This window comes from Thermothelomyces thermophilus, chromosome 3 (genome assembly GCF_000226095.1).
Source record: "Thermothelomyces thermophilus ATCC 42464 chromosome 3, complete sequence".
Lineage (NCBI taxonomy): Eukaryota > Fungi > Ascomycota > Sordariomycetes > Sordariales > Chaetomiaceae > Thermothelomyces > Thermothelomyces thermophilus.
In genome coordinates, this window is record NC_016474.1 from 504,511 (window position 1) to 638,718 (window position 134,208).

General features: G+C 50.1%; 33 protein-coding genes and 1 non-coding gene across 34 annotated transcripts; 15 read left to right on the forward strand and 19 right to left on the reverse strand.

Annotated features, from left to right (window-relative positions):
* Positions 1–6,613: 6,613 nt before the first annotated feature.
* On the forward strand, positions 6,614–8,527 carry MYCTH_2303296 (uncharacterized protein). Its single transcript, XM_003662499.1, has one exon. It carries the CDS (start codon positions 6,797–6,799, stop codon positions 8,288–8,290), a length of 1,494 nt encoding a protein of 497 aa, XP_003662547.1. The 5' UTR covers positions 6,614–6,796; the 3' UTR covers positions 8,291–8,527.
* A 1,666-nt stretch (positions 8,528–10,193) lies between these two features.
* MYCTH_2303298 (glycoside hydrolase family 43 protein) lies at positions 10,194–12,262 on the reverse strand. The gene has a single exon (XM_003662500.1). It carries the CDS (start codon positions 12,025–12,027, stop codon positions 10,351–10,353), a length of 1,677 nt encoding a protein of 558 aa, XP_003662548.1. The 5' UTR covers positions 12,028–12,262; the 3' UTR covers positions 10,194–10,350.
* A 2,138-nt stretch (positions 12,263–14,400) lies between these two features.
* MYCTH_102138 (uncharacterized protein) lies at positions 14,401–15,271 on the reverse strand (the record flags this gene model as incomplete). The annotated part of the gene is made up of 4 exons (XM_003662501.1): positions 14,401–14,563; positions 14,713–14,801; positions 14,899–15,055; positions 15,132–15,271. 4 exons carry the CDS (start codon positions 15,269–15,271, stop codon positions 14,401–14,403), a joined length of 549 nt encoding a protein of 182 aa, XP_003662549.1.
* A 973-nt stretch (positions 15,272–16,244) lies between these two features.
* MYCTH_2303301 (uncharacterized protein) lies at positions 16,245–18,383 on the reverse strand (the record flags this gene model as incomplete). The annotated part of the gene is made up of 1 exon (XM_003662502.1): positions 16,245–18,383. A coding segment is annotated over exon 1 (1,397 nt), but the record flags the coding sequence as incomplete, so codon positions are not given.
* A 721-nt stretch (positions 18,384–19,104) lies between these two features.
* MYCTH_2303304 (uncharacterized protein) lies at positions 19,105–20,252 on the reverse strand. The gene is made up of 2 exons (XM_003662503.1): positions 19,921–20,252; positions 19,105–19,818 (listed from the first exon to the last, which is right to left on the reverse strand). Exon 2 carries the CDS (start codon positions 19,731–19,733, stop codon positions 19,368–19,370), a length of 366 nt encoding a protein of 121 aa, XP_003662551.1. The 5' UTR covers positions 19,734–19,818; positions 19,921–20,252; the 3' UTR covers positions 19,105–19,367.
* Positions 20,253–20,519: 267 nt separating this feature from the next.
* Positions 20,520–23,166, forward strand: MYCTH_2303305 (uncharacterized protein). The gene is made up of 5 exons (XM_003662504.1): positions 20,520–20,634; positions 20,776–20,830; positions 20,923–22,179; positions 22,333–22,625; positions 22,694–23,166. The coding sequence occupies exons 3-5, from the start codon at positions 21,293–21,295 to the stop codon at positions 22,993–22,995; spliced, it is 1,482 nt and encodes a 493-aa protein (XP_003662552.1). The 5' UTR covers positions 20,520–20,634; positions 20,776–20,830; positions 20,923–21,292; the 3' UTR covers positions 22,996–23,166.
* A 330-nt stretch (positions 23,167–23,496) lies between these two features.
* Positions 23,497–25,638, reverse strand: MYCTH_81645 (uncharacterized protein). Its single transcript, XM_003662505.1, has 3 exons — positions 25,321–25,638; positions 24,304–25,112; positions 23,497–24,204 (listed from the first exon to the last, which is right to left on the reverse strand). The coding sequence occupies exons 1-3, from the start codon at positions 25,560–25,562 to the stop codon at positions 23,708–23,710; spliced, it is 1,548 nt and encodes a 515-aa protein (XP_003662553.1). The 5' UTR covers positions 25,563–25,638; the 3' UTR covers positions 23,497–23,707.
* A 1,528-nt stretch (positions 25,639–27,166) lies between these two features.
* On the reverse strand, positions 27,167–28,736 carry MYCTH_2303310 (uncharacterized protein). The gene is made up of 3 exons (XM_003662506.1): positions 28,000–28,736; positions 27,639–27,864; positions 27,167–27,481 (listed from the first exon to the last, which is right to left on the reverse strand). Exons 1-3 carry the CDS (start codon positions 28,501–28,503, stop codon positions 27,312–27,314), a joined length of 900 nt encoding a protein of 299 aa, XP_003662554.1. The 5' UTR covers positions 28,504–28,736; the 3' UTR covers positions 27,167–27,311.
* A 981-nt stretch (positions 28,737–29,717) lies between these two features.
* On the reverse strand, positions 29,718–30,912 carry MYCTH_102133 (uncharacterized protein; the record flags this gene model as incomplete). Its single annotated transcript, XM_003662507.1, has 2 exons — positions 29,718–30,607; positions 30,690–30,912. The coding sequence occupies 2 exons, from the start codon at positions 30,910–30,912 to the stop codon at positions 29,718–29,720; spliced, it is 1,113 nt and encodes a 370-aa protein (XP_003662555.1).
* Positions 30,913–32,872: 1,960 nt separating this feature from the next.
* Positions 32,873–34,131, forward strand: MYCTH_2303313 (uncharacterized protein). The gene is made up of 2 exons (XM_003662508.1): positions 32,873–33,557; positions 33,675–34,131. Exons 1-2 carry the CDS (start codon positions 33,126–33,128, stop codon positions 33,681–33,683), a joined length of 441 nt encoding a protein of 146 aa, XP_003662556.1. The 5' UTR covers positions 32,873–33,125; the 3' UTR covers positions 33,684–34,131.
* Positions 34,132–34,184: 53 nt separating this feature from the next.
* On the reverse strand, positions 34,185–37,266 carry MYCTH_2303316 (uncharacterized protein). Its single transcript, XM_003662509.1, has 3 exons — positions 37,176–37,266; positions 36,966–37,102; positions 34,185–36,893 (listed from the first exon to the last, which is right to left on the reverse strand). Exons 2-3 carry the CDS (start codon positions 37,046–37,048, stop codon positions 34,223–34,225), a joined length of 2,754 nt encoding a protein of 917 aa, XP_003662557.1. The 5' UTR covers positions 37,049–37,102; positions 37,176–37,266; the 3' UTR covers positions 34,185–34,222.
* A 1,527-nt stretch (positions 37,267–38,793) lies between these two features.
* MYCTH_2117839 (uncharacterized protein) lies at positions 38,794–40,002 on the reverse strand (the record flags this gene model as incomplete). Its single annotated transcript, XM_003662510.1, has 1 exon — positions 38,794–40,002. One exon carries the CDS (start codon positions 40,000–40,002, stop codon positions 38,794–38,796), a length of 1,209 nt encoding a protein of 402 aa, XP_003662558.1.
* Positions 40,003–40,992: 990 nt separating this feature from the next.
* MYCTH_2303320 (uncharacterized protein) lies at positions 40,993–43,439 on the forward strand. Its single transcript, XM_003662511.1, has one exon. The coding sequence runs from the start codon at positions 41,166–41,168 to the stop codon at positions 43,143–43,145; it is 1,980 nt and encodes a 659-aa protein (XP_003662559.1). The 5' UTR covers positions 40,993–41,165; the 3' UTR covers positions 43,146–43,439.
* A 286-nt stretch (positions 43,440–43,725) lies between these two features.
* On the forward strand, positions 43,726–45,462 carry MYCTH_2303321 (uncharacterized protein). Its single transcript, XM_003662512.1, has one exon. The coding sequence runs from the start codon at positions 43,972–43,974 to the stop codon at positions 45,130–45,132; it is 1,161 nt and encodes a 386-aa protein (XP_003662560.1). The 5' UTR covers positions 43,726–43,971; the 3' UTR covers positions 45,133–45,462.
* A 1,293-nt stretch (positions 45,463–46,755) lies between these two features.
* Positions 46,756–51,752, forward strand: MYCTH_50335 (ABC transporter-like protein; the record flags this gene model as incomplete). Its single annotated transcript, XM_003662513.1, has 5 exons — positions 46,756–47,463; positions 47,618–48,936; positions 49,035–49,825; positions 49,951–50,885; positions 50,988–51,752. The coding sequence occupies 5 exons, from the start codon at positions 46,756–46,758 to the stop codon at positions 51,750–51,752; spliced, it is 4,518 nt and encodes a 1,505-aa protein (XP_003662561.1).
* Positions 51,753–54,081: 2,329 nt separating this feature from the next.
* Positions 54,082–55,344, forward strand: MYCTH_2303328 (uncharacterized protein). Its single transcript, XM_003662514.1, has 2 exons — positions 54,082–54,642; positions 54,769–55,344. The coding sequence occupies exons 1-2, from the start codon at positions 54,443–54,445 to the stop codon at positions 55,229–55,231; spliced, it is 663 nt and encodes a 220-aa protein (XP_003662562.1). The 5' UTR covers positions 54,082–54,442; the 3' UTR covers positions 55,232–55,344.
* Positions 55,345–55,540: 196 nt separating this feature from the next.
* Positions 55,541–56,399, reverse strand: MYCTH_2133830 (uncharacterized protein; the record flags this gene model as incomplete). The annotated part of the gene is made up of 3 exons (XM_003662515.1): positions 56,064–56,399; positions 55,761–55,951; positions 55,541–55,728 (listed from the first exon to the last, which is right to left on the reverse strand). The coding sequence occupies exons 1-3, from the start codon at positions 56,348–56,350 to the stop codon at positions 55,541–55,543; spliced, it is 666 nt and encodes a 221-aa protein (XP_003662563.1). The 5' UTR covers positions 56,351–56,399.
* A 23,382-nt stretch (positions 56,400–79,781) lies between these two features.
* On the forward strand, positions 79,782–81,205 carry MYCTH_2303335 (uncharacterized protein). Its single transcript, XM_003662516.1, has 2 exons — positions 79,782–80,161; positions 80,280–81,205. Exons 1-2 carry the CDS (start codon positions 79,962–79,964, stop codon positions 80,824–80,826), a joined length of 747 nt encoding a protein of 248 aa, XP_003662564.1. The 5' UTR covers positions 79,782–79,961; the 3' UTR covers positions 80,827–81,205.
* A 133-nt stretch (positions 81,206–81,338) lies between these two features.
* Positions 81,339–81,833, forward strand: MYCTH_2126322 (uncharacterized protein; the record flags this gene model as incomplete). The annotated part of the gene is made up of 1 exon (XM_003662517.1): positions 81,339–81,833. The coding sequence occupies one exon, from the start codon at positions 81,339–81,341 to the stop codon at positions 81,831–81,833; it is 495 nt and encodes a 164-aa protein (XP_003662565.1).
* Positions 81,834–83,217: 1,384 nt separating this feature from the next.
* MYCTH_2303340 (uncharacterized protein) lies at positions 83,218–85,746 on the forward strand. The gene is made up of 4 exons (XM_003662518.1): positions 83,218–83,744; positions 83,871–84,872; positions 84,970–85,069; positions 85,169–85,746. The coding sequence occupies exons 1-4, from the start codon at positions 83,471–83,473 to the stop codon at positions 85,425–85,427; spliced, it is 1,635 nt and encodes a 544-aa protein (XP_003662566.1). The 5' UTR covers positions 83,218–83,470; the 3' UTR covers positions 85,428–85,746.
* Positions 85,747–86,226: 480 nt separating this feature from the next.
* On the forward strand, positions 86,227–86,311 carry MYCTH_t80. Its single transcript has one exon. It is a non-coding gene; the product is annotated as a tRNA-Asp (tRNA).
* Positions 86,312–86,620: 309 nt separating this feature from the next.
* Positions 86,621–87,841, reverse strand: MYCTH_107866 (glycoside hydrolase family 25 protein). Its single transcript, XM_003662519.1, has 2 exons — positions 87,657–87,841; positions 86,621–87,478 (listed from the first exon to the last, which is right to left on the reverse strand). The coding sequence occupies exons 1-2, from the start codon at positions 87,798–87,800 to the stop codon at positions 86,945–86,947; spliced, it is 678 nt and encodes a 225-aa protein (XP_003662567.1). The 5' UTR covers positions 87,801–87,841; the 3' UTR covers positions 86,621–86,944.
* Positions 87,842–91,903: 4,062 nt separating this feature from the next.
* Positions 91,904–93,945, forward strand: MYCTH_2303344 (phospholipase C-like protein). The gene has a single exon (XM_003662520.1). It carries the CDS (start codon positions 92,006–92,008, stop codon positions 93,851–93,853), a length of 1,848 nt encoding a protein of 615 aa, XP_003662568.1. The 5' UTR covers positions 91,904–92,005; the 3' UTR covers positions 93,854–93,945.
* A 544-nt stretch (positions 93,946–94,489) lies between these two features.
* On the reverse strand, positions 94,490–96,151 carry MYCTH_2315007 (glycoside hydrolase family 17 protein). The gene has a single exon (XM_003662521.1). It carries the CDS (start codon positions 95,939–95,941, stop codon positions 94,724–94,726), a length of 1,218 nt encoding a protein of 405 aa, XP_003662569.1. The 5' UTR covers positions 95,942–96,151; the 3' UTR covers positions 94,490–94,723.
* A 2,586-nt stretch (positions 96,152–98,737) lies between these two features.
* Positions 98,738–100,777, reverse strand: MYCTH_2303348 (uncharacterized protein). The gene is made up of 2 exons (XM_003662522.1): positions 100,472–100,777; positions 98,738–100,181 (listed from the first exon to the last, which is right to left on the reverse strand). The coding sequence occupies exon 2, from the start codon at positions 100,004–100,006 to the stop codon at positions 98,840–98,842; it is 1,167 nt and encodes a 388-aa protein (XP_003662570.1). The 5' UTR covers positions 100,007–100,181; positions 100,472–100,777; the 3' UTR covers positions 98,738–98,839.
* MYCTH_2303349 (uncharacterized protein) lies at positions 100,778–102,771 on the reverse strand. Its single transcript, XM_003662523.1, has 2 exons — positions 102,602–102,771; positions 100,778–102,538 (listed from the first exon to the last, which is right to left on the reverse strand). The coding sequence occupies exons 1-2, from the start codon at positions 102,696–102,698 to the stop codon at positions 101,259–101,261; spliced, it is 1,377 nt and encodes a 458-aa protein (XP_003662571.1). The 5' UTR covers positions 102,699–102,771; the 3' UTR covers positions 100,778–101,258.
* A 410-nt stretch (positions 102,772–103,181) lies between these two features.
* Positions 103,182–103,822, reverse strand: MYCTH_102118 (uncharacterized protein; the record flags this gene model as incomplete). The annotated part of the gene is made up of 3 exons (XM_003662524.1): positions 103,182–103,565; positions 103,635–103,732; positions 103,786–103,822. 3 exons carry the CDS (start codon positions 103,820–103,822, stop codon positions 103,182–103,184), a joined length of 519 nt encoding a protein of 172 aa, XP_003662572.1.
* A 425-nt stretch (positions 103,823–104,247) lies between these two features.
* MYCTH_2303353 (uncharacterized protein) lies at positions 104,248–105,763 on the reverse strand. Its single transcript, XM_003662525.1, has one exon. The coding sequence runs from the start codon at positions 105,585–105,587 to the stop codon at positions 104,634–104,636; it is 954 nt and encodes a 317-aa protein (XP_003662573.1). The 5' UTR covers positions 105,588–105,763; the 3' UTR covers positions 104,248–104,633.
* Positions 105,764–106,157: 394 nt separating this feature from the next.
* Positions 106,158–107,741, reverse strand: MYCTH_2060008 (uncharacterized protein; the record flags this gene model as incomplete). The annotated part of the gene is made up of 2 exons (XM_003662526.1): positions 106,158–106,253; positions 106,308–107,741. 2 exons carry the CDS (start codon positions 107,739–107,741, stop codon positions 106,158–106,160), a joined length of 1,530 nt encoding a protein of 509 aa, XP_003662574.1.
* Positions 107,742–108,596: 855 nt separating this feature from the next.
* Positions 108,597–109,892, forward strand: MYCTH_2060338 (uncharacterized protein; the record flags this gene model as incomplete). Its single annotated transcript, XM_003662527.1, has 3 exons — positions 108,597–109,040; positions 109,104–109,645; positions 109,739–109,892. 3 exons carry the CDS (start codon positions 108,597–108,599, stop codon positions 109,890–109,892), a joined length of 1,140 nt encoding a protein of 379 aa, XP_003662575.1.
* Positions 109,893–112,222: 2,330 nt separating this feature from the next.
* MYCTH_2117854 (uncharacterized protein) lies at positions 112,223–115,876 on the reverse strand (the record flags this gene model as incomplete). Its single annotated transcript, XM_003662528.1, has 10 exons — positions 112,223–112,795; positions 112,874–113,025; positions 113,081–113,112; positions 113,210–113,679; positions 113,755–113,810; positions 113,877–114,114; positions 114,345–114,427; positions 114,530–114,607; positions 114,660–114,853; positions 114,933–115,876. The coding sequence occupies 10 exons, from the start codon at positions 115,874–115,876 to the stop codon at positions 112,223–112,225; spliced, it is 2,820 nt and encodes a 939-aa protein (XP_003662576.1).
* A 2,562-nt stretch (positions 115,877–118,438) lies between these two features.
* On the forward strand, positions 118,439–119,906 carry MYCTH_2117863 (uncharacterized protein; the record flags this gene model as incomplete). Its single annotated transcript, XM_003662529.1, has 3 exons — positions 118,439–118,692; positions 118,755–119,282; positions 119,354–119,906. 3 exons carry the CDS (start codon positions 118,439–118,441, stop codon positions 119,904–119,906), a joined length of 1,335 nt encoding a protein of 444 aa, XP_003662577.1.
* Positions 119,907–121,361: 1,455 nt separating this feature from the next.
* On the forward strand, positions 121,362–122,429 carry MYCTH_2303359 (carbohydrate-binding module family 52 protein). The gene is made up of 2 exons (XM_003662530.1): positions 121,362–121,583; positions 121,661–122,429. The coding sequence occupies exons 1-2, from the start codon at positions 121,482–121,484 to the stop codon at positions 122,300–122,302; spliced, it is 744 nt and encodes a 247-aa protein (XP_003662578.1). The 5' UTR covers positions 121,362–121,481; the 3' UTR covers positions 122,303–122,429.
* A 427-nt stretch (positions 122,430–122,856) lies between these two features.
* On the reverse strand, positions 122,857–124,290 carry MYCTH_2303360 (uncharacterized protein). The gene is made up of 3 exons (XM_003662531.1): positions 123,820–124,290; positions 123,243–123,723; positions 122,857–123,157 (listed from the first exon to the last, which is right to left on the reverse strand). Exons 1-3 carry the CDS (start codon positions 124,059–124,061, stop codon positions 122,981–122,983), a joined length of 900 nt encoding a protein of 299 aa, XP_003662579.1. The 5' UTR covers positions 124,062–124,290; the 3' UTR covers positions 122,857–122,980.
* Positions 124,291–134,208: the final 9,918 nt, after the last annotated feature.

Sequence of the window (134,208 nt, forward strand, 5' to 3'; positions counted from 1 at the left end):
GCGCTGCACGCGTACAAGCTATCAGTCAACAAGGGAAAGAGCGAATTCCACGTCAGGAAAACGGTGTTTCTGGGATACGAGATATCCCCAGGACAAATCCGGAAGGAACCTTCAAAGGTTGAAGCTATCAAGAATTGGCCACGACCGACGTCAGTCACGGAAGTACGAAGCTTCATCGGATTTGCAAACTTCTACCGGATGTTCCTCAGGAACTTTGGAGCGATCGCACGACCTTTGCACGAACTTACCAAGAAGAACGCTGAATTCCAATGGGAAGAGCAACACGAGCAGGCATTTACGCAGATTCGCGACGCCATCACCGAGGATCCAGTACTGGTACTGCCAGACCCCAAGAAGCCATTCGAGGTAGAAACGGACGCTTCAGACTACGCCATCGGAGGACAATTGGGACAACGAGACGAACAAGGGAAGCTACATCCTGTAGCCTTCTTTTCAAAGAAGCTCGATGGACCACGTCTCAATTATCCGATCCACGACAAGGAACTACTTGCGATTGTCGAAGCTTTCAAGGAATGGCGACCATACCTCAGCGGCACGATTGAACCGGTACAAGTATATACGGATCACAAGAATTTGCGATACTTCACGACGACGAAGGAACTCAACGGACGACAAATACGATGGGCAGAATTCCTCGCGGAATTCAACTTTGAGATCCGCTACAAGAAGGGCAAAGAGAACGCACGAGCGGACATCTTAAGTCGACGAACGGATCACACGGAAGGACGAACGGGAACGACACCACCGTTGTTCAAGGAACGGACAGACGGAACGCTGCATCACGAGACGCAGACACCCGTGGAAGATGATCCACTTGACTCGTTCCTCGAATGCTGCGCAATCTTTCGAGAGGAAAGGATCAACGAGGCACAGTATCAAGCAGCACCCGGACCAGTGGTACCTGACGGAGTAGAAGAGAAAGATGGGAAACTCTGGTACCGAGGCAAAGCGTACATCCACGACAAAGGTCAACAGCTGCGGATGATTCGAGAACTCCACGAGTCGAAACTCGGAGGACACAAAGGAGTTACGAAGACTGTCGCACAAGTCAAGAAACACTACGACTTTCCACAGTTGACGACACGAGTTAAGGAAGTCGTACGGAACTGCGACATCTGCAATCGGAGCAAAACGGCACGACACAAGCCGTACGGGCTACTTCAGCCACTACCAACAGCTGACAAACCATGGAGTTCAGTTACGATGGACTTCATTACGAAGCTGCCAGAATCCAAGGACACGGCCACAGGAGTGACCTACGACAGTATTCTTACTGTAGTAGATCGCCTGACTAAGTGGGCATACTTCTTTCCCTACAAGGAGTCCTGGACAGCGGAACAGTTGGCAGACGTGATCTATCGGCAAGTTGCATCAGTGCATGCTTGGCCGCAAGAATGGATCACCGACAGAGACACCAAGTTCGCATCGAAGTTCTGGCAAGCGTTAATGCAACGATTGGGCGTTAACAGCAAGCTGTCAACGGCATATCACCCACAGACTGACGGACAAACGGAGCGACTAAACCAAGTTGTTGAGCAGTACCTCCGCTCTTACGTCAACTACCAGCAAAACGACTGGGTCATGCTGTTACCAACAGCACAACTCGCCTACAACACGACGCCGACAGAAACGACCAAAGTCACACCGTTCTTCGCGAACTACGGATATGAAGCAGACCTTAGGCAAGGACCAGAGGTCACAGTGCCAAGAGCAGCAGTCAAAGCAGAACAGATGCACGCACTGCACGAGAAGCTCAAGAAGGAACTCGAGTTTGTCAAGACCAGAATGAAGAACTACTACGACAAACACAGGCTCGAGGGACCTCGCCTAGAGAGGGGAGATAAAGTCTACCTGATCGCACGAAACTTACGAACCAAACGACCAAGCACGAAGCTGGACTTCAAGAAGGTCGGACCCTTCGTTATCAAAGAACGAATTTCGACATCCAACTACCGACTATCGTTACCGTCATCTATGCGACTACGGACGGATGTTTTTCATATTTCACTTCTCGAACCAGCACCAAAGAACGCCAAGGTTGCCACGCACATCGAAGCAGAGGACGAAGAGGAAGAATGGGACGTCGAAGAAATTCTGGATTCACGCATCATCAACGGAGAACTGCAGTACCTGGTCAAATGGCTTGATTTTGGGCCAGAAGACAACTCATGGGAACCAGTTAAGAACCTGAGTTGCCCCGAGAAACTTCAGCAGTTCCACCAGAGGAACCCTGACCGACCGAAAGCGACGAACCCGAAACCAACCCGAAATCGGCCAGCAAGGACGGATCCAAAGGAACTTCAGGATACACGGCATCCCAAAGCTGTCCGAAATCGGCGGACAGGCGAGATGGGGTCGAAGAAGACGCAGTAACCCCAGAAGCTTCCGCTGCCACCGCCGCCGCAGCCTCCTCACGTTCCACTCGCTCCAACTCCTCCACACTGTCGATACCCCGAGCGATAGCCCTCATCATCTTCTCAAACCACATTCGCTTCTGTTTCCGGAGACGAAGGACCCGCTCCTCAGCAGCCATAAGCTCATCCTCAAGTTTTTGATGCTGAGCCGCAATAGACCGAAGCTGAGCAGGAGAAACGCCAAGAACGTCACAATTCGAACGCTTGTTGCGAACGCACTCTGCGCATCGAGAAGAATCGCTTTTCGAAACCTCGCACGAACTAAGGCCTTTGGACTCGCACGGCGTACAAGGACGCATCGTTAAAAGATTATCCGAGGAGAGAATCGCGGCCAGGAGATGGTTGGCACGAAGAGTCGACGCAGCAGGTTTAGATTTCGACTTCTTTCTCACACGATCAGCCATCTCGACAACATCGTGGGAAGGCAAAGGAAGGAAGAAACTGGGAAACGCAATTACGTACAGACAGGGGATGATGGCGCTATTTGAAACGGACCGGAGTCTTTCGAGGACGAAAGACCTGAAGGAGGGGCATCGTGTCACGATTTGGCTGCATAAGGCGACCCGGCAAGGCGCACAGAACCAATCAGGAACCACAAGACCTAAGGACCAATCAGGAAGTGATCGCAGTGATCGCACTTCGATCAAGACGAGCACTTGGGTAACGATCGCAGGATCGCAGCAGCGATCGCACGATCAAGACTCAAGGGGGAGAGGACAAGGAAATTGTATATAGTCACTCGTTCTGGCGAACTCTGGGAGTTCACCAGTGGTAACAATCACAATCACAGTACTCATACCAAGCATTGCTGATTACTGTGAGAGACAACTCTAAGTGTTGTTGTGAACCCTTTGGCTTCACCGAATCCCTCAGACGACCTGCCTGCTTGTCCCGCTTCACCCACCTCCGTCTGGACCCTTTCAGAAGCAGTCTGAGTTGGGTTCGTCACAGAAAATTACAAGAGTCATATAGAAGAGTGCCTTTTAACTAATATATACATATATGATCTAGGTAGGGCCTGGTTAGGCTCCGGGTCAGGCGCTAACCGGGCCTTGGCCGCGTATCTACTGGACGAGTTACGAACGAGTAACGAACGCTCTACGGACCTGTAGGGCGTGTAGGAGTAGGGCGGGGTAGGTCCATTCCGTGTCCGGGTAAAGCCTGGGTATTGTCTAGCCTAGGTATAGCCTGGGCCTATAATACTTTAATAGGCTTATAAAGGCCCTTGAGGAGATAGCTTTGGTCTTAGCTCTAGTAAAGAAGGCTAATATAGGTAGTAAACGAGCTTGATAGTGGATAAAGGAGGTTTAAGAGGCCTAGAAGAGGGCTAAGGAGGTAGAGAGAGCCTATAAAGGCTCCCTAAACCCCTATATATGGGAGGCACTTTAACAGGCCCTATAAGACTAGGTTAAGACTATTATAGCTATCAAGACTAAGAGTTAGAGAGCTATACTATAGGAGGTAACTGACCGGCCGGACTTACTATAGAGGCTAGAATGGTAGGTAAGGCTATAAAGCTACCTACTAGTCGACCTTCTAAAGCTTCTAGCCTTTAAAGGAAGGCTTATAACCTACTAATAGAAGGTTAGAGTCCTGGTCGATAAGTTCTTTCCAAACCTAGAAGTAGACCTATTAGATATTAATAATCTAGAACTAAATGACTATTAGGAGCCGAAGTTCGAAATAGACTAGGAGGTTATAGTAGGTAAGGTTAGGGTAATATTAGCTAGAGCGGCCCTATAGAAGGCCCTAGGGGAGGACCTCCTCTTTATAGGCCTATTAAAGGCCTATAGGCAGCTACTTTACTAGATACTAGCTAAACTAGCCTTAGAGAGCCTATAGCTTGGCTATTTCCTAGCCTAGTTTAAAAGGGCTAAGATAGTAGTCCTCTATAAGCCTAGCAAACCCCTATAGGCCTACTTTACCCTAGGTAGCTATAGGCCTATAGCCTTCCTATTAATAGTAAGTAAGGTACTAGAGGCTATAGTTACCTAGAAGGTAACGGCTATTATAGAGGCCTATAGGCTTCTCCTAGCCAAGTAGATAGATAACTAGGAATATAGGTCTATAGAACTAGCCATTCGGCTTATTATAGCCTAGGTTTAGGAGGCTTAGAGGTATAAGGTAGCTACCTCCTTTCTATAGCTCGATATCTTAGGGGTTTTTAATACTATTAACTATACCTAGCTACTAGCTATTTTATGGAGCTAGGGCTTTCTAAAGTGGTTAGTAGTCTAGGTCAGGGAGTGGCTATAGGATAGGGTAGCTATCCTTTACTTCGATAGCTAGGAAATAGAGGATATAGTGGTAAGGGCCGGGATCCTATAAGGGTTACCCCTCTCCCCTATATTATTTATCCTCTATATAGCCTCCCTCTACCAGGCTATTCGTTAGGCTAGCCCTATAGTTAGTTTAATAGGTTTTACTAATAATACTAACCTCCTAGCCTTTAGGAAGGCCAAGGAGGCCTATAATGGTTAGCTATAAAGGGCCTAGAAGGCCTACCTCTAGTAGGTAAAGACCTAGAGTATAGCTTTTACCCTAGAAAAGTATAAGCTTATTTACTTTAATAGGGGCTAGAAATAGTAATCACAACTACTAGAGCTCCTATAGCCTAGAAGGGGTACTACTATTATAGCCCCTTCGAAGTCGGCTAGATTCCTTAGGGTCTAGCTAGACTAGAGGCTATAGTAAGGCCCTTACTATATAAGGGTAGCTAAAAAGCTAGAAACCTAGGAGTTTACCCTAACTAGGCTTACTATAAAGACCTAGAGCCCTGGCCTCTTATAGGCCTATAAGGTCTATACTAAGTATATCTATAATGCCCTAGCCTATAGAGCCTTAAACTTGCATAAGCCTACTAAGCTAGGGGGTAAGCCGGAAGGCCCTATTAGGGAACTATCGAAGGCCTGGTATAAGGCCCTTTAAGTGGTTACCAGGGCCTATAAGGCTACCCCTATCTAGTGCCTCGAAATAGAACCCTAGGTACTACTCCTTGACCTTTATCTTAATAAGAGGCTAGCTAACTTTAAAGCCAAACTTGACTAACCACTCTTATAGACTAGGGTAGGGCTAGGGGCCTCCTAGGTCCCTATAAGGGCTCTTATCTAATAGGCCTATAATAGGCTGAGCTAGAGGTTCTAGAGGAGAAGGGCCAAGGCAAGGGGCCAGGAGCCAAAGCCTATAGCCCTAGAGGTAGCAAGGTTAATAGTCTAGCAATAGGTTTAGAAGGGCTATAGAGGGGGTTAACCCTCCTAATAGACCTTATGAAGAAGGCTATAGGCTATGGAACTAGCTATATTAGCTAGCTAGAGTAACTATTAAAGGGCTAACCAAGCTAGTAAGAAGATATAATATATATTAAATAAGGACCCTTTATACCTAGTTTTTATAAAGGAAGGCCTATAAAGGCACTAGGGCCTAATAAAGGCCTAGAGCTCCCTATTAGTATAGGCCTATATAGGGGCTATTAGCCTCTATAACTTCCTTTTTAGGGTTTAAGTCCTAAGGGTTAGTACCCCTTACTATACCTATAGCTAAGGGAGGGAAACTATAGAGCACCTAATCATATAGTACCTAAACCTACTAAGAAGCTAAACGTAGGAATCCTAGGAAATATGGTCGTAAAGGGACCTAGACCTCGTCTTATAGGGTATAGGGGCTTGTAACTATCGCTTAGCAAGGAGGGTTCTATAGTAGCTAATAGACCTAGGGAGGCTCCTAAAATACCGCCTGACAAGGAGGCTAGACCGGAAGGGAAGGCCTTTATAAGGCTATTCTAGCTACTTCTCCTTTTCTTTGTAGTGTATTAGTATTCTGGATTAGGCGTTAAAGGCGGGATAGAGGTTTTTATGCGGCCTATTAGGTACGGTTTCCTTTGTATATAATTAGAGAGGCTCTAGCATACTCATTAGTATAGCGGTATAGGACTAATAATAATAATAATAATAATATTAATATCTCTATATGTATTACCCGCATTATCAATCGGGTGGTATAGTTTAAATCTATGTATCTTGAAGTATATAGCTATCTATATGTGTGTATCGTGTGTATAGGTGGTGGGCTGATATTGGGTGCTGAAGCTTTTTGCTGGCTCTATCTGGCCGTCAAATTCCCCCGGGGGTGCGACCCCGCGCGTGCCCGACCTGAGGGGACAAGGCGTTTGGCGGCCACAGCGGCCCACAAGCTGTGCGTGATAAGCTGCTTCTTCCCCCATCCCAATGAGGGGTGATAAGGATGCCCCACTGAAAAAAGTCCAAAATCCACAAATTTCAACTGGCGATTTGTTTGCGGCCCCATTGCGTTCGGCTCAGGGAACTGTACCACGACCCTCGTTACGCGCCGGAAACTGCATCACAATGTCAAAGCGAATGGCAGACGAAGATAACACCGGCCCACTCAAGGCCGGTGGGCGTCCCGACGCCATGGACGTCGACGAGACGCCCGCCGACATGGGCGAGTTTGAGGACGAATTCGAAGACGAATTCGAGAGCGAGGACGAGATTATTGAAGCTGGCGTCGACGGCAGGCCGGACGCGGAGCGGGAGGCTGAGGAGGCAATGGACGTGGACAATGCAACCCCGGGAACCTTCATTGTCGGCAGGACGAAGCTCGAGCCGGGCCAGACCCTCTCCCCCGACCCGACAACCTACCGCATGCTTCACAACCTAAGCACCCCGTGGCCATGCCTCTCCTTCGACATCATCCGCGATGGTCTTGGCGACAACCGGACTGTATACCCCGCGACCATGTACACGGTGGCCGGGACGCAGGCCGACAGCGCCAAGGCCAGCGACAACTCCATCATGGTCATGAAGTTCAGCGGCCTCAGCAAGATGCAGGGCAGTGACGAGGACGAATCGAGCGACGATGAGAGCGATGACGAGGACGCGGATCCCATCCTCGAACACAAGAGCATCCCGCTCAACACCACGACCAACCGGATACGAGTCCACCAGACTCCTTCCCAGGACCCCTCGAAGCCCCCAACCACCCTGACGGCGGCCATGACCGAGTCGACCAACGTCTTCATCCACGATATCACACCCCACATCACCTCTTTCGATACCCCTGGCACCATTGTCACGCCCCAGCAGAACAAGCCGATCTGCACCATCCGCGCGCACAAGTCGGAAGGGTACGCGGTCGACTGGTCGCCTCTCCACGCCGCCGGCAAGCTCCTGACGGGTGACAATGACGGCCTCATCTACGTCACGACACGGACCGACGGCGGCGGCTTCGTCACGGACACGCGCCCCTTCCAGGGCCACACATCCAGCGTGGAGGAGATCCAGTGGAGTCCGTCCGAGGCGTCCGTCTTCGCGTCCGCGTCGAGCGACGGCACCATCCGCGTGTGGGACGTGCGCAGCAAGGGGCGTAAGCCCGCGCTCTCCATGCAGGTCAGCGACGTGGATGTCAACGTCATGTCGTGGTCGCGGCAGACGACCCATCTCCTCGCGTCCGGCGACGACGCGGGCGTGTGGGCAGTTTGGGACTTGCGGCAATGGAAGCCGAGCGCGGGTGCGGCCGCTGCGTCGAGTCTGCAGCGACCGAGCCCGATTGCGAGCTTCAATTTCCACAAGGAGCAAATCACCAGCGTGGAGTGGCACCCGACGGACGACAGTATCGTGGCGGTATCGGCGGGAGACAATACGGTTACGCTCTGGGATCTGGCGGTGGAGTTGGATGACGAGGAGAGCAAGGACACCGCGGGGATACAGGATGTGCCGCCGCAGCTGTTGTTTGTGCACTACCAGAACCTGGCAAAGGAGGTACACTGGCACCCGCAAATACCGGGCACGCTGGTGGCCACAGGTGAAGAGTTTAGCATCTTCAGGACAATCAGCGTGTAGGCGTTTGCGGCTTGAACTGGTCGACGGCAGCTTATGGCGCCGTGCTTTTAGAATTTCCATTTCACCAGGTTTCTTCTGATGGATAATTATGAATGAACCCAAAAAATCAATCCAAGCCCTTCCGCGGACGAACCTGCCATCACCGATCACATTTGCCATTCATCCTCTGCAACCGTTTTCTCAATAATACCCACTGGGACCAAACCCACGCAACCATGACCAACGAAAATACGCAGCCCAGTTCCTACCCTTTACAGTCCACCGCGTTGGGTAATTACATCCCGTAACGTCCTACCAACTAGGCCCCTCAAGCACGCAACCGAACAAGCAACCATGTCCTCTGCTCATAAAAATTCAGATCCTGGACACCCTTTTTCTGCACCTCAACGCCTCGAAAGGACCAAATTCCCAGCCGACTTTCCGCGCTCGACAATGCCAGTAACTCTACTGTTACAAACCCGAGAGTTCTAACGTTACTTGACCCGGACCTTCCTAGACCTTGAATTGTTGGAGACCGATTCAGAGTCGAAATTCAGATCGAAGCGAAAACCAGAGCGAAGAGCGGACCGGTAAAAGAGCCTCCAAGAAATTCGGGGCAACGGGCAAAGACGATCTGAAGCTGATGCTTGAGCTGCCGCTCGTCTCGTCTCGTTTCGGGGGTCGATGAATGATGTGAAGCAATGCGTACCTTCGACGGCTGTGGATGCCGGTGCGATCAAGAGAGCTTCATGTTGGTGACGGTAATGGATCTTAAGTTCATCATGCCATGTGTGGATGGGTGCCTCTAAGTGGATGGACGAAGCGAACATGCCGAAGATGCAGCGGCGTGTGAAGATCTCGGACAGCAGAAATGGACAAGGGATCTTTTTCGAGTACAGGAAGTTGACCGGAGAGATGTTTCATGGCCCCTTGGAAGTATGGTACGGGCGAGATGGCGTGGAATACAAAGTCACCGTGATGGCGATGCCGTTACTCGAATGGTGGGACTGACGGACTACGACTCCTCACTCCGAAAGCGAGTCTGGCCGACTTACCGTCGCGAATGTCGGGTGCTGCTGCGTCCTGCATGTCAGCCAGCGTTAGCGACCACGCCGAAGCTTACCGGAGGACATGGTGTCGCTCGCGGTCCGAATCGCGTCGTTCGCTTCGCTTCATGCCCTGCGCGGATCCACGTCAGGTGTTGCCAAGAGTGTGGTGCGATCGATCATCGGAAGTCTTGAGTATTCCTCGACGCCGCGGGTCGGCTGTCGTGATGGGAACTCGTGCATCGAGTCAATATTCGTCTGTTGTTCATCCTCTTCATTTCGAGGTGACATGGGCGAGTGGGCGAAACGGACATTGGAAAAGGAACAACAAGATTGTTCCGCTTCGTTAAAGAATGGAAGGAGGTTTGAAGAAGAAGCTTGAAGATGAAGACAATGGGGTGACATACACAGGTTGGCCTTCAATATGTAATTACCCTATCCGTGGCGACTTGGAGATAGCGCCCCATCCAGAAAGGGGTTCGTCATGATGGAGTCAAATATGAGGGGGTGGCACCAAAGCTACCACACAATTGGCAGATCAAGAATCAATATCGTAAGCAGGAAGACTGCTGGTAATTAATGGAGATGTCAAGTGCAGGATCACGATCTCAAGCTGTTGAAGTGTGCGTACTTTGTCCAGTGTGATGCTAGCTGTAGTACCTTGGATATACCTATTTTGCCCCTCCAGTGGAGTGAAGCAGATCCGCGCCATAGACATAATTATACGGGACTCTGAACATGATTGCGGGGAGGGTCTCAACCTCACAAATGCCAGAGACAGAATCTGTCAAAAATTGACGGAACATTATGGAGCATGACACCCATCCACTTGCACAAACAGATATTTACGGCTTGTTCTTAGATGATCAGGCAAGGGACAGGGTTCACAGTTTAAGTTGAAAGAGTGAGACTAAGAAGCTAGAGACATTCCATTGCCGCAGAAAGCGCCTCAAGAGTCAATTGTAATAAGATTGTAATAAGTAATCTCGCCTGTCGTACTAGTCAAAGTCCATTCCAACTTGGGGACTATAATGTTCACAGAGGCTGCATCTGGAAGCTCTTGACCTTGACTTCGCCCCCAAGCTCCTTGGTGGCAAAGTTGAAGACTCCGAACCTGTAGCCCGTAAAGTATTGCCAAGTATTGCTCATCGAGAAGGCCGGGCCAAGACGGACAAAGGTCTTCCCGCCGTCCACACTGTACGAGAAAGTCGTGGTCCTTGCCGTGTTGGTCCCGAACGCGGGCGTGATGTCGGCCTCGATCCGGAGCCAGACATCCTGCGTGCTGCTCAGGGTCGGGCCCGTCTCGGCCACCCTCCCGGTCGAGACGGTCGTCCAGGAGCTCAGAGCCAGCTCAAGGCCGTCGACTACGACGATGGTGGCCTCGTCCCCTTGCTTCCACACGCCGATATACGCCGCCGTGTCCCGGAACAGCACGGCCCCGGCCCGGTCGCCGTCGCGCATCCTGCTGACGTCCAGCCGGAACGTGCCGCTCGACTTGGGGCCCCTGATCCTCCGCGTGAGCGTGTTCCTGGCCGCGAACAGGTCCTCCGTCACCGTCGCCGCCTGCAGCACCAGCCCGCCCTCGTCCCCGCCCGCGAGCGCGAAGCGGGCCGGGTCCGGGTTGTGGTTCCACTCCCAGTGGTGGCTCAGCCGGCCGCCCCTGAACTCGTCCAGCTCCCAGCCGTCGTCCGGCACCGTCTTGCCCGTCTCCACGGGGACCGGGTAGCTGGCGCCCCAGCCGCCCTGCGCGTCCGTCACCACCTCGGGCCACCCGTCGTCCGTCCAGCGCAGCGGCGCGACCACGGGGATGCGGCCCCCCGGGTACGCGTCCATGAAGGCGACGTAGTACCAGCTGCGGCCGTCCGGGGTGTCGACCATGCCGCCCTGGTGGGCGAAGCCGGCGTTGGAGAGGGGCCCGTTGATGCGCGACACGAGCTCGCGCTGCTCGTACGGGCCGAAGGGCCCGGACGTCGACCGGAGCACCCACTCGGCGTCGGCCGGCCGCGTCACCAGGATGTAGTAGGCGTCGCCGACCTTGTACATGCGCGAGCCCTCGATGGTGGTGCCGGCCGGCGGGGTGTAGACGACCCGGGAGGAGACCTCGGTGAGCCCGTCGTCGGACAGCTCGGCGACCTCGATCTTGGGGTTGCCGTACGCGATGTACATCTTGTCGTCGTCGTCGATCAACAGGCCGCTGTCGTAGTAGCACCGGTCGATGGGCGGGTGCGGCTCCCAGACCCAGTCGGCGGGGTCCACCTCGCCGTCCCTGTCGCCCGCGCGCGTGCCGGAGCTGGTCCAGATGTACGTCTTGCCGAACTCGACGCAGCCGTACCAGTAGAACTTGTCGTTGGAGGGCCGGTACCGCAGCGTCGACGCCCAGATGCCCTTGACGTAGCCGGCCGGCGTGCCGCCCGTGAGGTTGTAGCGGTCCCCAAAGTTGAGCGTCGGGACCGAGTGGGTGACGGGGGTCCAGTTCACCAGGTCGTACGACTTGAGCACCGGAGCCCCCGGGGAGTAGGCGAACGTGGAGGAGGAGTAGTAGAAGGTCGACCCGACCCGGAACACGTCCAGGTCCGGATAGTCCTCCCAGAGCACCGGGTTGTTGAATTCCGCCGCGCGAGCCTGAGAAGCCGTGTTTCTTACGGCAGCGGATGTGGCACTGCCGCTCAACAGTGCAAGGAGGGCTATGAGATCGTTTAGGCGCCCCATCATAACCGAGACCGCGGAGGCCTTGTTCGCATCAGTTGCGTGTAATTATGCTGGAAACGAGCGGTGCAGTCCAACAGGATGCCACTGGGCGTGACGAGTGTAGGTAAATACGCTTTTTTCTGTCCGGAGCTTCAATGCTTCACAAGGCAAGCATCGAGACTCAACTCATTGCAAATTGCCCTGACCCAGGAGACTGCGGAGTGAGCTTTCTTCCCACTAATTATATACCATCCCCTCACCGACCCCGATCAGAGTGCCTCGTTAACGGCCGGCCTTCGCCGTGATCCTTGAATAGCCGACCTTGTTCTTCTTCTGACTGCTTCATTGGCGCAATTATTTGTGAGGAATGGTAGCTAAGACGGTAGTTGCAGATCCAAACGGTTCTATGTTACATTGGCACCTCGCACCAAGCGCGCCAATGGTATCGTGGGTTTCCTCCCGGTTGAATAGTTTGGTCGACAATGCCCACGCCCTAGAATAGGGCTCCCAGGCACTGCCTATACTCGGGCTCGCCAAGCAGCGTCGAGGGACCGAGAATCCATGCCGGGAATTTTCATCATTCGCGCGCAAAGACACATTTTTTAGGTACAAGGTCTGGGTGGTAATTATTACTAGGCCCCGATTGAGTTACTGGAAGGGAAAAGATTGGTCTGCAATTGGTGACGTAGTGCTTGGTCTGGTAAATACTCAATGATGGCGCCCCACACCGAGAGGGTTAATTAGGCCCGAATTGGGGTCGCGGATGGCTGGTACCCGGCCGTTGGAACTTGCAGCGAGGTACTCGGGTTTCTTGACGTCTTTGAGTTTGAGGGATCGTGTTCATTAGGGGCAATCCCAGTTCATCGGGAATTATGGCGACCCTGGGCGAGTTGGGACCCCTTCTGCCCCGGGACCAGGATGCGTTCCATACCGTATCCGACCTAGACGCCATGACGTATTTCCCATGCGTTCTTCTCAGTTGGCATGGGCTACCGCTGCTAGGTCAGGTTGAGACTGTCTTAGAATGAGTGGTCAAGTGCCCTTGGATGTTCAACAACTCAGACATCACGGGGACTTCTTTGTCTTAACAAAGACTGGTCTCTTGACAAGCCTTCGAAAATGACAAAATGAATATTTAACATGGTAGTTACCTCACATTGTTGTAGTGATCTGCACATGTCCTTACTGTCTACAAATGAGACATGATGAGTTGGCAGAATTCCGTTGGTGGCCGCAAGGTATTTGCTGGCGCCATGCCGCTCACATAAAAAGCCGTGGATGCACAAGACCAAGCCATTAGGTTACAGGGCAGGAGGAGAGACTCCGGCAGATATGCCTGATTGAATATTCGTTCGCCGGCGGCAGTTAGGAAATGACGATGGCATGCCTTTGCCAAAGATAAGTTAATTAATTAATTTATAAATCTAGGAGAACTAAGAAAGTAAGGTGAGCAGGGATTAGAGCTAAGAATACAAACAACATAAAGTTTGAGGTACGAAACCAGAATACAATCTCCCCTATACAATCCTTGCTAAGCCACTTTGATTTTGCTATAGGAAGGTGGATGCCATTGAGAGGATGGTCATAGGCCAACTGTATCAGAGATCACCGCTGGCTTCAGGAGTCTCTGTCCGCCCATTGAACTCCTACAGCTAATACTAAACATCCGGGAATCTGCGAAGAATGGTGAAGACTTGTAGAGGACTTCTTCAATTGCTACACTGTGGTCGATGGGGTTCGAATAAAAACTCAAAGAGATCTCTAAGTCGAATTTGCTAGCCAATAGCAAGGTCTGTTGCATTACCCAACAGACGAGTACAATTGTATGACCGCATTTTACTTAATCGACGACAAGACAAGATGTGGGAATGAGAATGTGTGGACAAACCCCGTCGCGATCTTTCGTGGAACCCCTTGGTAATGATTCCGACCCAACTCAGTGATATGCGCATTAATTATACACCCTGCCATCTCCCGTCGCCGAGACCGGGCTACTACATGCAATGTTCATCCTCTACACCTGCTATTGGTGGCCATCCCATGGTCGGGATCAAGCATGAGGATCTCACTTCTTGGCCTTTCGAAGTGAACTTTGCTGATATATGTTGTTTTCATCGGCGGGGTCCTTGGTATACTGGTGGGATGAGAGATCATGAAGATAGCCAATGCGCTGCATTCTTTTCCGTCCCTAGGAGGAACAAGAAATCGGGGAGAACAAAGGGCATTCTAGTCTCGGAAAGAGCCCATTCTACCAGCAGCTTTCATGACGCTAACCGGGCGGCACCTTCTCCCTTCCTTGCCCTAAGCTCTAGGACAATGAGTATGCCTGCTGATTTTTTTTTTTTTTTTCGGTAGGCACGCATGTCCGGATAACCCCGCTCTATTTGTCTCCGTTGCTCAGCACGTATTCAACATGCTTGTCAAAGCCGACTTCTCGGCAGAAGTGACGCTGAGCCCGTAGGAATATTTCACTGTGACCCAGCTCTTCGCGTACGTGCAGTAGAAAGAAGTCGAGGGCGGCTTCCAGGCATCCGGGGACTTGTCGCCCTTTGCTTGGTTCCTGCCGCAAATGTCAGTTTGAAAACGGTTTTCACATGAGTCAAGCTAAAAGGAATTCTCGAATCAAAAGTCACATTATCTAGAGCCCAGAAGCTCTCTCGATATAATAGATGCAGAGAAGCGAGGGGGTAACACGCAAGGGATACTTACACATTGTCCGTAACGGCCCAGAGCTGAGGCAGATCTATGTCGTTTGCAAATTGCGTTCTCTTGGCAGTGGACCAAGTGTTCGCCCCTGACTGTTGGAGCGGGTTAGTATGTCCCACTGGTGGGACCGCGAATCTTGTGATGGAGGGGTTGGGTTTTTTTTTTGGGGGGGGGGGGGGTTTCTCTTACGATCCAGGCGTTCTTCAACGGCACCATGTGGTCGATGTCGACGTCGGAGGCTGCCGTCCAGGTAGCTCCGTCGTACGGGGAAACCCAGGTCCCTGACTGGGCGGCGCAGCTACTGTCGGTCACCACGTTGGTGCCATCTCGCTTCAAGACGTACTCCCTGATGCCCGGGCGATGTCAGTCAGTCGCCGAAACAAAACAGTAAGGTAGGTAGTCAGGGAGTCGCGAGCGCATACCTGGTGTTGCAGGCACCGCTGACCGTCTCCCAGTGGGGGAACAAGTCGCGGCTGTAGTTGCCGTCGTCGTACGCAGCCTTGACGGTCAGGGCGGCTAGCTGACTCTTGGCTGTCGAAGCTGAAGGGATGCCGGGCTGCATTTACATGTGAGATGGCGTGCGATGTTGGCTAGTATTGAGTAGAGTAGTTGTAACACACTTACTGGAGTAGGGACTGGCGTGGGTACGGCCAATGCCATCCCCAGAAGGGGACTGAGAACAAACAACTTCATTTTCACGCCACCCGGTGCTGATGACTACGAGGTTTGGTAGCTTGTTGTGTGGCCGCTCCCGACGAGACGGCGGCGGGCTCAGGGGCACAAGTTGACGATGATGAATAAGAATCCAGGTACCTACTACCTCAGGTCCCGAGGGTAAGGCGTAAATATGCATGGATGTATGTACACAAGCATGGGGCGTGCACGCGATGCAGCGCAGAGCTCCGACATTCCGCGATGAACCTACCTCATATGGAAGGCAGTTAAGGACCTGTTTCAACACCCATACCCAATCCGAGAACGTAATTAGATCTTGGTATGTATGTACACATGCGGGCCCGGCAGCCGGCGTACACTAATGCCGGCACGATGTCACTGGCACCGGGGCAACTCCCATGACTGAATCTAGGTTCCAGTCAAGTCGAGAGATGCCGTCACGCCGCGATAGTGTTGTTTGTCTGAGGTGGGAGGGCTCTGGGAAATAGTAAGGGTCGCGCTTCAGGGGTACTCCATAGGGGGCCTCTGAACCGCCTTGGAGCTTCCACGTGCGACCGACAACCCCGCAGGTCAGTGGCCGGCGCCATCGTCAACCTTCCTGATCGGGACCTTCCGGGCGGGAGCTTCCGCTGGCCAGCCAATCAATTCGGCGGAGCGGCACAACGTGTGTCGCTAATCATTACCGGATGCCGTTGTCATGGCCGCCGAGGCTACTGATAAAAGAATAGAATAGCACTAACACTAGTTAACTGGTAGCACAACCGAGCCCCTCATCAAAGGCGCGCTTGTCAGATTACGATACCGAGCCGTGACTAGATGTCCGATGGCTGGGTTACTCAACACCACACAGGACCTAAGTTGGTAGATGCTACATTGTAAGTAGATATGTAGGTAGGTATGGAGACCTCTACAGGTAGACACCTTTAGGTGTGTGTACCTAGGCAGGTAATTAAGTCCCTAGGTAGATCAGGTATGTAAGGTATGAACGGAGAAGCCTCAACATCAAAGTGCATCCAATTCTCGCTGAAGAGACGGATAATATCGGGAAGGCCGTCTTTTGTGTCGCCGTCGTAGTCTGACCGAATTCGGGTATTGGTCCGAAAAGAAGAGGAGAAAAACAGTATAAATTAAGAAGTACAGCAGGAGGGAGAAACAGCCAAGAGATAATTAAAAAAACGCGCAATGCGCGAATAAGTCCAGCCACCTTTTTTCCTTCTATTGAAGGCGCTAACTACTTGACTGTGGGACACCATGCTCTTCGCTACCCGACTTCTTAGCGGCAACGCCGACCTGCTCAGAGCCCGGCACCCCATCTCCGCCCTCTTTCTGCCCTTCCGCCGAAGGTGACTCGGCGGCTGGCTTTCTCGAGAAAGGGTTGATGCTTGTCGGCACCGCCATGCTCGCCATGGTCGGGAGAGAGGGCACGATGTTGGGGATCGCGGGGGGCATGCTCGGGAAGTTGACGGCGGGCATCGATACCCGGGGCATCTCGACCGTCGGCAGCTTCGAGGGCAGGTATGCGCGGAGGGTGGTGCCCGTCTGCTGGGCGACGCCGAACAAGTACCTGAGGTAGGCCCTCTTCTGGTCGGATTCATCCTTGCCCTCACCGCCGTCACCGCCGTCCTCGCCAGCGTCCTGTGGGAGACCTTTGTCGATGTCGTCGGGCAAAGGAACAAGCGAGGCCGCGGCGGCAATGTCGATCGGGGATTCGTCGGGGACCTCGTCGTCCACGTCCATGCCCGCGTCCTCCACGGAGTCTTGTCCCGCCGCCGCCGCCATGCGCTCCTCCGCCTTCTCAACACCCTCGTTGTCGACGGCTTTTGCGACAGCTTCCGTCTCGGCCAGCTCAGCAGGCGGCGCCTCCTGGAACCTGGGGTCGTCGTAGATGTCCGTCTCGTCGTTGAACCAATCGATCACCAGCTCGGCGGCGTCGTTGGTCATCCTGTCGTAGTTCTTGTTCTTCTCCTTCCGGAACAGGCCGATGTGTGCGTCGATCTCGTCCTTGGCCCCCTCGACGACGTGCCTCGCGAAGAGCGCCGCCTCGGCCGCGTCCCCGTCGGAGGGAACCGCGCAGAAGGTCCTCTCGGGCACAAAGTAGCCGCCGCTCCAGTAGCCGTTCTCTCCGAGCGAGGCGTACACGTCGCGGACCCCGACCCCCCTCAGCGCGGCCAGCCGGTGCAGCCGCCGGCCCAGCTCGTTGGGCTTGAGCAGCGCGCCGACAAAGGCGAAGTGGTCCGCCAGCCAGGAGAAGCTCCGGCCGACGTTGCCGCGGTTGACGTAGGCGAGCCCCTGGCCGAGCGCGTCGACCGACTGGCGGTACCCGCGGACGACGTCGCGGCGGTTCAGGTTCCGCACGGCGTGCGCCCCTTCGGCGATCTCCCTGCGGTGCACAAAGGCGGCTACGCCCCCGGCGGCGATGATGCCCACGGCCCCCGTGCGCACGGCGACCAGCTGCCATGCCTTCCAGGCCGGGCTGGCCGTCGTCGTCGTCGTGGTTGTGGCGCCGCTTAGGGCGCGTCTGGAGGCGAGGCGCGAGAGCGCGGCGGGCGTGGCGGCCGACAGGGCCGTCATGACGTTGAAGACGTTGCTGACTTTCTGGTAGTGCGAGAAGGCGCCGTAGACGAACATGGACCGGGCCAGGCCGTTGAAGGGCGTGTCGAAGGCGAGGATGCCCTGGATGAGCGGGAAGAGGGGGCGGTCCGGAGACTCGTTCTGGCGGTGCTCATCGAGGATGCCGAACAGACAGTCGGTCGCGACGAAGCCGCTGGGGAGATATGTGAGCAACGTTGGACAAAGGGGACCTTATCTCACCCTCTCAAGGTCTCTCGCGAATAGTCTCGGAGTGGGTTGGGGGTGGCTCACCCCATTGAATGTGCAACCAGCACGACCCCTACTTCCCGGTCGTTGGGAGGCCAGGGGTTATCCAGATGGGCCTTGCGCAACTCCATGACGCGCTCCTTGAGCCTGGCCTTGAGGGTCAGAGTTCCGACGGGATCAACCACGGGGCGAGGGACTGATTATGAATAAACCGAGGCGGCCTCTCTTACCACTCGCAAAACGCAGCGGCGCTTTGCGCGAGCTCCCCGCGGGTCTCATACTTGGGATAGACGACCGACTCCACCATGTGGTCAGGCAGGTTGTTGGCGACGGTGTCCCTGAGATGCGTCGGGAAATCACCGAAAGTGAAGTCGGTCCCCTGCGAATTGATGCATCCCGTTATCGTTAGCGGGGGAGATGCGACGACTTCCTGAACGGAGGGGGGCGCCGCATGGTACCTTGAAGCCGTGGATAAACACGAGTAGCAGTATTCGCTTCATTGTAGTGCTGTGGTGATCGTCTCGCGTACAAGTGAAAATTAATAAGGTAAATTTATGTGCGTGTACCCGCACAATGTGGTTCACAACAATATTAATATTCGAGAGTTTCCAGGCTTCAACAAGTCTCAAACTTGGGGGAGCAACAATATTTCTCTACAAATGATGGCGAGTCGCTGTGTGGCGTTTCCCCAGTCTTACAGCTACACTCGGATGCTCGGGGCGTCATTGTGTACGTCATGGCAAGTTGTGAACACGACTCTCAATACACGGCCTAAGTAATTAATAGATTAATTAACATCTATATTTCTTTCGTTTTTGCGGGCCACTAATCTTTTTGGGGTCTGAAAATCAGAAGCTATGCTGTGAATTTTCTTTTTTCTTTCCGAGAGTGACCATGATGATTCGAGGATGAGTTCAATGGATCCTGCTTTTGGAGTACGTAGGTACCTAATCAAGGTATTTTACTTAGCTAACGGCTCCTCCAGACTTACATGTTTAACGGTTTAAGATTCAGTCATGCTGCCTCAGTCGACGGAGAAAGAACAAGCTGAAAATATTACAGTTTCAAAACAGTCCCCGAGAGTCACAGAGCTTCGTCCTTATTTTGAGGTAACTATAACAATCCATACATGGTTGGAGGTGCTGACGGTTATTCCCGTTGGGTTGTTACTTCCGATACCACATTCTCGTGATCTTGGTCCGGCGCATCTTCCTCTGCAACTGAAAGATTCCGTACAGCAACGCGTCGGGGGTGGGCGGGCAACCGGGAACGTAAATGTCGACGGGTATAATCCGATCGACTCCTCGGACGACCGAGTAGCTATAGTGGTAGTACCCGCCGCCATTCGCACAGGACCCCATGCTGATAACCCATTTGGGGTCTGGCATCTGGTCGTAGCACAGTCGGACGGCTGGCGCCATCTTGTTGGTCACGGTGCCGGCCACAATCATGACGTCGGCCTGTCGAGGGCTGGCGCGGAAGATGATGCCTTGGCGGTCGTTGTCATAACGGGGCATGGACACGTGCATCATCTCAACGCCGCAGCAAGCCAGTCCGAACGTCAGCGGCCACAAAGAACCCTGCCTGGCCCAGTTGACCAGAGCATCCACCGTTGTCCTGGTCGAGACGTGGGTAAGTCACCACTGGAGCCCAAGAACGAGGAGGGATTCAGTTATTGTTCGGCTTACAACACATATTCGGCAACGGCAGTTGGCTTACTTTCTGTAGACAAGGAGGTTGTTGGACGGGGAGAAAGGGGAGCACGAGGCCGGCGAGATGCTGATGCTGATTCGCCGGCCGTGCTGTGTCCCCTGACTCCGGATGTTGAAGGGGCAGGAAGTGAGCTTCGTTGACGCAGTATTAACGGTGCAACCGGGACATTCCGAGCAAGTGTATTGATATGTGGGCGCATATTGTGGTTTGGTCGTAGTAGCCCGGACAATCAACTCTCAAGTGATCGAGGCCGAATGAAAGCTATGGGAATGGACATAATAGACGAAGAGCAGGAAGGGAGAGGGACAAAGGGGAAGTGGTCCTTATTATCCTCGCGCATCGAGTTAACCAGAACCCGAGCCACATTATCCAAAATCGAGAAGGGAAAACCCCGGCCATGTGCGAAGTCGCCGGCGTTTACTGTCTTTCTCAAACCATTCTTGGACGGCGGTGACAGTGCGGGTTCAATCATGAGGTTCACTTACACGGGGCCCGTTCCGTTCCGACCCAGCGCTACTTTTCGTACAGGGATGATTCTGCCCAATTAAATGAGGCGCTCCCCATCGGCATTCACCCACTTCTCGGACTCAACCCACCTTCCCACTCAACACTCGACAACCTCATCCCACGAATCGATGGCACTACCCACAAGATTTGCTTGCAGTCTTTGCGGTAGGCAATATCGGCACAAGAGCCATCTGCACAGACATGAAGCAACCCGTTAGTCTCACCCTAAGCAAAGTGGCACTCGCAATGCTACTGCTATTACTAGTTGCCCCTGATTCAACCGTTATTGCGTCTCAGTCTCTTCTGGGAAGCAAAGGTACCAGTTAGGCACTGCTAACCATGTGGACTTTTCAGACTCAGGATCTGGCGACTTTAGATGTCAGTATTGCAACAAAGGCTTTGGAAGAAGGTACGCGTCTTGTGGGATATTATTCCATTAATTAATTAGGTTTTCTCGCGCCCTCCCGCTTCTGACCCGTGGACGTCAAAACATCTTGGCAGAGACGTCTGGCGCAAACACTACCTAAGCTGTACAAATAACAACAACCGCGATGGGCCTCCTCCAGCAGCCAAGAGGGGGAAAAAGGTCAAGGCATGCGATGCTTGCTTCCGCAGCAAGCTCTCTTGCGACGGGGTCTCACCTTGTACGAGGTGCAAGTCTCGGCACGCCACATGCACATACGCAAGGGTGCAGAACAACAACCGCAGCGTGTCCCTAGACCCGTCCCCCAGCGCCACCGACACCAACGGGGCTGGCTTGCCGAGAGCTGACGCGCATCACTCGGCACGCCTTACTCCGGTCACCAAGGATGACGAGACTGGGACTCCGATATCGTTTCTCCTCACTCTGACCAACCCCAGAGCTGAGTCGATGATCGAGGCCTTTCTCGAGGAGCCGAGCCGTGACGACATCCCCAGCATCGAGCTCCAGCCGGACACCAGCATTCCCACCGACCCGGACCAGGAGACGGCATCCGCAGACATGTTCTTCCTCCCTTGGGCCCTGGACCAGAACCCTCCGGGGCCCTTCCCCGAGCTCGTACCCTGGCAAAGCCCCAGCCTGCGCGAGGAGGAAGAAGGCGTCGATTCCGTCCTCCAGCCGACCGTGGCCGCGCTCACGTCCCTGCACGCCGCCCTCGCGGCCACCACCACCACCACCAACGGCTCCTCGCGCGGCGACGCCTTCGACCCGGCCCTCGCTGGCCGCGTCTTCACCCGCTCCAACCGGGACATCTTCCTGCCGATCTACTTCCGCTTCACCCACCGCCACGTCCCGCTCATCCACCGCCCCACCTTCGACCCGGCCGCCTCCGCCCCGGCCCTCGTCCTGGCCGTCTTCCTCTGCGGCGCCCTCTACGCCCCGCCGCGGGACTGCGTCCTCGCCGTCCGCGGCTGCTTCCCCCTCGCCGAGGAATACGTCTTCCGGCGGCTGGAGGGGCTGCTCCGGCTGCACGAGCACGAGCACGAGCACAGCGAGCGAGACGCAGAACCACGCGCGGGGAAGGAGTCGGAGCGGTATGATCCGGAGCGCGAGCGGGAAACGTACGAGACCCTCCAGGCCGCGCTGCTCGTGCACGGCGCGCAGTTCATGATGAACGATCCCGCCGCGAGGAGCACCGCCTGGGCGGCGAGGTGGCCGGCCCTGGTCGGTGCCGTGAGGCGGCTGGGGCTGACGAGCGCGAGGCAGACGCAGTCGCCCGACGCGGAGGCGGGGGAAATCGACTGGGGGAGGTGGGTAAGGGACGAGGTCAGGATCAGGTTCGTGTTGGCCTTTCCTTTTCGTATCTATAATCACCCTCCTCTGCTCTGCCCCCCCCCCCTTTTCTCTCTTTTCTTTCCTTCTTTCTTTCTTTGCGACCTCTCTTTCTTGTTGTGGTTGATTGCTTTGATGTTCTCGCTGACAGCGCAAAGAATTTCCAATGCGGTCTTCCTCACCGACTGGCAGCAGTGTGGCGTGTTCCATCTGCCGGTGCTTTCAACATTCCACGAGATGACCGCAGACATGCCCTCTCTGCCGGATCTGTGGGAGGCCAAAGACGCTGCCGAGTTTCGAGCCGCCATCGAAGCGAACGGGCGAGGCTGTTGGCGGCGATCCGCATCCCTCCGCGACTGCACCGACGCGCTGGTTGCCGAGTCTTGGTCAGGGGTCAAGGGTTTCCCGCTTAAGAACCTCACGTGTCTCGATCACCTCATTCTTAGTACAGGTAGGCACCCATCCCCTCCATCTCGCATTCTTGAACACTTAGCTCATGGGTGAGGGGGGTGAGGGAAGCCATTCATGTCATGATCGGCTCTGCCCGTTTTGTGTCGCTACTCCGGCCTTGTATCCCGGTCCTCCGCCGAGCGATAGACCGGTGGCAAGAGCTGTGGCACGCAACTGTCAGCAAGATTGATGACGAAGAGCTGCGCACGAGCGGCTTCTTTAGGCACTGTGGCGAATACGGCTGGCTCGCTAGGGCTTTGTTGAAAGAATCGCTAGAGGGGAAGGACAGAGACTCGCCATATTACCGACGAATCGGTCATGCTACACCAAAAGAGCTGCATGATCTGTTGCGTAAACTGAGGGAGGGATGAAAGATTGCGAATTGGAGCTTGGTTATTATTCCCTGCGAAGGCTGTGTCTGGGCCCGCATTGCACTAACATAGACAATCTCCAATCTTACAGAAGAGCAGACAGCTCGCTCTTTACCAAAGATGTCGGTGATAACTGTTCGGTTCCTATCGTTGGAGAGAGTTGAAGTTGTTGGTTTGAAGACGACAATTCAAACGGGTGGAACGAGCTGTACCGCCGGGGAGAGAAAAGGAGTCAAGGAACCAATTAGATGAAAACGCCCTATTTACTCCCTCGCCGATGAAACCGTCATAGGTTCGTTTAGACGAGTGTGTCTTGGGCTCGAGTGTAAGGTGATTTGCTCTATGCTCTGGTCTAGGAGAGGACAGCTTTCAGAGCAGCCCCATTTCCAAGCCCGTTTAGGTCTGCGTTGGATAAGGAAAGAAGACAACAAGAGAAACGAAAGGAAAAATAAAGAGAAAGGGGGCAAGTCGGGGGGGGGGATTGAGAATGCGGCAATTTTTGGTGTCAAACAAATGAATGCGACTTTTCGTGATCTATATAAGGTGCCTATGCACTAAGTATATATCTCTGCGTATCTGGTAAGGTGCTTTGTTTTCTCCATACATCAGCCCGTTGACTTCTCCCATTTCATAACTCATGATTAACCCAATCATCACTCCTGAGCCCCATAATGTAGGTAGATACCTCAGTCATCTCTCAAGTCATTAACGATCATTCATCCCGAGTGTAGCTGGAAAACTTTCTCCAATACACTCCATACCGTAACAACAGGGCCGGAATTGGCGCCAGAAGCAGACTAAACCCAGCAAGCGCCGTGAAACCCCACCCGAAACCGAGAGCGTCCACCAGGGGCGCCGTGGTCAAGGGCAAGAAGGTGCTCATAAGACACCTCGTGACAATGATGCCGGTCACGGCGGAGGCGGAGAAGATGCCAAAGGCATCCACCACGTAGTTCATGATGGGGATCATGCCCAGCATGAGCGAGGTACCCATGGCGCACACGCTAAAGAGCAGGAGCAGTAGCGGCAAGCGCAGCTGGGCTGTCCAGCCGTAGGCGGCGACGCTGAGGGGCAGAGCGATGCCGCCGACGATGGCGAGCGGGAGGCGGAATTCCGGCCTGCCGACGCCCTTGTGGGTGGACCGCAAGTAGACATAGATGCGGTCGAGGGTGCGGTTGCAAATGACGACGCTGATTGCCGAGCCGATGGCTAATAGCAATCCCCTGGTCAGCTACCTTGAATTGCCCGAGCTAGAGAACGCCGGGGGGAAAAGGGGGGGGGGGGGGGGCAAGGGCGAGCGAAACTTACAGAAAACGGTGAAGCAGGAACCGACTGCCACGGGCGACAAGTCGTAAAACTCGGTCAGGATATCCGAGAAAGTAGTGCTGTAGACGTAGAAAAACGTAAAGACCACCGAGCTAAACAAGCTCACGGCCATCAGGACCCCGCTGCTGCAGAGCACAATGGCCGGACGCAGCATGGAATCCCGCAGCTTTCTCCACCCGGAGACGCCATCTCCCTGATCAAACACCGTCTTGAACGTCTTGCCCGAGCCGGCGGCGTGGCGCGCCAGCCTCTTGGCGCGGCGCCGTAGGATGGCGACCTTGTAGGTCTCGCGGAAGCAACTGAGGAAGAGCAGCTCGCAGGCGGACGCGACCGAGACCGTCATCCAGACGACCGTCCTCCAGCCGTACCGATCGGCGACGGCGCTGCCGATCATGGGCCCGAACGCGCCGCCGGCCAGCGGGGCCAGGAACAGCATGCTCATGGCGGCGCCGCGCTCGTCGCTGGCGAACATGTCGCCCACGATGGCCGGGTTCAGCACGTTGACGGCCACGGCCAGCCCGTTGAGCATGCGGGCGAACACAAACTGCGGCACGCTCCCGGCCGTGGCGGCCAAGAGGCCGGCCCCGATGAAGATGAGGTTGGCCGCGTTCATGACCGGGTAGCGGCCGAACATCTCGGACAGCGGGGCGATCAGCAGCGGACCGGCGGCCTCGCCGAGCTCCCAGATGGTAACGAGCAGCACGCTGGCCGACTTGGAGGGGTTGGGCGAGCGGGAGAGGTCCCGGACGATGTCGGAGGCGAGGGGCACGGTGCTGATGCAGGTCATTGTTCTAGATGAGGTGGTTAGCATACAATACCGATGTGGCTAAGCTTGCAAAAGCGTCTTGTTTTCTTCTTCTTCTTCTTCTTCTTTTTTTCTCTTAAGGGGGAGGAAGGGGGAGGGGGGAAGGTGAGTAAGGGGGATGGGATATGGAAACAACAAGTGACAAAACAAACAATACCTGGTTAAAACAGATCAGGGAATAAGAAAGGACTTACACCGTGAATGCCATGGAGGCGAGCATGCTTACAACAACCCATTTGAAAGGCGCAGGCCACTCCAGCGGATTCTCGGCATCGCCTCTGGGGTCGAAGTCGACGATGATGGTGTCAGCGTTGTTGGCGGCGCCATCTTGTTGACGCGCATCCTGTCGCGGAACGACGGGATTTGTGTAGACCTGGTGCCCCTCGTTTGTAACACTTCGCAAGAGCGGCTGCGTGTCGTCTGTTCCGACCGTCATCCTTTTTTTCCTTTGCCCTTTTCTCTTCTTCTCTTCCTCCTGGCCGGTTGGCTGCCCCACGTCCCTAGAAAAGAACAAGCCCCCTGGGATGGAACTGAAGTGAGTCCCAAGGTGGGTTCAACTGTCACCCGGGTTGTAGAAGATTTTGTATGTATGTACCCCTCCACTCCGGGCCGGGTGGGCAGGCCAAGGTTCGAACCCCCGCCATGGACCCGCTGTGCTGTTCTGCAAGGTTCGGTGCTCGGGGCGCCTTTCGCTTCTTTCCGGAGCTGACATGAACAAGGGTCCACGGTAACCTCAAGCCCTGTGGAGGATTGTTGATTGGGCACTCTCCTCATGGTTCTCTGCAAGAGTGACAGAACATCGCTTGAAGAAAGCTGCTAGAGTGCTGCAGTCTTATTCTGCATCCTCTTCAATCTGGTCCGTCCAACCGGGAGCTTGCAAAACCATGGCCTGGACTGTCCGATCTGGTGTGATTAGCAGGGGGGATTCTGTGCTCAGGCAAGATACCCCACTCGACGCAGCCGCCTTCTGCAGCATTTGCGCGCCGAGCCCTTTTTTTATTGTTTGACACATGCCGCGCGCCCTTGCGCCCTTGCGCCCTTGGGATAACATTGGTGCTTGGTGTGGCAAAAGTTCCATGTTTTTGCGATGGCGGCATTGTGATATGAATTAGGCTTCGCTTCACACACAATCTAAGCTCTTCACATATCATCAGTTCTATGGGTGAGGCTCAGTTCCGGCTGAAGAGGTGCGTTGTCACGTCCGTGTTATTACTATAGTGAGGTTGAACCGAGAGAGTGACATTCGTTGTATATGCTCGAGCACTAATTACGGAGTACTGTACTGTACGTATGTATGTATATACTATAGTTACATTCATACATGCACAAAAAAAATCGGCGTCCAACACACCCGGATTGCAGGCTTGGCAAGCCAGAACCAGGCCGGCCGGCGGGGCAATTGTTGGACGTGCCCACCCCTGGTCAGAGCCAATACACAGGCCATCAGGCGAATTGAAGAGCCACCAATAATATTTAACTTCACACCTAATTACCTAAGGTAATAGGTATTATGGTATTGTTCTCCTCAACAGGGCAAGCCGTCACTTTTTGAGCACAGGATCTTGAAACTTGATCAAGAAGCAGATCACAGATTGAGCTGAACCAGTGCGCCGTGACCATGGCGGAGGGTCGAGCTTTTTACAGTCTCCTTAGGCCCCCGCGACCTACCGAGTCAACAGTTGACGGCAGTGAGCTGAGAACGGATAATTATATATTCGAGCTGCCGTTCTCAGCTCTGCCCTTCTCCCTGTCAGCGGTTGTTGCTTCTCTTCTTGGTTGAAGCGCAGTCAAGATCTTCATCAGCTAATAGTGTAAGGTATGGACTGATTAGGAAGTGCTCACTAATAACGGGACTGTTTGGGCATCAACCAGCTCAGAGTGAGGCCAGCTTCAATTCGGCTCGACATCCATCGGCTTCCATCCTACCAACCAAGAACATGGCGAATGATGGAAATCATATCGATCATAATCCAGGGTTAACCATCGCTGTTTACCGATATCGAGGGCGTAATTCAAGTAGGTACCTGTTTAGGGACCCAACCCAGGTGGTAAATCCAGGTATCTTCGTCTAAATAATTATTTGGGTACCATTCTAGAACACGAGTTGAGAGCATCTCCGGCAAAAATTCGTCGACCGCGCACAACGGTACGCCTGTCAGCGTCTAGGCTCGGAGTCTACAGGTCCCTAAACACCAACCAACCCCAGCCTCAAAAAGTGGTAATCAGACTCCATCCTGGCACGAGCTTCGCCCGCCTTCAGCTCATCCACGTCCCACCAGATCGGAACGAACCTGCCATGGAGGAACCTAGCTTCCTCGCTCGCGCAGAACACGGCAAACTGGCCAGAAAGGTTCACTACATGGGGGACGGGACGGTCAGCGACGAAACGGTTTACTGAAAAGGAAAGCAGAGGAGAAAACAAGCAGAGAGAGGGGGGGGGGGGGGGGAGGGAGGAAAGAGATAATAATAAGCAATGAAAAGAGGACGGGAAAAAGCGGGCCGAGTCACTTGCCGTCATCCCAATCCTTGGATGTTTCGTCGAACCCGGCGCTCCGAACCGTGTCGGACAAGATACTCCCGGGGTGGAAACTGACGACCTGCATGTGCTCTGGGTCGGTGTCGTCGGCGATGAGCTGCATCAGCAGCGTGCCTGCATTCTTGGACAGGGCATAGGTGGGGATGCCACTGCCTTCGGTAGTGCAGTTGTGGATACAACTAGTCGAGACGTTGATGAGGAACTGCTCGAGCTGTTTAGATTGGCGCCTGTGAAAAGAGAAGACGGAAAGGGGGGGGGTGGGGGAGAAAAAGTGAGAGGGAGAGAAGAAGGGAAACGAGGGTACGAGGATGATCAAGCATCATGCATAGGTACTGACCTTGGGCCGCCCCTCGCCTTGCTTACTGAACCGCTGCGCGTAGTCGAGAAACCCGCGGACATTGGTCTCGAACGCCTTCCAGGTGGCTCCGAGCTCTGCCTGCAGCAACGGGCCACCCTGACCCATGTTCATGGCGTTGAGCACGAGGACGTCGACGACGATCCCCTGGGCGCCGATGCCGCTCCATAGCTTCTCCGAGTCTCGAGGGTCGGACACGTCGGATACGAAGCCGCTGATGGTCGTTCCGTCCTTGGCCTCCGTCTTGAGCCGGGATACGGCATCGGCAAGGACGGCCTCGCGTCGGCCGGTCAGGATAACGTGTGATGCGGAAGCATGGACGAAGGCTCGAGCAATGGCAAAGCCGATCCCTGAGGATGCGCCCGCGACAAGGACCGTTCGGCCCGACTGGCTGAGCTCCGGTCGCGAGGGCGAGACGGCCGGATAGGGCTTCTTGCGAAAGGTCTTGACATAAGGGGGGGCTAGTGTGATAGTGGTCGGGGCCATTGTTTGTACCCTGTGATGATGATATCTGAGGTGAGTCCCTCACTCAGCCTGGTAATTAGATCCCAAGTGGTCTTATCTCAGTTGTTGCCCCCAGGGCGAGACCAGCATGGAGGCCGACCAAAGCAGGCAGTTTCTTCTTCTCCCTGAACTCGGCCTCGTCTTGTGCCTGGTTGGTTACGTGTAATGAGACTCCCGCCCCAGCTAAGGTTTCTGGCCAGACTAAGGAGTAAACAGTTCTGGGAGCTCGCTTTAGGAGCTCGCTCAGCTCCCGCACCTCCGTTCGCACCCACGTTAGCGGGTGGAGGCCGCGGGGGCTAAGATTGACGAAAGGGGCAAGCTACGGCCGACCAGCCCCAACAGATGCGACCTTGATGTTCCATCCGTTGATAGCCCACCTTGTTCCTGCATCCCCTCACTTAGCACCACATACCCAACTCGTGCTGGTGTGGGTGCTGTTGGTTCGAATTTCAGCCCAGGGCCGGCTCCTTTCCCTGGATATAGTAAAGTACGAACATACATACATACCTATTTAAGGTAGGTTCTTTGCCAAACAAGGTCAAACCGGGGCACAGGTATATCCGGAACAGATACGCATTCCCTTCCACGGCTTACCTAGCTACAACGTCTCGTTTGACATCAGCAGCACCACCAGGTTGAGCAGACGCCATGCGATATCCCGCAACGGGATTCTTTTTTCTTCTTCTTCTTCTTTTTTGGTGCTTTCTTCGAGTGGTTTCTCATAACACCCAGAGCTTTTTACTGCTTGCTCATTGATGTTGATGGAGAGATTGGAGTATTCATAATTATATTAAACCGCACCCTTGTTTAAGAAAGTACCTAGGTAATGTTAGGTAATTATCTAGCAACTTGAAATAAAGACACCTAGCTAGGTGAGGCAGCCTTGTAGATGTTTGACTCACGCTCAACCAACTACGCGCCTCTAGGAACCTGTCAAGGACCACTGCTACGGCGACAACAAGCGAAATGTTGACGAAGCCCTTATCAACGCCGACCTCGGGTACATTGATCTCAGCTCTTCCTCCACCCCGGAGGAATTTAATAATAACGGATAATAATGAAACTGCCACACCATCGATCCCCCAACGCCCTACCTCTTGACATTTCTTGACAGAGAGCAACAGAGGGCAACCGAGATTCTCACCAAACCTCAGCTGCACGCGACAATAAAGCCGAGCCTCAACCCGGGCTTGCTGTCACTCCTCCCTCAAACCCCAGAACAAGCCATCCAACGCCCTCAAATCGACCCACCCCAGGGCCTCCCTTCCCTTCTCCAACAACTTCCACAGCTCCTCCCTCGACCCTCCCTCTTCCCCGACGACCCCTCCCGCCTCCGACCCCAGACCCACCCCGGCGGTCCCGAGCTCGACAGCGCCGGCGACGAACGCGACCGCGAGGGTTGCCCAGGTCACCGCCTCGGCGGCGGTCCGGCTCCCCGGCGGCTGCCGGAACTCGACGGTGCCGTCGATCCCGCGGTGGTCCGCCTCCTCGCCCGCCCCCCGCGGGGGCGCCAGCAGCCCGGTAAAGTCCCACTTGTATGTCTTGCCGCGCACAAAGTGCGCCTTCTTGCGGCGCACGACCCCGTACCGCGACTCCCGCGACACCAGGTTCATCGTCTCCACGAGCGGGCGGCGCGCGTCGGCCGGTCGGTCCTCCTCCACCCGCTCCCCTATCTCTTTCCCTTCCCTTTCCCCCTTTGCGTCCAGGGGAAGGGAAGGGGCAGCAAGGTGGGCGGCCGCCGCCGCGTCCACTTTGGCCAGGCACTCGGCCAGCGTCAGCCCGGCAAGGCAAGGGTTGTTGGCGTGGCGGTTGGACTGCGCCCAGTGGGAGTGGGGCCCGCTGCGCTCCGGGGGCATCAGGGCGTCGAGGGCGGCTTCGAAGTAGAGGGCCGCCTTGGCGAGGGCAGCCAGCTCTTGCGGAGAGAGGATCGGGCGGCGCGAGACGTGGACGTGGGAGGAGCAGCGCCGACTCTTGATGGGCGTGGAGATGGTGTTGACGACGGCGAAGATCTTGCAGAGCTGGGCGGCGAGGATAGGGAGCGAGGTTGCGACGTGGATGGGGGAAACCAGCTCGACGCCGTACTGATCTGTCTGTACCGGTCAGAGGCGGGAACCTACTGTCATCAAGCGACGCTGAGAGGTAGCGAGGCACCACCGGGCAAAACCAACAGGGATTTCTGCCGTCTGGGTCTTGAACTGTCACCTCCCGGACAATGGACCATTCTGCGTAACCGTGGTTGTCGTGAACATGATTACGAATCCCGGCAGCCTTCAGCCGTTTGCTGAGGTCCTGTGCAAGGGCCTCCCATGTTCTGTGTTTCTTGCTCGGGCTTTCGAGAAGGAGCTCGATTTCGATACCGAAGCAGAAGGTATGATGGTTAGCCAGGTTCATGTTACCATTGGAGTTTGAAGGTTTGACGGCAGGTGGATAAAACACCGGGATAACAGAGCCCCAAGCTCCGGCTCTTAGTCCACCAGGACCCTTTATACTTCGCACGCTCCATATCGTCGTTATATAGCAACATGGTTCCTTCATCTGGTATTGACTGCCTGGCTAGGTAAGGTACCTACCTTTTTGGTCAGTCCATGTGTCAGCCCGAATATCAAGACGATAATAACCCGGGAAAAGACAAGTTGAGCGACCCCTTAGCTGCCATTCGGAGATCATCATGAGCCACTCAACGCGTCATCGCGTCGTTGACTCAAAACGAGCCCCCGGTTTTCAAACAAAAATGGCGGATGGCTAATTACGCGCCGCCGTGTTCTGAGCGGCCTCCGTCAGAGCGTCACCCCAGTCCACGAGAGGCCATGAACGTAAGGAGTCCAATCATCCAGAGACGAGACCCTAACTCTTTTTCCAGGTGGAGACCCCTTACGTTCTACATTCTCCCGGACTGTGGAGGTGCCGTTCATGACACTCCGGTGTGGTGGGAAGTCAACGTTCTTTGCGACTCGGCGTCTCGCCCTTGGACCCCATAATTATTTGAATCCTGACTAATATTTCCGCCTCAGTGTGGTCCTCTATCCCCAATGATATGGCAGGTGAAAATGACTGTGGCTCCCTAGTTTGCTCTTTTGTTGGTGACAGGGACGAGGGCCGAAGCAGCAAACAACCCCTGAAAGCGCTTAGCTTGAGGAACCTGCCGAGATCTGGTGCAATTAGAATGGGGCCTTTCCAAGTCTCGCAAAGATCGTTATGAGTGCGTTCTTGGACTAAATGGCCTTCCAAATATGGTTCTCAATCAGCCTCCCGGGTCGCGTAATTAATACCTTATGGGCCCCAGAGGGGCCAAGCAGACGAGAGTAATAATTTAAGGGGTGTGCTATAGACACACTTTACGGAAACTTTACCACTGAATATATGACGCGTGCGGTATTACATGTGTTATTGCAAATCATGATCTCTTGATGGATATGCACATTTGCGATCTAAGCAAGTTTACTGAGTGGCATAGGGGCGTCTGGTGAAAGGTAGCCTGTAAGCACGATGCGGTTCTGATGAACATAAGCGCCGGCAACAACAGGTCGGTGGAGATCGATTTGTCGAGCCTCACGATCAGGCCTAGTGAAACGCCGATGTCAGGACCGGCCAAGGATTGAGCAAGGGCAAGCTTAGGGGGCCTAGGTTGAGGCAACCCATCATCCGGCTGAGGGAGGCAGCCAAGCTCGAGTTCTCCCATGGTTGAGTACCGGGTAAGTTCAATTTGACTATTATGCTTCAGATCCCTGGCTATACTTGATCGAACTCGGGCGAAACTGCCTTTCGTGAGGGAAGCAAGACTCCGTCTCGACATCCGAGACCTCGGGAACCCCGTACTACGGAGGGCTACACATACCCAAAGATAGGTAGTCACAGATAAGGCTCGACGACTGATCGGATACCTGCCACGGAGAACACCCCACTGTGTACTACTACGGAGTATATAAGCTGTCTTGGTCTTGGGGCCGACATCGCCGGGGATCAGGGCAAAACTGCCCACAGATTCCGCACCGCGTCCCCAACTGAGACAAGATCGGGCCCCGATGCAGCTCACGTCAACCGTAGGGAGAGGTACGGTGTAGGTAGGTACCTATGTAATCCGTACAGAGTACGAAGTACGGACTACTCCACCACGGTAATACGAATGAAGAATACGTTCATAGGTACGGAGTACAGAGTACTACTGTATGTAGGTACATATCTGGGTACGGGTTACACAACAATGCTCGGTCCCAACCCGGCTTACCCGCAGCACAGCAGCGCGGGGCCAAGTGAGCCTGCGGGGCTGACGCATTGCCCCGCAATCGCGCCATTTTCAGCAACCTTGGGAACCCCGCGTCAACAAGCTGCGTACCTCCGCGCAGTGCATATACAGGTATGTACCTACCTTACGTACATACATACAGCTGGGAGCCACTGGGTTTCTGCAGTACCACGTTCCAGAGAGGGAAGGCAAGGCCCCTCCCCCGCTGTTCTCACCACACTTTCCCACAATCGGGAAGCAAAGAACCCAGCAGGCTGAGCTACTACTACCTCTTTCAACCAAAACAAGCACCGAGAACAACAACCACACCAAAAAAAGAGAAGAAAGAGCGGAAAGAAGTTTTAAAAAAAACAAAACAAAAATGGGCGACCACATCAAAGACATCTTAACCCTCGCCGCCCTGGACGAGCTGACCTCGACCCACAAGTACGTAATCATCGACTTCACGGCCCAGTGGTGCCCCCCCTGCAAGGCCATCGCGCCGCTCTTCCACAAGCTGGCCGCCGAGTACGCCCGCCCCGGGGCGCTCGCCTTTGCCCGCGTCGACGTCGACGAGGCCTCCGAGGTGGCCGCCAAGTTCGGCATCTCCGCCATGCCCACCTTCCTGTTCCTCGTCGACGGCGTGGCCGATGGCTTCGACGACGGCGGGGCCCTCACCGGCGCGGCCGTCCAGAGAACCGACGACCGCGCCCTGTCGATCCGCGGGGCGGATCCCAAGAACTTGGTCAGCGCCGCCATCAAGCTGTCCGAGTTGGCAGCTAAGGAGCTGGTAGCCGAGGAGGTAACGGCCGAGGTGAGTTCGTCGCGGGCTTGAAGGAAGGAGGAGAGTGGGGGATTTTGTTTTTCCTTTGCATTGCGACGAAGAATGATGCTAATTAACGGCCACAACCCCCTCCTCCCCAAATTCCAGAGCGCTTAGGTGTCAGGGCGAGCGGACGGACGAGACGTATCTACAGGTCGGCCATGTGACGTTGGCCGGCCGAGGTACGCCACATCCCGCAGGGACACCGTGGACTGGCGATGGATAAGATGGATACCATCACCAGCAACTCAGCTGCACTTTCTGCGCTGCGCAATACTAGGTATCTTGCCTTAGTGCGTTGCCGCCCTGTTGGCAGACCAGCGCCAGCCATGTACTGTAAAACCGACAGGTATCTCTCTAAGCATACATCTATGGTATCATCCCTCAAAACTCCAAACAAGTCACTCCAAAACCACCTAACAGCCAATCGAAACTCCCATCTACGCTGTACATGCCGCCACTTGGTGCAAAAGCGCCGTTGTTCAGACGTGACGAGATTGTGTCCCAGCTTCGCTTCCCACACAAAGTCCACCACCCTCTCCTCTCGTCAATCTCCCCCCCCCCCCCCTTTTTTTTTTTAAAGCCGACCTGATAAGCCGGTTCTCTTCGTGTGCTTCATCTCCCCGAAATGGCGAACCATGCCCTTCGGCGGGAACTTAGTCTCGCGAGCCGCGATTCTCTGTCTCGCCGCCATTGACCGGCACCGAAGGAGCATCCGAATCGCTACCTTCTTGTACCGACGACCCGCCCGGCAGCGACTTTCTCCCGCGAGACTTACCATCGCCGCCGGCACTCTGTCGCCGAGATGCCGCAATCCCTCCTCCTCCCTCCGCCTGGCCCCCGCTCCCCTCCCTCTCATCGCACGAACTATCCGCGTGCTGCCGCGATATCGAGAGCGACGGCCGACTGCCAATGCTCTTCGTCCTCGTGCCTGCAGCCCCCTGACTAGAAGATCCCGCCTTAAATGCGGTGATCGCCCGCCACCGACCCAGATTCCAGAAGGACGTGCTCCCCGCCCCTGCCGCCGACTCCGACTGCGGCGACTGGTCGGCCTCCTCGGCCGAGGCAGAGTAAAGCGTGAACCCGGGCGTAGGCGGGGCCGACGGTTCCTCCTGCGGCTTCGAGGTCCGCCGCTGCTTGGTCAGCACGCTTTCTGTGAGCGACCGCGATGGGTGTCTCTCCGGCGGACTGCTAAACACGCTTGCCGTGGGGCTGGTCACGGCGCTGCTCGCCCGATTACGAGCCGGCGACGCGCCCCCGTAGGGTTGCTTTCTCCCCTCGCTCGCCAAGTTGTACGCGGAGTTCAGCGACGTCCTGCTGGCCTTTGCCGGGCTGAGCGACCGCTCGCTCCGGGCCGGCGTGCTGCTGCCGTCCGCCAGCAGGGCAGAGCGCCTGTCGCCGCCGTGCTCGATCCCTTGCCGCCAGCTCAAGATGCGGTCCGGGTGCGCGCCAACGGCGTGGAATTGGGGAGAGCCGAGCACGCTGGGCGGGACCGGCTGGCTGAGCGAGCCGCGCCGGCTATGTGCGGTGCTCCCGGCGCTGGTCCGCGTCAAGACACTGCCGCTGCGGCCCAGCCTGCCGCCGGCGCCGAGCTTGCGGCTGAAGGTGCTGCCCGTCTCCCAGCTCTCGTGTCGGCGCTTCGCGTACGCGCAGTCCTGTCGGAACACCTTGATGATGCCAGTATCGCCGGTCGTGACGATGATGTGGCCGTCGTAGTGCGTCGATCTCGCAATGTATGCCGGGCTGGGTTCGGGTCGTTTGCCAACCGGCTCGTGCGGCCTGCTTTGTTGCGAGTCGTTGGTGAGAGCGACCTGGCTAGCCGCCGCGCTGGCCGCCTCCTCCAAACTCTGGAGAACCACGGGTGGTGGGTTGCAGAGGTCGTAAATCGGGTCGCCACTCTGGCCGAGCAGCATGCGCGTCTTGGTTGGCGCAAACAGCGCCGTCGTGACGATGTCCCCGTGCGCCTCAAAGTACTCGCAGGGAGATTTGTCCTTATCCTGGACAAGCGCACTGCCGCCTGTCATGCTCCAGATAAATGTCTTTCGGTCCTCGCTTCCGCAGATGATGTGCTTTCCGTCGTCGGAGAAGGTGGCGGCAATCTGGCTGCATGCATTCTCGTGACCTTTGAGCTTGAGTAAAAGACTTTTGTCGTGCAAGTTATATACCCGTACGCGGCTGTCGTTTGACGTGATGAGCACCCGGACCTCCTCCCTAACGCCTGTTCCGTCCGCTGGGGCCGCCGCCGACGCCGAAGCAACCGAATCTGGGGCTTGAGAGGTTCCCGTGTCTAACGGATTCGGCGGCGGGATGGTCATGGTCTGGATGCCCGTGATCTTGCTCCCCTTCGCGTTCTTTCCCCGGGACGACCGCACGTGAATCTGCGAGCTCAGTTTCAGCCCTTCCGTCTCGTAGAACATGCAATACCCGTTCAGCAGCCCTGCGATGGCCACCTTTCCGTCCGGTGAGAACGCAACGGCGGTGACGAGATCTGGCAGCTGGGCCGAAAATGCGACCGCCTTGTCGGGGATGCTCCACAGCAGGAGCATAGTGTCGAGGGAGCCGGCCAAGAAGAAGCGGTCGTCGCGAGGATGGAAGGCCAAGCGGGTCACAAAGTCCTTGTGCTTGAATGTGCATAGGCATTCTGACCTGCTCATGTGCCACAGCCTGACAGTCTTGTCCATCGACGACGACAGCAGGAAGTTGTTCTTGCTCCAGCTGAGGTCGAGCACCTCCCCGGTGTGCCCCTTGAACTCCATTACCGGCTGCTCCCTAAACACAGGCGCGCTGAGCCTTTCCCCAACGTCGCCACCGACCACCTCGTCCTCTTCATGGGCGCGGCGTTCTTCGGCCGTCGAGAGCACGGCCCAAACCCTGACCACATAGTCGCGGCCTCCTGTGGCGAGAAATCGCCCGTCTTTGCTGAATTCGCTTGCCCAGATAGCGCCTCCCGACCTCACTGCTCTCCTATCGCCTGTGCCGGCCACGCTGACAGACACCATGGGTGCCTTGCCGGCCTCCGCAGCCGCGTCTTCGTCGTTCTCGGGCGGTCTTGTTCCAACTAGCTCCTGGGCAAGAAAGACACGATTGAACTCTCGGGTTCGCTTGTTGCTCGACCGCGTCCGTATATATCGCGGGGGCTCCTTGTGATGGGGCACGTAGCCTCCACCCACCAAGGGGCTCCCCAGGGTCTGACTGAAAACGCGTGCATTGACACCGTCCATGCGCGTTTCGCCTCCGAGTTCCGAGTCGGAGTCGAGATCCACGAGATCCTTTTTCTTGCCGGGCCGCATGCCCAGCCGGCTGAGGAACGAGCCTCCTCCCTTCTTGCTACTACCCGGCACCAGCAGTCAGCTTATCATTCCTTGCGCTGTGCCACTCATAGATAGGGGTTTGTTTAACCTCCTGTCCCTAGCGACCTCCCCCACAGGCGCCGCATTATTTCTCGAGACCTCGGAGCTGACCCGCGTCAGTCCCTCGGCCATCTGGGTCAAGCGCTGCGGTATTGACGGTTCCGTGCTCTTTCGTCTGAATATGTGCTAGCCGCGTTCCTGTTAACACGACGGGCCCGTTGTGCACAGAATTGTTCTCGGCCGGAAGGTGGCAGCTCACCTGAGAAAGGGGGTCTATCGCCGAGTTGGAACCAGTCGTGTGCGCCGTCGAGGAGGCACCTTGCCGAGCTACGTCCGCGATACTGGTGGCACCGTTGACCGTACCCTCGAATGTTGCCGCTGTGGTGCCGGCCTCTGAAGCATTCTTGTCCTCGGTGTTTCTGTCCTTGCCTCTGCCTCTGACTGTAAGCACAGTACTAGTGCTAGTGTTGTTGCGCGACAAGGTCGACGGACTTTTTGTGCTGGGACTTGGAGGGTGGGCCTGCGAGGTTGTCGTGGCTTGGCTTTGGGTGGTTGCTGCCGACGCATAATAAGCCTTCAAGTATCATTGAATACGACCGATACGCGTATATGCAAGCTCCGAACGTAACCGGAGGCCCGCAGTACCGTCTGCCTACCTCGTACCCACCAACTGGAGAGCCCAGGGAAGAAGCAGAAGGGATGCGGATTGGAGACGGTCAGGTGGCCATACCTCTAGCGTCGAGCGAACTTGGAGGTCTTGGGAGTGACTGTGATGATGACGGTGTGCCGAGCTTCCTTGGAGGCGAAGGGGACTGCGCGGTACTCGCATCCATCGTCGGCGGCGGGCTCTCGTGCTGGCGCCCGAGGGGGGGCGCCGCTGACTTGATCGTCGACCAGATCCCCGTCATGCTCCAAGGTTGCCTGACATGTGAGCACGCGACGGGAACTGCTAACGAGAAATCGTAAAGCGCTGGGATGAAATGGCTTTCGGGAATTAGAACCCCCCGACTGCCGGCGCCAGCACCTTGTTACAGTAGACGGGTCTGTGCCGTCTTCCGACCTTCTGCGCTGATTGGCTGGCAGCCGCGAACCTTGGCCATGAGACCCCGCAATGTCTCACCGACTTGCGCGACTAGGCGTTCTTGATTCAAAACTCCCGGTACTTCGCGGTAACGCAGGTCAGAAGTGGTCAGTTCGGCCCGGCTCCCTCAGTGTACCGTCAAATGCACGAGAATGAAGTAGGTTGAGGTCGTCGGCGAACCGACAGGGCTATCGGATGAGGGCTGGTGGTTGACGTTTGTTTCGTGTTGCGTTGCACCGAGTTTCCACGCTTTCTTCTAGCGACTTGGTGGTTGCGTCATCGAGTTTGTCCGGTTCCAGTTGTCTCGCTTCCTAGCACTACCCGTATGGGACAATTTCCGGGTTTTACGCAGGAGTCGGCGAGGCAGGATGACGGCTCCTCCGGGGCTCGTGATTGACATGCAACCGACTGTAACACAGTGACCGGCAGTATCGAATATCAGAGCACGGAGTAACGTAGCGAGGTGGCCAGATGTGACAGGGAAATGTCTGGTTAGAAGCACAAAACAGCTCATTGCGGTCCAAAGACGGTGTGTAACGTCATTCCGCATTGGCTTGCAGACGGAAACGGCAGCGTACGCGAGACCGCGACGTAATGTATGTACTGTATGTACCGTATGTACTGTATGGTACATACATCCGCGCATCTTCCGTACAAGTATACACAGTCCTTTACACCCCCGTTTGGTTATTAACTGCCCGCTGGTTTGCTCAAGCCGAGGGTGTGTGCTCGCCTTGGTCTCGGACAACTCGGAAAGTCAGAGTTTGACAGGCATTAGAGAGCTTCGGAAGGAACTTCAGATCACCATACTGCCCTCACCGGAATCACCTACGGCTTCTTCCTCGTCGTCCTCATCCAGGTCCAGTATAGGATACGTCAGAATCGCAGCGATGCCGCCCAGAGATTCCAGACGCTTGCCGCTTTCGTGGTCGCTGCTGAGCAGTCGAACCTCTCCGCCATCTTCCTTTACCTTGTCCACGAGTGCAACGTACTTTTTCCTCGTCGCGACGTCCATACTTCGGAAGAAGCCATTGTTGACAAACAGAACCCCTCCTCCACGGCCCACCGCGCCCTCGGCAACGGCCTTCTCGACGGGCTTGGTGCCGTACCACGCCCTCCCATCGTCTTTGCGAAGACGGTCGTAGAATTGGTCCATCAAATTTGTCTCGGTTGTAACCTTGGCGTTCTCCAAGATCTTTTTTACTTTGGTGCTCTTCAGCACCTCGTTAAGGCTGTGAACGTGACCAGACGTTGACTGCACCACGACCGCCTCCTTTGCAATTCTCTGAAGACCTTTATCGCCCGTTCTAGAGGCCTCGGACGCCATGTAGGCGCGAAAATCGTCTGCGGCAAACCCGGGGCTCGCCAGGAGCAGCGTTCGGGGGATGCTGAAATCAACATTGTTGCGCAGACTCGAGAGTGTCTTTTCGAAGAACGACGACATTGCCCCTGTCGACTCCTTTGCCGTCGAGCGCTTCTTCGGTATCGGGCTCTCGATTCGCTGTTTGACGATCGTCCGAAACTCGGTAATCAAGCAGATGTTGGCCAAGCCCTCCTGCATGACGACAGCGGCAATCGCCTCGGGCCGATCTTCACTTAACGCCTCCTTCAAAGACTGTATCGCCACCGAGTCCCAGCCGGAGCTCTTCCATATCGTGAACTTGAGGTCCGCCTTCTCGTACTTAAGCGTGATTGTGTGGTGTTGCCCGACGCTGACCCAATCGTTCTCGTTGACAACAGTGCCCGACACCTTGAGCTCCGACGCGAGCGGGTCGAAGAAAGTCGACTTGACTCGGATTGACAGGTTTGTGCGTACGCTCTTTCCAACCGTAGAGCCAGTCGCCGTCGTCATTGTGACCTTGCGGACAGCCGGGGCGTGAACGATGTCTCCTTCCGCGATCAAGTTGTTAGCGTGCCACATGTCCTCGGGCTCGACGATCAATAGCGAGACCCCGGCATCTTCGTCGATGGCGTCGATGGTCTGTTTTTTTGAAGCGAACCGCATCTTTGTTGCCGGGATTCGAAACCGGGCTGTTCTCGAGGACGAGTCGGTAGTCTTCAAACCCAGGCGGTTCGAAGCTTGTTGAAGCTCTGTACAGAAAGGTTGCTGTTGCGGGGCAATCTGGTTGTAGCGGGGTACCACGTACTTCGTACTGTATGTACTGTACATATGTACGGAGTAATCCGTAGAGCTTGGCCGGATGTGGGTAGTACTCACCACAGTTCGCCAAGGGCATTTCACGACATATTGTAGACTGCGACTCCCAGCTTATGTCCAAGTAATAGAAAGAGTTATAGAATACATCACTGACTTGATCTATCAAACAGTACCAAGTACAAATTATTTTCAACAGTGCTGTGAATTCCAGCCTGGGAACTCTACCATCCTCGCAGTAGGGCTGAACACGGCTGAAATACAGGGGTCTGTTGGAGGTGGGCCCTCGGGGCAGTGGTATCCAAGGGACGGGGCGAGGGCGGGGTAGTGTACGCTGTAATCCGTAGTGCGGATTGATATTATTAGTAATTACATACATACCCTACGTCTATCGTTCCTTACTAGGTGTCAGTGTTGAGACTGGAATCGACTTCAAAAAGAATCAACTGTCTGAGGAATAATGACATTGCGAGTTTAATGCTGCCAGTCACCTAACAAGATTGCAACTGTTGATCCTGTTCGCCAATGAAGGCATTGGTTTTCCTGGAAGCAGTCCTCCGTGCCCCGGGAACCCCAACCGGCAACCGTACTGGTCGACATGGACGCAGGCTGGGATTGGTCTAAATTCTCCAATTTTGCATGACATGCAGCTAGTAGGGTAGTGCAGCATGCCTAATCAGTGTAGGTTGCCAAACATTGACCAAGCACGTTGCGGCCGCCAACAACCGCAAGCCAACTCCATAGGTGGTACGCATGCATGAGAGTCGAAATGTGGATAACGTCAAATGCAGGGTGCTGCTGCTGCCTTGTCGTCCTCTTTCCCTCATGCAAAATCACAAGGCTGCAATGCGGCCCTGGTCCCTATCCGGCCGCTTAGCAGTCACCGGAGTGATTCAGCCCCTCGCCCAACGGGAGCCACGTCCCTGACTCCCCTACCTGGAGGTATGCAGGTTTTTTAAAGGTTCAACCACGGCAACCCCGGAGCTGGTTCCCGCCACGATCAAACGCCCATCATGAACAACATACTCGCCCTCGCAAGCACGTCGTTGTTGAGCGACAGCACATCTGCGGAAGACCTCGAACGGCGGATCCCTGGCTTTTCAGTGCTGCAGGACTTCTTCAAGAAATGGCTCAAGCTCGACCTCACGACAATTCTCACCGCCGCCGCGTTGCTAGGCGCGGCATCGTCGGGCGCACAAACCGTACAGCACACAGGGTCGAGGATCTACTGGTGGGTCGTGCGCTTCTTGACGGCATCGGTCTCCATCGCTGGCAATGACCGCCTTAACCACGAGGTGCTCAACTGGCTGGGAGCCAATGTGCTCATGAAGAAAGGCACGCGCATCTTGACTGTCAAATCTGAGTCGACCCGCAACAACACGTGGTCCTACCGCCGGGGTTCGCAGGAGCGCAACGACTACCAGCACGAGAAGCGCGTGCCAGTGCAATATCTCCCCACCTTTGGAACGACGTGGTTCATTCACGACCGCAACATCTTCATGGTCCGCCGCATCCTCACCAGCAACTCGCAGTATAATATCGCGTGGGACTGGACACCGGACGAGTACGCAGGAGCTCCCGAGGGCGATGAACCGCTCATGGTCATGTGCCTTGGGCGGTCTGTCGAACCAATAAAGAGGTTCCTCAACACATGCCGCGAGTTTTCCGACAAGCAGCGCGAGACGTGTATTACGGTCCGCAGCAGCAAGCACAGTTATGACGGGTTGTGGGATACGACCATCCTGCGGCCATTGCGCCCGCTTGAGACGGTGCACTTCGACGAGGAGATCAAAGAGGCGCTGGTTGCGGATATCGAAAAGTATCTAGATGTCAACACGCGCAGGTTTTACAACAGGCGCGGCATCCCCTATCGGCGAGGGTTTCTCCTGTACGGGCCTCCCGGCACCGGCAAGACCTCGCTCTCGCTCGCCCTGGCCGGGAGGTTTGGGCTGGAACTGTACCTGCTTCATATGCCCAGTGTCCACGATGACACATCGCTCGAAAGACTGTTTACTGCCCTGCCACCGCGGTGTATAGTGCTCCTCGAGGACATCGACGCGGTTGGCATCAAGCATCGTCCGCGGATTCGAGATCATCATGACAGCTCGGACAGCGGCGACGATTCTGACAAGAGCAGCTCGGACAGAAACATCGGCCTCGAGCGGTCACGTTGCACTCTTTCGGGGCTGCTGAACGTATTGGACGGGGTCGCTTCACAGGAAGGGCGGATCGTGCTGATGACATCCAACTATGCGGACAAGCTGGACAAGGCCCTCATCCGCCCGGGAAGGGTTGATAAGATGCTGTATCTGGGCCACATCTCGCCACGCAGCAGCGAGCTGATGTTCCTCCGCATGTTCAGTCCCGACGAAGACGGCGCAGCGCCGACGAACCGAGCAGTTCAGCTTTCCCAAGACCAGCTGAAGCAGTTAGCAGTCGACTTTAGCAAGTGCATCCCGGATGGAGTGTTCACGCCTGCTCAGGTTCAGGGTTATCTCCTTGATCACAAGGATTCGCCCGTGAATGCGGCAGCCAAGGCAAAGGAATGGGTGCAAGAGGAGATCCGGCTCATGGAGGCAGCGAAGGAAAAGGAAAAGAAGGCAGCCGAAGCCAGAAAGAAAAAGAGAAAGGAGCGAAAGCGGAGAAGAGCGGAGAGGCTGGCAGAGGCATTGCGGAACTACGATTCTGGGGAGGACCTGGAAGAACTACGGCAAAGAGTGAAGGTGGCGAGAAGGAGGAAGAAGACAATCACGCAGGATGCAACTGAACCAGAGGAGGCAGATGTGGACAGGAAGGCTGGAGATAAGGAGGAGACAGCGTCCGAGAACCGCAACGTCGGGAGCATTCCGAATGGTGAGACACCCAATGGCATCCTGCAGGAAAGCGAGGAGGATCTAGGAGCAAAGGCGGACGAGAACAATGCTGCCCATCCGAAGGTCGATATTACCGGCACGGAAGCCCCACAAGATAACAAGCTCTCTGGGGGTCATTGACCAGGCTATATCACAGGAGCACTGAGATGGTCGATATGCAGGTGTTAGGGGGGTGGCAGTTGGTGGAAGAAGTCGGATGTAATTATTTGGTGTAATGCCTTTTGCATGACATTATGAGCCCTGGTTTTCAGGTGCCAGTTATGGATGAAAAACAAAGATGAATTCAAGATGCAAGAAATAAATATCATTTCGGCGCTTTGGGACACGAGGTTGGGGAAGTCGTCGAACCCAGGCTTCGCAATTCAAGCAGGATTAATTACGGAAGCCCAAAAAAAATCGATCCTTAAAGAAGATGGATCTTGCACTTCCTTTCACCTTCGCGGTGAACGTGATAGCAGGGTCAGGTTTCATCCCCTTGACTGATGAATAATTAATCGGATTGTTCCAGATCTCTCTTTCATGCCATTCTCGGCTCAGATCTAACTAATTATGTACCTTCAATCGGTAATTACAGAACATTTGACTCGAGTCGAAGTCCGTTGCCCCTCGCTCACTACCTGGTACCCCAACGGCTCCTTCCGGGAGCAGCACTTACCGGTTCAGTCATACGGGGAAGGTCCGGTATTGAGTCATTCCGGGGCGGGGTGCGAGAGGGAGCAGGATTTTCAAACAAGGAAACAGATTCCCGGCTTGCAACGAACCAAGCGATTCCTTCTTTTCAAAGTTCGCTGCATTCTGGCCATCACAGCCGTCACCGGCAAACGATATAACAGCAAATCGCTGGCCCTTGCACGCGTCTCGCCGCGTAAATAATTTTAAAGGCAGTGCAGAGACAACCCAACCAGCTCTTTTGATTCTCGACTTCAACGCCAAAATCGCACTCAACATGAAGCATCTGTCTCAGGACCAAGACAAGAACTCCACAGCGGCCGGCAATCCGGGTACCGGCCAGGCCGAAGGTTCAAATCCGGCATCCCTGATTAGGGACCTCAATATAATAGGCTCAATCAAGGAATCGGCCGACTACCCGACCGATAACCCGACGGCCACTGCGGAACCCGCCCCGGCCGAGAATCAAACTCCGACTCGGGTTGGTTCCGCGGACAGGCCTCGGACTCCTTCTCCGAACCCGGCTCCGAGCTTGGATACGGTGACGCAACCGGACAGGACCAGCACTGAGCTCCCTGCGAACCTCAAGGAGTGCATCAAGGAGTCATACGACGCCATCGCGCCGGTTTACAACCAGTGGACGTTGCTACACCAGGCGCGCCGCATGCACTACACGACCCGGCTGCTCGACTTTCTCCGAGCCGACCGCAGACACAAAGATGGGGTTGACTACAGGCGCGGGGAGGAGAAGGAGGAGAACAAGGAGGAGGAAGCGATGAAGAGGCTGCCAGACTCGGCGGGAGAGGGCCTGGACCTCATCAACCTGAACCTGAACGGGATGCGCGCGCTCGAGGTGGGCTGCGGGACCGGGGTGCCGGTCCTCGAGATCCTCCTTGCTAAGGAAATGGACACGATCGGTGTGGACATATCGGCAACCCAGATCGCGCTTGCGCAGGCGCACTTCCCCACCCAGACGGCCACGGGCCAGGCGGTGTGGGAGCAGAAGGACATGATGGATCTCGGCTACCCGCCGGGCGAGTTTGACGTCATCATCGGGCTGTACAGCCTGATCCACCTGCCGCGCGAGGAGCAGACGATCTTCCTGAACCGCGCGCACCGGTGGCTCAAGGCCGGCGGCATGCTCATGATCAACTTTCCGAGGGAGGAGCTGCAGGGAGACGTGATGGAGCACTGGCTGGGTCAGGACAAGGGCTGGATGTTCTGGAGCAGCTGGGGGGAGGAGAAGATGATGCAGATCATCGAGGACCTGGAAGGGATGGAGGTACTGCTGAGGGAGGTGACCGAGACCGATGCCGCAGATCCGGCCTTTGTGTGGGTGGTTGCGAGAAAGAATCGGGTGGAGGGCGCAGAGGGGCCGGCGGACGGAACGGCCAGGAGGGAGGGCGCCGCGGAAAGTCCAGGGAGCAAAATTGAGTAGAGAGCTAGAGAGTGCTAGGGAGTGCTAGGAAGCTAGGCTCAGGACACCAAGGTCTGGAGAGGGCCAGCGGACCGGAACCGGGTAGAGATCTAGCCGAATCACAATGGGAAGAGTCAATGAGGTCACTTGAGGAGAGGACCGAGGAAAGTACGAGAAAACAAACTGAAAGAAGGATGCCCCTCGCCCTTCATTGTCCTAGGCGAGCTGGCATCTTACGCAATAATCGGGCCGCAGCATGTGCATGTATTATTGTTCCGTTCGTACTTGCCGGCCATTGGTAGACCGGAATTCGCACATTACATAAACACCCAATTCCCAATTCCACTCGTAGTCACTGTCTTGTTTCAAACTCAGGGTGCCGGAATTAGCCGCACCTAGCAACAGTAATGTCAGACAACAATGTCGTACCGGAATGGAGGTCCGAGGTCCCGTTGGACATGTCGGTATAAAATGGTATTAGTCGATATGCCGTTCCAGCCTTACACGTCACGTCAGGGCGACCGGGGCTACCCTAGTGTAATTACCTACGGATCTTGGGGGGGGGGGGGGGGGGGCTTGGAATTCAGGCTATCGAAAAGGGTGGTAGTGGTCGTGTCAAACGCTATGTAATGTACACACATACGAGTAGATAGACTGTGCATTACGTGTCAATGTGATTCTTGAGGAAGTAGATATCACGAAACTCGAACACTGCTTGATGGCTTCTTGGTGGCGCCTTTGTCTGATTCTTATCGATCCGAAGTCTGTTCTTCTGACATGTGACGAACTGTTATCGAGCAAGCTAGGTTACCAGGGTGCTTATTGGTCGTTTTGTGATTAACTTTTTGAGCGATGTTCCCACAGCAGCGCCAAGGCAGGCAATCCCGTCCGAACACATTGCGTCAAGAGCGTGTTAGCGGGTCTCACGCCAAGGATCTCACCGGGACCCGTGGAGTCCGATGAAGGATCCCGAGAAAATCTCAATTGTTCGGGTTGCCACCAAATATTACATAGGACAGCTGCCGTTAACCCTCTATCATGTGATGGATCATTCGACGCTGTTTAGTCAAGGAAATAAAGAAAAAGAAAAAAAGAAAAAAGAGAAAAAGGCAGAAGAAAGAAGGAAGGGAGGAAGGAAGACGCAGGGCCTCTGGAGGTGAATCTAATTAAACGATCCGGAATCAGCAGTCAAAGTATCTATGTATGTGTGTACTATACAACGGAGCGAGAAACCACGACTACTAGTACCTACTCCGTTGTTGGTGGTGCATGTATGTACGTACTTTGTATGAAGTGATCCATCCATATCCTTTCTGGCGGTTCCTCTTGGCTGCTTCGGGTCCATCTTCGGGTCCATCCCGGCAACCACCAGGCTCCCATGGCGTCACGGCTCGGTGGGTAGACGGAAACAAGCCGAGGAATACACTAGCTCCGTGGGGGCGCCCAGCTCTGTCGAGATGACAAGTGCTCCACAAGACGGTATTCGGCGCCAAATTTGGTCCGATCTAGATTGACATCAATTCTAGAAACTATCGTATTTTTTAAAGTCGTCATCGTCCTCCCATTCCCTTCCTTCCTGTGAAAGGGGTTATATAGCTGAGGGCTCGCCTCGAATGTCATGACAACGGAGCATCACCGACCACGATGTCGGCTGCACAGAAACAAGAGAGCGCGGGTGAGCAGCACCCGGCGCTCGGCAGCGGCACGAGTGATAGCAGCTTGACCGCGCGTGACGACACGTCAGAAACCGTGGGGGGAGATGGGGGAGACGACCGGGTCCAGAACCACGAGGCGAGCCCGTTGCGGGATGTCCTGGAAGAGGGCACATCGAACGAGCTTCATCGGATTGCTACGGCGCTTTCACGACACCGGTCTCGGGCCACGGCCGGGCCGGAGACGCCCGAGTCGGATCCTGCTCTGGACCCGGAATCACCACACTTTGACGTGGCCAAATGGGTCCGGAACTTTGTCTTCCAGCTCAAGCAGCAGGGCCACAAGTCGAGCCAGCTGGGCGTCCTCTTCAGGGACCTCGACGTCTTTGGGTCCGGCTCGGCCCTGCAACTCCAGGAGACGGTCGACTCGGTCTTGTTGGCGCCCCTACGGGTCGGCGAGCTGTTGTCCCGGAACAAGCAACATAAGCACATCCTGCACGGGTTCAACGGCCTCCTCCGGAGCGGAGAGCTGCTGGCGGTGCTCGGCCGGCCAGGCTCGGGATGCAGCACCTTTCTGAAGACGCTCTGCGGGGAACTTCACGGCTTGACCTTGGGCAAGAACTCGACCATCCACTACAACGGAGCGTCGCAGGAGCGGATGAAGAAGGAGTTCAAGGGAGAAGTCATTTACAACCAGGAGGTACGCCAGTTCTCCCCATCGCCCCTCAACCCCCCCCCCCCCCCCCCCCCGGGGCTCTATCCGGAAGAAGGAGGTGACGAGGGAGCTAGAAAACGAAGGAAGGAAGGAAAAGAAGGAAGAAGAAGCTGAGCTGACAAGACGAGCTGCGGAACAGGTCGACAAGCATTTCCCTCACCTCACGGTCGGGCAGACACTCGAATTCGCGGCTTCGATGCGGACGCCCTCGCGGCGCATCGACGACATGTCGCGCGCCGAGTATTGTCAGTACATCGCCCGGGTGGTCATGGCCATCTTTGGCCTGTCGCACACGTACCACACCAAGGTGGGCAACGACTACGTCCGCGGCGTGTCGGGAGGTGAGCGCAAGCGGGTCAGCATCGCCGAGATGATGGTGGCCGGCTCGCCCATCTGCGCGTGGGACAACAGCACCCGCGGGCTCGACTCGTCCAGCGCGCTCAAGTTCGTCCAGGCGCTGCGCTTGTCGTCCGACCTCGGCAAGCACGCCCACGCCGTGGCCATGTACCAGGCCAGCCAGGCCATCTACGACGTCTTCGACAAGGCCACCGTGCTCTACGAGGGGAGGCAGATCTACTTCGGCCCGGCCAGCGCGGCCAAGGCCTACTTTGAGCGCCAGGGGTGGTACTGCCCCCCGCGCCAGACCACGGGCGACTTCCTGACCTCGGTCACCAACCCGGGCGAGCGGATCCCCCGGCCAGGCATGGAGCACAAGGTCCCGCGCACTCCCGAGGACTTTGAGCGCTACTGGCTCGCCTCGCCCGAGTTCCGCGCCCTCCAGGACGACATGGCCCGGTACGACGCCGAGTTCGAGGGCGACGACCGCCAGGCCGAGAGCATCGCCGCCCTGCGCGAGACCAAGCACTACCGCCAGGCCAAGCACGTCCGCCCGGGCTCCCCCTACCTGGTCAGCGTGAGCATGCAGATCAAGCACAACACCAAGCGTGCCTACCAGCGCGTCTGGAACAACCTCGCCGCCACCGCCACCAACATCGGCTCCAACCTCATCCTCGCCCTCATCATCGGCTCCATCTTCTACGGCAACCCGGACGCCACCGCCGGCTTCGACGGCAAGGGTTCCGTCCTCTTCATGGCCATCCTGCTCAACGCCCTCACCGCCATCTCCGAGATCGAGAGCCTGTACGGCCAGCGCCCCATCGTCGAGAAGCACGCTTCCTACGCCTTCTACCACCCCTGGACCGAGGCCGCCGCGGGCATCGTCGCCGACATACCCGTCAAGTTTGCCGCCGCCGTCGTCTTCAACCTGATCGTCTACTTCCTGGCCGGCCTGAGGCGCGCCCCGGCCCAGTTCTTCCTCTACTTCCTCATCTCGTACGTCTCGACCTTTGTCATGAGCGCCGTCTTCCGCACAATGGCCGCCATCACCAAGACCGTCTCGCAGGCCATGGCCCTCGCCGGCGTCCTCGTCCTGGCCTTGGTCATGTACACCGGTTACATGTAAGCTCCCAAGTCCCTCTCTCTTTCTTCCTTCTCTCTCTCTCTCTCTCTCTCTCTCTCTCTCTCTCTTTCCCATTGCTAACACGACTCTGTTGCAGCATCCCCGTCCCCCAGATGCACCCCTGGTTCAGCTGGATCAGGTGGCTCAACCCCATCTACTACGCCTTCGAGATCCTCATCGCGAACGAGTTTCACGGCCGCGATTTTACCTGCTCCTCCATCGTGCCGCCCTACTCACCCCTCGCCGGCGACTCGTGGATCTGCGCCACCATGGGTGCGGTCCCAGGCCGGCCAACGGTCAGCGGGGACGCCTACATTGACGCCATGTACGGCTACACCTACTCGCACGTCTGGCGCAACTTTGGCATCCTGCTGGCCTTCCTCGTCGGCTTCACCGCCATCTACCTGGCCGCCGTCGAGCTCAACTCGTCCGTCACCAGCACCGCCGAGGCCCTCGTGTTCCCCCGCTGGGACATCCCCGCCCACCTGGACCCCCGCCGCAAGGGCGGGGACAAGGAGGTGGCCGACGAGGAGGCGGCGGGAGCAGCAGCAGCAGCAGCCGGGGATGAGAGGAAGAAGGTGGAACAGGGACCTCAGGACCTCAACGGCACCAGCATCGAGCCACAGCGGGACATCTTCACCTGGAAGGACGTCGTCTACGACATCGACGTCAAGGAGGGCAAGCGCAGGCTGCTGGACCACGTCTCGGGATGGGTCAAACCGGGTACCCTGACCGCCCTGATGGGCGCCTCCGGAGCCGGCAAGACGACCCTGCTCGACGTCCTCGCCCAGCGCACATCCGTCGGCGTCGTCACGGGCGACATGCTGGTCAACGGCAGGCCGTTCGGGGCCGACTTTCAGCGCCAGACTGGCTACGTGCAGCAGCAAGGTATGGTGGTTGTTTTCCCACTCCCCCCCCCCCCCCCTTTTCCTTTTTTTATATTGCTCCTCTTCTTCTTTCCTGTTTGTGATAGCTGGCTCCGGGCACCGAAAAACTGATGAGACGTCCCCCAGATCTTCACCTCGACACCGCCACCGTCCGAGAGAGCCTCCGGTTCAGCGCCATGCTCCGCCGCCCCAAGTCGGTCAGCAAGGAGGAGAAGTTCGCGTTCGTCGAGGAGGTCATCAAGATGTTGGGCATGGAGGAGTACGCCAACGCGGTCGTCGGCGTCCCCGGCGAGGGCCTCAACGTGGAGCAGCGCAAGCTCCTGACCATCGGCGTCGAGCTGGTCGCCAAGCCCAAGCTGCTCCTCTTCCTCGACGAGCCCACCAGCGGCCTCGACTCGCAGAGCGCCTGGGCCATCTGCGTCTTCCTCCGGAAGCTCGCCAACGCGGGGCAGGCCGTGCTGTGCACCATCCACCAGCCCAACGCCCTCCTCTTCCAGCAGTTCGACCGCCTGCTCTTCCTGGCCAAGGGGGGGAAGACGGTCTACTTTGGCGATATCGGGGAGAACTCTCGGTTGCTGCTCGATTACTTTGAGAGGAACGGGTCGCGCCGCTGCGGCGACGACGAGAACCCTGCCGAGTTCATGCTCGAGATCGTCGCCGAGGGCGTCAACCGCGACGGCGAGGACTGGCACTCGGTGTGGAAGAAGAGCAAGGAGTGCAGCGAAGTGCTGGCCGAGATCGACAGGATACACGAGCAAGGCAGAGCAGCAGCGGCGACCGAGAAGCAGACGAGCGGCGGCTGCGGCGGCGGCGACGAGGGCGACAGCGGCGGCGAGTTCGCCATGCCCTTCTGGTCCCAGGTCTGGGCTGTCACGGAGCGCATCTTCCAGCAGTACTGGCGGATGCCCGGCTACGTCTTGGCCAAACTGCTTCTGGGCATCATGGCCGGCCTGTTCATCGGTTTCACCTTCTGGAAGGCCGACAGCACCCAGGCCGGCATGCGGAACGTCGTCTTCTCCGTCTTCATGGTAACCACCATCTTCACCACGCTCGTGCAACAGGTAAGTAATTATCCAGGACCTGTTCCTCCTCCCTCCCCTCTTTAATTAGTTAAAGTACCTAGACATAATTAAGACATGGCTAACTCGGAGAGCCTTTGCCAGATCCAACCCCTTTTCATCACACAGCGCTCGCTCTACGAAGTCCGGGAGCGCCCGAGCAAGGCGTACTCGTGGAAGGCCTTCCTCATCGCCAACATCATTGTCGAGATCCCGTACCAGATCCTCACGGGCGTCCTCGCCTTCGCCTGCTTCTACTACCCGGTCGTCGGCATCCAGGCGTCCGTCCGCCAGGGCCTCGTCCTGCTCTTCACCATCCAGCTCTTCATCTACGCCAGCGCCTTCGCCCACATGACCATCGCGGCCCTCCCGGACGCCCAGGCGGCCGCCGGCATCGTCATCCTCCTCACCATGATGAGCACCATCTTCAGCGGCGTGCTGCAGACCCGCATCGCCCTGCCGGGCTTCTGGACCTTCATGTACTACGTCTCGCCCTTCACCTACTGGATCGCCGGCATCGTCTCCACCGTCCTCCACGACCGCCCCGTCGTCTGCTCCCGCGCCGAGAGCCTCGTCTTCGACCCGCCCCCCAACACGACCTGCGGAGAGTACCTCGCCCCGCTGGCCGGCCGGGCCGCCGGCACGCTGCAGAACCCGTCCGCCCGCGAGGCCTGCCGCTACTGCGCCTTCAGCGTCGCCGACCAGTACCTCGAGGGCGTCGACATCTACTGGGAAGACCGGTGGAGGAACTTTGGCATCATGTGGGCATACATCGTCTTTGACATCGTCGTTGCCATTGCCGTTTACTATCTCTTCCGGGTCAAAGGCAAGGGCTTCCAGGGTTTGTTTAAACGCTTCAAGAAGGATTAATAGTCGGGATTAGACGGGGTGGAAAGAAAAGGAAGAGTTGTGGTGACGGTACCCAAGGGGTGGAACAAATCATTAATTACACATAGATTGGCCAAGGGGGCATGGTATTTTGTCCATTGCGCGTTGAGGCTCTCGTACTTATTCTTAGATACATAGAAGGCGCGTAATGTTTATAGAGTCGGTTGATTTTTGTCTTTTGCTGATGCTTTTCATGTTTACCGCTTGAGAGTGTCCCGGGCTGTCACGAATCTCCCTCGGCTCTATTAATCAATGCTTGGAACATCATCGATCTCGTTTGTACATGCACTTATCATCTCTGTCCTTTCGTCATGCGCAGAACCGAGTGAGTGTATAGAGATTCTGCCCAGTGCCTTGTGTTCCAGATCAGTTCATCCGAGGGAAGGAGCCCAGGGGTAATTAGGTGACGTACTGTAGCACTCAATTAAATGGCTCGCCCTAGCGGTAGTTACCCTCCTAGAGCTCCAGGGGCACGCAGACCTATCCCGACACTTGGTAAGCATTGACATGCATATTCCTAGAAGCTCTGGTCAACGAAGAATGAACCAAAAGCCTGACGTAGAGCGATGAAGTCCCCTTGAGAAAGACATAATTAGTGTGAGCTTTAATTAGGTACCTAACATCCACCATTCTCGTCCTTTCTGGGTACAACGCCTCAGGTCAGAATGAGTGAATGCTACCTCGGGCTCTACAACTGGATTTCTGGATGGTGCGCATTTTTTGAACATTTTGGCAAGATAAGAAAACTAGCAGAGGTGGCCAATGTTTTTCTTCCCTGCTCGCTCGAACCCCATGTCCGTGACCAACTGATAATAATAGGTAATTACCCAATTAGTCATGTACACCGTAAGAGATAGATACTACAGGTTCAATCAATGTGTCGTTGAGCCCTTTTTCCAACGCTACTCGGGGGTTCTAGAAATTAGCAGTGATGGAACCTCCTCCGTTCCTCAAAAGTCGCGGGATTCCCGTAAATAGGCATCGGACTGGCGGTCCGGAGAAACAGGGGCATGGATGCAGATGTGGCCCTCGCCGTGGCGTGTGTGTTAGAGGTCTAGATTTCGGGCGGAACTCTATTAGCTGCTGGGATACGAAGGCCCTGACGACGCCGGGTGGCGAGGGGCGTCGTTCAGCTCGGCGCCGTTCCTCCCTCATGCACGTACCCGCGTTCTCGATCTCCTCGCTTCTGCAAGGATTGACAGCGTGCCGTCCATGCCTTCCCAGACAAGCGGTTAATATTGGACCCAAGTTACATTGTTTGCCAATTCAAGAGCGCCCAGGTCGAGCCGCATCTGCAACCCCGCAGAGGGAGGGCGCCTTGTTGGGTCATCAGCCTGTGGTGTACGGATCCGTACACTACTGCATAGGCGTGAACTCCGAGTAATATATTGAATTCTGATATGCCCGGAGCGGAAAAGAAAGCGAAGGGGCGGTTAGGCTCACCGGTGCCCGCCGAACTCCCTTCTCCGCTTTGCCCGAGATCTGGGTTGCAGCACCAGAAACCAATCCCTCCTACCCGTGTGGCAGTCAAAGAGAGAAATTTCTCGCACGGTACGAGGGCGGATGTTTTGATACACAATCGCTCTTGTACTAAGTACAGTTCTAGCATCAGCTAGTATGCATCCTTCATTTGCAGCCGAGAGTTTTTGACGCTTTTGTGGCTGCGGAGAACTAACTGTTGAGGCTCTTTTGACCCTCATTACACACAATCACACTGTTGCGACATGGAATCATATGATCAACAATGTGAGTGGGCAAAATGCGTGTGTTATGCATGAATCTACATATACTATGTACATACATACAACACTCCGTACATAATATGCAGAATGGGAGTCACCGTTGGGTGGTCTGAGGACCGCTACCCAAGGGACGCATTACCCCTGGCGGAATCTCCCGCGCGTGTCCTGAGGGACAGCTAATAACGCACATCCGGAAATGAACAAGAGAATAAACCCGAGGTAGTATCTGACTGGCTTTCCGCCATCGGGGACGCAGGGCCGTCTCCAATATCGCGACGCCACGATCTCTTGGCTCTCCCCAAACGGGACTGGACGCAAGACGGGGCCCTGGTGTTAGTCCTCCCAAGTCACGTCGGGCTGAGGCTCTGCTCAAGACTGCTAGCTTGGGGTTAGTCTGGACCCCCCTGAAGGTGTCCAGGTACCCCGCCACCTGATCTCTTGTCCCCATCTAATACTACTCAATGGTATCGCCCATATATACCAATAGATTCATGTGATATTCAAGCCGCATACATGCAGACGGAGGATACGGCTGCTTCAGCTGAAGGGCCATGAGCTTGGCTCTCGTCGGCTAGTGAAGGGACTGCCTGATGGTGACCGAGCACGACTTCGTTGTCCGCTCATGGGGGGTCATTAATTATCTTACCATTGCAGAGCGGGATCAAAACGAATCAGGTTGGCGAGAACCAATGTCACTGTGTCATCTAGCGTGCCGCTTGTGGCTGCTATGAGATCGGGGCTTTTCGAATAATCGGTGATGCCGACGACTATAGGACGGGCTATTAGCGAAGCATAAATACGCTAAGATATCTCTCCTCCCTCGATGTTGTCAATCCGGCATCTCACCACACGCTACACATCTCGTCACCCATCCACGGAACCAAACAAAGAGGCCAAATTCCAGCCCTTTAAGACTTCCTCGCCCTCACCATGCAGCACATTCTCGCTCTTGTGGCTCTCGTGCCCGCCGTCCTTGCGCAGACCTACTATGGCTGTTACACCGAGATACCTGCTCGCGCCCTGACCGGTTCTTCCCTGATCGACTATGAGAACATGACCATTGCTGTCTGCGAGGCTCACTGCACGGGACTGGACTTTGACATCTGGGGCGTCGAGTACGGGGGCGAGTGGTGGGTCTTCTCTCTCCTTTACCTTGCTTTTCTTTTTCCCTTTTTTTTTGGGGGGGGGTTCAAAAAGAATGAAAGAATTCAAATAAAGAAGAACAATTTGCTAAGCTTTGGAACATCTAAAAACAGCTACTGTGGCAACGCCCTCGCCCAGGGGTCGTTCCCCGCCTTCGTGACAGACTGCGCCATGCCGTGCCCGGGCGACGCGGCGACCGTGTGCGGCGGGCCCAACCGGCTGTCCCTCTACGGCGCGTCCGAGGAGGCGCCGGTCGTGACCCCGCAGCCGCACGACCCGGTGAGCGAGACTCAGTACGCGGGTTGCTGGAGCGAGGTAGAGGGCGGCGCGCGCGCCCTCGCGGGCACCAGCGCCTTCTCCCTCTCCGCAATGACCGTCCCCGCCTGTGGCGACTACTGCCTCAACAGCGGCTTCCTGTGGTTTGGCCTCGAGTACGGCGCCGAGTGCTACTGCGGCGAGGAGCTCAGTGTCAACAGCACCAGCGTCGCCGAGGCTGACTGCGACATGCCGTGCTCGGGCGATGCGGCGACCACGTGTGGCGGTTCGAACCGGCTAAGCGTCTACCAGTGGGTGTAATTAATTAATCTACAGATTGTTGAGGGACGGTCATCTCAAGAGGGTGCCTAAGCTTACTACGAAGGCAAAGGGTGACCGTTGGATGAAGTGAACAGACGGGGCAAGAAGACGAGAGACGGGGGGAAAAGGCCCAAGTGTACCTGATATGACAATCTAGGTATTTTTTTTTCTTCGTTAATTACTTCACATTGCTTGATCCACGACAAAAATCAATGAAGAAAACAAATGCCTGTCCTACGGAACTTCTTCTCTCATGGGAACGAAGGGAAGTACGCGGTTAGCCAGTTCAGTGCTCTCAGAAAAAGTAAATTACCGGTTTGCCCACTCCTCCTCTCTGGCCGTCGTTGCAAAGGCGCTTCGTTCCTCCATCACGGTGAGCCGGTGCCGACGCGCCCGCTCGACGGTCATCAGCCCGTCGGGCGCGACCTGACTCCGCACCATGTCCATGACCTCGGACGGCAGGCGGCTCTTCATGCCGCTTTGGAGCAGCAGCTCCTCTGACGATGTGACACATCTGCCGGCGCGCCACGCTCGAGTAGCAGCTGGAATACCCCCGGGGGCATGTTCCCCAGTGTCTTGGCCTCGGTGCCAAAGACGGCCTTAATCCACCAGTCGAATTGCTGCGGCGGTACGTTGGCGGTCGAGACGATGCGCCGGAGCGGGTCGACGAGCCACAGTGCAATGAAGCGGCGGTGGCCGGGCTTGTTGCGGTTCTTCAGGCTGAACGAAGAGACTCGATGCTGAGTACAACAGTGAGGGAAGGGGCAATTAGTCAGTTGGATATTGCGACGGTTGATGGCCAACTTCGCGGGATGATCCCCCAAAGACTTACAAGATGTTGGGAAACGCGAGAAGCCGTCCCTCTGGTGTTTCAACGCTCCCACAGGTCTGGACGGTCTCCCTCCCTTCTTGATCCCCGCCTAGTCGGGTACCGTAGATTCGCTCGTACACCTTGTACATGTCCTGACCGACCTGATCCTCCATCTCCGCCTGGGTGCTGTCGGTCATCATGCGGAACGAGAGCCGGCGCGGCGTCAGGTGTTCTGAGTCTAGATAGTACAGCGCCGTTGCCACAATGCATTCGTTCATTTGCCCCTCAATCTGTGCTGCTGTCAGCATACACCCTTTTTTGTTATTCCTCTTGCGGTGCACAGATCTTGAAGGACAGACTTCATTCTAGGTACCAAGTCGGTGTGATGCAGTACGTTGTCTACGGACGCGTCCATTATATAAGGCTAGATAAGATAAGACCTGTGGATCTGGCAAACGGGCTGGCAAACAGAGGGTTCTTTGTTCCTATCCTCTACTTATATAGAGCCATAGGGCCAGCAATCGTGGGAAGGAGACATCGCTCTTTTGAACTATTTACAACTTACCAACTTTCTTCCATCTATTAGAAACCATCTTCTATCAAATGGTAGCGGAAACTCTGCTTCTAACTATCTAAAACCATTAATACTAGAATTAAATCGCGTTAATAATTAGTTTAGTACTACTTTTGCGATAGTTACGCTCTATTTTGGTGACTTAGTAACCGAACTAGGCAATTCTATTATAACCACTATAAAATCCCTCTGTTCCTGGTGACTTGGTAACTAGGATAGTTCTCTTCCTATCTATTAACCCTATCTTTGTTTAACCCTAGCAACTTAGTAACTAGTAGCTAGGCAAATCTTATATTAACCCTAGGATCTTTTTCTACAGAAGATCCTCCTCGATCTTCCTATTCTTTAAACACTCCTACTAAAAAACTAAATATTAGAGAACTATCTAACTACGCTACGAGCGTTCTAAGGAGGCACGATAAGATGCCCTATATACTGTAGGTATAGGCATTAGATTATAATCCTAAAGGCTAATTATGAGAAGAAGCTCCTCTATAGGAGCTAGAATCGCTACTCGAATTTACTAACGAATATAAGCTATTATAAGCTAAACCTAACAAGTTTAGCACTAATAAGGAAACGTTAGCTTAATTAAATAATAAGATAGATCTTTAGTTTAATTAGCTAAAAGAATAAACCGACTATATTTCTAATAAGACTAAAGGAACTATTCATAAGCTATTATAGATATTTAAAAAGAACCTTACTAAGATAGATTATAACTTTACTTACTATCTATAAGAAGCTAAAGATCGAATTTCCTAGCGCCTAGAGAAATATATAGAAGAAACGATAACACTATTAGCTAATTATATCGAAGGGCTAGAAATTCATATAAATTAGTATAGCAATGTACTTAGCTAAGTAATAACTTAAATAAAGGAATTAATCGATATGATACGTAGTATAGAGAGCAAGATCGACGATTAACTGCCTAGTTATTAGCAATCTTCTTTTGACCTTATTAGACTTAGTACTATCGTAGAAGAAGTATAATAAGTTAGTAATCTTATAGAAGATATAAGATATAATAGTAGTACTTTCCCTATACCCCCTAAAGGCGTTAGTATCGGCTATTATTATAATCTTAGCCGCCCTGAATGTATATAGCCTTTATATAAGATCCTATACTTTGCGGCTAGTAGAGGCAGAGAACCTGGTTCCTTGAGCTCTAATAACGGTAACAACGAGCTATCTAACCGTTACTAACCTTTAGGTGACTAGAATCTAGGACACCGTCGTAACGCTCTATACCCTAGTAATAGTAGCGGTAACAACGGTGGTGGTAATAATGGCGATAATGGCAATAGACGTCGTAGATATAAGTCTATATATAATACTACTATAAGTATATAGAGCCGCTTAGACTTTAAGATTAAGAGGAACGATATTAGCTAGTTCGATCCTTTTTTCCCTAACCTACGTTCCTTAGGCATTATTAATAACGGCAAGAATCTAGTATTTACTAACGTCTATTGCTTCGCTAACCGTATTAAAACCTTCCTAGAAAGCAACCTTAACGGTAGCATTAAGACGTAGATTCTATCCTTCTTCTAAACTCTTCTTAACGGTCTAGCTATCATTTAGTAGACTAACAAGTTAAACGGCTCTATATATAGATAATTACGCGAACTAGGTCTTTAAGCTATTATAGATCGACTATAGGAACGCTTTATACCTAACGCTATAACTGCCACTTATAAGTTTAACAAAGTCTACCTACGTTTAAAGGATATTACGAAGGATAAGTAAACGCTTAATTTCTTTGTTTAGAAGATACTTCGTTAGGTATATTTAATATATATATTTAATAAACGTAATAATAACTAGTAAGGAGTTATAGTTTAAGTCTAATTAGCTATAGACCTCTACATTAAGTAGTATTTAGATCTTCCCTAGCGATACTCCTCTCTTAATATATATATATAGCACATCAAATAATCTCAATCTATCGTTCTAGTAGCTGCTCTTAACTACTATCTATATCCAGAGAAGAAGATATCTATAGATGGCAAGGCTAAAGACTGCCCTTATAAGCCTACATACTATAATGCTAATCGACTATACTAATTTGGCTATAGATACAACAAGTCTCCTAAATATAACCAGTATAACCGCAGATTTAACTATAATCATAGGTTTGAACGTGATCGTAGATTTGACTATAACTATGACTAGGATCGCTATGACTAGGATCGCTGCGATCAGGATCGCCATAAGCAAGGCAATTGTAGCCAAAAGTAGGTCAGATTTGGCAAGGATGACTGCTAGCGAAAGGAATATCGCGACCATACCTACTTTGCTAAAGAAGCTAGTAATAGCTCCAAGCCGAATCAATCTAACGTATAGTTAGCCAAAAGCGCCCCTAAATCTAAATCTAGATCTAAATCTTTAGATAGCGATACTAGTATCGTATATATCGTTTTAGACTTATAGCTTACTTGCTATAAGTGCTATAATTCCTTTAATTCGCAAATCGAACTATATGCCTATGTCAAGCAATACTATAGAACTAGTCCTCTTCCTTCTATCTATAACTACAAAGCCAATCTTATAGACCTAGCTTGCTATACCTATAGTTTCTATAATACCACTCTAAAATCGTGAAACACTCTCTTCCGGCACTTAAAATCTTGTAAAGACGCAAAATCTAATAGCGTTTGCCGCCTAGCGGATTCTTTTACTTTAAACCACTAGTCAGATCTACCTACTTTGCTACCGGAAAACATGTATTAAGCTATAGACGTACTACCTATTATGTCGTTAATAGACATTACAGCAAAAGCGTACTAGGTTAGAGATATACCTCCTAGGTATATACCTAACTACTACGGTTTACCGCTAGGATATACTTATCTACGCGTTAGGGCACACTATAAACCTATAGATCGTAAAGCCGTAGAAGTATACCTAGATCCTAGCGCTAGCCGCTCCCTAATTAACTATATATTTCTATAGCGATTAAACCACTAAATCGAACGATATAAGGGTAGAGTCAAAAGCGTAGGAAACGCTATATTAAGCCTTAATAAATAGGCGTCCTTTGATATCTACTTACTAGGTATAGAAAACGGTACTCCTACCCTAGCTAAGTTTACCTATATAGTATAGGTTATCGACTCTTCAGCACTGAATCTTCTAATAGGTAACGAGTTCCTAGATTTATATAATGTAAATATCGACTACTATTATAAGGAGGTTAAATTATAGTTATTCGACTTCCGTCTTCCTTTCTCTATATACATATACTTTATACCCCATATATAGAAGGTCAAAACTACTCACGAAATCACTCTCCTGCCTTACTAATAGGCAATAGTACCCGTTAAGTACAAGCCTCTCCTAATAGGTCGCGCCTTTATATTTAACTTGGCTTATATAGCCGTCTATAACTTTATTATAGATATAAAGACCCTAAAGGTTATACCTATCGAAAATACTATATACGGAACGCTACGTATCCTAAAGAGGCACCTAGTCAGATTAATCGAAGAAATGGAAGACAGTAGCTACTTTGCCTGTTCGTGGAATATTGCTTTCTACACGGCAGCGATTGCCACTACCATCTTAACGACAGGTACACCTACCGCTATAATAGACGTTAACCCTACGAAACTCGCTAATCAGTACGATATTATACCAATCAACGCTTTCTTTGATTTAAACCACTATTTAGGTGTAATCCTTGAAGGCAGTTATATCCCTACGAAGCCACCTATGACTATAGCCTTATTTGCAGCCTCTAACGACACGAATTCGGACACTCTTATTAGTAACTTCGTCTTCCAACTTACCTAGCAATCTTAACCTTTTCTATTATAGAATATTTCGCTAGAAGCAATCCTAGGAGCTGCTAGTAAAGTTACTAGCAAAGCAGAATACAAACTACACGTACTTAAGAAGCATTCTATATTAGGATTAAAGATATCAGGGTCTCTACCTAAGATCGTTACTAACAACGGCATCTATATATATATAGGTAATGTAAAACTAGCTAAGAAGTTCGCTAACTTGGTTAACGGATTCCTATAACTCTAGAACGACGCTAGTCTAATCGATATTCTATATAACAAGTGGATAAAAGTGCCACTTGTAGAAGGCTAGTAATACTGGAAAGTACGCTCCTATGTATACTAGGCTCTTTAGCAGCCGGAACTTAACTATTTCGATCAAGTATAGGCCTACAGCCCCCTTAAAGTCTTATTTATACCCGTTGAGCTAGAGGGATAGGGAAGTCTTAGACAAAACCTTTAATGCCTTCTATTAATAGAGCAAATTACAGTTCGCAAAGGACACTACTCCTTTCGCCTATCCTATTTTCGTAGTCTAGTGTATTATAAAAGGTATTATAAAAGGCTATATCATTATTGATTTATATAGTCTTAACAAGGTTACTATTCCTAATAACTACCTACTACCATTATAGTTAGAGATTATTATAGCTCTATATAGAAAGAAGTTCATTATAGTAATTGACGTTACATCGTTTTTCTATCAATTTAGTGTATATCATTCATATCAAGACAGATTTACGCTAATCAGCCCTTGCGGTCTAGAACAGCCAACTATAGTACTTATAGGTTACTATAATTCGCCCGCGTATATATAACAGTTTATAGATTAGCTATTACGACTATATTCCTCCTATTATCGTATATCTATTAACGATATCGTCATTTTTCTAGATATAGCCAAGGATTATATATAGCATTTAAAGACGATCTTCAGCCTATTCTAGAAGAAAAATATTACTATCTCGCCTACCAAGTCATATATTAGCTACCTAAATATAGAACTGCTTAGCTTTCGTATAGATAGTCTTAACCTTACTAATACAGATTAACGCGTCAAAGCGTTTAAGCAGTTATCGTTTCTACGTATATTAAAGGTATTAGAATAATACTTAGACGCTATTAGTTTCCTATGATACTTAATTCTATATCACACGAAGATCGCTAAGCCGCTCTAGAAACGTAAAACTGATCTGCTTATACATAGCTATAAAACTAGCGAATTAGAAGTAGGAAACTGTACTAGGAGGATAGGCTATTATAGCTATACTTCCTTCGACCTAACTAAATAGGAAAAAGCGTTCTTTACCACCCTACAAGAGGCCATTTGTCATAAGAACCTAAGTATCCTCTACTACTTTAATCCTAACAAGTAACTATATATTTAACTCGATGGCTATTTAGAACACGGATTTAGCGTTATAGTCTTCTATACTTATAATGGATATAACTAGCGCCTAGGCAACCCTATCCTAGCTAACTAAGTGCTGCTAGTAATGTTCTTAAGCCGCCTATTAACGAAGGCTAAGATATAATACAGACCCTCTAAATAGGAAGTCACTTATCTAGTCTAGGCAATTTATAAACTACGTACGATAGTCTATTCGGCACGTACACTAGTCATCGTCCTAATTAACTATACTACTATATATAGTATTATAGAACAAACTAACCTAGATATAAGTTCTACCGACTATACCAATTGTTACCTAATCAACGCGTCTATCCACCTATTATAGTATAACCTTAAGGTCTACTATCTTCCTAGAAAACTTAACTTCGTACTAGACACGTTAAGTAGATTAAGCGCTTTAGGAGACCCTAAACCTTCTAAACGACTAGATAAATTAGCTGTACTTGATAACGTTTAGTTCGCTTTCGCCAAGGCATGGATAGATCCTAAACTTAAGGCAAAGTTCATCAACGGCTATAAGGCTAATGCCAAGTATACCCCTATTATTAAGGATCTTATTAAAAACAAGCGCGTAGACAGGACTATCGACGATAAGGGCATTACTATTTTTTCGCACTATAGGCTACCATTCGTCCTAATTAATAAGCTCCTCTACTATATCTACCGAGATGGTACTCGCGCGTTATACGTTCTATCGAGCCTTATATAATATATCTTGAGTTTAGCCTACGATAAAAAGCATTACTTTAGAACTAACAGGATGATGTATAACTTACGTAGCATTGTAATCGATGGAAAAACTAGGTATATATAGGACTATATAAAGTATTACCCCATCTGCTAAGTTAATGCCACCGATCGTAACCTTCCTATAGGTAATTACTAGCTAATTCGTCTATCTAATATACTACCTATACAAGTAATTATTATCGACTTTATAATAGTGTTACTATTAGTTCTATTAGCTAGAACATTATAATATTTAAATAGGTATAATAAGTTTAACTCGATAATAACTATATCTTGTAAATCGTCTAAATAAACGCTCCTTATACCCAGCCACTCTAACTATACTACCGCTAACTAGGGCCACGTATTGATATAATAACTACTCCTATCTAACTAGGGAGTATTAACTACTATTATATCTAACTATAACCGTGAATTTATATCTAAGCTATAGACTAGTATATAGAAAGCGCTAGGTATAAAGCTATTAATAACTACTATATACTACCTATAAGGAGACAGTTTTATAAAGCAAAAGAACTAGACAGTAGAAATCGCTCTATGCTTCTTTATCTATAAAAAGCCAGATAATAATTAGACCGCTATACTCCTATAGCTATAGTAGCATTTGAATAGTATATATACTACCTCTATTAGTATATCTCCATATAAGCTACTCTATAGTTTTAAACCAGCTAGACTACTAGAAGCGCTAATAGTACTATTAAAAATAATATAGGATATCCTAATCCTATATAAATATCTATACTAAGACGCCTAGATAGCGATAGACTTTATAGTAGCCTACACTAATGTCATAAATACAAGCCGACCTATGCCTATAGCCAGGCCGCGGCGGCTAGAGGGCCCACGCCCGGGCACCAATAGGCATAACCCTACTATAACAGGCACGATCGGGGCACGGCCGGGGAAAGGGGATAGCCGATCTATAATATAAGATATATCTATTAGCCTACAGATCCGAAAGGGAGGTTTTCCTCCCTAAGGATTAGTCTATATAACTACGATTCGAGTAGGATACGAATAGGTAGCTGCCGACCCCAGAACAATTAACTCTCCCTACCCCCACGATCAGTGCGAACCTGCTTAGAAAGGCCTTCGTAATAGTGCTACCTCTCTTGATAACTAGCCTAACGGCAGGCCGCCCTAAGAGCTTCTAATCCTTCCTACCCTTTGTTAATCGAGATGGCACTGTCATTTAGCTATTTAACGCCTATAGGACTAGAGGAAGAACTCTTAAGCCAAAGCGAGACCCTTTTAGCCTAGCATCGGCCGTGAAACCATTCTAAAACCCCCCTTTACGTCCTGATACCCCCTGGTTCGGAGCCTTCGGTGTAAGGCCCTGACCGCGAAGAGCTTGTCTAGAATTTAGAAGGCTAGGTTAAGGAGCTAGAAAGGCTATAATAGCTATAAGACTAGGAAAAATTCTTACTAGAGAAGCTAGGACTATTAGATTACGTAAAGGCCTTAAAACGACCCTAATTACCTATTAAATCCTCTAATTCTAATGACTTGAGACATTATTCTAAAGTTATTAAGGTTATTAATCTAATTCGATTTACTAATATAATGACCTACTGGTGGTAGCGAGAGTGGTTTTAAGATTTGTAATACGCTTTTTAAGGAGACCCTAAGTAGTTTAAAATATTATAGAATTATATCCTATTTATATTTAATTATATAGATAAGTAACCTTAGAACTACTAGTATAGCTATTATTAAAATATATTACCTAAGGAGTATAATTAGCTAGAAAATAACTAGACTCTATTTAAAGAATAGATAAACGCTTATATAATTAATCTTATAGACTAGGTATCTTAAGTAGCTAAAGCTTTAAATTCGGCTTACTAACGAAATAGTTAATCTCTATAGGATCTTTACTATTACCTTAAATCCTTTAAAGCTTAATTTCCCTATTAAGATAAGAAAAGCTAAGCTTTAAGCTTTTATACCAAGCTATTACCTTTTCTTATTTAATATATTAACTATTACTACGCCTATTGCCTAGAAATACGAGAAGGAATAGTATAATTAGTGTTATAAATCTAGTATAGCTTCTAATAATCAAATTATAGTTAGACCACCCCCTTTTTACTACCGATTTAAGATTAACTATATTATATACCTAATATATTACGTTTTTATACGTTATTATCTTACTATTAAACCGGACCTATAATAAAGCTATAACTAGCCTTATAAGGCGCCCTAAACCTTATATTAACCCTTACTCTAAAGATATGGAGTAGTAGCTTATATTTCTAATATAGAAAGGAGGGACATTTTATAAGAGAATGCTTAGAAATGATATAGGTTACCTTCTATCGATAGGGCTAATACCCTAGTTACTAGGGTTCAGGCCGTTTTCGCTAGGGAAATAGGAGTTACTTATAATAGACCCTAATACTATAGGAATAGCCATAAGGAATAACCTAAAAAGGGAGCGTATATATATAGCTATTATAATAAATATATATAAAGGTATTTTAACGATAATAGACCTAGATTCTTATATAGAAGTAAATATCCTAGATTTCGACCTTATTTAAAAATACTAACTAAAACGACTTACTTATATTCTATTCATAATTCGATGGTTTAATGAAACGGTTATAGCATCCTATAGGGTATATTAAGTACTAATTATACTAACCGACGAATATAGAATTATATATTAATATAATTACCTCTATATTACTATTAGCCGTAAGGCCGAAATCTTACTAGTCTTATTAAGAATGCCTATACTTAGTAATCTTGCTATCTTATTATTCCTAATAGAAAATTGCTAGTAGTTTTTACTAGAAACTAAGATAGCCCAACTCTAGTACCCTAAAAGAATAGAAAAGGATTACTAAAGGGGAGCTAGAGTCTTTATATTAATTACTATTTCGGATATCCCTACAAATCTATTCCCTAATAAGGAAGAACCGAAACCCTTAGGAAACCTAAAAGAAATTCCCCCTAAACTATAAGACTTCGCCAATATAATAGATATAACAAATTCGAGTATCCTTCCTTCGTTTAAAGTAACTAACTATAAGATTAATCTATAACTAGGGACGACTCTTCTAGTTAGACCGATTTACCTCCTATCTTAGTATAAACTTAGTATATTACAGGAATACTTAGATAAAAACCTTACTAAGGGGAGGATTTGACCTTCTAAGAGTTTAGCGGCTAGCCTAGTCCTATTTATACCTAAAAAGAATAGAAGCCTTTGTCTTTATATTAATTACTAAGGACTTAATATAATTACCTAGAAGAATCGCTATCTATTACCCCTTATTTCGGAGATTCTTGACTATGCTTCCGGCGCTTAATTCTTTACTAAGCTTAATATTAAAGATACTTATTACTAGATTCGAGTATAAAAAGGGGATAAGTAAAAAACCGCCTTTTAAACTTGCTATAGATTATTTGAGTACTTAGTTATACTATTTGGCCTAACAAACATACTAGCTACTTTTTAGAATTATATTTATTAAGCATTAGGTAGACTACTCGACGAATTTTATATAGTTTATTTAGATAATATCTTAATTTTTTTACCTAACTATAAAATATATATAAAATATATCTAGAAAGTTCTTAAACGACTATAGAATATATAGTTATATTATAAACCTAGTAAATATTCATTTTATAAGGACTAGGTTAACTTCCTTGAATTTATAGTAAATTGACAAGGAATTATAATAGACCTAGTATAAATCGAAATAATGGAGAAATAGCTAAAACCCTAAATCCATTACGATATTTAGATGTTTCTTAGATTTGTTAATTTTTATCGGAAATTCATTCGCAATTTTTTATGGATTGCCTACCCTCTGACAAGTCTACTAAAGGGGCTAGAAAAGGGGAAGAAACTAGGAAGAGTCTAGTTTAACCTTAAAGAATAAAAAGCATTTTAAGAAATTAAAAACCATTTTAAATCGGCGCTAGTTCTCCGGTATTTTAATTCTAAAAAGCTAATAATTATCGAAATAGACGCTTTTATATTTACGATAGGGGCCGTCTTATTATAGCAAGTAGAGGACTCTTAAAAACATCTTATTACATTCTAATCGGCTAAGTTCTCTAGATTAGCCTATTACTATAATACTTCTAATAAGGAAATAATAGCAATTATAGAAGGCTTTAAGTATTAGCGACATTATTTAATAGGGAATCCCTATAAGATTATAGTCTATTCGGATTATAACAATTTATAAGAATTCATAAGATAAACCTAATTTAACGATTACTAAGCTAGATAATATATATATCTCTTAGGCTTTGATTTTACTATTAAGTACTAGCTAGGGAAGCGAAACCCTATAGATAGCCCTTTAAAAAGACTAGATTATAAAGAAGATAATCCTCTTAGGAACTAAAAATAGTTACCTATAATCTAAAGGAAGATAGCGAACTATAAAAAGGCGTAAGAAGTATAGAGAGTTTCGTAATCTTTTTAATACTAAATTAGAGTCTAGTTATTAAAAGTCAATCTAAAGGGATTATATAATATAGAATAAGTATACCTTGAAAGGAAGCCGATTATATTACGAAGATAGGCTAAAGAGGCGGTAAGACTAGAATTAGCTTCTACTATCTAGCCATTATAAACATTTAGGGAATGTATTTTAGAGCTCTAAAGATCAGACCCCTTAACTTAAAGAGTAAGGGAAGGCCTAGAAAAGGGTATAATAAAAGATTAGCGAAGTACTAGCGAAGCCGAACTATAGTCTTTAGGATATAGCGGCGAGCTACTTTATAAGAAAGCACTTTATATTTCTATAGAAGAAACTATAAGGTAAGAAATCCTCTAGTTATATCATAATAATGCTAGAACTAGGCACTTTGGCCTTAAAAGAACTAGTAAACTTATTTAAAGAAAGTTTAACTAGCAAGGCCTAGTAAGAGATGTCAGACATTAGTATTAAACCTATTACGTTTACTAAATAAATAAGCTAAGACAATATTAAGGTTATAGTAGCTTAGAATTCCTACCGATCTCTAACTAACCCTAGTAAGAGATTGGTATGGATATAATTATAGGTTTTTCTATAATAAATCTCTAAGTAGAGAAAAAGAACACTATACTTATAGTTATAAACCGTTATACTAAGATAAACCGATTCTTTGCTATCAATTTAGATATTATAAGTTAGTAGCTTACTAAGCTAATTTACAAGGAAATTAAACTTAAATATGGTATATTAAAAGGCTATATAAGTAATTATAGCTCTATATTTACTTCCTAATTTTAGGTAGATCTTTACTATCTAAACTATATTACTAAGAGGCTTTCTATAGCATTTTACCCCTAAACTAATAGCTAAACTAAGCAAAGTAACTAAACACTTATATAATACCTCTGCTATTTTATTATAGCAAACCCTATAATTTAGGTATAAATCCTCCTAGAAGTAGAGTTTATATATAATAATACTATTAATATAACTACTAGGCTACCCCCTTTTCAAGCATTAATAGACTATAACCTTATTATTTTATTATAAATTAGGGACGATTTGCCTAAGGAGAGGTACTACCTTAATATAATAAAATGAATTAAAAAATTACGAATATTATAAAAATAATTAGAAGGGTATTAAAAGGAAGCCGTCTAAAATTATAAAATTTATTATAACTAAAAATATTAAGAAAGGGTATTTAAAAGGGGTAACTTCGTCCTACTCTTAACCTAGAACCTTAAGTTAAAGATATTAAAAAAATTAACCCCTAAATTTATTAGCCTATTTTAGGTACTTAACCTAGTTAGTTTGCTAGTATATTAGCTAGCATTACCTATATAGTATACCTAGCTATATAATGTCTTCCCTATTTCTCTACTCAAATTATAGTACCTATATAGTCAAAACAAGGCAGAACAAATACCGATACCGGAACTCGAGAACAATAAAGAATAGGAGGTTAAGGAGGTTTTAGTAGAGTAGGCTAATAATAAGACCTATTAGTTCCTAGTAAAGTAAAAGGGATGGCCCTCTAAATTTAACTAGTAAGTAAACGAAGAAGACATCGCTAATATGTAGGGTAAAGTATATAAGTTTAGGAAGCGCGCTATAACTATAGAGTGCCTATAATACGGTACGGAAAAGCACAAGAGGAAGCTAGGAAGAGGGCGCCTATAGAAAACGCCTAGATATATATCCTAAGGAAAAGTACACTAGGTAGGGCGGCACATTACTATAGTAACACACCCTAAGACTATGATCGAAATACCGTAGAAAACGCCTAGAGAAAGGCACCCTAGGAGGGGCCTTAAGCTATATCGTAAAGGACTATATTTTAAATCGATATTACGCCGAAACTATAGTAAAGAAGGCCTTACTAGAGATACTAAAATTAGTAAAAAAAACATTTATATTATAATATTACGAACTAGTAGAGTAAATCTATAATACCGATTTAAGGCTAAAAGGGTATCTACTCTATATAATTAAAAAAAAATAAAAACAAGATAAAGTTTTACTATCTTAAAAACCTTAATAAAAGCTATTATAGGAGATAAACTCCAAGTTTACCATATATTTGCCCAAAAATTAGGCTACCTTACCCTTACTACCTAGGGCTCTTACTATAAGTATGCCTAGTTTAGTAATAAACTTATACTTAGCTATTTACTAAGTAATATAACCTTTATCGATAGGCTCTAGGCAAGGTAGTAGCAAATATTACTAGATTATAAGATCCTATAGTACCTATACTATATTAGTAAATAACTAGGTAAGCTAAAATATAACTAAACGTATTATATTAGCATTAAACTTAAGGTATAGGTTAGTAGCTATAATTATATACTTATAATTAGTTATAAACTTATTATATACTAGCTATTACTTCTATAAATATATTAGTATCTATACTAAATCGTAAGCGAAGACAAATAAGTTCCTATAGAAGTAATCTTCTTACTACTATTATTAATAAGACCTATATTAGACTAGTAGTATTTCTCGACTACCTTAAAAGTAATGGCCGTATTATTTATAAGTATAGTAATATAATAATAATAGCGCTTACTAAGTATAAGCAAGTCCTTAAAGTCGGCTATATCTAGCTTTAGGGCTAAAATGACCTTATAGGTAGACTAAATGATAATTATAAGGTTAACTATATTGCTAGTTATAATACTAGTAGCCTAAATAATTATTAATATCTAGGGAATTACTCCTAAAATATATACTTATTAGGAGATAGCTTATCTAGTAGCCCTAGTAGTACCGAAAATACTTAAATAAGCTAGTAATAGAAAATATATATTAAATATTAAGGGGAACCTCGTCATTTGCCTTAATATCTTTAATAGCGCTATATAAGCACTATATATATAATAATAAGTTAGCTATACTAAGCTATTAAATCTCTATAGTATTACTATAGATATAAAAATAAAGATTTAAAATTTGAAAATTAAATTATAAGTGGCTAAAGAGCAAACGATATAAGGAAGATAAGATTAAAGATTAAAAGAAAATCGAGAACGAAAGGCGACCCTCTAAAAAAGTCAAATATTATTTCTATTGCTATAGTAGAGACCTTCCTAACGCCGCGGTAACTACTAGATATATTTATAATAAAGCGAATCTTTAGACGAAAACACTCGAATAGCAACTATAATAATAGCGATACACGTATAAAAACAAAGGCGCCTAGTACCTACCTATTCTATATATAATCGCAAATAAAGCCGTAATAATAAAGCGCCAAAACAATAGCAATCCGCCACCACAGAATAGGCATCTAGGATAAAGCTATTCCGATAGAGCCTATAGGCCTACAGACAGGCCTACTAAGGGAGAGAGTAAGTTATCACAAACGTAAGCTAACCTGCGCCTATGGCCAGGCTACGGCAGCCAGAGGGCCTACGCCCGGGCACTAATAGGTATAACTATTACGAGCCAACCATATACCGCGACCCGGTGGGGTGCAGCAGGCTGAATGAGCCACCAATCAAGAAGGGCACGAAGCGAGGCTGACACAGGATCGCTAGGGAGCGCAGGCTACCACGGGCGAACAATTGCCAAAAAGGGAAAGATAGCAGAGGATAGCTAGCTACCAAAGGCGATCTAAAGACAGGATAGAAGGGGACTATAAGCGACCGATAGAAGTATATATATATATAAATAGTTACTTGTTATAATAGACTCTAGGAGTTTACTAGTAATAGCAACCCTTATAATTATAGTACTTATACTAAGTATCGTTATTAACTACTATAAGAGATAACTTAGTGTTGTTATAAACCCTTTAGCTTTACCAAATCCCTTAGACGACTTGCCTACTTGTCTTGCTTAATCTACCTTCGTCTAAACCCTTTTAGAAGAAGTCTGAGTTAGGTTTGTTATATATTGCTATTACTCCCTTTGTTCTATTATAGTTTAGAACAGAGGTAACTTTGACCTTAATATCGATATAGCTATTAACGTTATAGCTAAATAGCTACTTGCCTAGCTTAGTTAACTTTATTAGCGAATCTAGGAGTTAGACTAGAGAGATAAGGCTACTTAAGCTTAAATTAAGGAACTTAAGAATGGTGAAAAGCACTTGTAGAAATTGGTTAATAAGGCCTACGCCAAAATCAAGGTACTTGAGGGCGCCAAAGTAAGCCGTATTAAGATCGAATTACCTAGTGAATATAGAGGAACTAAGGAGGATCTTGTAGAATTCTTAATAAACCTCTGATTCTACTTCTGGCTTAATGACGATAAGTTTCCAGACGATAAAGCTAAAGTCCTCTATATAGCTATAAGACTAGAGGGTAAGGTACTTAGATGGTTCGAGCCTATATAGAATGACTATCTTACTAAGGAAGACAAAGATGACTAAGACGTGTTTATATAAGTAGTCTTTCGATCTTATGACTATTTCGAAGAAGAGCTTTAGAAGGTTTTTAATAATAAAGATAAGAAGATTTATATATAAGAAAGACTTGCTAATCTCCGATAGACTAAGTTAGTAGCCTCTTATACTATATAGTTTAGACAGGATATACTTAAGTCTTAGCTTAATAACGAAGTATTAATATAACTGTTCTATAATAGCTTAAAAGAAAAGGTTAAAGACGAGCTATATAAGTATAATCGGCTTAAGACTCTAGATAAATATATTATATGGGCTATTAGAATTAATAATTAACTCTATATATAAGAGTAATGAAAATAAGGTTAAATAAATAGAACTATAGTTAAGGCTAATAATAAGAAAAAGTAAATATATATTAATACCTTATATAGGATATACCCTAGAGCTATAGATATAGATATAGTATAGAAGTAAGACTAGAAGAAGATGACTAAAGATAAGTCTAATATTACTTACTATAACTATAAAAAGAAAGGGCACTATAAGTAAGAATATTAAAGCCTAAAGAAAGAGTAGAAGATAGTCCCTAGAAAGGAAATTACGGCTATCGACAAAACTACCAAGGACGTTATCGAAGTAATAGCTATAAGCTACAAAGATAGGGGCAGTGACATAGATAGTTTCGGACACGATGGCAATAGTAAAGACGAACAAGCACCGTACTCCGAACTAGTTACTATAGACCTAGAGACAGGTCTTACCAAATAGGATACGGCAGGAGAATATATACTACTAATTTCGATTCTCCTAGCCTTAAGGTAGTAGGGTTTCACGGTCATATAGAGGTAGGACGGATTGTAGATAACCGATACTTAAGGAATCGAAAGACCTAGACCTAATATTCTATTCCTCTAGGAACGAATTGAATGGTACTATAATAAAGTTTTCTGGCTTAATACGGAACTGCGTAAACGGGATAGACGTTTGATTTGACTTGTCTAGTAGAGTAATAAGATGAGGGACGAGACAAGGGAACTCTAATATATTGTAGAAACTATCAAAGGAGGATAGCCTATAATATATAATAGGCCTAATAGCTATACTAAGTACCTTGATGACTAGTAACTTAGTAACGATATATAGAACCTAGAATACTAGTTTATATATACGAATCGTAGAAAAGACAAGTATATATAGGAGAGCTATTAGAAAAAATACTCCTATTATAGCATTAGAGTACCTACAGTCTATATATAATAGGAAAGATTTAGGAAAGAATTCTAATACCTCCTAGGTAACGCTATATAACTATATCCTTAATACAAGGCATATATACAAGTGCCCTAGTTCTAGTATATAGTATACAGATACTAATACCACTTCTATAACAAATTCGAAAACAATCACTAGCCAACCTAACAAGGAAATAAGGATAGAAGCTTACGTCCTATAGAATAGGTCTACAATATAGGAAATAGAGTAGCCGAATTGCTCTAGAAGATCGAAGCCTATAATCTAGAAGGCATTACGATAGTTCCAAAACGAGCCTAGCCCAGGCACTACAGAATAAGGCGAGAAATATAGGACTTGTGCTAGAGTAACGATTACCTCTATTACGCGGACAAAAAGAAATTGCGAATTCGGGAGCTTTAGATAAAGCTATAGTATATATAACGAAAAGCAGAACGGGCTTAATAGTAGAAAGCCGTAAGCACTTAATGGCTTATAGAAATAAGTATAGTCGACGAAGCTATTATTAGCCAAACAACCGAAGAGATTAGCACTAACCTAGGAAACAGGTCAGGGCCCTTCGAGGGGCCTAGAAACTATTAACGCCTATATAGCGGCGAGTAGTAGCGTAATATAGGAGGAACTGGCGTAAGAGACCACTATATCAAGACCTCCTAGCAAAAATATAGGAAATCGCCGTAATCTTTGGATGACGGCGGTACGACAAGCGACTATAGATAATAGTATAATGGAAATAGTATAAAATGCTTATACTAGTAGATAGTAAAGTAGAGATAAACCTGATTTTACCGATACTTGTAAATTAGCTATAGATATCCTAGAGAATGAAGCAGAAGTATAGTATAGTCAAAGGGCTATTTCTAATGTAATAGGTATATAGGAAAACCGAAGCGATTGACATTATTATAATAAGAAAGACTATAATAGTTATATTTAATATTATAGATATAGGTAACGATAAGGATATAATATTAGGGTTACTATGATATAAAGATTATAACCTAGATATTAGCTAGAAGAATAGTAGCCATTTATGACCCTAAATAGAGTTATATTTAACTAGCAAGATAGGAAGCGTATAAGAATCGCAAGTAGATAATACTTAGGGGAAGGTATATCCTATAGATCTACTATAAGAGATAGATAATGGTAGATAGACTACTATAGACTCTAGAAGAGGCGGTATAACAATATCGATATTGCGATAGGAGGAACGAGCTAAACCGCCGATAGCTATTCTCTCTATTGACAAATGCGGAACACTATAATAAGAGTAGTAGGTTAAGATAGGAGAAATCGCTAGTATCGCTATAGATAGAACCAAGTTCGTATATTATTAGAAAACCGAGAGATAAGACAAGACTAGGGAAGTACCGAAAGAATATAAAGGATACCTAGCATTCGAACTAAAGTATCTAAAAGGACTACTAGAATACGGCCTATAGGATCACGAGATCAAGCTTAAGGAAGGAGTATAACTAAAGTTCTTTAAGATCTATTATATAAGCTGGACTTAGAATAAAGAACTTAAGCGATATTCAGAAGAGAACCTTTGAAGAGGATATATCTGCCTATTGACATTGCTAGTAGGCTACCTAATCCTATTTATACCTAAGAAAGATGGAAAGCTATAGTTATATGTTAACTATCGGTAACTTAACGAATAGATCGTAAAAAACCGATACCCGTTACCGCTAATCTTACGGCTCCGAGATCAGTTAGCAGGAGCCTAATATTTTACACGTCTTGACTTACTATCGGCCTATAACTATATATAGATTAAAGAAGGCGACAAGTAGAAAATAGCCTTTAAGACACCCTATAGCTACTACAAGTACCTTGTTATGCTATTTAGACTTATAAATGTACTAGTAACGTTCTAAGCCCTAATTAATCAAGCTATCCGACCCTTTCTTAACAAATTTATGGTATATTATCTTGACGATATACTTATCTTCTCTAAGATAATAGACAAATACCGGAAGTACGTGAAAGTAGTACTAGACGCGCTATATATATATAAACTATTAGTTAACAAGGAAAAGAGCGAATTCCACGTTAGGAAAATGGTATTTTTAGGATATAAGATATCCCTAGGATAAATCTAGATAGAACCTTTAAAGGTTAAAGCTATTAAGAATTGACTATAACTGACGTTAGTTACGGAAGTACGAAGCTTTATTAGATTTATAAACTTCTACTAGATATTTATTAGGAACTTTAGAGCGATCGTACAACCTTTATATAAACTTACTAGGAAGAACGCTAAATTCTAATGGAAAGAATAGCACGAGCAAGCATTTATATAGATCTATGACGCTATTACTAAAGATCTAGTACTAGTATTACTAGATCCTAAGAAGCCATTTGAAGTAGAAATAGATACTTTAGACTACGCCATTAGAGGATAATTAGGATAACAAGACAGATAAGGAAAGCTATATCCCATAGCCTTCTTTTTAAAGAAGCTCGATAGACTACGTCTTAATTATCCGATCTACAATAAGGAACTACTTATAATTGTCAAAGCTTTCAAGGAATAGTAACTATACCTTAGTAGTACGATTAAACTGGTATAAGTATATATAGATTATAAGAACTTATAATACTTTATAATGATAAAGGAGCTTAACGGATGATAAATATAATAGGCAGAGTTCCTCGCGGAATTTAACTTCGAAATCTGCTATAAGAAGGGCAAAGAGAATGTACAAATAGACATCTTAAGCTGACAAACGGATCATATAGAAGGACAAACGGAAATAACACCACCGTTATTCAAGGAACAAATAGACGGAATACTATATTATAAAATGTAGATACCTGTAGAAGATAACCTACTTAACTCGTTCCTAGAGTATTACGTAATCTTTCGAGAAGAAAGGATTAACGAGACATAGTATTAAGTAACACCCGGACTACTAGTACCTAACAGAGTAGAAGAAAGAGATAGGAAACTCTAGTACCAAGGCAAAGTATATATCTATAACGGGGATCAATAGCTATAAATGATTTAGGAACTCTATAAGTCGAAACTTAGAGGATATAAAGGAGTTATAAAGACTATTATATAAGTTAGGAAACACTACAACTTTCTATAGTTAATAGTATAAGTTAAGAAAGTCATATAGAACTATAATATTTATAATTAAAGCAAAACGGCATAATATAAGCCGTATAGGCTACTTTAGCCACTGTTAATAGCTAATAAACTATAGAGTTTAGTTATAATAGACTTTATTATAAAGCTGCTAGAATCTAAGGACATAGCTATAGGAGTGACCTATAATAGTATTCTTACTATAGTAGATCGCCTGACTAAATAGGCATACTTCTTTCCCCATAAGAAGTCCTAGATAGCGGAATAGTTAGTAGACGTAATCTATCGACAAGTTACATTAGTATATACTTAGCTATAAGAATAGATTACTAATAGAGATACCAAGTTTACGTTGAAGTTCTAGTAAGCGTTAATATAACGATTAGGCATTAATAGCAAGCTATTAATAGCATATTACCTACAGACTAATAGACAAATAGAGCGACTAAACCAAGTTATTAAGTAGTATTTCCGTTCTTATATTAACTACTAGTAAGATGACTAGGTCATACTATTACTAATAGTATAACTTGCTTATAATATAACACCAATAGAAACGACTAAAGTTATACTGTTCTTTACAAACTATAGATATAAAGTAGACTTTAAGCAAGGACTGGAGGTTACAGTGCCAAGAGTAGCAGTCAAAGTAAAACAAATATATATACTATATAAAAAGCTTAAAAAGGAACTTAAGTTTATCAAGACTAGAATAAAGAACTACTATAACAAATATAGGCTTAAAGGACCTTGCCTAGAGAGGGGAGACAAAGTCTACCTAATCGTATAAAACTTATAAACCAAACGACCAAGCACAAAGCTAGACTTTAAAAAGGTCGGACCTTTCGTTATTAAAGAACAAATTTCGATATCTAACTACTAACTATCGTTACCGTCATCTATATAACTACAGATAGATGTTTTTTATATTTCACTTCTTAAACTAGTACCAAAGAATGCTAAGGTTGCTATATATATCGAAGTAGAGGACGAAGAAGAAGAATAGGACGTTAAAGAAATTCTAGATTTATATATTATCAATAGAGAACTATAGTACCTAGTCAAATAACTTGATTTTAGACTAGAAGATAACTTATAGGAACCTATTAAGAACCTAAATTACCCTAAGAAACTAAAGTAGTTTTATTAGTAGAATTCTAACTAGCTATAATAATTAGCTTTAAAGCCTATTCTCCAATAGAAAAAGAGGGGAACCTACTAGAATTAGGACTAGGATCTAACCTAATCGACTCCTAATCAAGCATATCAAAAGTACCTAACGCCTAAGCCTAACCCGCGAGGGTCTATATCTCCGATATCGGCAAAGGAGTATCTAGCTCTTCCTCCTCCTCTAGATAAGCTACGCTACGACGAAAAACTTTAGTACTACGGTCATATAGGGATTGCTATAAACGACGTAATTAACTTAAATAGCTTAATGTCTAAGCAAGTAATACCTTAGTCTTAGTAATCTCCCTTAAAACCTTCTCCTACTCTAATAAATTTAAAAAGACTAAGATAGTTAGTAACCTAAGATTATAAAGGAAAATAATAAGGAACTTATAGGTATCTATAATATTTAGACTATTATACTTCTTACCTATATAAATATAGTTTCAATATTTATTTAAACCTTCTATCATTATATAATACTTTTATAGCTTTATATTCTAATGATGCTTATAAGGTATAGTAACTTTATAACCCTCTTACTTAATCTTAATTATAATAGTATATTATTCGCGTTTAAGATCACGACAATTCCTAGGAATACAATTAGCTATGATAAAAGGAAGTTAGCAGAAAAAGGACATTACCTACTAGGAAAAGGGGGGTATTAGTAGTACTTAAAATAAATTATAAGAAGCTTTTAGGTTAAAAGCCCTAAAGAGGGGGCATCATATTATAAGCTAACTATATACTATAACTCGGTAGGGTATAGCAGGCTAAATAAGCCACTAATCAAGAAAGGCACGAAGCGAGGCTGACATAAGATCGCTAGGGAGCACAGGCTACCACAGGCAAACAATTGCTAAAAAGGGAAAGATAACAGAGGATAGCTAGCTACCAAAGGCAATCTAAGGACAGGATAGAAAGGGACTATAAGCGACCGACAGAAGTATATATATATATAAATAGTTACTCGTTATAGTAGACTCTAGGAGTTTACTAGTAATAGCAACCCTTATAATTATAGTACTTATACTAAGCATTGTTGTTGACTACTATAAGAGATAACTTAGTGTTGTTGTAAACCCTTTGGCTTTACCGAATCCCTTAGACGACTTGCCTGCTTGTCCTGCTCAATCTACCTTTGTCTGAACCCTTTTAGAAGAAGTCTGAGTTGGGTTCGTCACAATAACCCTACTATGACGGGCACGATTAGGGCACGGCTAGGGAAAGGGGATGGCCGATCCGTAGTATAAGATGTATCTATTAGCCTACGGATCCGAAAGGGAGGTTTTCCTCCCTAAGGATCAGTCTGTATAACTACGATTCGAGTGGGATACGAATGGGTAGCTGCCGACCCTAGAACAATTGACTCTCCCTGCCCCCGCGATTAGTGTAAACCTGCTTAGAAAGGCCTTTGTGATAGTGCTACCTCTCTTGATAACTGGCCTAACGGCAGGCCGCCCTGACAACTAAATATAGATATAATACTAGCTACTATAACATCGAATTTAAGCTAGGTAACTAAGTATATCTATACCTCTACTACGGCTATTACTTGCCTAGATAGCTATTATCTAAACTATCTTAGTAACGTATAGGTCCTTTTAAAGTTATTAAACATATTAGCTACTTAGCTTACTATCTTTATCTATTACTAAATATAGACATCTATCTTATAATATTAGTAATATACTTATTACCTATACCTCTAGGTACTAACCTATATAATTATAAGATACCGCCTCCTAACCCTATTAAGGATAGCTATACCGATAGCAGTTTAGAATCCAAAGACAAGTACAAACTCGAGCATATTTAAAACCACAAACTTATATACGGCAAGTATAAGTATCTAGTCAAATAGAAAGGACTTAGCTACAAATATAACGTTTAAAAGACTAACTTCTAGCTACACTATACGCGTAAGATAGTTAACGAATACTAGGCACGCTAGGGGGGTTAACCTACTGTAGCTTAAGTAACGTAGATCAAACCCCTACGTAGACGCCCTTACAAGGAGGCATCAAAGGCTCCCCCAAAAAGAGCTATAGATAGAAGACGCCAAAGTAGGGCTATAGGTAGCCAAGAGGAAGACATATAGGACACCATAATAGTAAGATAACGCCACTACTTTCTGTTATAATATTGCTACGGAAAGAAGGCGTGTTTAAGAGCTATTTGGAGCTATAGTATAGGCACTGCGTTTTTTCTTCTAGGCGGGGGACTTGATGTAGTACGTTATCTACGGACGCGTCTATTATATAAGGCTAGATAAGATAAGACCTGTGGATCTGGTAAACGGGCTGGCAAACGGAGGGTTCTTTGTTCCTATCCTCTACTTATATAGAGCCACAGGGCCAGCAATCGTGGGAAGGAGACATCGCTCTTTTGAACTATTTACAACTTACTAACTTTCTTCCATCTATTAGAAACCATCTTCTATTACAGTGGTAAAGGAACGTATGATTCGGGGATAAGTCTAACAGCCTTATCGAAAATCTGCCTAAGCGATTCAATGTCATGTGTGCTTGGATGTCTTCCGCACATACAGTATTCCGCACATATTCAAATACCCTCGAGAAGAGAGGCCCGCGTTTCTCCACGCCTTCTCAGTCCAGCGCCACCAACACTGGTAAGGCCAAGAACGGGACGCGTTTACGGATTACATGGCAGCGCTTAACGCCGCCCATTGTGTGGAGCCAAGCCAGTATTGGTAAGGCCCAAGCCCTTGGCTCGGGCTCGATGCCACCATGTCTCAGGCCATGCAATTTACGCAGTGAAACCTGGTTGGCGGTACCAGCCCACGGGATTTAGCCAGGGTGTAAACACAGTCTAGAAAGACATTGGAGCTGCAGCTACCTGCAGCTACCGTGCCCCAACACGGTAACATTCGTTGATCAATATAAAAGATCTAGGCTGCCGCCATTCTGAGACTTTAACATGGTCGAACTACATCGGCCCCCTTGACCGACAGCAATCGGTGAACGAAGTACGGAGTACGGAGTACTGGCAGTAGTTTCTCTCCCTCTTCTGGTACGATCAAGGTCGAAGCATGCTTCCATCAACGACGACGACACTGCTCCTCTCCTGCCTTGTCGGAGCAGTATGCGGACTCAGCGTGGATGCAAAATGGTGGTGGCCTCATCCGAAAGCCACTTGTCTAGCCCCTGATGCGGTGCAAACCGCCAGCTTCTACACGGGACTGGAAGAGGGAACGCCGGGCATCAGACCCGGTCTCAGCGAGTCGTCAACGTGAGTGAGCACTTTCTTTCATCCTTTGTGCCCATCCCAGAAGTTCCCCCGCTGGGGAGAAATTCCTAATTAGAGGGCAAGGCTGACACAACACTGCACGGTCCGGCCCCGCGCTCAGAGACAAGGCCAACTTCATCAACTTCTGCGCCGGCCGCACGCTCACCAACGGCAAGCAGAACGCGGCCGGCTCCTGCAACGGCATCCCCATGGGCCGTATCCCCGCCACCACCAACATGATCTCGTCCATCATCACCTACCCGCAGCCCGGCGACCGCCTCAAGCCCAACACGACCTTTAACGTGACCATCCAGACCCGCCACCTCCGTGCCGGCTACCTCGTGAACCCCTCGGTCAGCTACTACACGGCTCCCCAGGACCTGGATGAGAACGGCGACATCATCGGCCACTGCCACATCTCGATCCAGAACATTGGCAGCCTGAGGACCCTCGACGTGCCCGACCCCACCGCCTTTGCCTTCTTCAAGGGCGTCGACGACGAGGGTGATGGTAAGGGACGCCTGTCCACCGAGGTCACTGGTGGTCTGCCCGACGGGGTATACCGGGTCTGCACCATGATCGCCGCGAGGAACCATCAGCCAGTGGCCATGCCGGTTGCCCAGCGAGGCGCCCAGGACGACTGCACCAAGTTCGAGGTCGGTTTGTGAAGGAAGTGGTCTAATTAGCCCAATACAGAATGGCCGAGCGCACGGGGGTTGGACAGGTTCGGTTTAACATCCAGAAATTCGACTGCATGACCTCAAAATACCTACCTCCCTAGGTAATACATAAGGAATGTAATCAATAATTAATAGATCCTAGCTGTGAATCATTTCCTGGGACCCTGCTTTGTTCCTTTATGCTCGCTTCTTTGTGACAGCATCTCTTTGTTTACTCCTTGCTCAGGGGAGGAGGAGGCATCTTTTTCTTTTGAGTTCTGCTCGAATAAAAAAATGCCGAAGGTACCTAGGCACCTCTTTGATTGCACCAGAACAATCCCATCATTCGGTTATTACGATGAGAATGTTCAAGTATCGGCTATTTAATATATAGTACTTGCATCTCCAAAAAGTTAAAAAAAAAAAGGCCCGAGTGAGAAAGCAACACCTCTCCGATCTTCATCCCAACAGCGACTTGGATGCCTACCCTTCCAGGAAGGCAAACAACACAATAACACACAATGCGCTCCACTCTCGGGCTTCTTACAACCCTCCTCAGACTAGAGTCAATCGAGACAACAGCATTCGTCATTCGGTGCTTTGGCTATTATGCCTCCGAGTTTCTCCAGCACCATCCCGACGTCCTGGACCCCGACCTAGGCCAAGTCAAGGCTCGCGTTCACCTCACCATGGCGCACCGGCCAGTCAGGTGGCTCTGGACTCAGGAACCCGCAGAGGCTAAGAGACTATGGCAGCAAGAGGAACATGCCGCCGCCTTTGCTCTGCGCATTCTTGATCATTTCTTCGCCCGAGGTGACTGTGTAGATGACTGCGACATTGGCATTGCCGTCGGTCAAATCCACCAGCGGCTCTGCATCCTGCAGTCCTTGTTCCTAGGGAACAGTGCCTGGGTCGAAGACCCGACTCTCCAAGAAGAGCTCAGGGGAGCCCTTGAGGATGCCATGAACCGCACCAAGCGGAGCCAAGTAGCTCCCTTCGTGGGCACAGTGTACTAATAAGTTCAAGTAGCAGACACTGCTGGAAAGAGTCACAGCTCAACCCCGTTTATCTTCTCTCCCCGGCTTAGGTTTCCTACCCCAAAGTAATCATATTCCAGGTAATGTACGAAACAATATATGGGTCTTTGGCGAGTCCGTTCCAAGCAAGTTCCGGGATACCAAAGAAGACCTCCAAGAAGTACGAACAGACAAAGGGACAATCTGTAATTGGGTGAACATCAATAATGCTCCTGTCCGTTGAGTACAGTAAAGAAAAGCTTGTCGAACCTTGAGTAATCGGGTCTCCCCTCTTGGTTTCTTATCCTTCATGAGGTGGGAAAGTATGCCTATTCGTCTTCTAAGGAATGATTCTAGATATTCAAGGTTCTTTGGCATAGCAAAGAAGGAATAGCAGGGGCACACATAAGATAGGGTGTTCACATCCGTCTTGAGCTCCAACCAACTTAAAGGAGTGGAGGAAACAATCTGTGCTAAAACGTTGAGGAGGCGAGATTGCTAGCACCTAGTCCATCTCTCCTCATAATAGACCATTGGCTATGGCAGCTTGCACTCGGCCGTCGCGACTTGGCTGGGTGGTCAACGTAGGGAAACTCACCCGGAAGGTGTGGTGAGCCAGGTCCCCGTGCCTCCCAAATGCACCATCACTAACCTGCTGGAAACGATTGGTCCGAGGGTGGAGAGTCCAAGACATAGTACCCTGCCTTGGCTGCCACACCAGACGCCTGGCTTTGACTAGCCGTGACTGGGCAGTTGGGGCGGCATCCGATGGCTTCTATCGAACGGATCCGGGGCGAACCAAGATATCGCCGAGAGACTCATGTCGAGGGAATCTCGACGGGACGATCCACCTCGCGGGAAACTCAGCCTTGGCGGCTATTTGGTGTGTGTACGTAATAATACGAAGGTACCTATTCCTACCTTGGTTCCTTTTTTTTAAAGTTCGCTCAGAACCAGCAGTGGAGGTCTACCACGAAGCCAAAGCAAGCCCAAACCCGCAATTCGCCAGAGTGTGTACGTATGTATTGTAATCCGTACATACCTTACATACAGAAGGTGCCTTACGTAGGTATAACTACAGATTATATAGTAAGCACTACCTCATTAGCCAGCCCCTTGCTCAACCCACTGTGACCCTGGCTTCCACGAGGTTTCGAGTCAATTCGAGCCTAAGCGAAGCGAAGGGCAATCGGGCTGATTGAGTAGTCGACATTGTAGCCTGCAATTTGTGAGTCCGAGTTGTCAAAAGGTCCACTTTGCAGGCAAAAATCGGGCTGTACTCTGTGCTGACTGTGCAATTCCGATTTACTGTTGAAATGTCCCGTCAATTCCCGAAAGGTTCGAGTTGCGTTTGCCGAGCGGCCCCACAACTGAACGCCTCCCGCTCATCATCAGTGCGGCAATGCTGGTCCGCCGGGTTTCAGCGTCGTCACTGCTGCGCCCCACTTAACGTGACAGGTTCGAACCCCCTGCACTGACGGGCTTGGACCGTAAAAAGCCACTGCAAACCCTCGTTTTTGAAACCAACCCCTCTAGGACAGACAGACTTACCGACGACGATCTCGAGACGAACTGGAGAGGACGGACGCCAAACAGTTTTCCGACACGCCTGCTGCCTGTTGTTGTTATTGCCCACCATGAACCGGCCGTCGAGGACAGAGGACGACCTCGAACACCCCACGTGGAACCAGAACCCGCCCTTTCTGGCTCCGGACCTGACTACCCGCCAGGACCTCAACGGCATTGCCAACACCCGCGAACACCGCCATGGATGTTCTGGGGCTCATGACGGCGCCGGAGCGCTCCATGACGAGAAACGGGCCGGCAATCGAGGATGTGGATGTTGCGACCGCGACTGCGATTGCCGCCATGGCATACGCTCCCCTTTTGCAATGAGCGGTCAGCATGGCTGTGAGTATTACTGCTTCCCATGCTCCCCGTGCCCTAGAATCCCCTTGCCCCTCCATAATAGAAAAGAAAAACAAAATTCAAGACGGTCAAAAATGCTAACATACCGGATCTGGAAATCCAAAAAAGGCCCGCTCATTGCGCCCGAGACAGCGCTTGGTGGTGAAGGCCAAACCTGTCTTGCCTCGCGTCCAATTCAGCCCCCTTCGGGCTGGATTGGCTGGATCGCGTCGGTCGTCCTCGCGTCGACCCTGATTCACGTTGCCGGCAACTCTCGCCGGCTATCATCATCATTCTCGCCCTTCTCAGGGACGACGGCCGTGGAGGCTCCAATCGTAATCGAGACTACCGCGTCCCGTCCCCTCGCAGCTCGTCGGGTTGCGTGTGTGAGCAGCAACGCTGGCGATGACTACAACACGCCGCTCCATGTCGGAGCCCTTCTCATCATCCTGGCCGTGTCGAGCTCGGCCTGCGCCACCCCTCTGCTCGCCGCCAAGTTCCCCGCCCTCCGCATCCCGGAGTCCTTCCTCTTCATCGTTCGCCACTTCGGCACCGGCGTCTTGCTGGCCACGGCGTTTGTGCACCTGCTCCCGACCGCCTTCACCTCGCTCGGCAACCCGTGTCTCTCGAGCTTCTGGACCACCGACTACCCGGCCATGCCTGGCGCCATCGCGCTTGTGGGTATTTTTTTCGTCAGCGTCATCGAGATGATCTTCAGCCCGGCACGCACCTTGGCGCCACGCGCCGCATCATCGGCGGCCGAGGCTGCTGCCAGCGGTGCCCCAACCTCGGGGTCTCCCGGTGGTGCCACACACGCTCCTTTGCCGGCGGGCGGACACTGCAGCAGCGCAGCTGTTATGGCCGTCATGAGACGACCCTCCATCAGCCACCGTCGGGCGAGCATCGAGCCGGCGCCGGCAGTCAGCCAGATCAACCTGTCCAAGGAGGCCCTGGAAGCCGAGTCTCAGGGAGGAGGGGGCCTCACGCCAGAGCAGCTGCACAAGAAGAGCATCCTTCAGTGCATGCTGCTCGAAGTGGGCATCTTGTTCCACAGTGTCTTCATCGGCATGGCCTTAAGCGTAGCCGTCGGCACCAACTTTGTCGTCCTGCTCATCGCTATTGCATTTCATCGTCAGTTTGCCTCTTTTCTCCCACTCTTCCCCTTCCAACATCGTCCCTCCTCCTTATGTCTACAGCAATGGCTGACTTTACCCTCACTCCCGAACAGAAACCTTTGAAGGTCTCGCCCTCGGTGCCCGCATCGCCTCCATCGCATGGCCGAAGAAAACCCTCCAGCCTTGGCTGATGGCTCTCGCATACGGATGCACGTAAGTTGCCCTTTTTTTTCCCCCCTCCTCCGTGCTGCTTCGGCAGCATTTTAAATCAAAGTAATGAAAAATCAATCTAACCTGTGAAACCAATAAAAGAACGCCAATCGGCCAAGCTCTCGGCCTGGCCACCCACTCGCTCTACAGCCCCGACTCGGAGTTCGGCCTGATCCTGGTCGGCACCATGAATGCCGTCTCGTCTGGCCTGCTTGTGTTTGCCGCCCTCATCGAGCTCCTGGCCGAGGACTTCCTCAGCGATCATAGCTGGTTTGTATTGAGAGGAAGAAAACGGGTGACAGCCTGCTTCCTGGTCTTGTTTGGCGCTATCTGCATGAGCTTAGTAGGAGCTTGGGCTTGAACGCAAGGCCTCCCCGAAAATCTTGTGCTGTCCAAGGGGAATGTACACTCATTGATTTGGTCTATTATCAATGAGCGCCCTCTTCTGGAAGACGCTTCTAGTGCTAAGGCCGACAAATGACGAATGTGGCTGCCCGCCTACTCACACTGATGCTACCTGCCTAGGTACCTTAGCCTATTTAATTAACTGGTAGCTGCCTGTTATCACCTTTATGAGTCCACATGACAAACAATATTTCAAGAAGCTGAACGGCAAAACCCGGTATTATAGCGTCTTCGTTTGCCGAAAGCTTGTGTGCAGCATGAAAACTCTGTGTATCCTTCGTAACCACTTCAGGCGAGCAACAGCGATAAAGAAATATCGAAATTTCTCCAACAGCCCAATGCATAACTACATCCGAGGACTCAACTTTCAGCCCAATCGCCCCAGACAACCCACGCTCCTGGGGGTGGTAAACAAGCAACGGGATTACGTCATGGCATGACTTGGCGAGGACATCTCGGGCAGGTACCCCGCTGGTATCAACCCCCCCCCCCCCCCCCTCCTGGCTGAGGGGTACAGGGTTAGGCAGAGAGCCATATTTAGTTTCGTATTCTATGCTCTTCCCTTTCTGTCTGGTTACTCCGCCGTCAGTTAATGTGATTGACTGGGTGAGTGGTCGCACGTTTGGAAAGACACAGCGCAAGTGGGAAAGCAGCGTGAAGTATCATGTGGGATTGGTTACTTTAAAGCCTTATAAGTTTGGATTCTGACTCCACCACCACAACTCCTCACTACGGCTGGTGCCCACACCAGCAAATCTTCCGTAGTATAGTGGTCAGTATGTGAGCTTGTCACCCGGACCTGACTCGCTCGAGACCCGGGTTCAATTCCCGGCGGGAGAGATTATTTGACACATTTTTGTCTCGCAACATTCGGCGAAAGGCTCGGCTTGCGTAATCTCCCTTTTCTTCTTTTTCTCTTTCTTGTTCTTTACCAACTTCCTCTTTTTGGTTTTCTTGGGCAAGGGTCTATCTTATCCATGAACCAGAACCGAGAGAGATGATGACTGAGGCTGGCGGTCCCGTGGGCATCGATCACTCGTTTTCGACCCCGGAACCTCAAGGTTGGTCTTGACCAACTCTTACCCCTGGTTCCTCTTCTCTAATTACTCCGTACGCTCTAAGGGTAAGGCGCCAAGTATGAAAGCATTTCAGAGGCAGCAAGGGCGTCTTCATTTGATAGCTACTATTCCCAACAGTTTTTGAGCACGGAAGACGGGCGCAGATGTACAGAGAGAAGAACATTGTAAGAAGACGTTATGTGTGGACGGTTCGTATTTCACGGTTTTGAGAGAGACTAGGACCATTCTCTTAAACCGAACGGAGTGCCAACGAGCCCGACCTCAATTTTCCTCTTCCTCTTATTTTCTCGGCTGATTTGGTACTCTTGGTAGCAAACCGGCCCCAGTCTGTTGAAGCCGAACCAGCCTGGGATCGATAATTAGTTCTCCCGAAGGTCCCCAAACCGCTCAGGCTTCATGGACCCTTCGCCAGCCTCTTGAGACCGTCGAGGTCGCCGTTGAAGATGTCCGAGTCGCCGCCGTAGGCGTACGAGTCCGAGTTCTGCCAGATGGTCTGGTACGGCCAGCCGCCGGGGATCTCGCCGGGCGAGCTGGCGTAGCGAGCGAGGACGAGCGGGTTGGTGTTGACGAAGGCGTTGGAGTTGCCGGTGCAGGCCTTCCACCAGGACGGGTTGGTGTAGAGCAGCGGGTAGACGCCGGTGCGCGAGTGGTAGCGGTCGCTGAACGCCTTGATCCACGCGACCATGGCGCTCGTCGACAGGCCCCAGCACTGGCCTGCGTTGTAGGCCTCGAGGTCCAGCATACCCGGCAGCGTGATGCCGTCGCTCGTCCACCCACCGCCGTGCGCGAGGAAGTAGTCGGCCTGCGCCTCGCCCGACGACTGGCCCGGGTGCGCAAAGTGGTACGCGCCCCGGATGAAGCCGGCCTTGGTCGCGCCCGTGTAGTGCGACGAGAACTTGGGATCGATGTACGACGTGCCCTCGGTCGCCTGGGGTGTGGGGGTTAGCACGCTAGCTCACTCAAGAGACTAGTGATTGCCATTTCTTCGTTTTGTATCTATCATGGTTATCTTCCTCTCCGAAGGGAGAGAGAGGCGCGGGGAGCGGGCTGTTGTAAGGCAGGACACAATGACGGTTGAACACGCTGCAACACTCAGAGAGACTCACCTTAATGATGACGAAGCGGGCACCCGATTTGTAGGCCGCGGCGAAGTCCACGCTGGGCTGGTAGTGGGAAATGTCGAAGCCTTGGACGGCGGCTTGCACGCCGGCCGCGAAGGCGGCGATGGTCGCGACGAGGGCAGACTTCATCGTGCCTACTTTATGGAAAAAGGTGTTGACCCGTGTCGACAAGTAGGTATGGGGGAGTTGGCTTGAAAGAGAAACTCTCGAATTCCGGCCATGGGGCAGCAGCTCCTTGGGCTTTTGAACAGAAATCACGGCCAGCTGCAAATGTCAGCTCCGCCGCGGACGACCCCGACGGCTCGCTTCTTGAGACACGCCGCCGACATCAGGGCGCCTCGTCTGTTCCCTGAAGGAGAAGGTCGCTCGAGGAGCATCGGTATTCGCAAGCGGACGAGCTGCCGCAAATGGCTAGCCCGTCTCGCCAATCTGCAGATCAGTGCCGTCTTGTTCTGTATTGCAGTGCCATGCTCGGGCGCTGCCGCCACGCCCATGCTTGATGGTTATGGGGTTGTGTGGAGCGATTGTACTGTAATCCGGCTGATTTATTCCCCCGCGGCAGCAGCTGGACAGTGGGCTCCTGTGCTAATAAAAGAAACTAAATGTTTTGGTTGGGGGCAACAGCCCGAATTAGGGTAGGTAGTATTTATACCAGAGTTCAACCTAAACTTATCAACGCCGAAGGTTGCAACGTATTGCTAGCTTGCAACTTGCTATGCTATACATATACGTACGCACAGATACCGTGGTGTCTATTTCGGGTGATTGTTTGTGCATAATTGCCTATAAACTTCATGCATCCCAAATGATTCATCCACGTGCCTACCTTCTGCTACCCTACCACCCAATAGACGATGAGATATGATAATTAGGGGATCAACGTTTAGACCGCAGCGCCACAGTACTCCAGGCTGCTTAGCATCCACGTAATTGAGCGAAGTTCTCTGTAACCCTCGGTTGACCCTCTAACGATCATGACCACTGCACTCGATTGCCAATGGCATCGCGGAAATCAAGCTTTTGTGTGGGTCTAGGGAAGAGCTGGGTGCGGCTGTGTCTTGCCGGGAAGCTAGAGTAGTTCAGTGCACGCTCTTCGACCATAGAAGAGTGTGGGTAAGTGAATTAAGGAAGTGACAGAGTAAGAGAACCTAGGCAAGCTAGAAGCACTGTGCGATCGTGGGGTTCTAGTGCAGCTTCAGCAGCATGTTCCTCTCTTGCTCGACATTATTTATGTCCAAAATAACGACACTCGGTTGTGCGACCCCTTTAGGAAGGCGGGAAAGTCCCTCACTAGACGTAATTCAAAAGATTGGCTCGGGAGTGACGGCTGTGCTCAGTTCGATCGGGCAGGTTGACGAGATATCGCTACTATGCCAAGGCCACGGTATTGTTGATAGATATGTCGACACAATATATGTCGCGAGCATGACTGCTGTTGACTCTGCGCGTCTCCTCAGGTAAAGTTGCTCGCGGTCATGGCGGCAGCGACTGGAGGCTGTCAGACGTCAAAGGGTGGGGGAAAGGGGTTTGTGTGTGGTGCATGTTGAGTAAAAGGGGAGCCCTCGGGTTGCGTGCGCATGCATGTTTAGAAAATGATATGTCCCACACATCTCTGCGGGCACCCATATTACGCGGTTTCTGGGAAAAGTTTGCTTATATATAGATGGGCAAGCACGTCGATATGCCACGCACCGTCTTGACACTCGCCGCCGTGAGTCTCCCGCTTGCTCGGTCCCTTACCCCAATTGTCCCGAACTCTGTCTGCTATGCTCCTCGGGTTATTGTACGGCAGGCTACGTAGAATGCCTGATATGTCGGCCTTTGATAGACTGGACGGGTCTTGTATGAGGTGACCCCTTGAGCTGGAATCGACCCACGGATGTGTTCAACTACGCCCAGGGGGTTATTGCAACCGTTGTCCGACTAGTATGAAGGTGATCTCTCAAGGACTCCGATGGAGCCATATTAAATATGATGGTTGCTGAGACATTGCAGGTGGCGGAGTGAGGGTACCTACCTAATCATGCTTGAATATATTTAGGTAATTAAGAGTTCCACAAGGTTGATTCCCAGGTGGGCATGGAACTAAGGTAGGCTGAACTTCTTTGCCATCAACCAAGGAGCCAAACAGGACTCGTAGAAAACGAAAGAAAAAAGAAGACCTTGGTACATGATTCATACGCCATTACTGACGATGTGTTAACCTAGAGCTGGCAAAATGCTAGGGTTACGGTACGTAGGTGTATGTTCCCTGATGCACGACCGCTCCGAGATGTTTTCCCATAAATTTTGACGAATTGAGTCGGTTGGCTCCTGGTTTCTGTATACAGTGAGCAGAACCCGGATTACGCAGCTATTGGCGCAATGAAATAGTACTCAAGATCATGGAAAGATTCCAGCTTGTCACTTGCTGTGACTGTGTTGACGTGTGGACTTGGGGATAAGACTCTGTGACAAATGCATCATTAAGATGCGTTTCAGTCTCCCTTCAGAAATGGGGATTTCTGTCACCTGCTATTTTCTTCTTGCCAACTCTGTTCTCTCCTGCCTAAACATTGCAAGAGTGCAGTGCCGGGAACGGCTTGGCCGAGCACCCGGCACTGCGAGGCCACGCCACCACCCGCCCGCCCATGTTCACTACCATTCTCGCGAGTGAACAAAGAGGGTATTAGACTGCATAAATCACTGTTATCTGCTACGTCTTCCCATATCACTTCGGTGCCCTGCTGATGACGTCAACGTAACGCTAAGGAAGTGACCGGCTCTGTAGCATGTGAGTCCCAGGCTGAAGAGAGAAGCGCGCCAACATTGAACGAAAACGGGTATTATCCCATATAATAGCAGCTTGCAGTACAAACATTGTTAAGTACAGGTACAGGATATTACCTACCCTACAGTTGTCGAGGGCTCTGCAAGTCCCCATTCGTGCATGGAGAATCTGTTGGGCGGGCAGATCCGCCTGACCGAAGTCACATTCCCATGCTGAGGCTGCAGTCAGATCGATGTGATCTGATGCGGGGAGCACGTGTAATATAGCAGAGACAGGTGCGCACATAACTTGAAAATAGTGTAGGTTCCAGTTATGCGCGCTAGCGTGGTTGTAAACGTATGTACTGTACAGTACGAGATCGGATGTCTCCCTACCCCTCTCCCCACCACCTCACTGTGGAATTGAGTTAGCGCTATAGGAGGCGCTAAAGGAGGCCGAAGGAAGTACGGATTACACAGTAATCGCTAGCCAGTCGACAGGCCGCAAATGGTCTTCGAAGGGTCAGGAAGTCCTACCATGCATAAACTGTCGCGACAGCCGGCCACCAAGAGCGGGCCGATTGCTTCGTTCAACGTTACAGCCACTCACGGCAATGCTACATAAAGTACACCTGTGAGTAAAGTACCGAAGGTTACTTGGCCAATAGCTCGCTTCCGCCCGAGCATGCGGAAGCCTCAGGTACTTTTGTATTTTTTTGTACAGTGAGGAAAACGTACAAGCGGAGGGTGGTTTCTTATGTACGGGCAAAGCTCTCATAAATACAGCTCAATGTACAGTAAAGGTATTTTGGTATGTACTGAGTACGGAATATTCCGTAGATACAAATGTGTACGTCTGTAATACGCACACCGTGCATGTCTCAGACCTGTGGCGGTTTGAAAATAGCTCAGCTCCAAAAAGCGGCGAGTCTCAACTCTCGTCACCTGAACATGCATGGCACGCTGTGTTTTGCTCCTACCGACACAAATCTGCAAGAGGCCGCCTGACGACCGAGGCTGGACCAGCGTAGGATCCTACGGCCATTTTCAGGAGACCGCCTCTGTGGTGCGCTAATAAGGTCTTGGATACGGTAATTAAAGCCGGCGATTGGCCAGTGTCGAACCCAGCTTCCCTAATGGTATGGCGTGCACCATACTCCGGGCAATACCTCCGTACCTCCCCAACTCTAGGAGGGGCAAGTGGTAACCACCTGCTGATGGATCGGACCCAGGCACCGTCGCATAGCCAGGGAATGATGGAACGCCAGAGTGCAGCTGCGTGCTCCTGCGGGTTCCAATGCACCATAGATGCCCATGTCGTTGACCTAAGTAGGTGATCAAGGTATTTACCTCCACCCCTTAATAGATAATATAATAACATGCCTGCAAACACTACCGATCATGTTAACTACTCCTGGTTAGATGCTGCGTCCCTTCGGCTGCCACTCCCACCGCCCGAGAGGCGGGCATGTATCATCCTGAAATTCGGGACCCGGTACAGAATAAGACTTGTTTGCGAATACTTGCAAGCAGACAAGAGGCCATCGGAAACAAGGCAGCGTTAACGGGCAGCATCGGTGTTCGAGATGCGTTTCCTCGGGTTGCTGGCCGTGCTGGCCAGCTCGGCATGGCTCCCGGCGAGCGGGCAGACGGACGACGTGTGCAGGGCTGAAGACCGCACCTACAGCACCAAGAACGTCCCGGCGGGCAGCCACCAGCCGTTCGAGCAGCTGAACCCCTTGCTTGGCTCTCTGAGCACCAAATTCTACATCACCGTCGTCAACCTGACGCCGCACCGCATCAGGCTGCAGAACACGCACTCGTACCAGATGGACACGTTCGAGTTTGGCGACGTTCCCCAGGGCCGCGCTCGCCAGAACAGGATCAAATACCGGGGCACCTGGTCGACGGGAGACGACGCGGGCGAGGCCTACTACGCCCTCGACGGCACCGACAAGACCTTTGTCCTGCGGGTCAAGACGTACGCCTCGGAGCCGGACCCCCGGCGGGTGGTGCTCGACCTCAGCGGCATGGGCCTGGGCCAGCGCGAGTACGTGTTCCCCGGCGGGGAGACGGCCGTGTCGCTGGTCATCACGGGGAGCAGCCGGTTCGGCTTCCAGGCGTCGCTCCGCCACGGGCCCGGCAACTGGATGCGCAACCTGTACGACGTCATCGGCGACCGCCCGGTCCGGCACCTGGTCATGCCGGGCACGCACGACGCCGCCATGAGCAAGATCACGGACAAGCTCACCAGCATCGGCAGCGAGCCCAACACGCAGAACCAGGGCGTCAACATCTACGACCAGCTGCGCGCCGGCTCCCGCTGGTTCGACCTCCGCATCGGCTCGGTCCACGACAACAACGACGCCGCCGTCAACAAGGGATTCTGGGCCATGCACCTCAGCGACGAGATGGCCACCGTCGCCATCGGCAACACGGGCGAGTCCCTGGACGAGATCGTCGACGAGATCAACCGCTTCACCGACGAGAACCCGGGCGAGGTCGTCTTCCTGGCCATCCGCTACCTGGTCGGGCGGTACGAGCGGCCGGACCGCGGGCCCATCCTGTGGACCGCCGCCGTGGTGAACGACTTCTTCGCCAAGCTGCGCGGCATCAAAAACCGCTGCCCGGACCTCGACGACGGCGGCACCGGCGGCCTCCAGAACCGAGAGGCGTCGTACTTTATGGACCGGAACCAGGGCCGCGGCTGCGTCATCCCACTGCTCAACGGCCACCTAGACCGCGACGGCGTGCCCCGCGAGTCGCCCGGCGACGGCATCTACGACATGGGCCGGGTCATGGCCGTCAGCGACCACTGGTCCAACAAGATGCAGGCGAGCGACATGGCGCCCGACCAGATCGCCAACTGGCGCTCGGCCACCCGCGGCGGCGGAGGCGACTACGGCAGCCTCATGATCGCCCAGTGGCTCGTCACGCCCGACGCCCTGGCCTCGACGGCCTACTCGCTGCAGAGCTTCGCCATCCAGCCCGCCAACCCGTCCCTGTACTGGGCCGGCGTCAACGGCATGGACCCGGAGCACTGGCCCAACGTCCTGCTGGTCGACTACATCGGCGTCCAGCAGCAAGACCGCTGGGCCTGGGACCAGCTCAGCGCCGAGCTCTACACCCTCGCCGTCGGTCTGAACCTGTACATGATCAGCGAGAACTGCAACGTCAGTCCGCACCGTTCGCCCCTGCTCCGCAGCGCCCAGGAGGAAGAAGGAGTCGTGGCAGCCGCAGCCGCAGCCGCAGCCGCAGCCGCCACGCTGGGCGGAAGCCTCCGGGCGCCGTGGAACGGCATCGTGTTCGCCAACGGCACGACGCTCGATAACCCGCCGCCCGATCTGCACCCGGGTCGCATGGACGTCCTGCCGAAAGGGACGCGTTTGGGCAACGGGACGGTTCTGGAGCAGAGCATACCCAACCCGTGGTAGCGAAGCCCGGGGGAGCAGGGGGTGAGGCCGGGGAAGGGGTTTGCTGAGTCCGAATTGTGTTTGGTCTGTGATGGGAACTGATACCGGTCTGCGGATTAATAGGGGAGATAAGGAGCGAGCCAGCAGGAGCGGCGAAGCATACACAACATATTTACATCGATACCTTTGTGAAGAAAAGAGCGGATGGTCATGTCGTTGATCAATGACGTAGAGGGAACCGCCCCTCGAGTCAACATGGCGGCGACACATTGCCGCGGGGCCTGTCTGCCGAACGGAGAAAAGGAAACTTGCATGACTTGCGATCCACCGCAGAGCCATTTGAAGGCCGGCAAGAGCAACTTGTGATCCGTGTCCCACTGGAATGGTGTCACTGAGCAGTTGGTCTGGGGTACGTAAGGTACCGTACTGTAGATCCGTACAGTACATACATACCTGGCTCGGCAAAGCAAGTTCAAAGTACGGAGGTATGTTGACCTCACACAAAAACACACAGGAAGTAGGCCGTTCAATTGCGGAACATATCCCAATAACAAGAGAGTGTTCAGCGCAACTCCAGCTCACTACACACATCGCACGCAAGGCGGATATATCATTAGCCTTTCCAGGAGCACAAGAAACATTCAGGACGGCCTCACTCGTCTACGATGTTGTACCCTCTTATTGTCTAGATATTACCCATACACGGCCAAACCTTTCAGATCCAGCTGTCGAGATGCAGCCCGGCAGGGGAAGAGGGGAAGTGAGCAAAAAGAGTAAGCCAAGGAGAATACGCCACGGTTTACATACAGTCTAGCCAACAAAATGGTATCAATACCTATCTATATCCACCGCTCTCCACCGGCACGTCCGTTGCGCCTTTTTTTTCTTTCTTTAGAACAGGGTGAAGACGCCAGCAACGAGAGCCAGGCTGACAACAGTGAAGAGGCTCCTGCCGATGGAGGCGCCGCTTCCGGTCGGGATCGCGTCCGCCTCCTCCGTTCCGTCACCAGACTCAGCAGCACTGTTGTCAGCGCCGGCGCTGGTGCCGCTACCGCCAGTAGTGTTAGTAGAGCCGGAAGCACTCGTGGCAGAGCTGCTGGGGGCACTGACGCCAGTCGAGGAGGGCGCGGCGCTCGTGGAAGTGGACGTCGGGGTGTCAAACTTGGTAGGGCAGGTCAGGTCGAACAGGGGCTTGGTCGAGAGGTTGTTGGTGATGGCGAACTTCATCTTGTTGTCGGGGTTCGAGTCGCGCAGGTTGTACCAGAAGGTGGGCACCTTGTTGAAGAGCTTGCGGCAGCCGACCTCGTCCCAGTAGTACTTGGCGTTCTCGACGCTGGAGACCGCCTGATCCCAGTTGGGGCCCGAGGAAGGCCAGCCGGTCTCGGTGACCCAGATGGGCTTGTCGCCGGCAACGCCCTTAACCGCATTGAAGGCACGGTCAAAGAGGGTGCCCGAGTTCTTGATGTTGTTACCCTTGCCGTTCTCGTAGTAGGGGTACTCGTCCACGCCGATCCAGTCGACAGCGTCGATCACGGCCTTGTTGGTACCGTTCGTCCAAGCATCCCATGTGTCGACGTGGCCAATGGGGACGCCCTTGAGCGCCGTGCCGGCGACCGCCTTCTTGTAATCGTTGATGAACTTGATCAGAGTGTCCGGGCCCGCACCGATACCGGCCTCGTTCTTGACGCCCGTCTCGGAATCGCGGTAGAGGTCCTCGCTACCAATCGACATGCCGATGACGAGGTCGGTAAACTTGCTACCATACTTGTCGATGGCCTTCTTCAGCGCGCTGAGTTCCTTCTCAATGCTATTGGTGCCCGAGGTCCAGATACCCAGCAGAATCTTAGTGTTGGTCTCGATGGCGGCCTCAAACGCCTCGATCGGGGTGTCCTCCGAGTAGGCCTGGATGTTGGTATAGAGACGCACGGCGTTGAACTTGCCCGGGGCATTCTCCAGGTTCTGCGCCGTCTTGAATTCGGCAAGCCAGTCCGCCTTGAACTTGGCGGACCGGTCCGCGAGGGTGGCTCCCGAGTTGAAGCCGAGGTAGTTCTCAGCCGACGTGCCCGAGACGAGAACGCCGGCCGCGACGAGGGCTGATGTGGGACGCATTATGACGATGGATAGGGAGAGTCGTTCAAGTTAGGTAGCGATGTGCAACTTGACAAGAGTTGGCGCTGGCGCGTCGCGAAGAAATGATCGCACGACGGTAGTTGTGGTGGAGTGACTTGCTTCGTTCGGGGGAGCGAAAAGAGAGTGACGGGTTCCGAAACAAATAGCAAACTTCAGAAGGGGGAGAAAGGAGCGTGGTTGTCACTCGTGGACAGTTGGACAACGAAGGGTTGGAAGGGAGAATGAAAAAGCGTTGTGTTGTTGGCTCTGGAAGCAGGTTTGGAGGCCTTGAAAAAGAAATGAACGGCACTGGTCGAGAAATTAATCCGTACAGTAGTGTTCTCGGCCAGGGTGGCGCGCCCTCCTATCCGGTCCGCTGCAAGGGCGGGTCGGCAAACAAGGGAAACAAGGGAAACAAGACACAGCCTCACGCCTTGGCGTGCCGATCCCCTGGGAATCTCATCCGTACGGAGTACAGTGGCCAAGATGCACAGCACCTCTCTCACTTGGCAACCGCAACACAAGTTTGGATTTCCATGTGCGACATTCATTCTCACTCGCCTTGCTTCCAGGGCAATGAAGTATAGTATAGACGATAATCCATCGGACATCTTATTGCACCAGTTTTCAACACCCGCTTTCCTTTCTCTGTGTTCTTCCACGTCAGGACTTTCGACCTCGTAAACGAGGCGGAACGTTTCCATAGTGCCGCGGATTGATCGATTTCCCCTGACCAAGGCCAGAACCTGGCATTTCCACCCGCGCCCCGCAGCTGCCCCTTATTTCAGACAGGTTTGGCCAGGGGCGCAACCGGCCACTCAGCGACAACAGACCAAAAGAGGCGAGGGACCGATGACCTAACGGCCCCAACAAGGGGCGTTTCATCAAACCCGCCCGTCCCACATTGTCCGTCTTGTTACCAACTAAGCATCTGACGCGTGACAACCCATGGCACTCGCTGCAAAGCCCCCAAAGCCCAGCGCAACCGAGTTCTCCGTAAAAAGCACCCATATCCACCACTGTACGGACGTAATCCGTACGCTATTTATGGAGTAGCTAGTGTACACCTCCGTAGCAACTCTTTGAAGAATATTTAGCGCACAGGTAAAAAGTACGTGAGTAGCAGGTGAGAAACCGATTGTCACCAAGCCGGGAGGGCTTGGGCTTCATAATGAGCACATTCAGTGCTTGTATGTATGTATGTACATACAGTACACAACATACCTGGCTGGCGGCCGCCAGGCCGCTCAGTGTGTTGGTGCGAAACGAACCGACCTGTTCCAGTTGGCCGCCAACCCCGCAGGACAAAATCCCTGTGTTGCTTGCATTGGGAGAAGGGTAACGTTACGGGAAACACTACTATGTATTGCAACTAGCTAGCCACTCCACTCCGAACCAATACGGAAAGGACCCTAAAAACGAGTCATTAACTGAGTTGCGCTCTTCAGACCTTGGATTCACCGAGGCGCAGGGGGCCCACGTTCTAGACTTTCGAGAACGAGACCTTCCGACCGTTCCGAGATCCACCGTACACACACACACAGCGTCGAGTATTGTAAGTCCGTATCGTGGTCGCTTTCCAGTGGCTATTCTTATTGCTCATGTATTGTACGGATTACACTACATACGATACGTGCTCTAAAGAGGATTGAAACGGGATGGCTCTAAAAAGAACCCCAGTTTCGTGTGCCAAATCGGTCCATACGACGCCTCTAATGCAATTTATATTTACGGATTATATTAAACGCCATTCTGCTCCGTAGCACAACCTCGCCACGGCCTGGAGATGCAGCTCGTATCTCCTTTCATATCCCCCAATAATTACAGGTTTACAACGGCCTCGGACAGGGGGATGGATTGGCAAATCTAAAATGTCTGCTCCACGAAGCCTACCTGAGCTCTCACGCGTTCGTACTACACAAGAGCTCTGAGGAGAACGGCAATGCAGTTCCAACAAAGCCCCTTTGCCTCTTGGGCGCCGCCCATACAGCCTGCCGGAAGATACAAGCGAGGAAGAGCTCCCAGACTGGAGTCGTGCCCGAAACAGGGGCTCTCGCTCAACTGTTGGTGATCCGATCCCAGACGATGCTGGGAATACAGCTCGTTGTTCGGTGTTATCATGGAACCAATAACCGTTTTTTCTGCCTCTACTACTCCGTAGTACAGGTCCGCCATCCCAAACAAGTGATTAACTACGCGCTTCGAGCACCGAAACACCCGCCTCCCAAGCAACCACTTCATCATAATAGGTACCTTCAGTTGTCACTCAATGTGCTCCAGCTCAAAATGCACCAGCATCAAGATACAAAAAGTTTTGTGCCCAAGTCACCGCTGCCAGCCTCACGTCCGTAATCGGCAACTGCTCCTTGGCATCCGCAGCCTTCCAGTGGGCCACAACGAGCCCGGCCTGATTTGGAGGACACCTCTTCCCATGATTCCACGCTGCGACTGGTCTCGTGCTGGAAACCCAAACACAAAATGCTCGGCCTCTTTGTTTATCACCGTCAGGAGGTAGAAAGGTCCCCAGTGTACCCCTTTCCGTCCCCGCCCCCGCCCCTTCTCCACCAAACCATTCCCAAGCTGAAGGTCATCCCTCTCCTTGTCCGTGCAATTTGCCAGCTGTGTTATACTCCGCGTCATCAGATACGGGGCTCGAGACAGTGGATGCTGACGGGCGCACTCGCTGTTCCCTGAGACATGGTCGATTGCCGCCCAATGGCTCGCTTGGGTTATCTCGATTGATGAACGCTGGACGCTACCAGGTAGCCAGCCGCGCACATCGCCCGAAGCCCATATCACTTTCGGCACCTCAGCGAACAAGCAACAGGCGTCCGTTCTTGGAGAGAAGCGCCAGATTGCCCGCATGCCATACATCCAAATACCGGCCGCTCCGGTACGTCAGGCCCAGTTGGCCAGGAGAGCCATCAAGCCTGCGCCCAAGGCTACGCAGGTGTACGCCGAAAGCTGCATCCCAAGGCCCGCTTTCCGCATCTCCGGGTTGAACATAAACTCATGCGCCACAAGCTCGACGAGGGCCGTGTACATGAGGATGCCGCCGCTGATGGCATCAAACACTCCGTTTACAACCCTGCTTGTGGCGGCTTCAAGAGCCAGCGACTTGCTCGCAACAAGCCCCATGCCAATGGCAAATGGCGTGCTGATTGCGTACAGCATTGCGAGCAGATGTGGCGTGTATCTCCGAACGCCGGACGGCCAGGTCGCCGTGCCAAGACGCGCACCCAATCCGAGTCCCTCGAAGGTCTGGTGGAAGACAAGGACAATAAACAAGACGATGAAGTTATCAGTGACCGCAAGCGTAAGGCCAATGAAGATGGAGTGGAAGATGACGCCGAACTCCAGGACGAAGATGGCTGTGATCTGTGCGGCGTAATTGGCGTGCTCGTCGCCTTCGAAATGATCCCGCTGGTGACCCAGGTGGTCCTCTCCGCCAGGAGGGTAACTGACGTCGTTGATGGCCAGGCCCGAAGTCCCAGTTCGGTTGAAAAAGCCTGTACCAGCGGCCCCAGCAGTGCTCTGAGCAGGCATGGCGGTCCCGGTTGACTTTTCAGAACCCGCTGCCTCGAGACCCGCTTCGTCGGAACCCTTGGCTTTCCCGTCGTGCTCATGACCGTGACCGTGCACAGAGCCAAAGCCAAAGTCAAACCGCGAGACAATGATCTCCATGAGGAACATGACCATCACTGTCATCAGGGCAATACCCATGGCCCAATCGTAGTCGGGCAGAATGTTTGCAAGGCACTCATCACGGAGGTTGTCGGAGGCCGGTGAGAGTAGGTGCATCCAGGCGGTTGCAAGGATCACGCCGGTGCCGAAGTACTTGGCGACGAAGAAACATAACCTGGGTACCCGCAGTTTAGAGGTCCTCGCGAGAATGACAGGTAAAAGAGCTCCCAAGGCTGAGCCGACAAGGATGATAAAGATGGAGGCAATTCGCAGGCCCCAGTGATCTGTGCTCGCCGGCGAGACCTCACATTCAGGAACTGCCGCCACAGCATCACCGTCCTCTCGGCCGACTAAAATCTGTCGGTAAAGCCGCTGACGCATCTTGGGATAGTCTCGAATCGCTGCGGCGCACCCTGAATCTGTCGTATTGGAGAGGGGCAGTGAGTGATGGATGGGCCCAGTGTGTGCGTGTCTGTGATGCACGCTGGTCCGCAACGCGCTGAAAGAAACGTCGGATTTCTCGAAGGATGACGATAATAGCGCAAGACGACACACTCTGAGAGACAAAATCACGGATTAGCAAGCGTGCTAGTTCAAGTGGCGGGTGAAGAAGAACAAGAAAAGCTTGGCTCCGAGGAGAACAGATCGAGCCACAATGCGGGAATACTGATCTGGTATATAAGATGAGACGCAGAAGCAGAATCACAAGCAGCGTGGGGAATAATTGTTCATGTAGGTGAATAGCCCGAGAGCAGGAACCTTGATAGCCAACCTTCTGAAGTGACTTTGCATCTCGCCTAAGCAGCCACGAGCATGGACAAATGGCTAGATAACCTGGATACTTACGTCACGAGGAATGCACAACACTAGGATCCAGTTCCCTATCCAATAGGAGATGAAGTCCGCTGTCTTGCACGGTATTATCGGCGAAAAAGGCAACAATCCTTGTTGGGGAAGGAGAATTCACGTGTTGCAGGATGCGCCTTTCGGTGAAAAGCCCAGGAAAGGATGGAGCGTCCGAAGGTAACGCGCAAGAGCTGAGAACCTTGACGACCCTCGTGTGGTTTGCTGCGTGCCTCGAGATAGGTGCAGTCAAGGACTGAGACGAATGGGAATAGCAGCGCCGGGAATCAAGCGTCCAGAGTCGGTTGGCGGTATGTGTATGTACGCCTCCAGCTGTGCCGCAAGCTTCAAAAGATACCGACGGCCTGATTTTGCGGCGTTGTGGACTCGGTCGCTTCGAACGTCATGACTAAGGAGTGGGCGACCCCACGGCACTCAGCCATCAAGGTTCTCATCGACACCCACAAACTGCTGGACCCGCGCCTTGAGATGGCACCAACCGTGCTGCCAAATCGGAAATAAACCAGTCAGCTGCGCTCAAATTCTAAGCGACCAATTCCGTATTTCCGGATCGGATCGCTCGACCCACAGCGCGCTGGCGCGCTGTGCTGCATCGATGTTGGTGATGACGGCTCCTCCCCTCGTCCTCTCTCGCCGTTCTTCTCTCCCTCTCTTTCTCTCTCTCTTTCCGTCCGTCTGTCTGTCTGTTCCAGCCTGGTGACTTCCAGAAACTGCGGGAGAAGCGGCTCAATCCAAGGCGCGTCTTTGGACGTTGTTTAAACGACATCGTTCATGACGAATACTGTATCTCTAATCCCAGACTTCGAAACGGCTCGCCCAGCTTCCGCAGGTCGATCCCGGTACCGAGGCTAAAGATAAGCGACTTGACGCGCCCTTCCCAGAGAAGGCCTATCCGGAGGTTTTGGTCGAGTCGTGCTTTCAAGACTCCCCTGTATTCCTCGCTGCTTCCAGTCCCTGCAGCTTTCCCCTCGGTCTTCGGGCCATGAGGCTCGGGTTGCTCAGGGTTGGGGTCATCCAATCGCCATTCCAACTTGGCCTGGAAACTCCTCTCCTTTCTCCGGGGCGGTTCTGGGTCGGGTTCGGCCTGGCCACTGGGGTCGGCACCCAACAAGAAGCCTGCTGGCCTTCTGTGGCTCCACAATTCCATCCCCACCGCCCAATCACTCTCGTAACTGTACACGTTGAATTCCATCCTCGTGGCCAGTGAACAGTAATCCCTTGCGAGGACGGCATAGGTGGCGTTAATATTCCCCATAAGGGGGTTGATGGTCAAAGTCGCCGTCAATGGTGTCCCCCGGTGCGCAGGCAAAGTGGCGAAGCGGGCTCCCAGTGACATCCCTCCGGATTTGTTCAACGTTCCGTAATATACTTCGCCGCCAGCGCTGAAGCGGCCATAAATCCTCTCCCTTTCGGGCGACTGGCCATTCCCATTGCTATCCAGGGTCGATATGCTGGTAAGTGGGGTGATGGCCGAAGAAGATGCATCGCCACCGAAGTTGTAGAGGCCCCGGATCCCGAGTAGCCCGCCATCGGTCAAGGCGAGACCCTCAATCCCGTACTTTCCCTTGTCGTACTGTATAAGGCCCAGCAAGGTGCCGCCGTTCCGCAACGAGCGTTCGCTGACAGCCGAGAGCTGAACCTGCAGAGCCGGTGTGAAGCGTCGAACAACTAGGCCCTCGAGCAGCGACTGTGGTAGATACAGACGGCCATACAGAAGCGAGCTTCCGTTCTTCCCCGAGCTATCGTCAACGGCGGCGGCGGCGGTGGTGGCGGGCACCGGTTCCTCCCCTGTAGCATCTGCCCCCGAGTACCATTGTTTGTCCTTTGAGCTCAGGTCGTGTAGTCGCCGGTATGATCGCAGAAGTGCCGGTAGGGGTATTTGGTCCGATTGGGCGGCAATACCAGTTAAGGGCACCGTGCTGTGGAGGTACGAAATAGAGCCATCAACAACGCCGATAGTGTTGAGCTGGTAGCTGGTCACAAAATGAGGGGTTGCGAGGGAGGAGAGGGTCAGGCGGAGTCCTCGAGGAAGCGGAAAGTCTATGAGTTCTGCGGTTTTGTTAGTTCAAAGGCGTGTAGAACCAACCGGGACAGAGACGAGAAGGGACGTGCCTCTCGCGGTAGCATTCAACTCTTTATATGTGTTGTCTTCGTTCCACCCGGTTGCGCTGTAGAAGGCATTTGTGATGTAGTGCATAAACTCGCGCATCCTCTTTGCAACATGCCTGCTGACGCGTATCAGCAGATCATCAGGAGCTGGCGAACCCAAGTCAACATTTGCCTAAGCTTCAAGTTGGCGGGAATTCCGTCTTGCATCTCCATTCGCGACGTCCAATCAAGCAGTTGGTGATCCACTCGCGGTATATGAACCAATCATGTTAATCGTTCAAAGGCCCTTCATCCTTATCGACCACGCACGGCCCCGTAACCAACGGCAGACGGTAAACACAGGGCTGGACGGACGGCTCCTACTCCAGTTCAACTACCTTTCGATTAGTCCACATCGTCCACACAAACGTAAGGTAGTATTATGCGAAAATTTACTGGGAAATGGTTTCATTTAAATGCAATCTTCTTTCAATTTGGGTCTCAAGCAGCTTATTTCGCTAAAGTTTTGTTCCCTTCCCTGCTTAGCAAACCGCTCAGTCGGGTGGCTTTGGCCCGATGATCCCCCTGACAGCGCCTCCGGAGTCTATTTATGCTCGCCATAGCTGTCACGGCCGCTGGCAAACACCTTGTCGAAATTGTACTCAAACCATTGGATCTCGGGCTCGAGTCCGGCAAACTTCCACACTCCATTGACCTTGCGGTAGTAATGCGTATTATGGCTGTGGGCGTGTCCTTTGACCTCAACGTTCTGGAGGCTCGCGTCTGTATAAACCTGATGTGGCACTCGCAGTTGATGGTGACCGATGATCTCGGTATCCGAAACCCTTTCCCACTTACTCGCGCCGCCAATGAAATGCTGGGTCCGCAGAAGCGGATTGCCTAGCACTGACTTGTCAGATATCATGGCGATAAACTCTTCCGCCGGCATCGCTTCCCAGACCTTGCCCAGGAACGAGCGGTAGTCAACCTGTCATGATGGTATCAAGATGGTCAGTCAGGCTAGCGTTTTCGCCCCTCCGCCGCTGCATCAACGTACTCGGAGTGTAGGAGTGATGCACTTCCTCAATCGGTCCCAGTCCTTGGTGTCGTAGCTGTCTGCCCATTCGAACGCCGCCTCGGTAACGCCGAGGTACTCTTCCAAGCTTGTCAGTTAATATCTCAGGTATTGGCAGATCCTTAGTACCGACCCTCGAATGTGATTTGCTTCTCCTTCTTGCTAGTCATGGTGTAAAGCTTGCTTAGCAATAACTTAGTGGTTTGCTTCTGATGTTCTGGGTTTTATGTTTGCTCAGGATAAAAGATCTTGTCGATTTGAATTGCTGAGATTGTCGAGGTGCTCCTTGCCTCGTCCGGCGTAGTTTATATCTTGTCGGACGTCACGAGATCTGCTGGGCTGCTCTTGCGTGTTCTGGGATCGGAGGTTGTTGGGGATGTGCGTGCCTCCTTGCTGCTCCGTCAGTCAGGTAAAGTAGGTACCTTAGATGCGGAGTAGGAACCGCCAGGTTCCTCTCGCCGGGAAAGCTAGAGTAAGGTTCCTCAGCATCAACCCCATCTACATCTCTAACTGGTAGGTAGTACTTGCCTGGTAGGTCTCGTTTCTTCCTGTAGCCGAGGACTACGCATAATAGAAGAAAGGTACCTGGAGGTAGCAACGATATCCCGGGCAGGCATTAACTAAAGTCAAATCCAACAATCTCGGCTTCTATTGAGGATCCTGCCCTAAACTTGACCCCTGGCCCTCGGGGCTTCAAATGCACCGAGAAACAAATGGAGCACAAGGGATAAACCCAACACATCACGCCCAGAGCACCATCCAGCAAACGGTACCGAGTTCCACACTCAATACTCCCCTCCTTCTTAGTGACAGTCAAGCCATTGGTCAGCCCATCAAAACCTTTGGGCGTCATCGTACAGAAACTGTTATCCCCCGGGAAACAACCTCGTGAAACCGTTGCACCCCTCCCCATCTCCGCCAGCGTTGATCAGACGCTGCCGAGGCTCCAAAACATAGTACGTACCGCGTGTTAGTGCTGTCCTAGAGATCGACGTCGCTCCAGCTCCATCCGCTGTCATCGCTTTCGTCATCGCTCGTTTCCTCGTCAACCGTGAACACGGCATCCTGTGCGTCGACATCCTCGAAGTATCCGTCGACATCAGCATCAAACCCGTCTATCGTACAAGTGTCGCTGTCCTCTGGTGTCGGCCGTTCTCTCGCCAAGTTCGGAGAGCGCAGGCGGGTGGTTTTCGCGCGCGTCCGAGGCCCGGAAAGAGGCACAGTCGGGTATGGTGCCTCCTGACCTGTAAAGCGAGTCGATACTCGACCGCTACGGACTGCAGCAGTCTTGGCAACAAATTTGGGCCCCAGTGTCTCTCGGTGGTGTGCTGCCTTTTTGCCCCTTTTGGTCCGCCTGTCCCCAACGGGTGTCGTTGCGACGGGCTTGACTGACCGACCACCCCAGCGCCTCGCAACTTCGTTCAGTTTTCCCCATATCTGCTCTCGCGCAGCCTGCCGGCGTACGCCCTGCCTTAGAAGCTGGTCATATTCCGTATGGGCATGCCGGATGTGTGCCCGCACGGCGAGTTTTACCCTGTCCTGCAGAGCTACCTTGCCGGTCCTTCCTACACGCCGACTGTGCTTCTTCAGCGAGTGGTCGAGGATTTGCGAAAGGTCTTCCTTTGGGATCCTTGGAAAGAGGTCGAGCAGGACCTTCTCAAAACTCTCTCGGATGGCGGCGTCGCGCTTCTGAACCAGCTTGGCTCGCTGTGAGGCAGTTGCCTTGTTCTCGCTCATGACGAGGTTGTGGATGTATGCGGGACATCGGAGGCCCATCGGCTTTCCTCGTTTATCCACAACGACGTACAAAGTCTTGCCTGCCTCGTGTGTTTTCTTGCGGCAGTTCTTGGTGATGTAGACGTTGCCTTTGGGGACGAATCTATATCCCTTGGGCATTGGCTCGTGTTCCCTGACCTCAGGCTCACCTTGGCTCATCGCTTTGCTGAAATCCTCTCTTGTCGCTCTCGGTGGAGGTATCCTTCGCCCAAAGTTCTTGAGTAGCAAGTCGGACTACCAGGGTATTATATCAAATTAGTCTGTGTTCTCCAGTTAACCGCCATAATTCAAGTGCGGCTTTAATAATTACAGGACCGAAAATGCGTATCAGGGACTAGCCCAGGCTTTATACCGGACGCACCTTTGTCTTGCTCCGACACGGCCACAAAGCACAGCCCGAGATCCAGAAAAATATTAACAGAGACTGGCTTTGTCGAAATGACTGGCTACGGTGCAAACATTGATAAATAAATTAGTGAGTGGCTTAAAGGCATGTACAGTATTTATGGACGATACCGGCTCCAGTGACTTCTCTCGGTAATACACACTGACAGGCGTCTGCCGTTGCGTTGGTATTTATCACCTGAGCACGTAACGCCGTCACTTCACTTCAGCTGCGAGTTGGAAATAAAAACAAAAGCAGCCCCAAGGCATAATAACATGGGACTTTGGACCCTCAACCCTAACCCTTCGTTGGGCATTCGGTAGGTACCGCCGGGTATTCCCTGTTCATTGTTCTTTTGGCCCCTCTTCACCGGCATTCTCGGACCACTTGAAGAGCGACATTGTTTTGTCCTTCATCTCGTTGTAAGCCCGCCTCCATTCCTCCGAGTGGCCCTTCATTTGGGGCTCCCCCGGCACCGTGCTGGAGCTGTTGACCCAATCCACAAGTCCTTGCACGTACTCGAGCTCATGGCCGCGGACGTGCAGCGAATGGAATCCCCGGCCGAGCCCCTTCTCCTCCATCCGCTTCTGGTACTCCCTCCGCATCTCTTCTCGGCTCGGCAGGCGGGCTTTGCCCGCAAAAGCCCGAGCCACCGCCTGGGCCTGGAAGTCGAAGAGAGAAAACGTCGCGACGTGGTAGGGCACGCCGACAAAGGCGAGTGTCGGGTCGTTGATGTAGAAGATGTCGCGGTGCAGGTTGTGTGCCATGTCGCCCTCGGCGGCCACCACGATGTCCTCGCCGGCCTGCACGTTTGGGGTATCATCCGAGTGCAGGTGGGGGAGAAAGGGATACGAGGTGATATATCCCGTCGCCACCACCACGTGATGGATGCCCTCGAGCACCTGTCCGTCTTTTAGCACGACGGAGCCGGGAATCGGCGCCTCATCATCGAGCCGCCCACCGCTGTCCGCGCGCAGCTCGTATCTGGCGACTTCCGGAACTCGGACCGTGGACTCTGGTAGGAGAGATTGCGGAAGGTCGAACCGGCCGCCGCGCACGCTTTGGTACGTCTTGGCGGTGACGCCGTCGGTCTCGCGGCATATGTCGAGGGCAGAGACCCCGGCGCCAATGACGAGTATGTTCCGCCCCCGGAACGGCTCGGGAGACCGATATTGTTTCGAGTGGATGATCCGGCTAGGGTACCTCTCCTTCCACTCCTTGAGCCCTTCCGTGTCGGGGATCCGTGGCATGTTGTAGTGCCCCGTCGCGACGACGACCAGGTCGAAGTAGGAGGTGCGCTCGTTAAGCCGGGGCCCCGTATCCCACGCTTCCAGCGCCACGGAGCGTATCTCCCACTTGGTCCCGTCCGGCGTCTTCCGAATCTCGTCGACCCTCGTGTGAAACGAGGTGACAGCGGTCACACCGTGGTCGCTTGCAAGCCCCTGGATGTACTGTTCAACCTTGTCTTGGCTGACGAATGGCTCGGTCCCTTCCGGCCATGGGTCCAGCGAACTGGCCATGAGGTGTGTGGGCACGTTGTTCTTCAGACCCGCGTAACAGGGGCCGGGCGGTGAGAAGTGAGCCTCGAGGTCGGCTGGAAGCAGGCTCCTGCTTCGGAGATCCGCCGTGTCGCCAGCAGCCGTATCATGCTCCGGGGGAGGTGTTGCGAAGGCAAACTCCCCGGGCTTGGAGAGGAGGTAATCCCCTCTAGAGGGCGCATTGTTGGGATATGGAGGATCTTCCGCCACACGCCTGTCATAGTGCCAGACGCCGCCTGCAATGCCTGAGCGCTCAAAGACCGTCACCTGGAGCCCCTGCTTGATCAGGTGCGCCGCGGCGCAGACGCCGCTGATTCCGGCGCCGACGACGGCCACCTTTCGCCCGAGGCCAAAAACTTCCCGTTTGTCTTCTGATGCCGGCGAGGACATGGCAATGTTCGAGTCCAGAGTGCTCTCGTGCTTGTTTGTTTCGCTTGATGCTACTCGGGGTATGTGACTTGACCACGCAGGCGGCGACACCCTGTAAGCCCCAACAGAGCGTTCCCGAGTATAAAGGGTCAGGGGTCAGCCTGCCTAGGTACCCTGTAGAAGTGATACTACCCCCAATTGGGGCCGCGGGATGCCCGGCCACGTTTCGACGACCATGAATCGGAAGCTATTCCGCGGCGAGGGGTAGGGGAATTGGGGGAGTGTGGGAATTTCAGCACGTCCAGGCCCTGTGATATCTTCAAAGGGAATTCAATGGACGCATCCCGCCTGTTATGGCGCAGAAGCCCGCACTATTTCTTACCCCGAGTAACGTCACAGAGCACACAATCCATTGCGAGCATGGCGCCAGCAATGACACATGGCAGGCATCATTACAGTATGTCACGTCATTTTTGATCGTATGGTTGTAATTACTCCTCAGGACCACAGGTCAGGGCTCAATGTCTTATCACCGAGAGAGCCGGGCGTGGAAGGTTTGAGGGGAAGGGTCACATTGGCCCCGCGACAGCGTCCTGGTCTCGCAATATCGAGTGCGTATTAGATCATCGATATCCGTGTGGTCGGCCTTCTCTCAGAGGATCATGATTGATAATCACCCCCTCAACCGGCGTTACGAACATCCCGTCCACAACACGAAGAGGGCGGGGTCGGGTTGGGGGCCATGGGCCTGGATCACCTGTGATATTTAGAAAGGGCGCTGCCTTCGAAAGGGCACGGTACAATTTAATCTTTATCCGGGCGAACAACACGACAGACAGAGCGAAAAGAAACAAAGGAAAAGAGAAAAAGACAAAAATGGCACCGTCGGCTATCATTGAGTCCATTGTGGACACAGCTGAACCCAGGAAGGATAACATCGAGCTCCCGGAGCCGGCTCGTCAACGGCTTACAAGGGCCGGGATCGACCTATCCAACGGTTATCCATACCGGCCGGCTCTGCCTCTGTACTTGCAGGACGTGTACAAGATCAGAAATGAGGAGCGTCCGTACGAGGACGCAGGAGCGAGAGCCGACAAGTCTAAGAAGCACTTGTTCGCGGCCGCGACCAAGGTCACGGACTTGACCACCCACATTGGGACGGAAATCGAGGGCGTGCAGCTTAAGGACCTCACCCCCGAGCAACGAGACGAGTTAGCACTGCTGATTGCCGAGAGGAGTGTCGTCTTCCTCCGGAACCAGGACCTCACCCCCCAGCAACAGAAAGAGCTCGGCGAGTATTATGGGCAGGTCGAGGTGCATGTAAGTGATGACACCCGGATGGCTGCTCTCGCCCGCGCTCGCTCTCTCTGACGCGCTATCCAGCCTCAAACGCCCCAGGTCCCCGGAGTCCCCGGTGTGACCGTGATCTGGCCAGCCCTCTTCGCGCAGGAGAGGCCGGCCAACTTCCGCAACCCAGGCGGCGCATCGTCGTGGCATACCGATCTGGTACACGAACGACAGCCCGCCGGAATCACCCACCTCCACAATGACACGGTACCGCCTGTCGGCGGCGACACGCTGTGGGCGTCGGGGTATGCCGCTTACGAGAAGCTCTCGCCCGAATTCCGCAAGTTCATCGATGGGAAGAAGGCCGTCTACCGCTCCGCCCACCAGTACCTGGATCGCGAGAACCCGACGGCTGGGCCAAAATATATTGAGCGCATTCACCCGCTCGTCCGTGTCCACCCGGCAACCGGTTGGAAGGCCCTCTGGGTCAACCGGTCCATGACGGTCCGGATCGTCGGGCTGGACAAAGCCGAGAGCGACCTGATCCTGAACTACCTATACGACGTCTATGAGAAGAACGTCGACATACAAGTGCGATTCAAGTGGACCCCCGGGACGAGCGCACTGTGGGATAACAGGTGGGTGTGTCAGTGCCAACGTTTCAAAGGATGTGGACGCTGACCGTGCATGGGCTCTACACTTACACTTAGAATCACCATTCACAACGCAAGCTGGGATTATGGTGGAAAACATCCTCGCCATGGCACTCGTGTAACCTCTCTTGCCGAGGTCCCATATTTTGATCCCAACGCCCCGACACGTCGTGAAGCTTTGGGCTTGCTAGATGAAAGTGAGAAGGAGGCCCTGGAATCGAGTAAGTACTAGGCGACATTCTGCTTCACGGACGCCGTCGAGGGACGGAGGCCAAACGGTTGCTCGTTGTCTCGATCTTAGCGACTGCTTCTCGTGATTTCCTGGGTATCGCTTCCTATTCGATGCTCGGAACCAAGAAGCTTCGAGTACACGCGAATACCGGTTCGATGACCTGGTAATGAAATTGAGCAAAGTATGAATGACAACGAAGCATACGGGACGCCCAACATCGGCTTATAGCTACGAAGTTCTCTTTGCTTCGTCATGTGTTCTCCCGAGTTCTTGCCCGCATTTCTTCACTGTCTCTCTGCTCGACTCCCGTCTCCAAATCTTCCGCGCACCTCTAATTGAGTTATCAGTCCTGTATCTTAGGGGACTTCCTGTCACGAGCTCTGAGTTCCCATTGATTGCGATGATCCTCAGCAACAGTCATCACTGGGAACTCGTCTACGTATTCTAGCTGTAGTATAGAGCTGCTGCTCGGCACTGAACATGGTCCCAGCATCACACCATTTTGTTCAGAGTGCCAACACGATCTCTCCGTTTTATCCAGCATCACGCCCAGGGCCTGGCAGGAGAACGTCGTAAACCAGAATGTTTTCGTCGGGCTACGTGACATCCACAATCGGTTAAGGATACATGATTAGACAATGATTATAAGTCGGACTAGTCGAGCATGATGTTGCAAAGTGAATGTCCTCTTCACTGCAGGTTCCTGGTTGCCGGGGGAAACCAAGAGTTATGTGGGCAGGACTAAACTCTGTCAGAAACGCCTTCTTCTTGAACAAGACAACGGGCTTTCTCAGCCGAGTCTCTAAAGTCGCACACAATGGATAACTAAGAGCTCAGCAATCATGTCTCCAAGCCATAGCCGAGACGTAATACCCCATTTCGGCTCCGACGTCGACAACTGGGGATCCAGCAGGCAGCGTCTCCCACGCGTCCGCGATAGCAGAGACCCGGCTGTGTCAGCTTCAACTTCCGCCTGCAAAGGAATCCACAACGAGGCCAAACCTGGCTATGTGGTCCAGGTTTCTTTCCTTACGGCCAGTGAATGTGTCTCCAAACACCAGAGCAAAGGTCGTGTCCCAGGCTTAATGGCCTCTTCTGGTCCACCAAGAAAAAAGCAAAAAACCTAGGTACCAATAGCTTTTACAAGCTTGACCGTAGCGAGTAATGATCGCTTCGGTGTATCGGAATCAGACACATGACCCCATCTTCTCGTCCGGTCGCCAGCATCCTCAAACCATATATGTGGGACAGCTTTACGGAGGGGTTCAGGAAACATTGGTGGTTTGCCGCTGCCATCCGTAAGTCACTGTGTCAGTTTCCCCTCGTTCGCTAAGGTCCTGTCTTGGCTGAGAGCTCGGCCGTAATCACGTAGTGATCTCTCCGCTGATTGAGGCATTCCGTGGCAATCGCTGGACGTCAATCAAGGCAGGAAGAGTTAGAGACCGCTGGCTCGGAGATGTTTAGCTATTTCCGACGTGATATGGGATATTTCATCCACAAGTTTGGGATCGGTGTGGTAATAGTCAGCGTCATCTCGAGGTGCCTTTTTTCCCCTTACATTCCTGGACAATAAGGTTATAATTATCTCTGGCTTGTCGTTGGGTTCTCTACTTGGTAAGTAATAGTCTCAAAAGTCGCCGTTTGCAATGAGCTTGGAAAGTCGAGCACTTGGCATGACCGGGGGAAAATGCTCAGCTACCCCAGGTACCTTCAGTACCTACATAAGGTAGTAGGTAGTAACCATGGCACCAGTGCTTACGACGTGAAGGAGGTAACTGCCACCCAGAACCCGTCGCTGGGCTACAGATTCTTAAACAGTTGGCTCCAGCCCCTGGTTTGGCACTCCCGAAACGCTCCATCCACCCCGCTCAGGACATCCGGCCAGAGTTACTTGAAGGCGCTGCAGCCCTGGTCGACTTCCTCCCGTGACCAGTCGCCGGAGCTCAGTATGGTAATTACGGGTAGCGACGGGTGTGCACATTCACGGAAGAAAAGGTTATCACGCGAGCAACGTAGCGATGCTTGTCAGTCGGGTACTGCGAGGATTAATTCAACGATCTCTCTACTATCTGGTCGAAAACGCCGCTGACACGTATGAGTGCAGTCTACCTAAGACCCTTGCCAGGGCTCTCTGTTGGATCCTTGAGAGCGACACAGTACGAGTCGTGCCGCCAAATCTCCACCCGAGTGAAAAAGTGCCGCCGGCAAGTATCTGTTAAGGTACCTAGTCTCTCGTCTCAGATAATAGAACTGAATGTTCCGCATATGCCTGTTTCCGCATAAATCCCGGAACGAATCTGAAGGCCGTTGCTCTTCCATTAGCATGGCCTTCAAAGCTCTTTGGAAGCTGCACCGTCACCATCCGTGTTCAGGTCGTCCTCGTCTTCGCCCCGGTGCGTTCCTGTAGACGAAGCTACGTACTCCTCATCCGACCCGCTGGATGTAGTATTATCCGTATCGAATTCTCTCTCGTCCTCTTCATCGTCGCTGTCACCGTCATCCGAGCAGCTCTCGACCTCAGTCTCGGTTTCGGTCTCGCCGTCCGATTTGCTGCCCTTTTCATCAGAAATGCTTTCCATACGGTCCAGGTTGAGCACGCCTTCGTCATAGGACCCGTCTCCGAAGAGGTCGTCGTAAGTATCTTGGTCTCCAGCGTGGTTGGTTCTCTCTCCTACGGCTGTTCTGATGGCTTCCCTCTTCGAAGCCTGGATCGTCATGACGGTCTCGTCCATCGACCCCTTGACAACGAGCTTTGCCGTGTGCACCTCCTTGGTCTGACCAATGCGATGAATGCGTGCAAAGGCCTGGCGCTCCCAGCCCTCGTGCCACCAGTGATCGAATACAATCGCCCTGTTGGCGACGGTCAGGTTCAGGCCGTGGGCACCGCAGCTGACGGATATCAGCTAGTCTCGGTTAGCAAAAGCTCGTCTCCAGAGTGGCGAAGAAGCCCCGTTAACGGGCCGACCTGGGAGCAGACTGACCATGACCTTGATATCGGCAATCTGCTCAAAGGCCCTGATGCACCTCTCCTGGTCGTCCGGCTCCATTTCTCCCCAAAGGTAAACAAACCTGAACCCGTTCTGGAAGAGCATTCTGCCAAGGAACGAGAGCATCGGAATCCACTGGACAAACACTGCTGATTTTATCAGCTTCAGGTTTGTGTTGGCACACGGACGACGGCGACTTACCTATGATCTTGTCGTCCGGGGCCTCTTCTTGCCTAGGGAGGTAGTCAAGTTGCGTTAGCCCGGCACCTTCGACACACGGTTTGCGTGGGGGGAAAGCCCCGTGAGGGCGGCATGGTCAAGACAACCCACCACTTAGCAATCAAATCCATCGTCGCGCGTGTCTTTGCGCTATGAGGGATGGGGTCCCAGGGCCTCGTGTCGCATTCCTTTAGAAAAGCGCCGGCATTGGTCCGTATTTGCTCGATCTCGTTATTCCTCTTGCTCTTAGCCCGCTGGGAGCTTCTCTTTGTGCCGCTCTTTGACTTGTTCCTCCGCTTACCGCCTTTGTTCGTCTTCTTCCCCCGAACCAGCCGTGGCTGCAACCCGAACTCATCGTCGCCGGGCTTGCGAACTCGTTTCATACGCTTGTCATCCTGGGGCATGGCGGTGCTTGCGTATCTCTTAGTCAGCTCCCTGAACTGGTCGGGATTATGACGATAGCACTCAGCCCCGGCTTCCCTGGCAGAACCCAGATTCTCACCACAGCCGGGACAACGAGGAGCGAACCCCTTCTCCTTCGACACCTTTCTGAGGCACTCTCGGCAGAAGGCATGCCCGCACTTTAAGGAGTCAATAACATCGCCCAACGGTGAAGTCTTCCTGTAGAGGGGTTGGTCCTCGGAGGGAGATCATACCTCTGCAATCAGTGGTGAGACCAGCGCATTACGGCATGCTCTGCAGAAGTATTGGACTTTGGGGGTAATCGGTAGCCCCGTGCCAACCTGCGGGTCGGTGTTGTCTTGATCGTTGGGTTGACGTGGCTGCCGAGACAGATAGGTCGGCTCGACCAATGCCGGATGTGATGGAAAGTATCTCAGGTAGTTGAACAGTCTTCGGAGCTCGCCCGAGGGGACAGCCAATGACCTATCTGCACCTTTCCGGGTCTCGGAATGCTCTCGGAGCTGCTGTAGTCTGTCCTTGGTCGGTTGATGCATGCTGGCCTCGAGCGGGGAGAATTCGACCGTTATGAGCTCGGTTGGGCGGCTTTTGGGAATCTGCAGGATGGGGCGACCCATGAGCTCGTCCCCGACACCGCTATCCGTTGTTCTGGTTAGTTTGGGCACCTCTTGCTGTTTTCCTATTCTGGCTACGGTGTATAACCTCTCCAGATACTTACCGCATTAAGGTGAGCCCCTGAAATGTTGCCCTCAGCCTCTCCTGTTTTTCCCCCTAGAGCAATTATCTCGCGTCAGCCGTGTCTGAATGTAACAGGCGGAACACTTACGTCGACACCATCCCCCATCAAATCCTGGTAATCGCCAAACTTGCTGAACTTGGACGTGATGAAGTCAAGGTATGTGAAGAACTCTAAGAACTTCTACGTTAGTGAGAGTCGGGAAAAGTAAAATGTTACCGCAAGCCTCCGCGAGCCTTGGCGGCGATGACGAAGGAAAGGATCATATCACTTGCCCTCTGGCTTGTTGGTTATGGGAGTTCCAGTGAGGACCCAGCCGTGCTTCTTGGAAAGCAGCCTACATGCTCTGGATGCTGTCAAAGGGGGTCAATACAAGTTTTACAGGCCAGGGAAGTATGTGCTTACTCTCGCTACTCCTGTTGTTTATTGCATGACCCTCGTCGAGGACGACACGGTGCCAGTCAGTCTGGAACAACCTACCGCCCTCCTCGCGCAGTAGCGTCTTCCACCCAGGGTCACCCTTTTGCCTCATCTCTTCAATTTGCAGTAGCGTTCGTTCTGGGGGTAGCTGACGATGAAGCTGGCTGTAGTTGGTTAATCTGCAGGCATAGTTAGTTTAGCTGAACTCCAAGATCCCAGGCCAAAGGAGTCCTAAGGCTGGCCATGGGCTATACTTGCATGATGGTTGCACCCTCCCATTGTGAGCCGAGAATTCTCTGACCAGCGCCGTGTATCAGCACACGTTTCATCCTATCGTTCGAGCAGTGTTTTACTATCCCGTCGAACCACTGCGCGATGAGTCTTTTGGGGACGATGATGAGTGTCTTCGAAGCTTTGGCATTCTTTCCCGGTATGTTCTGGGACATGCATGCGAGAATCTGAACAGTTTTCCCAAGCCCCATCTCATCGGCGAGAATGCCGCCGTTGGGAGCAGCCGGATGTAGCTCCCGGCTCAGCATCCAGCTAACCCCGATTACCTGGTGATGGTAGAGCGAGGTACCGAAACCATGCAGCTCCCACTTGCCGTCGACAAATCTGCAATTACCGTGACCGAAAGACACAACTGCCTCGTGAAGTTCCTGGAGATCTCTCAGAACCAGTGGGTCGTTGAGGTCGACGTTCGCCTTCACAGGCTGCATTTGCTCAGCCTTGTCCAAACGGGCAAGGATGGTCACCGGCGCTAGAACATCGTGTTCAACGCCCGCCGTAGCTGGCTCATATTCATCGTCGGGGTCAGCAGTCGCGGGCGGATCTGAGCTTTGGGATTGGAATTGTAGAGGTGCACTGGAACCCGCGCCCTGCCGTCTTTTGGTTCGGCCCTGGTCGTTGGCACCGCCATAGTCCTTACGCTTCTTTGCTCTAGACCTGCGCTGCCTCTGGTTGGCATACACCAGCTTCCAGTACTTCTTGGCGTTCTTGATGCCTTCGCCCGTGATCTTCCAGTCGTCTGGCTGCGTAGTCGTTCGTGGAGAGGCTGGAGGTGAATGGAGCGAAGGAATCGCACTCAAAATCGGGCTTGGGTATGCCGGAGCTTCACTTGCGTCTTTGGCCGGGTTATCTTCGTTCGCTTCTATGGATTTAGCAGGTGTGCCGTTTCTCGGATCCCCTGGCGGGTATTCCATCTTAACTGCTGCGGCAAATGGAAGCCAAGGGCGTTCAGTCAAGCAGACTGCCTCCAGAATGTCAATAGCAGGCAACAAAGGATGAAATGCTGTGTTCGTCGGACCCCGTAAAACCGAGGAAACGTCGAGAGGGAAAGCGAGTAAGCGAGTAATAGGCCAGAGAGGTTGACCGGTCAAAAAAGTTGACCAGCTTTGCGAGAAATCTAGGTTGCGGTATCCTCAAGTGGCGCTTGTGGATGACTAGTTGCTGTTTATCGGTAAGGGAAAGCGTTTTGGAACTCGGTCTCCCTAAAACGATGCGGATGAGTGATTCCCAGGAGAAGGAGAGGTCAGGAAAGCGGTAACTGTGCTTTTATATGATGAGATGTGCAGTGTTCGGCCGGGGGGGAGGAGTAGGCCAGTGGAAAGGGCACTCGAAGTGAAGGTCCGGGCTCCCGAGGAACGAGCATCAGTAGGTCAGTGGGCAGTTTGACAACGGCACCCAATGCCTCTTGACAAAGAGCAACGTTGTGACGGGTTAGCGGGACCTATCGGAACCGGATGCCGCTCGGATGTCTTGCACAGTCTCGATAAATATGATGGCCTTGTATCCGGGCCTGTTTCGAGAAGAGGTAAGAGAAGGAAAGTTGGAAGGGTAGGTATGTGCCGAGAATTGAGCAGAAATGAAGAAATAAGAGATCCTCGTGAAGCCAGAAATGTCAGAAATACCCGAGGAATGTTTCGGTGTCAAGACCAAGGATTGGCAGGTTTCATGGAGTTGCAGGTCCTCGGGCTTTACAGGTGCTTAACCACCCGGTTCAGGATTATCAAGCAACAAATCTGCATTGGATTTGCTGGAGACCTGTTGAGGAAAATCATGCCGAGGGTCAAACGAAGAGAAACGTGTGTGTGGACGTGGGGAGAAAGAAAAGGCATTCGAATGGCGCCAGAATATAAGGTGCAATTGCTTAGCCAGCGATTGCGGCGTCGCTTTTGCGGTTCACAGACGGGCAAGTTTGCGCCTAGATACGAGTGAAGAACGACAGCAGTAACAAGGTCTCAGAACCTTTGGAAACAGCATTGCTGCGTAGACCCGAGACAACTCGGATACCTGTCCTCGACCTGCCGAAGATTTGTTGAACGCCGCTGGGCTACCAACAAGCCTAGAAATGCCCAAGACCAAAATATCTCAACCATGGTCACGCCCTCCAAGCATGGTAAGTCAACATCACTTCAGGTCTGGCATCTCCTACCCAATTACAAGGCAAAGTCCCGTTCCTTTCCTCCCTTCTCCCCGGGCATAAACCCATGGGCACCCTACAACGGGAACTGCGATGCATGCTTCTCTCGTAGGTGCTTGTTTAGAAGGCATCTTCAAGCAAATGGGGAAGACGCTAGGGAAGGATAGGACGATGCTTCTGCGCTGAGGTATTATTGTAGTTATCAGCGAACGCAGACTTGGTATCAGCTAGCGTCATCATATTCGGTAGATGAGTGGGCACCCCTTTCTCGGTTCACTTTGTGCATGCGGGTATGTTGTGCTTGTACTTCGGCGGCTATGCTCATTTGTCTTCCATAAAGCTTGTGCTTGCACGCAGAATCGGTGTCCTGACAGTCTGTGTGGCTCCGCGAACTGTACGTTTGGTGTTAGCTGTTGAAGGTATATATAGATTATGCCGAATCACTTCGTAGGATCGTGGCACATGTCAGCATTCGAGCAGTTGGTCAGCAGGGCAAGGGGGCACTGGTTTGAAAAATGTGGGGATTGGTTGCAGCCTTACGGACCCACATAATAAACTCTGGACGCTTGTGTTTCAAGATCAATGGCGCCCCTTCTCCTTGGTACAAAAGTTAAGCTTGATCTCATGCTACTTCACCCTCAGCCCTCCTTTGAACTCGAGGATTGAAGTCGAGGACCTGCAGGCTACGCTCCACTGGCGGAGGAAACATTGGCATCTCCAGAGCCACAGAAGGCACGCGTGAAACTCGCGCTTGGCATGAAACGTACCTACCAAGCTACCCCGCCCAAGCTAGCTCGAAATGTCGGTTAGAGGAGCTGGCGGGCCAGACCCAGCTCCGCCCAACTTCGCGGGCGCATCCAGCCCCTCCACTGCACGGCCTCCGAGCAACGTGCATGACTGGCAATCCCGGCGTGGACATACCAGTGGAAGCGACACTCAAGCAAGCTCGCACGTGCATTATGCACCCGGTACCGCACCCTCCAGCCCGGCAGCGATCCCGACCGACTTCATTTTGTCCCGCTTCAACACTGAAGCGGCGACGAACCCCGGCGCCCGACGTCGGCTGAGTCGCGTCGGGACCTTCAAGACGGTGGATGACTTTGAGGAGTTTTCGGTTAGGCCTGGCTGGCATCGTATGTTTGCAGCAAAAAGTCTCGGTCTCACCGAGGCGAGAGCCCACCCTACTCCCTACTCCCTACTCGGTCCCCCTTTGCCTCCATGTCCTTTTCAGTTTCTTCTTTTTTTGTTTGCTTGCTTACCGTCTCGCTAACGCCTCAGCCTCCTCTCAGCCGGCGCCGAACCGGGTGTGGATCCGAGCAAACCGGACGGCGGCCATGCATTCATGCCGACGCTGAGCGCGCCCTGCGCAATCACTGTCGTCGACTTCTCCCAGGAGAGTCTATCCCTTCAAAGGCTCGACAACGAGACACTGCCGACGTTTCTGAGCAGGCCGCATCCTGACTGGGCCAAATGCCGTTGGATCAACGTAAATGGCCTGAGCTGGGACGTCATTAAGGCTCTGGGCCGGCATAAAAACCTACACCGGCTGGCAATCGAGGACATTATGAACACTAGGAACAGGACAAAGGCAGAATGGTATGTTGTAGCCGCGGCATGCCGGCACCGAACGGGGAGCCCTGGGCTTAGCAAGTCGGCAGGTTTCCCACACACGCCTTTATCGTCCTGACACTTCAAAAACTCGTCCATCTCTACGAACCAGAGAGCGACGACAGCGACCCCGAATCGGAAGAGGAGTCCAGAAGCCAGAAAAGCGTGTCGAGCAAGCGCGGCACTAAATCACCTCGCCGGCTGTTCAGACGCTTGAGGAGGGCGCTGCGAGGACGGCCTGCCGATGAGGCAGAGAGACGCCCACGTAAAGAAAAGATGCCAAGTCTCCGGGACGCGGGGGGCTATCCTTGGTCGCCACCCACCGGCTTCTCCGACTTGCCGGACATCAGCCAGCTGCGCACCCTGCAGCGCTACCATACCTCGCCAAACGACCCAAGAACGCAGTACATGGAGAAACACTCCGCCTTGTCCACCAGAAACTTGGCAGTAGCCTGCGAACAAGTATCCATATTTCTCACCAACGACAATTGTATCATCAGTTTTTTCGAGCAATCAGCGCAGGATATCGAGGGGCCCATAATTCGGCGCCTACAAACCAACGACACCATCATCAGGCAGTGAGTCCAAAGCTCTCCTTTGTCTCTTGCCCGCGCCGCGAAGCCCTGCTAATGACGCTCTGCCGCCAAAGATCATGCGACGCCTCCATGGTCGGACAGGCCATCATGGACGGGATTATTGACTTGGCGATTCCGGTCGCTGCCTGCTACGGTGATGTGATCAGCGACCTCGAACTCGATGTCCTGACTCGACCCAACATCGGGCATACCAAGAGTCTCTACATTCTCATATCCGAGATCAACAAGATCCTGTCCTTCATCAATCCAATCACGACGCTGATCAATGCGCTGCGTGACCACGAAGCCAAGTTGGCGCCAGACGTAGTCATGTCACACCTGTTGGACCCAAGCCACGGTGTCATCATCACGCCTATGACCAACACCTACCTGGGGGATGTGCTTGATCATTGTCTCCTGATTACCGAGACACTTAACCAGCTAAAGGGCTCGGCCGACGGCATGATCGGGCTCATTTTCAACACGATATCCGCCAATCAGAACGAGTCGATGAAGCAGCTCACCATAGCGACCATCATCTTCCTCCCTCTGACCTTCTTGACTGGCTATTTCGGACAGAACTTCGAGCCTTTCAATGTCCTGAAAGAGGATATTGGCTACTTGTAAGCACCGGTCCGTCGTTCACTCTCGGCGTCTTGCTGACCGTCAGACAGCTGGAAGATCGCCATCCCTGTGGTCGCCGTGACCACTATCGCCTTGCTCTGGGAGGGCATGTACGAGTACTGTAGGGCTTTGCTACAGCGGCACCACATCGTACGCCTGAGGAGGAACCGCCGGAAGAGGCGTAATTAGGCCCGGGCATGTATATTAGGGTGAGCCAAGTCCTTGCCACATAATGACAGGAGGTCAGGTTAAGCATGTTGGGGAGCCTCTCCGGTCCAGCCTCCTCTTTTTGCATCTAGCCGAGGCCACAGGGAAAGCGTCGTTACCCGTGGATTAACCCCGAGAGGCCGGTCTGTCTGAAGCCAGCTCCTCAATTCTCGGTTGCCGAGCAGAAGCAACCGTAGGGGTGATGGGACTTGCAATTGCAAGTCCGGCGGGCCAAGATGGTAGGCGGAACCGCACCACCTCTTGAGAGAGCGAGCCTGAGTCTTCGTGTACATGCATGAGCAATACATGATGTACGGCCATCTTTGAGCAGGAGATGGCGGCGCCAAGATTGCTGATGTTCATCGGGGGGCGGTTCACTAACGGCGACCAAAGACGCCACCGCTTTCGGTCTCGGTCGGCTCGCTGTTCAAGATCGCGGGGGCCCATCCTCGATTGCTTGGTCAGGCGGTGGACTCCTCCGGTTGGTGCGGGTCTTGGAATACCAAGCACTAAACAAGAAGAAGCCCCCGGACCCGGTCGGGGGCTTGTTAACCCGGTTCGATGGCCCCGCAGTAAGCCGGGCTGACCCGTCCAGGGCTTGCCGTTTACGAAGTTGAATACGAGCTGCTTAATCAGTTAGCCGCCGTCGATCACTTGTGCTGCCCCGCACGCAGCAACAGTTTTTCATTGTCAGTCTCGTACCATAGAGTATCCTACTCACGATTCACCCAGAGAGGATGGGAGGACCTCGTGAGTCTTGCTTGAGGCGGTGTGCTGGAGAAGAGGAATGTACGTGGAGTGTCCGAGAAAGGGTGGCCGCTGCCTTGGGTAGATGTGGCTGAAGCTCGTGCTTATGTATGTATACGCTACGGACGGGAGCCGATGCGGTCGACATGGACAGCGTGTTCCGCACACTGGATTGCTGGTTGAGGCGCTGGGTCTGAACCGACTGCTGTTTGCAAGACAATGCCTAGGGACCTTCTGCACCTCGCCAGCTGTTTGTCATGTCCCCGATGGGACAGCTGTCTGCGCTACACGACCAGTCACGGGCCTGGTTTGCCGATATCCATCTCCCAACGCCACGAGACAAGAATACGAGCTTCTGCTACGATCTAGTCCCTGCAGCTGCCGCCTTCCCTGGCTGGTCCAAAATACTACCACGTCATGCTTGACCCGAGTGGCTAGTTCCTTGGGCGTGCCATAAACATGCGAATGGTACCTTGCTATTGTCTATAAGTTCGCCTCAAACCCAACTCCGATTCTTCCAGTGTTTGTCGGCACTCGCCAAGCTGTTCTTCATATTTGTGCTGCTCGGTGCCGCGCTTCAACTACTACCACTGATTCAGCTCACCGGGGCGCACAACACTCAGCATGCATCGTTTCTCGTTGGTTGCTACCGCCTTGCTTGGACTGACCAAGGGGGTCTTGGGTGACACAGAGACCTGTGGTCAGGTACCGTATGACCCCTCGAAGGTATGTTCTTGATGGCCACTCCCTCCCCCAGAACAGCAGTGCGAGACGCAGTGCTTACCAAGTTGTGTCGTCCGTAGTACGTCTGCTGGGACAATGAGTTCCTCTGCCCTATCACGGCGGGTGAACCGCTGTCCTACTGCGCCGGTGCATGCTACAGCAAGTTCATGTACACGTGCACAAACAACGTCCTGACTCTCCTCCCGCCTGTCGAGACCCCGTTTACGCTCACGGCCGACAACCCGAACCTTCCCATCCACGGCAAGCCTGTTACCGCTGCCAACCAGCACTGGGTAGTAAACGGCGAAACCGCTAGCTACTGCCCCGACCAAGTCGGCGACGCCTGCCCGCCCGGCAACGAGACCGTCATCGTTTCCGGGGGCGGGACTGTTTCCATGAGCGTCATGGTTCCCGGCGGGCAGCAGGCCTACCTTGACCCGTACTGGAACATGGGCTATACCCAGGCTCACTCGGCCTACATCCCCCCCGGAAGCATTACGACGGGCTTTGGCGCTTACCAGGGTGGTGGCTTCGTCAACCTCAACGGCAACGGCTGGGGCTGGGCTGCCTGCCCCCCAAGGGCTTCCGGCGGCGGCGGTCCGGCCTGGAACCTGGTCGCGAGAAATGATACGAATGCAGAGCGATACAAGGATTGCTCGCCCATCAACCTCAAGATTCACTCCCTACCGAGCGGCACCGTGGGCGCCTGGCAGTATACATAAGAGTTAATGAGTAATGCTCATCATGCCAAGCCCTGCGGGCGTTGGGTTTTGGGAGATAAAACTTTACACTCTGTAGATATTCGAGTAGGATGCAATACACGTAAGCAGGCTACAGGAGCGTGCTTCTCGGAGAACGCCGGATCATGTCGAGGACACCATCGTTGAACCGACTAAGTATCCTACAGAAGAAGACTTGCGGGCCTGATGTAACAGGCATGGTACGACGGTTTCCGGGGAGATGATTTCTCTAGGGGCTAATGATAACTACCGAAAAGTTGGCATCCGCCAGCTGGCTGAAGAACACCCCGCCGCTTTTCGGAAACAATATATCCAATGGCTCCCCGAAACAATGGGTGTTTATGATGGGCTGTCCTCCTTCCGGAGGCCTCGTTTAGGCAACCACAATCAAGATTGTACTGCCGGGATGTAGCAGAGCGTGAGCTCAATCGGGGAAGGACGCTCATGCAGCCACGCAATGCCGTCTATAATGCCCCTCTATATCGTCTATAACGCGCAGTGCTGCAAGGTCAGCCCAAGTTTTCACCCCACACTCGACCACGAGGTCAAGTCCGTTTTATCGAAGCTGCTCTGCAGAGCGTAAAGAAATCTTTCAACTGGCAAGCGATTGCTATGCAGTTTCGGACTGTGGGTCAAATAGAGTTTTCGGGATGGCCGCTGTCAATCGCGACCAAGACGCTCCTCGTCGTCATCCCTGAGCTCATATGCTGGTCTGAAGACCGATGGACTTCCGCTGACTGCTAACGCTGGGTTCGGGCGGGTATTAGTGACACCACCTAGAGATGTGAAGCCTCGGTTGTACAGTTCGCAAAACGGGATGTGGAGGTGCCGGATAAACTGTTTGAGCGTCAGCTTTGCTCTATGCACCACCACACGGCCTGGTCATATTATTGAAGGAGTTGGGAGATAAAAGATGGCTCACCGCCCATATCTCGACATAGTGCCAGTCAATGACGGGGTGCACACGCATGAACTGCGGCCAGCCTTCGTCTGTAGGGTCGAAGTGTGTCAGAAACTCGCCATGCGGGTCTGTCCTCCTTGTTCCCAAAAATATCGCTCTTATGGCGGGCCTGTCCTTCAAATACGCCTCCAGGGCCGGTCGCATCGGCAACGTGTAGCGTTTGAGGTCGAGATGGTATCGCTTCTCCGACGCCTCCACGAAATCCTCAACCTCCGCAAAGGGATCAGGAGCAACTATGTATATTGCCTGCAAGCGGCTGGGAGGAGCGACCGGTGAAGTCGCGGCATGTCCAGGAAGCGGATCCGCTATTGTCTCGGTCGTGTCGGGATCGTCGGCGGCAGGGCCCGAGGTTGAGGCATATGCAGGCAGACAGGCCATAATCAAGACTAGGAGGACAAGGCAGTCTTTACCGCCATTGTATGAAAGCGAAAGATGGGCGGGCCTGCATGTTGTCAATCGTGTCAGTCAATGTCTCGATATGTCCAGGTTATCTCCTGTCGGCCCGCCCTCACCTCGGCCATTATCACACATCACCTACCCATACCGGCGCAGCGCCTCCTGGATCACACCCATCGACACCCTGACCTGACTTTGGACATTGCGTAAAACACGGTCATCGGTCTGCTCGGCGAGAAACGCATCGATTTTGGCCTGGAGCTCGAAGCAAATATCGGGTAGAGCACGCGGCATCACACCGCGTGGATCAGGTAGGCTGTCAGTCTTGGTGACGCCATTGACCCGCGCAACATCTTGATGTTGAAACGCTGAGTTGGCTGTCATTTCTCCCGTTTCCAGAAATGGCCTTTGCGGGATCAAGAAGGGTGAGAGGCCAGATACAAGAAGCTGGGCGTTCGTGGCCAGGTGGAACTTCGCATGGAAAGTTAGGTGGGGCTGAGGCACAATGCGGGGGCGGGACACATGGGCCTCGCGTAACCGAAAGTTTTAGAACCACCGAAAGGGTGTGACCGTATTTCAGTTTACGAAGGATGGAAAACTACAGATGTCGCTACCAAAAGAACTGGCTCACCGCCAAATTTGACCGGCAGAATGAAGCCATTAAAAGCAATATAAAGTACAGTCACATCTAAAAAGTAATTAGCTACATTAGGATTAGCAGGTCTTTTATATATGACCCTACTATCTTCTAAGACATATAGCAATAATAACACTAGGCATTTAAATATAGAAATAGGTCTCCTAATTCCTTAGAAAGTATAGAAAGAGCTTAGATATATAGGGAATTTAGTAATATATAGCTCCTCCCTTATTATAAATATATTCCTTATACCTAGTTATAAATAATAGGACTATCCTCTCCTAATCCTAGGGCACTAGTCTGTTCTACTCTTTATATAAGACCTCTTCTATATACCTAAGGTTATAAATTCTATAGTACCACTAGCTAATCTAAATCTTTATAATATACTAGAGGTTCTTAATAAGGTTTAAATCTAGGCTCTAAGCTAACTACTCTAGAGTAACTATTTATAATATAGCCTTATAGTTTTAAGTATCTTTTAAAGTATATTATTATTATTAATCCTATATTACTATGCTAATAAGTATACTAGAGCCTCTCTAGTTATATATAAAGGAAACTATACCTAATAGGCTAGGTAAAAACCTCTATCCCGCCTTTAACGCCTAATCTAGAATACTAATACACTACAAAGAAAAAGAGAAGTAGCCAGAATAGCCCTATAGAAGCCTCGCCTCCTAGTCTAGCCTCCTTATAAGGCAGTATTCTAGGAGCCTCCCTAGGTCTATTAGCTACTATAGAACCTTCCTTACTAAACGATAGTTATAGGCCCCTATACCTTATAATATAAGGTCTAGGTCCCTTTATAACTATATTTCCCAGGATTTCTATATTTGGCTTCTTAGTAGGTTTAGGTACCAAATAACTAGGTGCTTAATAGTCTCCTTTCCCTAGCTATAGGTATAGTAAGGAGTATTAACCCCTAGGACTTAAATCCTAAATAGGAAGTTATAAAGGCTAATAGCCCCTATATAGGCCTATACTAGTAGGGAGCTCTAGGCCTTTATTAGGCCCTAGTGCCTTTATAGGCCTTCCCTTATAAAAATTAGGTATAGGGGATCCTTGTCTAACACGTGCTATATCCTCTTACTAGCTTAATTAGCCTTCTAACGGTTGCTCTAGCTAGCCATTACGGCTAGTTCTATAGCCTATAACCTTCTTTATAAGGTCTATAGGGGAGGTTAACCCCCTCTATAGCCTTCCTAAACCTACTACTAGACTGTCGACCTTGCTACCTCTAGAGCTATAGGCTTCGGCTCCTAGCCCCTTGCCCTAGCCCTTCTCTTCTGGAACCTCTGGCTTAGCCTGTTATAGGCCTGTTGGATAAGAGCCCTCGTAGGGACCTGGGAGGCCCCCGGACCTGCCTTGGTCTGTAGGAGTGGCTAGTCGAGTTTGGCTTTGAAGTTAGCTAGCCTCTTGTTAAGATGGTCCTTTAAAGTATAGTAAGTAGCCTTATCTTCTTATTAAACTACCTAGCCTTAAGCTTTAAAGACCTCTTTATAAAATAGATAAGTATATTTATTAAAAATAAGCTAGATATATTAGCTAGAGTTTATCTAAGTCCCTTTAGATAAGATAACTAACTATTATAGGCCTAGGCTATACCTAGGCTAGATAATGCCTAGGCTTTACCTAAGCATTAGAATAGACCTACCTTACCTTACTTACCTATACCTTATAGGCCTATAGAGCATTTGTTACTTGTTTATAACTTATCTAGTAAATATATAGCCAAGGCTTAATTAGGGCCTAACCTAAGGCCTAACTAGACCCTACCTAGGTTATATATATATATATATTAGGTAAAAGGTACTCTTCTATATAACTCTTATATTCTTTTTCTTTTTCCTCCTTAAGATAATTAAATAAGATATTATAGGCTTATCTATAGATACTATAAGGCTAGTATATTATATTTCGACTACCTTCCTATTAATAATAACTCCTTTAGGGAGTTATTAATAATATAGTTATAATAGATTTAAGAATATATAGGTCTTTGATAGAAGATAGTAGTTCCAATAGATAGAAGAAAGTTAGTAAGTTCAAAATAGTTCAAAAGTGCAATGCTTCTTCCTACATTTACTAGCCCTATAGCTTTATATAAGTAGAGGATAAGAACAAAGAACACTCCATTTGCTAGCCCGTTTACCAGATCTATAGGGCTTATCTTATCTAACCTTATATAATAGACACGTCTATAGACAATGTACTATATCAAGTCCCCTGCCTAGAAGGACAAACGTAGTACCTACATTATAGCTCTAAATTGCTCTTAAACATACCTCCTTTCTATAGCAATATTATAATAGAAAGTAGTAGCATTATCCTACTATTATAGTATCATATATGTCTTTCTCTTGATTACCTATAGCCCTACTTTGGCATCTTCTATTTATAGCTCCCTCTAGTAGAGTCTTTGATACCTTGGTATAAGGGCATCTATATAGGCATTTGCCCTACGTTACTTAAGCCGCTATAGGTTGACCTCCCTAGCGTACCTAGTATTTGTTAACTATCTTACACATATAGTGTAGCTAGAAGTTAGTCTTCTAGATATTATATTCGTGGCTAAGTCCTTTCTATTTGATTAGATACTTATACTTACTATATATAAGCTTGTGATTCTAGATACGCTTAAGTTTATACTTGTCTCTAGATTCTAAATTGTTATTAGTATAGCTATCTTTAATAAGGTTAGGAGGGAGTATAGTATAGTCATATAGGTCGGTACCTAAAGGTATAGGCAATAGGTATATATTACTAATATTATTAGATATATATCTATATTTGGTGGTAGCTAAAGACGATATACTAGGTAGCTAATGCGTTTGATGACTTTAAAAGGTCTAGTATACTATTAGGATAACTTATATAACGGTCGACCAGGTAGATAGTAGCTATAGTATGGGTATAGATAAACTTAGTTACCTAGTTTAAACTTGATATTATAGTAGGTAGCATTATACCTACGTTTAGCTCTAGCTGCTATAAAATCTATTACTATTTAGGTATCTTAGTATAGATATTTATATAGCACTAGGATATCTTATACTACTTTTGTCAGTAGCGCTATTAGTACTTCTAGTAGTCTAGCTAGTTTGAAACCAAATAGTAGCTTATATAGAGATATACTAATATAGGCAGTATACGCGCTATTCAAATGCTACTAAAGCTATAGGAGTATAGTAGTCTAATTATTATCTGGTTTCTTATAGATAAAGAAGCGTAAAGCGATTTCTACTATCTAGTTCTTTCGCTCTATAAGACTACTCCCTATAGGTAGTACGTAATAGTCATGAATAGCTTTATACCTAACGCCTTCTATATACTACTCTATAATTCGGATGTAAATTTACGGTTACAGTTAGATATAACGGCGGTTAGCACTCTCTAGTTAGATAGGAGTAGTTATTATATTAGTATATAGCCTTAGTCTATAGCGGTATAGTTAGAGTGACCTGGTATAAGGAGTGTTAGTTTAGATAATTTATAAGATATAGTTAATATTAACTTGAATTTGTCGTACCTATTTAAATACTAAGGAGTTCCTACCAAAGGAACTAACCGTAATGCTATTATAAAATCGATAGCAATTACCTATATAGGTAGTATATCTAATGGACAGATTAGCTAGTAATTGCCTATAGGAAGGTTACAATTAGTAGCGTTAACATAATAGATATGGTAGTACTTTATATAGTCCTATATATACCTAGTTTTTGTATTGATTAGGATGTCTCGTAAGTTATATATTGTCCTATTAGTTCCGAAGTAGTACTTCTCATTATAGGCTAAGCTTAGGATATATTATATAAGGCTCGATAGAATGTATAGTATATACGTACTATCTAAGCAAATATAGTAGAGGAGCTTATTAATTAGGACAAACAGTAGCCTATAGTACAAAAAAATAGCGATGCCCTTATCAAAAACAAGCGTATAGATAGGATTGTTTTTGATAAGATCCTTAATAATAAGGATATACTTCGCATTAGCCTTATAGCCGTTAACGAACTTTACCTTAAGATCGGGATCTATCTGTGCCTTAGTAAAAGCGAACCAAACATCGTCAAGTATAGCTAGTCTATCAAGGCATTTAGATAGTTTAGGGTCCCCTAATATACTTAATCTACTTAACGTATCTAGTATAAAGTTAAGTCTTCTAGGAAGATAGTAGACTTTAAGGTCGTATTACGATAGGTAGATAGATATATTGATTAGGTAGCAGTTAGTATAGTTAGTTAAACTTATATCTAGGTTAGTTTATTCTATAATACTATATATAGTAGTATAGTTAGTCAGAACGATAACTAGTATATACGCTAAATAAACTATTATATATAGTTTATAAATTGCCTAGACTAGATAGGCGACTTCTTATTTAGAGGGTCTATATTATATTAAGCTTAGCCTTCGTTAATAGGTAGCTTAGGAATATAACTAGTAGTACTTAGTTAGCTAGGATAGGGTTACCTAGGCGCTAGTTATATCTATTATAAGTATAGAAAACTATAATGCCGAAGCCGTATTCTAAATAGCTATTAAGTTAAATATATAGCTACTTATTAGGATTAAAGCAGTAGAGGATAGTTAGGTTTTTGTGATAGATAGCCTCTTATAGGGCGGCAAAGGATGCTTTTTCTTAGTTAGCTCGAAGGAAGCATAACTATAGTAGCCTATCCTCCGGGGACAGTTACTAACTTCTAGTTCGCCAGACCTATAGCCCTATACTAGTAATTTAGTCTTTTACTTCTATAGTAGCTTAGAAAGCTTTATATAATATAGAATTAAGTGTCGTAGGGAACTAGTAATGCCTAAGTACTATTCTAATGCCTTTAATGCACGTAGAAAGGATAACTACTTAAATGCTTTAATATATTAATCTGTATTAGTAAGGTTAAAACTATCTATATGAAAGCCAAGTAGTTCTATATTTAGGTAGCTAATATATAATTTGGTAGGTAAGATAGCGATATTCTTCTTCTAGAATGGGCTAAAGATCATCTTTAAGTGCTATATCTAATCTTCGGCTATATCTAAGAAAATGACAATGTCGTTAATAAACATATAACAATAGGAGGAATACAGTCGTAATAGCTAATCTATAAACCATTATATATATATAGGCGAATTATAGTATCCTATAAGCGCTATAGTTAGCTATTCTAGACTACAGGGTTAATTAGTATAAAGCTATCTTAATATAGAGGATATATACTAAATTAATAGAAAAATGACATTATATCGATAGCTATAATAAACTTCTTTCTATATAGAGCGGCGATAATCTCTAACTATAGTAGTAGTAGGTAGTTGTTAGGGATAGTAACCTTGTTTAGACTATATAGATTGATAACGAGGTAGCCCTTAGTAACTCCCTTGATAGTATACTGGATAACAAAAATAGGATAGGCAAAAGGAGTAGCGTCTTTCGTAAACCGTAGTTTGCCTTGTTAATAGAGGGCGTTAAAGGTCTTGTCTAGGACTTTTCTATCCTTCTAGCTTAACAGGTATATATAGGAGCATACTTTCTAGTGTTACTAGCCTTCTACAAGTAGCACTTTTATCTATTTGCTCTATAGTATATTGATTAGACTAGCGTCATTCTAGAGTTATAAGAAGCTGTTAACCAAGTTAGCGAACTTCTATACTAGTACTAGGTTGCCTATATAGATATAGATACTATTATTAGTAACGATCTTAGGTAGGGAGCTAGGTATCTTTAATCCTAGTATAGAATGCTTCTCAGGTATATATAGCTTATGTTCTGCTTTGCTAAGAATATTATTAGCTCCTAGGATTGCTTCTAGCGAAATATCCTATAGTAGAAAAGGTTAAGATTGCTAGGTAAGTTAGAAGACAAAGTTACTAATAGGTATATCTAAATTAGCATTGTTAATAATATTTACATTACTAGTAGTTATAAATAAGACTATAGCTATAGGTAGCTTTGTAGGGATATAACTATCTTTAAAGATTATACCTATATAGCTATTTAAATCAAAGGAAGCATTGACTAGTATAATGTTATATTGATTAGCGACTACTAATATAGGGTTAACGTCGTTTGCTACGGCAGGTATAGCTATCGTTAAAGTAGCGGTTATAATCGTTACTATATAGAAAGCAGTATTTTACGAACAGGCAAAGTAGCTATCTTTCATTTCTTTAATCCTTCCGATAGGGTGCCTCTTTAGTATATATAGCATTCTAGATATAGTATTTTCGACAGGTATAACCTTTAGGGTCTTTATATCTATAACGAAGTTATAGATAGCTATATAAGCCAAGTTAGAATATAAAGGCACGACCTATTAGGAGAGGCTTATACTTGGTAGGTACTATTGCCTATTGGCTAGGCAGGAGAGTAATTTCGCAAGTAGTTTTAACATTCTATATATAAGGTATAGAGTATATATATATATAAAAAGGAAAACAGAAGTTAAATAGCTATAATTTGACTTCCTTATATTAGTAGTTAATATTTATATTATATAACTCTAAGAACTTATTACCTATTAGAAGATTCGGTGCTAAAGAGTCAATAACCTACATTATATAGGTAAACTTAGCTAGGGTAGGAGTACTATTTTCTATACCTAGTAAGTAGATATCGAAAGACGCCTATTTATTAAGGCTTAATATAGCGTTTCCTATACCTTTAACTCTGCCCTTACATCGTTCGATTTAGTAGTTTAATCGCTATAGGAACGTATAGTTAATAAGGGAGTAGCTAGCGCTAGGATCTAGGCACACTTCTACGGCTTCACGATCTATAGGTTTGTAGTATACCCTAATATATAGGTAGGTATATCCTAGCAGTAAACTATAGCATTTAGGTGTACGCCTAGGAGGTATATCCCTGACCTAGTACGCTTTTGCTATAGTATCCGCTAGTAATATAGTTAGCGCGTCTATAGCTTGGTATATGTTTTCTAGTGGCAAAGCAGGCAGGTCTAACTAATTGTTCAAAGTAGAGAGATCTACTAGGTAGCGAACGTTACTAGATTTTATATCCTTATAAGATTTCAAGTACTAAAAGAAGGCATTTCGTGATTCTGGAGTAGTATTATAGAAACCATAGGTATAGCAAGCTAAGTCTGTAAGATTGGCTTTATAGTTATAGATAGAAGGAAGAGGACTAGTTCTATAGTATTGCTTAGCATAAGTACGTAGTTCGATATACAAGCTAAAGGACTTATAGCACTTATAGTAGGTAAGCTACAAGTCTAAGACGATACATATAATACTAGAGTTGCTATCCGAAGATTTAGATCTAGATATAGGGGCACTTTTAGCTAAGTACATATTAGATTAATCTAGCTCGGAGCCATTACTAGCTTCTTTAGCAAAGTGTATACGGTTACGATATCCCTTCTACTAGCAGTCATCTTTATAGAACTTGTCATTATAGTAGTTATTCTACTGATAGTTATAATTGCCCTGATCGTAGCAATCCTAGTCGCGGTATTCCCGGTTATAGTGATCCTAGTCACGATTATAATCAAATCTGTAATTACGTTTAAACCTACAGTTATACTAGTTATATCTTAGAGACTTGTTATATCTATATCCAAATTGTTATAGTCGATTAGTATTATAGTATATAGGCTTATAAAGACGGTCTTTAGCCTTAGGAAATTCTAGCTTGTTACCTATAGATATTTTCTTCTATAGATATAGGTAGTAGTCAAAAGCGGCCACCAGAACGATAGATCAAGACTACTTAATATACTATATATAGGTTCTAAGTAAGGAGTATTACTAGGGAGGATCTAAATACTATTTAATATATAAGTCTATAGCTAACTAGACTTAAACTATTACTCTTTACTAGTTATTACTACATTCGTTAAATATATATATTAAGTATACCTAATGAAGCATCTTCTAAACGAAGAAACTAAGCGCTTGCTTGTCCTTTGCAATATTCTTTAGACATAGGCTAGCTTCGTTAAATTTACAGGTAATAGTTATAGCATTGGGTATAAAGTGTTCCTATAGTCAATCTATAATAGCTCGAAGATATAGTTCGTATAATTATCTATATATAGTACTATTTAACTCGTTAGTCTATTAAATAATAGCGAGACTACTAAGAAGAGTTTAGAAGAAGGATAGAATCTATATCTTAATACTACCATTAGGGTCGATTTCTAGGAAGGTTTCGATATGGTTAGTAAAGTGGTAGACGTTAGTAAATACTAGATTCTTTCTATTGTTAACGATGCCTAGGGAATATAGGTTAGGAAAAGAAAGATTAAACTAGCTAATATCGTCCCTTTCAATCTTAAAAGTCTAAGCGGCTCTATATATTTATAGTAGTATTATACGTTAACTTATATTTATAACGTCTATTATTATTATTATTATTACTATTACTACTATTACCATTGCCTAGGTATAGAGCGCTATAATGGTGTCCTAGATTCTAGTCTCCTAAAGGTTAGTAATAGTTAGATAGGGCGTCGTTATTACTAGATTCCGAGGGATTAGGATCTCTGCCTCTACTACTACTAGTTACAAAGTATAGGACCTTATATAAAGATTATATATATTTAAGGTAGCTAAGATTATAATAATAGCTAATACTAATGCCCTTAGGAGGTATAGGGAAAGTATTACTATTATATTATATATCTTCTATAAGATTACTAACTTATTATACTTCTTCTATAATAGTATTAAATCTAGTAAGGTCAAAGGAAGATTACTAACAATTAGACAATTAATTATTAATCTTACTATCTATACTATATATTATATTAACTAATTCCTTTATTTAAGTTATTACTTAAGTAAGTATATTACTATAGTAATTTATATAGATTTCTAGCCCTTTGATATAATTAGCTAATAGTGCTATTATCTCTTCTATATATTTCTCTAGGCACTAGGAAATTCGATCTTTAGCTTCTTATAGGTAGTTTACAAAGTTATAGTCTATCCTAATAAGACTCTTTTTAAGTATCTAAGACAGCTTATAAATAGCTCCTTTAGTCTTATTAGAAATACTATTAATTCGTTCCTTTAGCTAGTTAAACTAAAGATCTATCTTACCATTTAACCAAGCTAACGTTTCCTTATTTATACTAAACTTGTCAGGTTTAGCTTAATATAGCTTATAGTCATTAGCAAATTTAAGTAGTAACTCTAGCTCCTATTAAGGATCTTCTTATAGTTAGTCGTTAGGATTATATTCTAATGCTTATATCTACGGTATATAGGGCATCTTGTTACGCCTCCTTAAAATGCTCGTGGTATAGTTAGACAGGTCCCTAATATTTAGTTTTTTAGCAGGGGTATTTAAAGGATAGGAAGATCAAGGAGGGTCTTCTATAGGGAAGGATCCTAGTATTAATATAAGATTCGCCTAGCCACCGGTTACTAAGTCGCCAGGGTCAAACAAAGATAGGGTTAATAGATAAGAGGAGGATTGTCCTAGTTACCAAGTCACTAGGAACAGAGATTTTATAGTGGTTATAATAGAATTGCCTAGTTTGGTTACCAAGTCGCCGAAACTAAGCATAACTATCGCGAAAGTGGTACCAAATTAATCGTCGAAGCGATACGAATTCAGTTCTAATAGTTTAAAGATGGTTAGAGCAGAGTTTCCGCTACCATTCGATAGAAGATGGTAGTTCCAATAGATAGAAGAAAGTTGGTAAGTTCAAAATAGTTCAAAAGATGCTTCTTCCTACGTTTGCTAGCCCTGTAGCTCTATATAAGTAGAGGATAGGAACAAAGAACACTCCGTTTGCCAGCCTGTTTGCCAGATCTACAGGGCTTATCTTATCTAACCTTATATAATAGACGTGTCTATAGATAACGTACTATATTAGTCTTTAAGCTTAGTAGAATTATAGGAACTTGGTTACTCCTTCT

Coding starts and splice junctions, on each gene's coding strand:
- MYCTH_2303296 (XM_003662499.1), top strand. CDS start 6,797: ATGTCAAAGCGAATGGCAGACGAAGATAACACCGGCCCACTCAAGGCC.
- MYCTH_2303298 (XM_003662500.1), bottom strand. CDS start 12,027: ATGATGGGGCGCCTAAACGATCTCATAGCCCTCCTTGCACTGTTGAGC.
- MYCTH_2303304 (XM_003662503.1), bottom strand. CDS start 19,733: ATGATGCACGTGTCCATGCCCCGTTATGACAACGACCGCCAAGGCATC.
- MYCTH_2303305 (XM_003662504.1), top strand. CDS start 21,293: ATGATCGAGGCCTTTCTCGAGGAGCCGAGCCGTGACGACATCCCCAGC. Junction 22,180..22,332: donor AGGGACGAGGTCAGGATCAG/GTTCGTGTTGGC, acceptor GACAGCGCAAAG/AATTTCCAATGCGGTCTTCC. Junction 22,626..22,693: donor TCACCTCATTCTTAGTACAG/GTAGGCACCCAT, acceptor GGGTGAGGGAAG/CCATTCATGTCATGATCGGC.
- MYCTH_81645 (XM_003662505.1), bottom strand. CDS start 25,562: ATGACGGTCGGAACAGACGACACGCAGCCGCTCTTGCGAAGTGTTACA. Junction 25,113..25,320: donor GCCTCCATGGCATTCACGGT/GTAAGTCCTTTC, acceptor CACCTCATCTAG/AACAATGACCTGCATCAGCA. Junction 24,205..24,303: donor TTCCTGCTTCACCGTTTTCT/GTAAGTTTCGCT, acceptor GATTGCTATTAG/CCATCGGCTCGGCAATCAGC.
- MYCTH_2303310 (XM_003662506.1), bottom strand. CDS start 28,503: ATGGCCCCGACCACTATCACACTAGCCCCCCCTTATGTCAAGACCTTT. Junction 27,865..27,999: donor AAGGCGAGGGGCGGCCCAAG/GTCAGTACCTAT, acceptor CAGCTCGAGCAG/TTCCTCATCAACGTCTCGAC. Junction 27,482..27,638: donor ATCCAAGGATTGGGATGACG/GCAAGTGACTCG, acceptor TCCCCCATGTAG/TGAACCTTTCTGGCCAGTTT.
- MYCTH_2303313 (XM_003662508.1), top strand. CDS start 33,126: ATGGGCGACCACATCAAAGACATCTTAACCCTCGCCGCCCTGGACGAG.
- MYCTH_2303316 (XM_003662509.1), bottom strand. CDS start 37,048: ATGGCCGAGGGACTGACGCGGGTCAGCTCCGAGGTCTCGAGAAATAAT. Junction 36,894..36,965: donor GAGGTCGCTAGGGACAGGAG/GTTAAACAAACC, acceptor GCCGGGTAGTAG/CAAGAAGGGAGGAGGCTCGT.
- MYCTH_2303320 (XM_003662511.1), top strand. CDS start 41,166: ATGAACAACATACTCGCCCTCGCAAGCACGTCGTTGTTGAGCGACAGC.
- MYCTH_2303321 (XM_003662512.1), top strand. CDS start 43,972: ATGAAGCATCTGTCTCAGGACCAAGACAAGAACTCCACAGCGGCCGGC.
- MYCTH_2303328 (XM_003662514.1), top strand. CDS start 54,443: ATGCAGCACATTCTCGCTCTTGTGGCTCTCGTGCCCGCCGTCCTTGCG. Junction 54,643..54,768: donor GTCGAGTACGGGGGCGAGTG/GTGGGTCTTCTC, acceptor ATCTAAAAACAG/CTACTGTGGCAACGCCCTCG.
- MYCTH_2303335 (XM_003662516.1), top strand. CDS start 79,962: ATGCTTCCATCAACGACGACGACACTGCTCCTCTCCTGCCTTGTCGGA. Junction 80,162..80,279: donor GGTCTCAGCGAGTCGTCAAC/GTGAGTGAGCAC, acceptor CCCCGCGCTCAG/AGACAAGGCCAACTTCATCA.
- MYCTH_2303340 (XM_003662518.1), top strand. CDS start 83,471: ATGAACCGGCCGTCGAGGACAGAGGACGACCTCGAACACCCCACGTGG. Junction 83,745..83,870: donor AATGAGCGGTCAGCATGGCT/GTGAGTATTACT, acceptor AATCCAAAAAAG/GCCCGCTCATTGCGCCCGAG. Junction 84,873..84,969: donor CATCGCTATTGCATTTCATC/GTCAGTTTGCCT, acceptor ACTCCCGAACAG/AAACCTTTGAAGGTCTCGCC.
- MYCTH_107866 (XM_003662519.1), bottom strand. CDS start 87,800: ATGAAGTCTGCCCTCGTCGCGACCATCGCCGCCTTCGCGGCCGGCGTG. Junction 87,479..87,656: donor CCCGCTTCGTCATCATTAAG/GTGAGTCTCTCT, acceptor CCCACACCCCAG/GCGACCGAGGGCACGTCGTA.
- MYCTH_2303344 (XM_003662520.1), top strand. CDS start 92,006: ATGCGTTTCCTCGGGTTGCTGGCCGTGCTGGCCAGCTCGGCATGGCTC.
- MYCTH_2315007 (XM_003662521.1), bottom strand. CDS start 95,941: ATGCGTCCCACATCAGCCCTCGTCGCGGCCGGCGTTCTCGTCTCGGGC.
- MYCTH_2303348 (XM_003662522.1), bottom strand. CDS start 100,006: ATGCGTCAGCGGCTTTACCGACAGATTTTAGTCGGCCGAGAGGACGGT.
- MYCTH_2303349 (XM_003662523.1), bottom strand. CDS start 102,698: ATGCGCGAGTTTATGCACTACATCACAAATGCCTTCTACAGCGCAACC. Junction 102,539..102,601: donor GTTGAATGCTACCGCGAGAG/GCACGTCCCTTC, acceptor ACAAAACCGCAG/AACTCATAGACTTTCCGCTT.
- MYCTH_2303353 (XM_003662525.1), bottom strand. CDS start 105,587: ATGAGCCAAGGTGAGCCTGAGGTCAGGGAACACGAGCCAATGCCCAAG.
- MYCTH_2303359 (XM_003662530.1), top strand. CDS start 121,482: ATGCATCGTTTCTCGTTGGTTGCTACCGCCTTGCTTGGACTGACCAAG. Junction 121,584..121,660: donor TACCGTATGACCCCTCGAAG/GTATGTTCTTGA, acceptor TGTCGTCCGTAG/TACGTCTGCTGGGACAATGA.
- MYCTH_2303360 (XM_003662531.1), bottom strand. CDS start 124,061: ATGACAGCCAACTCAGCGTTTCAACATCAAGATGTTGCGCGGGTCAAT. Junction 123,724..123,819: donor GAGGCGCTGCGCCGGTATGG/GTAGGTGATGTG, acceptor GACAACATGCAG/GCCCGCCCATCTTTCGCTTT. Junction 123,158..123,242: donor ACTATGTCGAGATATGGGCG/GTGAGCCATCTT, acceptor ACGCTCAAACAG/TTTATCCGGCACCTCCACAT.